At 33.2% G+C, this 144,179-nt stretch overlaps 1 pseudogene; it reads left to right on the forward strand.

Annotated features, from left to right (window-relative positions):
- Window positions 1-29,110: 29,110 nt before the first annotated feature.
- On the forward strand, window positions 29,111-120,344 carry LOC141511904 (peroxiredoxin-6 pseudogene; annotated as a pseudogene).
- The last annotated feature ends 23,835 nt before the right edge of the window (window positions 120,345-144,179 follow it).

Below are 144,179 nucleotides of genomic sequence, written 5' to 3' on the forward strand. Positions count from 1 at the left end.
TTTTTATACTTTTAAGGCAATTGTTCTCCTTCACTGAATTTTCCCATCTTAATAGTTTTTATTTTATTTTTCCAATTGTACTTAGAAAATTGTATTCAACAGTCATTTTTATAAAATTTTCTCTCTCCCTCTGTTTCCCCTGACAAAGACAGCAAACAATCTGACACAGATGATACATGCTCAATCACATCTGAGATAGTGCCATATTAGTCATGTTTTGACAGAAGAATGGAAAAACAAGAAAGAAAAAAAAACAAACAAAATGAGAAAAGTGAAAATAATATGCTTTGATCAGCATTCAGACTTGATAGATCTTACTCTGCATGTGGATCTCTTTTTTCCTACAGGATTTTTAGAAATGTCTTTAATTCCAGCATTTCTGAGAAGAGCAAAGTCTATCATAACTGATTATCACACAATACATTTCATACTAAATAAAATACTTTCCTGGTTCTGCTCATGTCACTCAACAGAAGTTCCCAATAGGTTTTTTCAGATTCTTCTGAAATCCAGCAGCTCATCATTTCTTATAGAAAAATAGTATTGCATTATATTCAAACATCACAATTGTATAACAATTCTATAATTGAAGGGCATTCTCTCAATTTCCAATTTCCAATTCTCTAAATAGCTATTAAGATATATATGTATATATATATATATAATATATATATATATATATATATATATATATATATATATATATATCCAAATCTTTGCTACCACAAAAAGAACTGCTATAAATTTTTAGTTTAAGTGAGTTTATTTTCCCTAATAGTATTTCTATGCACAGATGTAAAGCCCTTTGAGCAAATTTCCAAATTGTCCTACAGAATGATTAGATCACCTCATAACTTCATCAAATTGAATTAGAGTCACTGTTTTTACACAACCCCTTCAATGTTTTTCATTTCCCTTTTCTGTCAAATTAGCCAATCAGATAATTGTGAGGAAGTTATTGCAGTTATTTGAAATTGTATTTCTTAAATCAATAGAGATTTATAGTATTTTATGTGACATAGCTTTAATTTCTTCTGAACCATTTGCAAAATTAGTTGCATTCTTATAAATTCCACCTAGTTCCCTACATAACTATTAAATGTCTTTATCAGTATTACTGTCTGTAGAAATTTTCTCCCAGATTTCTAATTTTTAAAATCTTGCTGCATTGGTATTGTTTGTATAAAGCCTTTTTAATTCAATGTGCAAAAATATCCATTTTTTCATTTCATATTGCTCTCCATATCTTATTTGCTCATACACTCTGCTCTCCCTAGATCTGACAAGTAAACTATCCTTTACTGTCTAAATTTGCTTATATCTAAATCAAGTACCAATGTGAGCCTTATCTTGGTTTGGGCATCACCTCCCTGATGTCATAGTCTTCAATGAGAATGAAGGACAAACATAATTATTGATAACCTTTCTAGTTTATTCCCATTGCATACAATGCTTATTGAAAGTTTTAGATATTTCCTATTAAAATTTTAAGTAAAACTCCATTTAATACTTTGCTCTTTAGTGCTTTTTATAGAAAGCAATGATGAATTTTGTCAAAAAATTATCCATCATTTATTGAGATGATCATATATTTTTGCAAGATTTGTTATATATATATATATATATATGTATGTATGCATATAACTATGTATGTATATATCTCATGCATTTTACTGATAATTTCCCTAATACTGAGCTATTATTGCATACCTGGCTTAAATTCTGTCTGCTGTCCTATTCTGGTGCTAAATTGCTACAATCTCTTTGCTAATAATTTGTTTAAAATGTTTTCATAACACATTCTCCAAATTGTCTCTTTTTGGTTTAGATGTCAGCACCATATTTGTATCATAAAAAGAATTGGGTAGGATTTCTTCACCTATTTTTCCAAATAATTTAGACAGAATTGGAATAAATTTTTGAATGCTTGATAGAATTCACTTGTAAAGCCATTAAGCACTAGATATTTTTGCTTGGTATATTCATTAATAACTTCATTTTTTTTCTAAAATGAGATTCCTTATAAATTTTATTTCTTATTCTTGTAATCTGGACAATATATCTATTTTTTAAATATTCATCCATTTTACTTGGATTTTTAGATTTATTGACTTGCAGTTGAGCATAATAGCGCTGCATTATTGCTTTAATTTTCTTCTCATTGGTGGTAAGTTCATCCTTTATAATTTTAATATTAGAAATTTGGTTTTCATCTTTCTTCTTTTTAATCAGATTACCCAAATATTTATATATTTTTTGCTTTTTCATCAAATAATATCTAATCTTTATTCATTATTTCAATAGTTTTTCCTTTTAATTTTATTAATATCTCCTTTGATTTTCAGACTACCTAATTTGTTCTTTTCCTATCTTTTTTTAGTTCCATACAAATAAATTGATCTTTTTTCCTTATATATTTTATGTCAGCATTTAGATATATACATTTTCTACTGGGGGCCAGTTAGGTGGCAGAATGGAAACAGCCCATACCTTGGAGTCAGGAGAAACTGAGTTCAAACGTGGCCTCAAACACTTGATACTTATTATCCATATGACCTGTAGTTATACTTAACTCCATTATATAAACTATGCCCCCTTAAATATTAATAATAATATAATAAAATTTCCCCTTTTGCCTGCATCTCACAAGTTTTGGCATGGTATCTCATTATTGTCATTCTCCTGAATGAAATTATAAATTGTTACAATAATTTGTTGTTACTCACACATTCTGTAGGATTGTAATTTTATTTCCAATTAATTTATCTTTTCTTTTATGATACTTTATTGCATGTATTTTTATGGTATCATGTTCTGAAAAAAAATGCATTCAATATTTTTCCCTTTCTATACTTGATTTATGTGGTAATACATGGTCAATTTTTGTATAGTTTCCTTGTATCTCTGTGAAAAATGTATGTTTTTTATCCCCTTTCATTTGTATCCCAATGCCTATCACAGTTCTCTTTTCTAAAATTCAAGTCACTTCAATAAATACATTCTTATTTATATTGACTTTAGATATGCATAATTTGGGGCAGGAAGGTGGCACAGTAGAGAGAGCATCATCCATGGAGTCAGGAGTAATTGAGTTCAAATTTGACTTCAGATAATAAATGATTAACTACCTATGTGACCTTGGACAAGTCACTTAAAACTATTGCCTTGCAAAAAAGCAAAAAGAATTATAATTCTGAGATAGAATGGATGAGGTAACCTACTAGTTTAATTTTGCTATTTCTTCCTATAATTCACTCAGGTTTTCTTCTAAGAATTTAGATGCTCTGCTATATATTTAAATATTGATATTAATTCATTGTCTATGATATTTTTTAGCTATATGTAGTTTTTTTCTCATCACGTTCAATTAGATCTATTTTTACTTTGGCTTTGCTGAGATCAGAATTGTTACCTTTCCTATTTTTTAACTTCAACTGATACATGATATATTTTGCTGCAGCCTTTTAATTTTATTCTCTTTTCAGTGGTCTGCTTCAAATATTTTTTGTAAAAGTAAAACATTTTAGAATTATATTTTAATACACTCTGATCTATATTTCTGTCTTAGGAAATAGTTTATTCTATTCATATTAACAGTTATGATTACTTTGTATTTCCCTCTATCCTATACACCCCTCCATATTTTATTTTTCTTACTCTTTTCATCCTTTGTGTTTACAGCATTGTTTTGCTTCTGACCACCACCTCTTTCAATCTGCCCCCTTTTCTATAGCCCTCACTTTGCTTTTTCCTTTCTCTTCCTACATTCCTGTATGGTAAGATAAATGTCTTAACATAATTAACTATATATGTTTTTCACTCTTTGAGCCAAATTGAATGAAAGTAAGATTCAACAACGCCCAAACCCTCTCTTCTTCCCCTCTACTGTAATAGGTCCTCTGTGGCTATTCTTGCTAAAAATTTAATTAATTCTTCCTCCCCTTCACTCTTCTAGTACAGTATTTTTTTTAACTTTAATTTTTTTTTTACATCATCACATCAAAATCAAATTACAAACTCAGTTTAAGTTCACATATTCTATCTTGATAGAGATTCAGGTCTCAGAAGTTTCAAGTATCTTTCTGTGAAATGGTGTAAATAGTTCCATGTTATTCAATAATATTTTTCTTTGTTTTTAAAATTTTTATGCAATTATTGAATCTTAAATTTGAAAATAGACAATTCCATTCAGCTCTGTCTTTTTATCAGTAAATTTTGAGAGTTCCTTATTTCATTTAATATCCACTTTACCCCTGAAAGTTTATGCTCAGTTTTGCTGTATATTAGATACTAAGCCTTCTCATCCTTTAATGATGAAGTTGCCTCAAGGCTGAGGATACTTGATATTTGTATAGTTTCTTTTTGACTCCCTATATTCTTTTCTACTTGACATGATCATGACTTGGAACTTCGATATCATATTATTTGCAGTTTAAATTAAGGAATCTTTTTCAGGAGATGACCCATGGATTTTTTAAATGATTATTTTATCCTCAAGTGATAGGATATTAGGGCTGTTTTGATCGATGATTCCTTGAAAGATGGCTTGAAAGCCCTTTTTTTTATCAAGACTTTCAGGTGGTCTATTAATTCTTAAATTATCTCTCCTGGAACTATTTTCCAGATCAGTTGTTTTTCCAGTGGGGTATTTTACATCTTTTTTTCCCATTCTCCAGATTTTGTTTCACTGATTCTTGATATTAAATCAAATTTTTATCTCCTATTTCCCCAAATCTATTTTTTTAGGTTTTTGCAAGGCAAACGGGGTTAAGTGGCTTGCCCAATGTCACACAGCTAGGTAGTTATTAAGTGTCTGAGACCAGATTTGAACCCAGGTACTCCTATCTCCAGGGTCATTGCTTTATCCACTATGCCACCTAGCCAACCCTCCCCAAATCTATTTTTTATTAATAGTTTTCTTCGATTAGATCTTGTATAATTTTTCCATTAAACTAATTCTACTTTTAAAGGAGATTTCTTTTGGTTTTATTACTTTCATCTACTTTTTAAGGAATAGTTCCTTTAATTAATTTTTGTGCTTCGTTTTTTCAAACTAATGACTTTATAGTTTCTAATTCTCCTGTATAACTCTAATTTCTTTCCTCAATTTTTCTTCTCCCTCTCTTAATTTTGTCAATTCTATTTGAGCTCTTCCAAGAGGACTTTTTGAATCTGAAACCAATTCATTCTGAGTTTACATTTTGATCCTCCATAATGACATATTAGTTTTCTATGGACAGAGTTTCTTTTGCTTTTCTGCTCCATTTTTTTCTAATGTTAAACTCTTCTCTTATGTCACAGGGTGAACTGTCCAAGTTCTTCTGCTGGGTTCCAGAGGTTTGGTCTCTTGCTTTCTCTTTCCGGGCTCCAAGCACCTGTGACTCACTCTGTTAGTGTCACCCAGCCCAGTTGTGCCTATTTTGCTGGGGTCCTCACAAAATGCCTTCTCTGCTAGAGCTTTCACAACATGACTTGCTCAGATGCTGACCTCAGACCAAGGAGCCTTGCTTCCTAATCTGAGCCGTGGCTATTAGTCTTCCAGTTTCTTGTCCATATCTTAACTGTACTGAGGTGCACTTTTCTATCTAAGTGAGGCATACCTTTCCTGATATGCTTCTAAGATAGCTTGAGATGGAAAATATTTTCACTCTCTTTTTTTCCTTTTTCATCACTCCAGAATCTAGTTAGATTTTTTTTATTTCATGCTATTTAATACTCCTCCCAGGAAATTGTGAAGAGTCCAATCAGCTTTCTGATTTCTCTCCACCATATTAGCTCCCTACTTCTTTGTATTTTGTTCATGCCCACCATATATCTCTCCCTTGTCCTCAGTAATGTTTGATATCAGTTCTTCAGCAATTGCACTATTAATGTTGAAAAAAGGTAGTAATAAACTATCTAAATTGTTTTTTAAATTTACCAAACTAGAGATCTTTATGAAAAAATACAGTAAATTTTTGATGAAATATATATTATCTATTTGCTTTGAACAAGATACTTTTCTACAAAAAATGTATGGAGAAATTTATGGAGAAATACATGTATTTATATTACTATGATATAATAAAAATTGGAAATGTGTACACAGTATGATATAATTCAACAAGTTAAGATAAATAAAAAATAGTCATTTTTATGATGCAATAATCAAAGAAAGTGTGAAAAGATATAATAATTGTAGTATTTTTTCAGTCTGATTTTTAGTAGACAGTCTTAATTGCATGAAAAATAACAGAAAATTCTTTGAGCTTTTAATTTTAACTGTCATGTATGTTAACCCTCTGATTAAATAAAAAATTACATTTGATCTCACACAAAATTCTTGGCATATTTGCTTTAGGAATTTCAAATGAGAAATAATTTGTCATTTTCTGTATGTTTGTTATTTCTATAAATACCAAACATACTCTTATGTAACATAGGTATAAAAAGGAATTCATATCTATTGTTATCTCTTGGATGAAATGTCAATGGCCTGGATTTTTTTCAGGACTATCTATGTAATGAATCTTGAACAATTGTGTATGGTATTTTTGATGACATTTTACTTTTGACTCTTCTATTTTAAATCTCCTTTGAAACCATTTTATTTAGTTAATGCAGTTAATGTAATTACTTTCTTATCTAGACAAACTCAATAACCATTGCATGAGTTCATTAAATCCATTAAGGAATATCTATTTATACAAAAATATTCAAAACATTTAATCTAGGCAATTAAATTAATGTCTCCAAATAAAATATAGATTACATTTAATCCTAAACACATGGCATGTCTTTGTGCTTTTTGTCTGTGTATGTGTGCATGCTTGTCACTGTTATACAATAGAGTTATATTGTACTCATTTAATTAGATCTAGAAGCTACTTTAGTCTGCATCTTTCATCTATTTAAACATATATGCACACAATGAATCTCAATGTTCAAACTTTCTAAGCAATTCAATAGTAATGATAGCTCGTAAATATTTCTAATCCTACATTTGTCATTTGTACGACAACAAGATGCCTTGTACTCCCCATTCCTTAGACTCTGGTAAAGAAAAGATGTACCTTACAAGTCATTAACATAAGATTGCTCATAGGTAATCAAAGAGACATTTACCTTAATAAATTAAACAGACATATCCTCTCTTTACACTTTTCTTTGTTAACCATAAACCCAAAACTAAATCAATCAACATTACAAGAAAACAAGGTCTTTCCCTGGAAATGATCCAAATGTTTTCAAAGATTTCAGAATAGGGTGATTTCATGATATTATTTGTTAATATCTATAACATCTCTGAGGCCTCAGTGTTGTATATTGCTACAATAAATACTCTGTATTTTTAAAGGAACTTTATATATCTAACAAATAGTTTGATTTTGTTTTCCTATCTCTTTCATTCTTTTGTTTTATTAATAACCTTAATTTATGCTTATTTACGCTAGTAATTGTTAGACCCATGTTTTTTTCCAGTTCATTCTTTTGTATTGATATTTCTCCCCTTCTTAGATCATACCTTGCAATTTGGACCTTGCAATTTGATTTCCAACATCTTCTATAGATTCCCTTCTTTAATTTGCCCTTATTAATGTTTTATGATTTTCCTTTGTTATTCTTTTTAAATTATTTTGTCTTTTGATTCTTTTTGACTGAGTCTCACCACCAGCTGTCTTAATTATTTCCACTATAGAGAAAACTGAAGGAGTAATTATGATATCCTCATTAGATCAGTTCTGTCTGACTTCCAAACTTATAATGATAATGCTAACATATCTTCAAAATCCTCAAATTTATATTTTAGGAAAAGAATTAAAATAAAATTTTGTTTCCTTTCCTTACAGTTTAAATTTAAAATCTATCTTATTTTATATGCAAAATTCTGAGAAACTTGCTAAGACATGAACTGATGGAAAGTAAAAACCACAATGACAAGAAAATACAAAAAAGAATGATTATAATAATGAAAAGAAAAACAGCATCTGAGGTATTCTTTTTATGTGGGTTTGCCAAAAAAGATAATCAAAATTCCTGGGTTTACTTTTCCTGAAAATCCTACCAGTCAGTCATGAAGCATTAATTAAGAATTTGTTTTCTCTAATCTAAGCAGTGTTTTATTACTGATATATACAAAGAAAAGTGAAAAGAATCACAGCTGTTAAGAAGTATCTATTTTAAATGGACAGACAACTTATAAATAGCTAGGAATATATAAAATATACAGAATATATGGGATTTAATCTGAAAGGGAAAAACACTAATATGTGTGAAAACCAGGAGAACCTTCCTCCAAATTAAGATATGATTTGGGCCTTGGAAGAAGCAAGATGGGCAAAGAAATAGACATAAAGAGACAGAGTATTCCAAGTAAGACATAGTGAATTGCATGAATATAGTGCTAAACTGAATTACTAATAATGGGTATGTTCATGAGTATTTTCCTAAGGTTATCAATATATGTGTTATATTTGTTCATTTTTAAATACTATGATATATAACTGCAGATAGAGGCCAAATCTATTTTCCTTTCTTCCTGTGTCTGTGCCTAACACAGTGCTGCCTTACTTTAAAAAGTCCCAAAGAAAGAGGTCAAAATCCTTTAAAGAAAAACCACAATCTGTTCTCAGAGTTGGCAACACATAGATAGCCAGAGCTAGATGCCTCAGAATTTAATAATTCAGTTGTTAAGTAACTGGGAGTTGGTATCCTCCAAGATGTATTTAGAAATCCCAGAGTCTCCCTAGAAGTAAGGGAATTCTCATGCATGAAGATTGTTTCTTTCTAAGCCATTAAAACAATGACCGCTCTCTAAAGGCTGACCTTTTATAGCTCAATACAAGCTCTTGGTACATAGAACCTTAATAAAGGCTTGTTGTTTTTCTGATTTGTTGACTATTACTCTAATTGTAGTACTGTCCAGGGAAAAGATAATACTTGCAGAGCCAGCAGTCTATAAAATCATTTTGAAAATATGTACTATTTCTCATATGTTGCAAGCAATTATAATACTCAATCCTGTGCCATCCCTAATCTCAAGGAATAATGCTAACAATTTCCATCTTAATCAGCTAGAAAGATCAGCTAAAAGGAGAAATTGTTAGTTATGTAATTACAAAAGACTCCTTGATGGGGGACATGTAATATGCTCTTAATAATATCACAATATAGGTTTGGGGAATATGTATGTGACACATATTTCAATATAGTGATATTTCATATTTCACTATTGATGTTTTATTGTAATTTGAATATATATATATAAGTATATATATACATATATATATATATATATATATATTTAACCAGGCACATAAATATTTTCAGTGTCTGTGAATAAAATATGTTCATGCTTTATACTATCTGATTATTATCAATAAATTCTGTTACTTATGCCTCCCTATTATTAGACTTCAAGGAAAAAATATTAAACTTGATCCACATATATAAATATATAAAAACCTGAAAAATTGCATCAGCAATCTTCAGATGTTATAAATCCCAGGAAAAAAAAGAAAGATCTTTCACATATGCAGATGGGGGAAATTAATTCTCACATGAACACATAGACATTAAAGCCAAAAAAAAATCTGTGGCCTTATTTTGAAAAAATGGAGATTTCTGTACAAAAGAACACAATTGACCTACAAGAGAAACTTAGAAAGGAAAAAGCTATGCTTGATTTTTATATTAAAAACATGATATTCAAAACCTACAAAATATTGACAATTTAATAAGTGTAAGTATATTTTTTCCAGTAAATGTAATAAAATGTGTAGCAAATATTTATATCAAAATTATGTTTTAAGTCATACTATGAACAAAGAATTTTCAAACTCAAAAAATTTCTATTAAAATTACCAAGTCAGGAAAAATTCTGGCTATTTAGATCAGTGTAGAATTAGTCAAATGAGGGGAGCTGTGAATTTGCATTCTATTTATATAGACTGGCAAAAGGAAATAGAACAAAAAAAGCATGAGCTTAAGAATTGAGTAATGACTTCAGATATAAATAAAAATGATGGAATTTTAACTGCACAAATATTTACAAATAAGAAAGTACTGATGTAGCATTTATATAAAGTTAAGAAATAAGATATCAGAACAATATACATACTGACTACAATGTCACAATGTCACATAGATATGCAAAAATAATAGAGATAGAAAGAAGTCAATTAAATATATATTTTACTCTTATTTTAAGGACATTTTTATTAAATATTAGATTTTGAATGCATAGGAACTTAACTTTTTTCAACTCTGACCACTAATGCATATCATAAATTCTGTAACATCATTTTGAAACACTAAATAGAATACTGAGAGAAATGACTTATTCATGGTTATATATCGAAAATATATTAGAAGAACTGAACTTAGTTCATCCTGACTACAAGCTCAACCACTGTTCATTATGGTATGCTTCATCTCACATATTTTTAAACACAGCATAAGTAATAGCCTATCTTTAAGCTATCTTAATGTATGTACATATGTATATGTCTATGTATTTATGTAGATATTATATTGTGTATGTATACATTTATACACATATATAAATTTAAATTAATCATTTATTTCAATTTTGTGCATAGAGTCTAAACATAGAATTTAGGAAAATGGTGTTAAAAATAACAAATTCATGTCAGATAGTCTTGAAAATATCCATTATGCAAAAAGTAAAAAATAAAGAGTTAAAAAGAGTAAATATTTAGCATATTGTCTGACATAAAGTAGATGCTATATAAATGCTTATTTCCCTTTTAATTATTAAGCACTTAGTATGTACCAGATTGATTAAACTAAGTATTAGGAATATAAAGAAAAACCAATAACAATTCCTAGCTTAAATTCTAAGGAAATGTAGATAACATAACATATGTACATAAAAAGTACATACATATAAAAGTGAATATAAAGAGAACTTAGAGGATTAATAAATGGAAGCTTAACTAGGAAATAACTTGTACAGAAAATAGCTCTTAAATTCTACCTTAAGGATAGTCAAGAATTGAAAAAACAAGAAGAGGACCTATTGTAATAGACAGGAAGAAGGGAGGAGCTAAGAACCACCTGAATCTTACTCTCAATTTGGCTTAAAGTTAACACAAATACACACAGTTCATTTAAGAAACTTATCTTACTTTTCAAGTATTAAATGGGAAAAAGGGAGGTGTAAGAAAAGCTAAACTAACAGAAGAAAGGGAAGACAGAAGGGACAAAGGGAAAGGTGAAAAAGGGAAAGGGGGTTGGATATAGGAAGCAAATACACTGAAGGTGGTGGTATTCAGTAACAAAAAAACTGGAGAATATGGATAAAGTGAAAAAGGGGAAAAATACAGACAGAGGGAAGCTAGCATGGAGGACAATGAAGAGTTAGTAATTGCAACTTTAAATGAGAATGGGATGAACTGTCCTTTAAAATGTAAGGGAATAGCAGAATGGATTAAAAACCAGAATCCTACAATATGCTGCTTACAACAAACTCATTTGAAGAAAAGAGATACATAGAGAGTAAAGGCAAAGGAGTTGGAGTAAAATATATTTTACATAAGCTGAAGTGAAAAAAAGCAGGGTGGTTATCCTTTTCTCAGACAAAGCAGCTATACAAATAAATATTATTGAAAGATATAAGGAAGAAAACTATATCCTCCTAAAAGGCACCATAGACAATAAAGAAATTTCAATACTAAATAGGTATGAAACAAATAATATAGGATCAAATTCTTAAGAGTAGAAGACGAAGGAGTTAAAGAAAGACATAGGTAGAAAACTACTGCTTGGGGACATCAAATTCCTGCTCTCAAATGTTTAGGTAAATCTAAGCATTAAATAAACAAGAAGGAAGTTAAGGAGCTAAATAGATTGTTTCAAAACCTAGACATGATAGATCTATGGAGGAAACTGAATGTGGATAGAAAGGAATATATATTTTTTCTTCAGTACATGACACACAAAAATTGACCATGTACAAGGCCATAGAAATCAATTGCAGAAAGGCAGAAATAGTGAACATATCTTTCTCAGATCTTAAATGCACTAAAAATCACATGAAACAATAGGCCAAGAAGAAATAGAACTGAAATTAATTGGATACTACATAAATTCATTTTAAACATGAGTGGATCAAACAGCAAATTATAGAAAGGAATAATTATTTCAGACAAGATAAAAAGAATAATGGAACAACATACCAAAACTCATGGGATATAGCCAAGGTAACTGTCAGGGAATATAATATTTCTTTAAATGTTTATATGAATAAATTAAAGAAAGAGGAAATCAATGAACTAAACATGCAACTAAAAAATTTAGAGAAAAGACAAATTTAAAAAGCCCAATTTAATATCAAATTAGAAGTTCTAAAAATTAATTGAGAAATTAATAAAATCAAAAACAAGAAAACTATTGAACTAATAAATAAAAACAAGAATTGGTTTATTAAAAAAATAAAATTGATAAATCTCTAATTAATTTTACTTTAAAAAAGAAAGAAGAAAACCAAATTGCTAGTATCATAAAAGAAAAACGTGAACTCACCATCAATTAGGAGGAGATTAAAGTAATATCTTTGAATTATTTTGCCCAACGCTATGCCAATAAATTTGGTAATTTAAGCAAAATGGATGAATATTTACAAAAATAAGAGTTGCTTGGGTTAAATGAAGAGGAAACTAAATACCTAAATAATCCTACCTCAGAAAAAGAAATTCAACAACTCATTGTTGAACTCCCTAAGAAAAATCTCCAGGGCCAAATGGATTCACAAGTGAATTCTATCAAAGATTTAAGGAACAAGTGTTTCCAATTCTATATAAACACTTTGGAAAAGATAGGTGAAGACAGAACTCTGTGTATCTTTCTATGACACCAATATGGTGCTGATACCTAAATCAAGAATAGTTAAAAAAATAGAAAGAGTAATATTGACCTATTTCCCTGATGAATATAGATGCAAAAAAAATTTAAATAAAATCTTAGCAAAAAAGTTATAACTTGGATAATACATTATGACCAATTAGGATTTATCCCAGGAACGCAGAATTCATTCAGTATTAGGAAAACTGTTAGTATAATTAATTATATCAATAAAACCTATCTGAAATCAAATGGTTATATCAATAGATGCTGAAAAAGCTTCTGAAAATATACAACACCCATTTCTACTAAAATCACTAAAGAGCATAGGTATAAATGGATCGTTCCTTAGACTAATATGCAGTATCTATCTAAAACCATCAACAAGCATTATGTGGAGTGGGGGGCTAGGCCAGAGGCATTCCCAAAAAAGATCAGGGGTGAAACAAGGATGCCCATTAAAAGGAAGCAATTACTATTCAATACTGCTTTAGAAATATTAGCTTCAGCAATAAGAGAAGAAAAAGAAATTGAAAGAATAGACAAAACTCTCTCTTTGTAGATGACATGATGGCATACCTAGAGAATCACAAAATAATCCTCTATAAACTACTAGAAATAATTATCAACTTTAGGAAACTCACAAGATAAAATAATCCCTCATAAATCCTCAACAGTTCTATGTGTGATTAGAAAGATACAGCAGAAAGAGCAAGAAAGAGAAATCCCATTCAAAATAAATTCAGAAAATACAAAATACTTGTGATTCTACCTGACAAGACATACTCAGAAACTGTTTGAAAACTATTACAAAACACTTCTTACACAAATAAAACCAGATTTAAATAACTGGGCAAATATCAACTGCTCATGGCTAGGCCAAGCTAATATAATAAAAAGACAATTCCTTCCAAATTGAACTAATTATTTAGTGCCCTATGAATCAAAATGCCAAAAACATTGTTTTAATGAAATGAAAAAAATATATAAATAAATTTATATGGAGAACTAAAAAGTCAAGAATTTCCAGGGAATTAATGAAAAAGAAGTATAAAAGAACATGGCATAGCCCTACCAGATCTAAAATTATATTATAAAAGCATCAGTCATCAAAACTTCCTGGTATTAGCTAAGAAAAAGAGTGGAATAGAGTAGGTACAATAGCAGGTAATACTTATAGTTTATCTGCTGTTTGATAAACCCAAAGAGTCCAGGTATTGTGATAAAAAAAAGACTTTCTTTGATAAAAACTGTTGGGAAAATTGGAAGTTAGTATGGAAGAAACTTGCATTAGACTAACACCTCACACCCTATATACCAAGAAAAGATCAAAGGAAGAGATGGAGAACATAATTAGAAACAAAGTAGATAATTCTGATTACATTAAATTAAAAAACTTTTTCAAAGACAAAACCACTATGACCAAGATCAAAATAAATGTAGAAAATTGGGAAACAATTTTTAGAACTAGTATTTCTTGAAAAGGACTAGTTCCTAAAATATGCAGAGAACTGAGTCAAATTTTCATAAAAAACCAAGCCATTGCCGAATTGACAAATGGTCAAAGGTTATGTAAAGGCAATTTACAGATGAGGAAATCAAAGCAATCCATAGTCATATGAAAAATTGTTCTAAATCATTACTTATTAGGGAAATGCACATTAAAGCATCTCTGAAGTACCAACTCACACCTCTCAGACTGGCCAATATGATCAGAAGGGGCAATGATCAAAACTGGAAGGGATGTGGGAAATTTGGGACACTAATACATTGTTGTTGGAGCTGTGAACTCATCCAACCTTTCTGCCAAGCAGTCAGGAATACACACAAGGGGAAATAAAAATGTGCATACTTTTTGATCCAGCAAAATCACTACTTGGTCTATATCCTGAATAGATCATGAAAAAGTGTAAAAAATATCACATGTACATTATTGCTTATGGCAGCCCTATTTGTGGTGGCAAAGAATTGGAAACTGAGTGAATGTCCATAAATTGGGCAATGGCTGAACAAATTGTGGTATATGTATGTTTTGGAATATGATTGTTTTATTAGAAACCAGTAGGAATGGGAATTCAGGCAAGCCTGGAAGAATTTGCATGAACTGATACTGAGTGGGGTTAGCAGAACCAGAATAACATTGTGCCTCCTTACCACTATGAGGATGATGTTAAACCTTAATGGACTTGCTCCTTCCATCAGTGCAACAATCAGGCACAATTTGGGGTATCTGTGATGGAGAATGGCATCTGGATCCAGAGAAACAATTGTGGAATTTGAACAAAGACCAAAGATATTACCTTTAATTTCAAAAACCATTATTTTATTAAGTAATTTTGTTATCTCTTATACTTTATTTTTTTTTCTTAAGGATCTGATTTCTTTCTCTTCACATTCAACTTAGATCAATGGAAACAATGTAAATACTAATATGCTACCTTCTCTGGAGTATGGGGGAAGGGAAGCAAGATAAGGGGGAAATTGTAAAATTCAAAATAAATAAAATTTATTTAAATAATTTCCATAGTGTAGTTTTGTTATCTCTTATATTTTATTTTTTTTTCCTTAAGGATATAATTCCTCTCTGATGACATTCAGCTTAGATCAATGTATACCATGGAAACAATGTAAAGACTAACAGACTGCTTTCTGTGTGGAGTGGGGGTGAGGGAACTGAGATTAGAGAAAAAAAATTTAAAATTCAAAATAAATGAATGTATGAATTAAATTTTAAAAAAGAGCGAGAGAAAAACAAAGTAAGACAGATACTTTTTCAAGTAGTTTTAATGAGAAGGATGGAACTATAAGGAATAATATTTAGAAGCTGGATGATAAAATCTAGGGAGAATCTTTTAAAGAGGTGATGACTTGAGTTTGAAGGTACCTTCAAAGAAACCAAAAGAGAGGAAGAGTTTGAAGTTTAAAAAGTTTGGAAATTATTTTTCCAGGAGTTATCTGCTGGAGAAATTTTGAAAAAAGATGGGATGAAAGATGTTTGTAGAAGGATTCCAGGAAGAGAGGGAGAGTTCACAATCAGGAAATTACCAGTGACTAAGAAGAAAATTTAATGAGTTAGTGACAAAAGAGGAAATAGTAAGTAGATGGTGACATTAAGGGATTATGTACAATGAAGGGGAGAGAAAAGGGTACTTTATTGTTGAGGGTCATTCCCTAAGAGTGATTCACATGTCTTTTGTGACCTTGTCACCAGAGATATGCATGTATTCTTCATCATTAGATGGACTTGTTGGCACACCAGGAAACCCCGACCAAAAGAACTATGGCACTAGAGGTGTGGGAAGCTTTCTGATAAGGAAGTCTACAGTCTTCGAAGGAAAAATATCCTAATTTTAATCAGAGAATCAATGCAGCTGGGTTTCATCTGACTTATCATGTCTGAGATGAGTTTTGTTATAAAAGTCTGAGTATTCATGAATAAAATTGAGAGATTGTTTCACAACCTTAAACATTGGTGCTTTCTTGACATCTAAGTATTCATGGGACATCTCGTTCAACCTGGCTTTTTAGTAAATGCCCAGACACACACCAGATTTATTGCAGATGATACTCTATATAAATGGTCATATATATTTCAGCAAAATTTGAGTTGAGTAGTTTAACTGAGGGCTTGAGATATGGAAGTTTGAAAACAGAAGAAAATGGTAACTGATAAGAATCAGTTGGGTTAACATGTACAAGACTGACTGAAAATAAAAATAAGGAATATTAAGAATATCAAGTTTTCCTTGATTCAGTGACTATTTAGTTAACGTTAGCAAAATGTGTATTCTGACTCTCTCTTAGAGTCAGGAAGGCTTCATTATCCCATGGGTTTTAGCATATGTTAGCTGAAGTTTCTAACTTTTTAATGCTCCTGGAAAGCATAGCCTAAAAAAATCCATCAAGGATCAAATACAGAATCCAATCCCTATTTATGAATATAATGCAACTCACACTATAGTAAATGTGACATAGGTTACATGAATGAGCTCTGAGGGAATGGCTGTGGACTTATGACAGAAGGTTAGACACACCTATAAATATTTGTGGAATCTCTTTTTTTTTGATACCATCAACTAAGGCATGCACAACCTTTATCTTAGTTCCATTTCATTCATCCTAGTTCCAAATTTCATTCAAAGATGTAAAAAGGATAAAAATAGAAACAGTTTCTCTTCCAGTTCTTTTGAATACCTTCCTTCATTCTGCCAAAGTCTATGGGAGAATTTGTCTCAAAACTTAAAATGTTTCATATAAAAAATTGATCCAACCAAATTCCCTTCAATATATGTTTTTTTCATATGTGTCCCTCAGGGCTGAAACCACTCCTTTTGATTGTTCCTTTTTTGGCACATTGATAACTGCTCTGGTTATAAAACTATTCCAGATTCTGACTCTTGGATTTATGTGATTTCTTCTCCAATATTGGAGGACTCTACTCTACACCATATAGAAAAGATCAAATGAACATACCAGTGGACCTGTTTTATTAGAGTACCATAGCATTTGATGGAAGAAGACTCTACCATAACACTCTTACCACAATCTGTCTATTATACTATCATACTAACAGAGATCTGTCAAAGTCAATGATGCAAAGAAGAGCAAAGAAATTACAGAAACAAGCAAATAAACAAAAAAGAAAAAAAGCACATGAGAGAGCCACCCCTTTACCAGGTAGTTAACCAGTCATTCTAAAGCATTTCCCTGTACAACAACTTTATTTTTTTCTGGCAGCAGTTTTCAAGTGACCTCTACAACTTTTAATTTCATCTGTAGTGAAAAATGTCATATGAGTTTCATTCCTCCATCTAGCAAATCAGGTCATTGTCTAAGATTGCCATATTTGTAGTTATAATTATAAAGATGTCTGATTTTATGTGGTATCTTAAAATTCCCAAAGCAGTCAGAATGATGAAAAAACTAGAGAATAGTTGGAAGACACATATATTTGCATCTTGTCAAAATTAATTTTTATATGTTCATTGTAACCATGATGCTTGTGGCATATGAGATCCATGAAATTTTTTAATAAATTAATGAAAATTTTGAACAAAATAGGTTCAAGGAATGAACAAGGATACTCTACTAAATACCTACCTTGTATTTGTCACATATCTTGATAAATGTTATAAGACATAAAGAACTGAAAGAAATTTATATAATATGGTTTTATGTTGTTATAGAGAGGTATAGATACAGTTGAATACAAATAAAAAGATTATAAATGTGATAATGACTATATGATATAATATATATAGAATGTGTAATAAATAAATTAGATGATAGATATTCATTTGTCATATATATGTTTAATGGTAGGTTTCTTTAGGAAGGGGAGAAGGAAAAGGAGAAAAAAGAAATTTATATGATAACTTTATTATATATTTTAAAAGATTAGAAAGTTGTACTTATTAGATTTGCAGTTTCATGCATAATCATTTTTTTTAAAAAATTCTATCAATCCATTCCTTCAAAATGCTTGGTTTTTTTCTTAACTTAAGAATAAAATAAATGTAATCATATATACATTTTTAAAAGTCACATTGAAAGGGAGTGATATGTAAATATTTTTAATATGAAAAAAAAAGCACTTTGATAAATCTTTTTTTTTAGGTTTTTTGCAAGGCAAACGGGGTTAAGTGGCTTGCCCAAGGCCACACAGCTAGGTAATTATTAAGTGTCTGAAACCAGATTTGAACCCAGGTACTCTTGACTCCAGAGCTGGTGCTTATTCCACTACGCCACCTAGCCTCCCCGATAAATCTTTTAAAACCTAGACTGGGGGGGGGGGCAGCTAGGTGGTGCAGTAGACAGAGCACTGGCCCTGGAGTCAAGAGTTACCTGAGTTCAAATCCGACCTCAGACACTTAATAATTACCTAGCTGTGTGGCCTTGGGCAAACCCAATTAACCCCATTGCCTTGCAAAAAAACCCCTAAAATGAATAGCCTAGGGGAGTGGATAGAACCCTGCAGTCAGGAGGGCCTGAGTTAAAATCTGACCTCAGACACATAATACTCTCCTAGCAGTCTGACCTTAGACAAACCCCTTAATACCATTGAATTGTTAAAAATAAAATGAATGATGAAAAAACTAGAGAATAGTTGGAAGACACATATATTTGCATCTTGTCAAAATTAATTTTTATATGTTCATTGTAACCATGATGCTTGTGGCATATGAGGTCCATGAATTTTTTTTAATAAATTAATGAAAATTTTGAACAAAATAAGTTCAAGGAATGAACAAGGATACTCTACTAAATACCTACCTTGTATTTGTCACATATGCTTTAGTCATGACAATCCCTTGCTTGTACTTGTACAGTATCATAAGATAATTTATCCGATAACTCATCAATGCCATTCCACTGATACCTCAAGTAAGTAAGATTTCCAAAGAAGTTGCATGAGCTTAATCTGCACTTGAAGACCTATTACTGAACTCATGGCAGCATTTCATAAACATTTTTGACCTTCCAATTGTTTACCAATTATCCCTCATAAAATGCATTCTAATATTTTTCTAGGAATCAGTATCAGGATTGTGTTATGGAGACTTCACTTGTTTTTTGAAAATTGTAATCAATTTATCGATATTAATTCACTGCTCTGCCTCCCTTCTGAACATGATTTTATAAATGTTCATCAATAGCAGCTCAACAATCAAATCTACAAAAACTTTAAGTACCCTATTACATAGTTGTGCAGTCCTAGGAAACTTTGCCTGTATTACAGTGAACAAAGCACATGTAAGAAGGACGGGTATTTTCTTTTCTTACTAATACCTTCAGTCATGCGGTTCTAATTCTCGATTAATAATTTTTCACATACTCTTCCTAGTCTGAAATCTAATTGTAGGATAAAAGAAAATACATGCAAAATGATAATAGCTGAATAACTATTAATTTGGTAGAAACAATATCTGAGAAAAGTAAATAGATTGAGGGGGTAGGATAAGGTCTACACATCTGTACTAGGTTAGGAATCATGGAGGAAAGGAAGGCCTTCATTTTTGTCATTCAGAATAAGCAATGATTATTTTTTTTCAATTTAGCAGCTGGAGACTAGGATCAGAATCTAACACTGAGTGGGGTCAGCAAGGCAGCTGAGTATCTCAGGTACCAAATTGTGTTTGAAACCTGTAAAATGAACATCCAGAGAACATCAATTAGAATTTGCACTAGACATGACCAATTAGGAAACTGAAATCTAGCTCTCAGATATAAATTGAACTTAAGTTCATGAAGAATGTAAATTTCAATACCAGGAGAAAGCTCCAAAGATTAATATTATTACCAAATTAATCCCCATTACTATTTCTGAAAATACATAGGCTGTCAGTAACAAAATTCCAATGGTCCTAAATGATACTAAAAACACAAATCCAGACAAGTATAGTTCCATAATATTGTAAAGTAAATTCTAACATAACAACAATTGCAAGCAGCAACCACTAATACTTTAACAACATCAATAGTTTAATTACAAAATCAACTAGAATTCCTGAAAGTATTAAGCAAATGATTTTAAATAAATATATAAATGAAATGAACAAGTTTAGTTTTCAGATGAGGAAATAAAAGGCACAAAAAGAAGTGCTCCAAATCAATTTTGATTAGAAATATAATAAAAGTTAAAATAACTCTAAGATGTCTCATCATAACTGTCAGATTGAATAATAAAAATGAAAATGATTATGTTTAAAAGGATATGAGAAAATTGGGATATTAATGCATTGTTAGTAGAGTTGTATCTTAACCCAATCATTGTGGAGTGCAATTTGAAACTATACACATATTGCTATAAATCAGTGAATACTTTTTTTGATCCATAATACCATTACTAGATTTGTATCCTAAAGAGATAATATAAAATGAACTAGGACTTACATGTGCAAAAGTATTTAAAGCAACTCAACAGTGGAAAGATGCTGAAAATTGAAGGCATACTCATTGAGGAATGACCAGACAAACTGAGGTATATGAAAATAATGGGCTACTACTGTGTGATAAGAAATGATTAAGGGGTGGCTAGGCAGTTAGTGAATAGAGAACCGGCCCTGGACTCAGGAGTACCTGAGTTCAAATCTGGCTTCAGACACTTAATAATTACCTAGCTGTGTGGCCTTGGGCAAAATATTTAACCCCATTGCCTTGCAAAAAAAAACCCTAAAAAAATTGATTAATAGGCAGATTTCAGAAAAGCATGAAATTATTAACTGATAAAAAAGAAGTGAGCAAAACTACAAGAACAATAAGTTAAGTAGTAGACATTGTGTGATGAAAAAGGTGTGAATAACCCAACTCTTTTCAGCAACACAATGACCCAAGACAAGTACACAAGCAAACTCCATAGCCAGATAAAATAACTTGGATTCTAAATGAATAACAAAGCATAATTTCATCAATACTTTATTCTATCTTGTGATTATTTTTTTATTTTGATCTGTTTATTTTTCCAAAGCTAAAACTAATGTAGAAATTTGTCATACATGATGGCATGTGTATAAACTATATCAAAATGTCTACCATTTTGAGAAAAAGGGAGGGTAGAAAGGGAAGGAAAAATTATAAAAAATGGGGAAAGTCTTCCATGTTCCAGAATATTCATAACAGTTCTTTTTGAAGTGGCAAAGAATTGGAAGCTGAGGGGATGCCCATCAATTGGGTACTGGCTAAACAACTTATGGTACATGAATATTAAGGAATATTATAGTTTTATAAGAAACCGTGGTTGGTTGGCCTCGAGAGAATCATGGAATTACTTGCGGGATCTGATGCAAGTGCTCAGAAGATTATCAGAGACTCTTGTGCTAAGACTAGATAATAGTTGCAGACACTGGGAAACCCTTAGCCACAGTAAAGTTTAGTAATCAAAACACCTGGGCCCTGGCTCGGAAGGCCAGCTGTACAACAGATCAACAGTGAGGTCCCCAGTCTCAGAACAGAAGGCATATTTGAAGGTCCATGTCATTGTTGCAACAAATGCTCATACAAGACAATGAAAATAATGAAACATCATACCAAAACATGTGAGAAGTAACCAAAGATGTTATTAAGGGAAATTTTATATTTCAAATGTTTACAAGGATAAAATGTAGAAAGAGGACATCAATGAACTGACCCTGCGTCTAAAAAGTTAGAAAAAGAACAAATTAAAAACCTCTAATTATATAGCAAATTAGAAATTTTGAAAATCAAAGAAGGTATTAATAAAACTGAAAGTAAGAAAACTATTGAGCAAAACAGATGAATCTTTCATTAATTTGATCAAAGCAAAGAAAGAAGAAAAAACAAATTACAATCAAAAATTGAAAAGGGTGAATTTACTAACAATGAGAAAGAAATTACAGAAGTCAGAGCTATTTACCCAACTTTATGGCAATAAATTTGACAATATAGATGAAATGGATGAATCTTTTTAAAAATAATAAATTACACATATTAGCAGTAGAGAAAATAAAATTCTTGAATTTCCTCAATTCAGAAAAAGAAGCTGAATAAACTATCAATGTATTCCCTAAGAAAAAATCTTCAAGGTCAGAGTGATTTATAAATGAATTCTATCACATATTTAAAAAAAAATTCATTCTGATTCTATAAAACCTATTTGAAAAAATAGGAAGAGTTTTGTCAAATTCCTTTTATGGCACCATTATGGTGCTGACACCTAAACCAGGAAGAGTCAAAACAGATAAAATTATAGAATAATCTCCTTAAAGAATATAGATGCAATGATTTAAATAAAATGTTACCAAAGGTTTTTCTATGAAGTCATCACAAGGATAAAATGCTCTTATCAAATAGAAGCTATACCAGAAATGTAGGATGTTTTGATATTAGGAAAACAATCAGTCTAATTTAATATATCAATAACAAATCTAACAGAAATCATATGATTATGTCAATAGAGTTGAAAAAGTTTTTGACAAAATACATCATCTGTTCCTATTAAAAAGAGTAGATAGATATAAATGGCATTTTCCTTAAGTGAAAAGCAAATTGAAACTGACAAAAACAAATTGAATCATTATATATGATGGGAATAACCTAGAAGTATTTATAAAAAGATAGGGATGGGATGTCCATTATCATCACTATTATTCAACATTGTATCTGATATGTTATATTTAGCAAAAAGGGAAGCAAAAGAAATTGGAAGAATTGGAATAAGCAATGAGGAAACAAAACTCTCACTCGTTGTAGGTAATATGATGGTTTACTATGAGAAACATAGTAAGTCAACTTAAAAAATACTTAAACAATTAACAAATTTAGCATAATAGCAGGATATTAATTAAACTCATATAAATCATCATCATTTCCATATATTAATATTAATAGCAAACCAAACAGTGAGAGATAAGAAGAGAAATTCCATTTAAAGCAACTCTCATAATATAAAACACTTGTGAGTGTATTTGTCATGACAAAATCAGAAATCATATGAACAAAATTACAAAACATTTTTCACACAAATAAAGTCAGATCTAAACAACTGGAGAATTCTCAATTGCTCATGGGTAAATTTAGCTAATATAGTAAAACTGATAATTTTACCTAAATTAAATTACTTAAATAATAAAATTTGATTTAATTGCTTACTAGTCAGTCTACTAAAAATATTTTATAGAGCTAGAAAAATCATATCAAAATTCATCTGGAGAAACATATGATCAAGAATATTAAGGGAATTAATGAAAAAAGTACAAAGAAAGGAGGCCTAGGCATACCAGATCTAAAATTTTATTATAAAGTAATCATCAGTACTGTCTGTTATTAGCGAAAAAAGAGAATGGTGGATCACTGGAATAAATTCAATACAAAAGAAGTAGTAATAAATGAGTATAATTATTTTACTGTTTAATAAAGTCAAAGACTACAGAGCCTGGACTAAGAAATCACTATTTGGCAAAAACTGCTGGGAAAACTGGAAAATAGTTTTGTTAAATCTAGGCCTAGAGCAACATCTCACACCCTATATCAAAATAAATCTGTTATGGGCATACAATTTAGATATAAAGTATGAGGCCATAACTCAATTAAGAGAACAAGGAAGAGTTTTACTATCATAACTGGAATTTATGACCAACCAACTGATAAGAATATTATAAAGTGAAAATGGATAAATTTGATTATATTAAATGTTTTTAAAATGCACTAATAAAATCAATGCAATCAAGAATATAAGGAACACAGGAAGTGGAAAATAACTGACAGTGTTTCTGATAAAGTGTTCACTTCTAAAATTTATAAAGCTGAATCAACTTCATAAGAATGCACTCATTTTTCAATTGATAAATGGTTGAAAAATTTGAACAGTCAATTTTAATTTGAAGAAACTAAAGTTAGTTATAAACATATGTGAAAATTCTCTAAATTATTATTGATTAGAAAATTGTAAATCATAACAACTCTGAGGTATACTTCACATGTGTCAGATTCACTAAAATGACTCCAAAATAAGAAAATGCTGAGTTTCAGAAAGGCTGTGGGAAAATTAGGACACTAATGCACTGTTGGTAGTGTAGTGACCTGATTTTACATATGCATGTACATATAAAATTGTGTTTAATGCAAAATATAGTAATAAATTAGTGTAGTAATCGACTGTTTAATGAACCAAAAGACTATATCTTCTGGGCTAAGAACTCACTATTTGACAAAAACTACTGGTAAACCTGGAAAATAATATGACAAATACTAGGCATAGACTACATCTCATTTCCTTTCCTGGAAAGCAATTTTGAACTATGACAAAACGGCAATAAAAATGGGCATTCCCTTTGATCCAGCTATATCACTATATATCTTCTTCTGGTAGATGACCTAATCATCAATAGGTCTTAAACAATATGACCTTAAATCAATAAGCATTTATTCATCATTGCTATGTTCCTAATAACTTGCTATATGTCAAGTAAATAATATAAAATATCCTTTCTTACTTTGGAAAGAATAATACTATTTAAAGTTAACATTTTCATGAGCATTCATTTGACTTAAATTATCATTTAATTTATATAGTAGTAAAAGTAAATGAATTTATTTATATTGGGAGTTTTCAGACTAGAAACTTCTTCCACCAATGTAACTAGGCAGCTATTCTTCAACTTACAGTCTAGGAGAGCTTTGAGAGTACTGATGGTATTAATTGTTTACCAATGGACAGACAGTTGATGTATATCAAGTTGAATTTGAACTCAGGTACTCCTAGACAAAACCAATTCTATATTCACAATGTCATAATGTATCATATAGCAATTTGTTGAGCATAGTATATGTATTTTGCTTGTCCAAGAAAAATATCAAAAGCAATAATATGAGGAATATTTATCCTTGAAAAGTTGAAAAATAACATTTCTTTCAAGAAATTGCACCATGAGAGCAGCTAGGTGCCGTAGTGGATAAAGCACCGGCCTTGGAGTCAAGAGTACCTGGGTTCAAATCCGGTCTCAGACACTTAGTAATTACCTAGCTGTGTGGCCTTGAGCAAGCCACTTAACCCCATTTGCCTTGCAAAAAAACCTAAAAAAAAACCCTAAAAAAAAAGTAATTGCACCATGAAAGTAAATTGTTCTACAATCTACTTAGTAATCATGAATAATTTTCACAAATCTCTTTAAAGCTTGGAAATTTAATTTTTTCAACATTATTGAATAATTTAAAATTCATTTCACATTTCTAAATTATAATCATTTTTCATTAATTATAGCCCCAAAAGCATTACATACTTTAGAAATCTTTTAAAAATGTCACTTTACTGTATTCTGTATCAACTGTCAAATTGTATAATCCAAATAAATTATTTAAATTTAATAATTATGGGTGCTTTTTTCTAGTTTAGGATTTTATCCAATCATTCATTCTTACAGCTGTTCACATATTTTTCTAAAACATCAAAAGTTCTAGATGATTTGCATTGAAAATTATAAGTCTAAGGAATTTGGAAAAGAAATTTGAGGCAAAGTGACAAGTGAACAGATGTGTACAAGTTAAGGAGAATATTTTATTTAAGATAATATTTGCCAGAAGCAATATATTTATTAACTGTAATTATAATAAATATATAGAGAAATTAAAACAATCCACAAGTTTTGTTAAGTAAAATTCTTGAGAATTTGCCTTCTTCCCTTAGAGAAATATGTAGGAAGTTTTGTAGACTTCTTTATTTCTCTGTGCTTTTCTCAGCTGCCTGGGGGAAAATAAGCAAAACAAGATTTTTAGATGGTAATAAAGATGCCATATTCATTGAAGATACTAAATGCTCTTCCCACTGTAGAAAGGTTGTGTTTTTCTTAACCATAGTAGGATTTACATATAACTGAATTAAATGTATGTGTATATATATATATATATATATATATATATATATATATGTATATATATATATATATATTTCAATTATCTAACATTTCTATACACTTTTATAAATTTTAACTTTAGGGATCTGAATGTGGAATTGATAGAGGTTTAGAATTGAACTTGTTATTTCATTTGATATAGGAACTTTGGAGTCAGGAAAAGCAGTATATATATATATATATATATGTATATATATATATACATATATATATATATATATATATATATATAAAACAATCAAGTATGTAGTTTCTAGGAGAATTGACTAGAATATCATAATAACATGTGTAAAGTACTTAAAACTATTAGTATTGTCTAAATGCAAAGGAGAAGAAAGAGGAGGCCTAAGAAGAGTTGGAAGAGAAGGAGTAGGACAAAGACTAGGAGTAGTGTGCAATTTGTCTGGAGTTAATAATCAATGTATGTCAGAGGCAATCTGAAATTTATCTCTGTCCTGCTTTTAGAAAAAACCCTCTATCCACTACCATATATCTACAAATAAAAGACTTTGCTAAATAACAATGAAGTCTTATTCAATAGCATGAGCAAATTTTAACCCTGAGAGACTGCAGAATAAAATCTTTCCAAAGATAAGGCCTGAAGGGCATTAAAGTAATTTGCTCAACAAAAAACTACATTTTCCTAATATTTAGTATGTTTCAGTAGCAAAGGCAGCATTTTATATTTTCTTGCCAATGAAATATATAGTAAGATCTATAAAGTTAGTTCTATACTATCATTCTTATTCAATGGCCATTGTTAAAGCAAATCAATAATTTTTGTACATTTTTATTGATTTTGCATTAAAAAGCTATCTTGACATGAAAATGAATGAAGGAACTTGGAAAGACATTATTGATCTCAGTGTCAGCTAAAGAACAAAATTTAGATGGTGCTTCCTTGGAATAACATAAATGCTATAGTAGAAACCATTTTGAATGTATATTTGCATGTATATGGAAATGAAAAATGTTTACAAAATAGTAATGAAATCATGTGGAAAGTTCAGCCTATTTATCCGTGCAAAACATCACTATAATTATTATTCATATCTCCTAGGAATTAGATAAAAATTCGTAATAAAGGTCTAGAATCCTAAAAGTTAGTTACTGAGCATGTAAAATTTCTTAGATTTAGTTACTTAATATCTATTTGTCTCGAGCGTTTGTACTCTTCTAGCTCTAATATTATAAAACAATTATTCCCAAGATTATCAGTAATCTCCTTCTAAAAATTCAAGGTCTTTGGCCAATTTGCATTGTATTCAATCTTCAGCAACATGCACATAGATGATAGGAAGAAGTAGAGTGAGATAGAGAAAAAGACATATATTTTGAGAGAGAGAGAGAGAGAGAGAGAGAGAGAGAGAGAGAGAGAGAGAGATACAAGCATACTTAGAGGGATGGATGGATGGATGGATGGAGAGAAGGATAGGGCCATTACATACTTTCAAGAATCTTACTTTCTGTCATAAAAAGTTTCAATGTATTTACTGACATCATTTAACCTCAATTTTAGAAAAGCGTTTTCCCCCTGATGAAAAATAAATTTCAGAGAAATTCTGATTTTTTGAGATTACAAAGTTAAAAAGTCTCTGATTTCAGACTCAAATACTGCTTTTCCTGACCCCAAATATAGTATTGAGTGAAAAGTATTATATTGTATTTAAATATTGACACTCAGTGAACAAGAAAGTAGACATATCAATTTTATATAAAATAAAAGAGTAGTTAAACTGTCTGAAATATTCATGGTAAATTTCCATATAACAGAAGAAAAAGATTTTAGGTTGAGAGGAAATCCCTTGCTCTATTTCTTTGTCTCTATTTTTCTAATTTCTATACACATTATATCCTACAACATATTATTTAATCCAGAGACACTGGCCTCTTACTTATTCTTTGAGCTTGACCTTCAATCTTTTAACTTTTGTCATTTTCATTTTCTGAGATACATGTCTAAAATGCTCTCCTTAATCATCTCCTTGGAAACTCTCTTAGATAACTTTAAATTTCATGTAAAATCTCATCTTTTAGAGGAAATTTCTATTTCTAATTCTCAAAATAATTTAATTTCTTCATGACTTCCTATGTATTCTGAATATAATTTGTGCCCCATCAAGTTGTCTGCGCATTCACTTTCCCATTAGATGATAAACTCCTCAGTGTTTTCCTAATCCCTGGCATATGGTCTGATCCTTAGTATTTGCTTCATAAATATTAACTGATCAATTGATATTATGTGATTCTCATGAATTAACCATCAAATCTCAGTTGACTTTTCACTCTAAAATTCCCTCAACTCTTATCATTCCATCACTTAGGTCTCCTCAAATTAGTGAGGATTTTCCCAGTAGCGATATACTGGCAAGAGCTTGAAAAGAGTAATTTTTAAGTATTCGATGTGAACAACTGCATCTTAGAAATTGGCAATTACTATAAATCATGGCTTGATTTACTGTTTTATTGAATATCTAGCCATAGTAAATGATTGAAAAGTATTGATGATATGGGTTATCTTAAATGTTTATCAAACATATGTATATAATAATAATTATCATTATCATTAAGGTTATTTAACACTTATCAGAATAGTTTTTTCTCAAAACTAACATGTTAATAAGTTTTCAGGGTAGTCATCTTTCATATGTCTTTTGACTATATTTCTATCTGTTATGATACTTTGTGATTCTCCCTCCCTCCATTTTATGTGCTGACATCCACCTTTTGAATGTAAATAATTACTTGAAAATTAGAATTGGACAAGTGGAAGTGAATGATTGTATGAAACCATAAGAATTAATCAAGCAAAACTTTTAAAAAAGAGGAAAATAAAAAATATTGCATTGGAAAAGCAACTGACCTTGGAAATAGATCCAGGAGAGGTAATTTGGGAATTAATGGACTGTCGGAAAGCCATGAACAAAAAAAAGAGCACTGACCACATCTTTCAAGACATCCTCAAAAAATACTGCACAGATGTGGCAGAATCAGAAGGTAAGATATTTATTGAAAGCATTCAAAAATCACCTCCTGCAAGGGATTCCAAAATGAAAACGCCAAGGGATTTGCAGCCAAATTCTAGAATAATCTGGTCAAGGAAAAAAATACCACAGGTAATCAGAAAGAAACAATTCAAATTTCAAGGAACCAGAATCAGGGTTATGCATAAATCTGAAGAATCAATTTTATATAATTGAAGAGTCTGTAATTTGATATTCTCGAGGGCAAAGGATCTTGGATTCCCATCAAGAATCAGCTACCCAGGAAAATTGACTTTTTAGGGAGAAAGATGGACATCTGACAAATTAGATGATTTTCAAATTTTCAAAATAAAAAGACCTAACCTAAAAAAGAAAATTCGATCTTACAAGGTGGAACTCAAGAAGATACATAAAAAAGTAAACAATTAAAAAGAAAAAAATGACTTTCAATAAGTTAAAGCAGGTTATGTCATTACATGACAGCATGAAATTTATTACTGTTGAGAAGTGTTATTTCCACTAAAAGGAGAATACTTAGAAAGTATGGCCATAAGTTAAGTTTGAAGCAATGATATAAAAATATTAAGACATTGAAAAAAAGGAATTGTTTTAGGAAAGGAGGAAGGGGAAGGAGAGTAGAGAAAATTATACCACATTAAGAGAAACAAAACCACCTATTACAGTAGAGGGAAAGAAGGTAAAGGATTAGAGTTGCTTGAAACTCACTGTCATTTGATAGGATTCAAAGAGGGAATAACTTATTCACTCACATGAGTATAGAATTGTTTTTTAGTGAGCAATTTTTTGTTTATTTACTTTATTTTATTACAATAATCTTATTTTGAGCAAACCTAAAATCCCCCCCCCCCAGAAAAAGATGAGAAACCTCAAGAAAATTGAGAGGGGGGGCGGGAAAGTGTACTTCAGTCTGTATTCAGATTCCAATAGCTCTGTTTCTGGGATGAGTTGACATCCCCATCATAGTCACCAGAGAATTTGCTTCAATATTTTTCTGACAATTGCTATCACTAGATGTATTTCTCTCCACTCTATTCCTCCCCACTCTCATATATTCCATTCTCATTCTCATTTCATCCTGTTACTGTTCAGAAGTGTGTTCCATCTGAGTACCTTCTCCCATGATCTTCCCTCTCTTCTATCACCTACTCTCCCCTTCCCTCCCCCCCATTCCTCCTTATCTCATGCATTTCCTCTACTTTTTCTCTAGGATACTGTAACAATGAATTTGTTACAAACCCTTCTTGTTCCTACTTTCAAAATACCTCTCTCATTTTGCAATTTTCATTAATCAGAGAGAAAATACCTTGGTGAAAAAAGTCATCACTCTATATCCATCCTATTAAAATTTTCTTCTGTTGACCTGCTCAAGTCGCATTTTAGTCCAGTTCATCCTTCACTTTTTTGTCCCTGTTAATTTCTTTTTTTAATTTTCAGATTATTAATATTTTAAATTACATGTAGAGACATTAATTTTGTATAAAATTATCTCACTTCACCCATTTTAGTAAACAATAAATTAAAAAGCAATCAATGAGTTCCTTAAGAAAAATCTCCAGAATTAGATTTATTCACAAATGAATTCATAAAACTTTTGTTGAAAAATAAATTTAAATTGTATATAAATTACAATTTTTTAAGGCACCAATATGGAGCTGAAACCTAAATTAGGCTGAGCCATAACAGAAAGAAATTATAGGTCAATTCCCCTAATGAACAAATGCAAAAAAAAACTATTTATAAATAGATTATAGCATCAGCAGGCATATGTAGGGAAACATTCTCAATAAAGGTAAAGGTGAATGAAGCATTTCCAGTATCATCACTCTTAATCAAAATTGTTCTAGAAATATTAGTTTTGGCAATAGGAGAAGAAAAAAGAAAAAAAGGAATTAGAAAAGGCAAAGAGAAGGAAATAACTCATTCTTTGTAGATGATAGGATGATATGATTAGAAAATTCTAGAAAATCATCCAAAATCTACTAGAAACAATTATCAAAGTAGAAAGATAAAAAATAAATGCACATAAATTATCAGCATATATGAATATATATGTATACACACACACACACACACACACACACACACACACACACACATATATATATATATATATATATATATATATATATATATATATATATGTATGTATGTATATATTTCTAGCAAAGCCCAAAAAGCAAGAAATAGAAGGGGAAGAATCTGTAGGTGTCTGGGAAAGTCAAGATGTAGACAAAAAGCCAGCAAGCTCCTGGAGGTTTTTGCAATGCAAGTTTAAATGAAGCATCTACACAGACCTTAACACTACAGATGCCAAGACATCTTGCCAAGATGGCAGTGAGAAGGCAGGCACTGTGCTAAGGTCTCATGACTTTCCCTCAGAACTAATATGAATCAAGCCTCTTAACAGAATTTAGATCTACAATACCCAGAAAAAGAACCTAGGAAAATATCTATCAACAATATCTGTCTCAAGGAAGTGTGTGTTTGCTGGGGGCAGAGAGCAGAGAGTCAGCACAGGGATGGAGGGGCAAGGCCTGTGGACTAACCTGAGAGCAGCTCCATTGGTTGTGTGAGCAGCTGGCAAGAGAGCTCTGGCATGATGGCTAGATATCTATCAGGTCACCTCAGCTGGTCATGGAAGAACAGGGTTGCAAGTCCCATATTTTCAGCAGAGTCCCTAGGTTTTCAGTGAAGTCCCCCTTCCCCCATCCCCATAGGAGAAAGTGACTTCTCCTGGAACAAACAGTAAGAATGGGCCCTCTCCCACCCTTGCTCAGGTGTGGGCAACAGATCTCTCTCAGTACTTAGTAAATAATAAGATTAACTATATTGCCTGAGGAAACAGTACATATAATTCAAGGATAATTCAGTCCCTGTTTTTCTTCCCTCCCCCCAGTCTAGGGAGTGGGCTGCAAATCTAGATCACACACTCCAGAGAAAGCCTCTACCACCCCCTTCGGGTCAGTCCAGTTGGAGTTACTAGAGCTAGTGAGCAAATACTCTAAGGATTTCATTTCCAATGGTCTGTGAACCAGCCCCCCGCCCCAGCACAAGGACTGAAAGTGAAGAAATCCAGTAGAAGGGGTGTGGGGGTGCATTACAAGCTACCTCAAAGAAAAAGATCCAACCCAGAGAGAACTAGGACTTCAGAGGAGAATATAAATTGGTCTCTAGCCCAGAAAGACTTCTTAGAAGAGATCAGGAGGGAGTTTAAGAATCAATTGAAAAAATAAATACAAGAGAAAATGAACATGCTGCAAAAAAAAAAAAATCTTAGAAAATACAACTGGGCAAATGGAAAACTCCTTCAAAAATAAAGTTGACCAATTGGGAAAAGGAGTTGGAAAAGGTAAAGTAAAAAAAAAAATGGCCATCTGTGGGAATTAATGACTTCGTGATAAAACAAGAATCTGTTAAACAAAACCAAAAAAATCAAAAACTAGAATGAAAAGAAAATGTAAAATACATCATCAGCAAAACCACTGCTCTTGAAAAAAGAACCAGGAGAGAAAACTTAAGAATCATTGGACTTCCTGAAAACACTGAGGAAAAAAAATCCTGGACTTAATATTATAGTATTTAATGATGGAAAACTGTCCTGATATCATGGAACAAGAGGGCACGATAGCTATTGAAAGAATGCATCTATCCCCTGCAAAAAGTGATTCTAAAATGAAAACATCAAGGAATACTGTCGTCAAATTCCAGAATAATCTGATAAAAGAAAAAATCCTGCAAGCAACCTGAAATAAACAATTTAGATACCAAGAAGCCATAGTATATATGTTATATCTGACTACCCTCTATCCTGATGCACCCTGTCCTCTATCACCAATATCCTCCCTACTCTCTCCCTGTTCCCCTATTCTCCATTTTCTTCTAGATGTCTATATCCTATTGAGTATGTATGCTGTTTCCTCTCTGAGCCATTACAATGAGAATGAAGGTTCCCTCATTCCCCCTTGCCTTCCCCCTTCTACACCATTGCAAAAGCTGTATGAAATATCTTTTCATGAGATATCTTAGCCTATTCTATATCTCCTTTATCTTACTCCCAGTACATTTCCCTTTCACCCATTGATTCCATTTTTACAATATATTATACTTTCAAATTTGGATCTCTCCTGTGCCTTATCTATAAAAGCTCCTCCTACCTGCTCTATTAAATGAAAAGGTTTAAATGAGTATTATCTTTCCATGCAGGAATATATGTAGTTCATCATCATTAAGTCCCACATAATTTTACGTTCTCATCCACTCTCTCTATCCTTCACCTGACTCCTGTACTTGAAGATCAAACTTTCTGTTCAGCTCTGCACATTTCAACAGGAACATTTGAAATTCCCCTGTTTCATTGAAAGTCCATATTTTCCCCTGGAAGAAGATGTTCAGTTTTTTCTGGGAAGTTGATTCTCAGTTGCATTCCAAGCTCCTTTGCCTTCTGGAATATTATATTCCAAGCTCTATGAGCCCTTAATATTGATGCTGCTAAATCCTGGGTAATCCTGATTTTAGCTCCATGATATTTGAATTGCTTCCTTCTGGTCATTTATAATATTTTCTTTTTTGACTAGTGAGTCTTGGAACATGGCTATAATAATCCTGGGGGCTGTTTTTTTTTTTTTTTTTTATCTTTCAGTAGGAGATTAGAGGATTGTCTCAATTTCTACTTTGCCCTCTGCTTCTAGGATATCAAGAAAATTTCCCTGTACAAATTTTTAAATAATGAGGACAAGTCTCTTTTTTCTGATCATGACTTTCATGAAGCCCAAGAATTTTTAAATTATCTGTTCTGGATCTGTTTTTCCAGATCAGTTGTTTGTTGAATGAGATATTTGACATTTTCTTCTAGTTTTTCATTCTTTTGGTATTGAATTACTGTGTTTTCATTTCTCACAATGTCACCAGCTTCCTTTAGCTCCATTCTAGATCTGAAGGATTTGTTTTCCTCACAGAGCTTTCTTATCTCCTTTTCTATCTGGACCATTCTGCTTGTTAAAGCATTCTTCTCCTCAATAATTTTTTGAACTATTTTATCCATTTGACCTAAGCTGGGTTTTAACATGCTATTTTCTTCAGCATTTTTTGGATCTTCTTGACTAAGCTGTTTTCATGTTTTTCCTGCATCTCTCCAATTTCTTTTCCCTATCTTTCTTCTACCTACTGTACTTGATTTTCATAATCTTTTTTGAGCATTGTCATAGCCTAAGCCCAACTTTTATATTTCTTGGAGTCGTTGGATTAAGAAGAGTGTACTTTTTCATCTTCAGAATGTGTATTCTGGACCTCTATGGGACCAAAGTAATTGTCTGTGACTGGGTTCCATTTTTTTCCTGTTTACTCATTTCCCCCACCCTATGGCTGATTTGTGGGTCCTTTTGAGCTTTTGAGTATTATTGGGACACCTCACGCACACACACACACAAAAGGACCTCTATGTGTGAGGCTGTGACTGCTTTCCTGGTCTGTTGAATGGCCAGAAATTCACCCCTCTTGGGCTCCAGACTGTGACCATGATCTGAATGTGGTCACAGTCCAAGAGTCCTCTTGCAGGGCCAGAGGACAGTCCTCGACAGTCTCCCTCCACTTTTTTACCTTCTGTGGGCTGAGCATTCAGTTCACAGCTGCCTGGGGGTTCCTGCTGGGTGGCTCTACAGGTCTGCTTTTGTTTCTTGGAATCTGGGCTGTGCTGAGGGCAACAGTCTCTCTGAGGAGGGCCATGCTGGCTTAGACTTTATGCTTGCTCTGGCAGAGATCTCCCTGCTTATCTTCCAAGTTGTGCTTGGTGTTCCTTAGGGTGGGAGGTCAAGAAACTGCTTTTGCTGCCCAATTCTGGGGCTCCCAAACACTGTGGAGCTTTTTCCAGAAGATTGAATCTCCTTTGCTCTGCTGCACAGCTGCCCCTCTAACCCCATGGAACAGAGCTTGTCACTATTTTTCAGATTACCTTGGGCTGGAGAATTGCCTTACTGGATCTTTGTGTGGGATTGAAATTTAATTAGAGTCATACTTCTAGATTTTGGAAATATTTTGGAAAGAGCACTTAGGAGAGGCTATTCTCCTACTGCCATCTTGGATCCAACCCTACATGAATATGAATTTCATGTTAAAAAAAGCATATTCCAATTATCTGAGATGGATAGGAAAAGTACTGTTCATATTTTACAAATAAGGAAAGTCAGGTTCAGAAAGGTTTGCCATAATTGTATACCAGTAGACCAGCTAGTTGGTAGAGTAGCCTGGATCTCCTTATTTAAAACACAATGACAATTCCATTTTTCTACAATGTTTTTAAACAAGCAATTAGTTTCAGTAAAAGTATTCGTTTTTGTATATTAGATAACTGAAATTCAAAGATAAAACTTTAAATAAACTTTGATTTGTAACCATGAAATATAAAGTCTAGGTGATTTCTTCCTAAAATAACGATCTGAACGGAGGCAGAAAAATCAGTTTTCCCATACTTATTCCAATAAAAACAAAACAAGAAATGACATTCACACCAATCCAAATAAATGATAAAGAAACTGCAATAATTGTTTAGTTTTTTCACATTCAAAAATATAGAAAATTCAAAAGATCTCTTTATAGTATGTACATGGGCAAGCTTGAAAGTCATCATGAGCAAAGATGGCAGCCCTTTATGCTAACAAGAGATTGTCCCAAGAAATTCATAGGATGCAAGACTATTTCTAAATTTAGAAACATAAATAAACCAATCTAGGAGGGAAAGCACAGTAACAATTGGTAAAATAAAAAAAAAGTATCAAAAAAAATCTCTTTATGAATGCCAAGAAAAAATGAAAGAAAAAGATTTTTTTTTTAAAAAAGGAAGAAATTCTATCAAGAAAAGACCTAAAAGGAAAACACTTAAGAAAAGAAAATGATAAATCTTGCTAGAGGACAGATTCCCTGACAATTAGAACAAACCAGAAAGAAGTCAATGACTACATAAGATGACAAGAGGTAATAAAATGACTGTTAAACAACTGGTTAATTCATCAAGATTTTAATGCAAATAGTTAGGGACCAGAGTGGAAAGAGTTCTGAACATAGAGTCAAGAAGTCCTGACTTTTAAATTCTGCTTCATACATGTATTAGCCTTAGAAATCTGAGCAAATTATCCAGTAATCCTCTCTCTCATTTTTCTTATTTTCAAAAATAGAACTATAATAACACCTACTTCACAGAATTGAAATGAGAATTAAATGAGAAAACATAAAAAAATCACATTACAAACTTTAAATATGAAGATATACATTTAAATTTCTTTATAATAATAATAATTATTATTACTAAAATAAGGAGCAGCTAGAGTAGATAAAGCACTGTGCCTGAATTCAAGATTTATCTTTGTAAGTTCCAAGCTGGCCTCAGAAATTACTAGTTGTGTGATATGGACAAGTTACTTAACCCTATTTGCTTTTGTTCCTCATCTATAAAATGAGGTGGAGAAGAAAATCACAAACCATTCTAGTATATCTTTGCCAAGAGAGTTCTAAATGGAATCCCAAAGAGTCAGAAATGATTTGATATAACTGAGCAACAGCATTAATTAAAAAGAATTAATTTAAAATGGCATTTTAGCATTCTCATCAGACATTATAGAAAAATTATCTTCAGAGTCATAATTACTGACCAATACAGATTATTAAATATACTTTTTGAAATTGAACAACAGCTTCAAATTGAAAAAGTTTAGTTCTTACTATATTTAAAAGAACCAAATTGGATGTAAGTTTATTTCATGCACGAAGAATACAAAACCTAATAAGTGCTTATGAAGCTCTCTGAAGAAAAAGAATACGTCCTAAAATGATTTTTGATAATTTAATAAATAAATTTTATAGTTGGACATGGATTATCATCAGACAAGGAATGTTTAACGATATTCTTAAAAATTTAGCATTGATATGTAAAAAGAATACTTACTCTTACTATAAATATTATCATGCTATATATTCGAGATTTGTTAGGCATAAGGTGCAATTTTTAAAGTATGAAAACATTCCATAAGAAAGGAAATGAAGTTAAAAGGATTAGATATGTGTCATCCCTATTGGTACATCACCAATTAAAGAAATATAACAATAATGATTTGAGTATACAAAAGGCTATCTAATCATTCCAATGTTGTTTTATTCACTTTGTTAATTGTCCACAGAACATTTTGTTGTGTGTTCATCTATTGATCAATTTATTATCGGTGCTTATCTGTATTTTTGTAATCTATTCATAAACATATATAAAGAATAGTTAGACATCTATCTATTTATAAATTTATCGATATGTTTGTATCTATATATAAAAGCTATAGATAACGGTACACGTAGATCTTTATTTTTCTATATCTGAATAGAAAGTGACAAAGCAATTTGGAAAATCGTAATGATTTGAAATCAGCAAAAAGTGCAAAAACTAATAAAAATAAGTGTGTTTTACAAATATTTTATTAACTATAATAATTTGGAGGAGAATATAATCCAAAATCTTATTACCCCTCTTTTTAAATGATGAAATTCAGGCCAGAGACATTAAATGACTTACCCAGATAGCCAACAAGTATGAGTTTCCTAATGGGAATCAAATATGTATTTTTGACTCAAAATTGTGTATTCTTTCCCATATATAACACTTCTTTGTAGTTACTAGTCCATGTTCTGTACTTCTAAGAATAAAATAAATATTATTAAATAAAAACTTTTCATTTCTTTGACATTCTTAAGAACTGATTTCCAGAGTAAAGTGAAAAATGCAACTGTAAAGGCAAGGACTTTTCTGAGCTCTCCCCAAAAACCTTTAAAGCACTTTGAAATAATGAATCAAAACAAATTCAAGAGCAGCAGAAAACATAAAACAGGATATGAAACAATTTTACATCCCAAAACAAAGTAGAAGGTCAGCAGGAAAAAAATATTTCATCTGAGTGACAGAGGAGAATAACTTACCACAGACCAAGGAAGACTAGACCCCAGAGGACAGGGAGCAGGACCTGAGTAAACTGAATCTGTAGAAGCAGGTGCAGTTTCCAGACCTCTCCCGCACACACAGAAAGAACCATGATGAGAAGCAGGAAATGTCTGTTGCACCTGGGAGAGAGAGGAGAACAGTATAGCATGGGTTATACCAGCACAGACCCAGCCCCAGTAAACCAGGAACAGACCTTTGAAGTCACTGAATCATCAGAATCAGCTGCTGTGTCTGGAGATCTCAGCCTACAGATGGTAAAGGAGTCAGGCTATTACAGGGGTTCCCTTTGCTTGGACTGATTCAGGACTCTATTTCTTTACCCATACTAGGATCAAGGATTCAGTACTTGACTAAGAAGGAAAACTAGCAAACTGGAGCTTAAAGGGACAATGAAGAAAGGACCTTCATAACAGTACTAAGACAAAAAAAGCCCGCATACAGACCAGAGCACAATCAGGTAAAATAGTCAATATCTCTCCATACATCCTTGGGACAAGTGAAAACTCACATGTACATAGAATTATATATGTAAATAATTACACAGAACTCTTGAAATTTGTGATAGTTAACCTTACAAAAAAAATAAAAATCAAGTAATAGGCTGGGAAAATGAGCAAACAATAGAAGGAAAAATCTGACCATAGAAGGTTTCTATGGTAACAAAGGTGATAAAATCACACAAGCTAAAGAAGGTAACAAAGTCAAAGCTCCTCCATCTCAATCCTCCATGAAGCAATATGAATTGCTTTCAGGCCACTAAAGAACTCAAAAGGGATTTTGAAAATTAAGTATGAGAGGTGGAGGAAAACATGGGGGGGGGAGAGAATACTGCAAGAAAATCATGAAAAAAGTGTCAGCAGCTTGGTAAAGGACACACACACACACACACACACACACACACACACAAACTAAAACTGAAGAAAATAATACCTTAAAAAGCAGTCTATATCAAATGGTAAAAGAGATAAACAAAGCAAATGAGAAGAATGGCTTAAAAAAGTAGAACTGGAAGTTCTAGCCAAGATGGTGGAGAGAAGCCAGGCACCGTTGTAAATTCTCCTGGCTTTTCTTCAGAAACAGCATTAATCAAGCTGCTTAACAGATTTTGGAGCTACACAGAAGCCACAAAAGAATAGAGCAGAACATCTTCCAGCAAAATCTGTCATGGAGAAATGTGAATGTGTTGAGGGCAGAGAATAAAGACCCACCATATCAGCAGACTGTGAGGTGGGGTACTTATCTGAAAACCTTGCCTGGGGGAGCAGAAACTTTGCAGTATGCATGGCATGGTGGATGGACTGGGAGAGTTCCAGCACAGCTTCCAATACCACTCAGCTAGCATGGCTAAGCTGGACCTTTTGCTCTATGAGCCTCAGACATTTCCAACACAACTACTGGCTAAACCAGCTAAACCAGCACAGAAACAGCTCCAGTTGTTTATACGTTTCTCTAGGGTGTGGGCAACTGACTCTTCAGAAAGCAATTTCGGTTTCCAGTTCTGACAACCTAGTCTAGTGAATAGATTGCCCATACAGACAGTCCAGATACAGCCCAGTTGTACGGATTAGATTGACATCTCCAATACAGACAATACAGAGAGACCTCTAGCATTCCTTATGGTTTGATTTATTAAACAAACCCTTGCAGTTCTCAACACCTAAAGCCCCAGATCAGTAAACAGGATTCTAGGGTTCTCAAAAGCAAAGGTCTGCCAGCAAATCCTTTCTGCACCACAAGATTGTTAAGATAGATAACAATATTCAAAATTAATAAGAAAGGTCAGAGAAAAGCAGGGTCTGATGAAAGTTTCCTTGGAGATAAGGTTTCTAAATCATAGAAAGAGTGCAGAAGAGATAATATATGTGAAATTTCAGATGGGTCTTCAAACTAAAAAAGATTTCTTAGAAAAGGATCTTAAGGATCTTAAAAATCAAATGGAAAAATTGGGAAAATACATGTTGTTGATGATCACTCAAGGGAGTTTAGGTTAGAAAGTCAGTTTTGACTAAAAAATTTAAGCTTTGATGACCCTCCAGATGAAGATTTTCCACAGAACTCTGATTAGATAAGACAAATGCATCATGAGCATTTGTCTTATCTAATCAGAGTTCTGTGGAAAATCTGGATTTCAAACAGGAGACTCAGGAAACACATGAAAAGGCAAAAAAAGAAAAACAAAAAACTATCCAATCTGTTAAGCGGCTTTTCAATAGCCCTGTTCCTGAACTTCTTGACCTGAGTTACATCCTGCCTGGTTACATCTTGCCTAAGTTACAGTTACATCATTATTTTTAACCTGTATGCTAATTTTGGGGGGTTTTTTGCTATAAAGAACTGTTTGATACTTTCAATAAATGATTCTGCTAGTTGTCCTCCTAGCATCCTGACCAGAGTGTACACATGTTTCTTTTTCCTCTCCTGAGCTGAATGTATCCCCTGGGTGAGAGGGGAACTCACCAAAATGTTAGAGAAAATTCATATCATGCAACAACAAAAATAAAAATGATAGAAGGAAACAAATCCATTAGAAATGTAATTGGAGACTTCTGGGCAAGATGGAGGAGAGAAGACAGAAACAGTGCTAGTCTCCTGATCTTCTCTGATATATAATATGAAACAAACCTCTTAACAGAAAGCTGATCTACAAAACCCAGAAAGAGAAACTTGGAGAAGAAGATCTATCTCAAGTCCTCTGGGATCATGGGTGAGCCAGTGCAGAGGGCAGACTCTGCTGGGAGCACAGGACAGGGTCAGAGACTGAAAGCTGCACTAGCCTGATTGGTGGGGTGGTCAAGAATCAGGGAGGTAGTGCAGCTAGGTGGCACAGTGGATAAAGCACCGGCCCTGGAGTCAGGAGTACCTGGGTTCAAATTCAGTCTCACACACTTAATAATTACCTAGCTGTGTGGCCTTGGGCAAGCCATTTAACCCCATTTGCCTTGCAAAAAAAAGAAGAAGAAGAATCAAAGAGCTTGAATAGTCTGATTGGTGAGGCAGACTAGAGCCTGGAAGCCTAAAAGCAGGGTAAGCCTGATGAACCACAGGGGCAACTAGCATGCAGAGGCATTGGTTATGGCAGTGACAATATGAAGCATGCCTGAAGAGCTGGAAGGTGAATTTCAGTGCAGGAGAGCCTCTTCCCAGAACAAACACCATTACAGCCCACCTCTACCCCAGGCTAAGAGCATTAGACCTCCTTCAGCTGGGAATAGGGAAAGCAATTACCTTGCCCTAGGGCAAAACCCACCATTGGACAAAGATAAAAATACTCAGCAGCTTTATTCACTCCCAACAGGCCAAGGGAGAGGGCCTCAAATTAAGGTCACAGACTTTCCAGAGACAGCACAATCTGCTGGCCAGTTTACTTGGAGTTACTAAACCCAGTGAGTAACCAGGCTGTCATCATCATAAGGTATTAGGAAAATGAAGAAAGGTCAGAGAAAGGAGGATCTATAGAGAAATTCTTAGAAGGCAAATACCCTAACTCAGAGAGATCTAGAACCTCTGAGGGAAATATGATCTGGTCTCTAGCACAGATAGATTCCTTAGAGAAATCAGGAAGGAGTTTAAAAATCAATTGGAAAACTTTGGAGAGACAATTAACACCCTGAAACAAGAAAACAAACCCCTAGAAAATACAATTGGACAAATGCAAAAAGAAAAACATTCTCTCAAAACCTCAGTTGAGCAAATGTAAAATTCTTTCAAAAATAGAATTGACCAATTGGAAAAGGAGCTGAAAAAGGTAAATGAAGAATATTTTTCTCTTATAAAAAGAATGCGAGTGGCTAGGTGGTGTAGCGGATAAAGCACAGGCCTTGGAGCCAGGAGTACTTGGGTTCAAATCTGGTCTCAGACACTTAATAATTACATAGCTGTGTGGCCTTTGTCAAGCCACTTAACCCCATTTGCCTTGAAAAAACCTAAAAAAAGGATGAAGTGTGTGGAAGCTAATGACTTCATGAGACAGCAGGAATCTGATAAACAAAACCAAAAAAAATATTGAAAAAAATAGAAGAAAATCTAAAATACCTCATCAGGAAACCACTGACCTTGAGAATAGAATGAGGAGAGACAACCTGAACATTATAGGTCTTCCTGAAAACATTGAAGAGAGAAAAAAAAGCTTGGACTTAAGAATACAGGATTTAGTGATGGAAAACTGCCCTGATATCATGAATGCAGAGATAAAATAGTTATGGAAAGATTACATTGATCCCATCCAGAAAGAGACCCTAAAATGAAAACACCAAGGAATATCGTAGCCAAATTCCAGAATTATCAGTTAACAGAGAAAATTCTGCAAGCAGCCAGAAAGAAACAATTTAGATACCAAGGAGCAACAGTAAGGATTACACAGGAATTGGCTGCATCAACATTAAGGGATCAAAGGGCCTGGAATGAGATATTCCAAAGAGCAAGTGAGTTTGGGATACAGCCAATCCACTACCCAGCAAAACTGAGCCTTCTTTTCCAGGGCAAAAAACAGACATTTAACAAAATAGAGGACTTCCCAATTTTCCTGATGAAAAGACAAGAGCTAAATAGAAAATCTGGATCTCAAACAGGAGACTCAGGAAACACATGAAAAGGCAAAAAAAAGAAAAAGAAAAAAACTGCTATCCAATAAGATAAAACTGGCAACAGTCCCATCTGGGAGAAAAATTCTCCTAATTCTTGAGAATTGTAACTCTATTAGAGATAATCTCCTTAGCAAGAAGTAATGGATATTCATGACTTGTTTGTTGACTCTGATAAAAAGATTTACAAAACAATTTCTCCTTAAAAGGTGGGATAGTAAAGAGACAGAAGGATGGAGGAGATAGAATGGGGTAAATAACATTACATGAAGAGGTACAAAGGACAAATTGCAATAGTGGGGAACAAAGGAGGATGTGAGAAATGCCTGAATTTTACTCCCATCAAATATGCTCAAAGAAGAATTAACATTCACACTCAGTTAAGAAACCTATCTTACCTCTCAGGTATTAAAATGGGAAAAGGGTAGGGAGCAGGAAAAGAGGACCTAACAGAAGGAAGGGAAGAAAGAGGGAACAAAGGGAAAGGGGAAAGAAAGGGGAGGTGGACTGGATATAAGGGGGCAAACACACTTAAGGGGGTGGTATTCAGAAGCAAAATACTAGGGGAATATGGATAAATTGAAAAAAGGGGAAAAGTGCAAACAGGAAAATATCATGGAGGGCAAAATGGAGTTAGTAATTAAACTTTGAGTGCAGGTGGAATGAACTCTCCCATAAAATGTAAGTAAATATCTAGGACAGTATCAATAAGAAATAGTAAAAAATGGGTAAAGTCCTACATGTACTAAAATATTAATAGCGGCTCTTTTTGTAGGGTCAAAGAATTGGAAATTGAGGGGATGTCCATCCATTGGGGAATGTCTACACAAGTTAAGTTAGGGGAATACTATGGAATATTATTGTTCTATAAGCAATCATAAATGGTTGGACTAGAGAGAAGCATGGAATGACTTACGTGATCTAATGCTGAGCAAAGGGAATAGATTCAAGAGTACAAAGCACACATCAACAACTTTACAAGATGAACAACCTTGATGGATACTATTTCTCTTGACATTCCAGAGACCTTGGACAATTGCATTAGACAGTTTATGCACTATATTATTACCAACCATAGGAAAAGAAACAAAACAGAAAAAACACGACTCACGAATCTGATGAATGCTTTACATAAAACCATCTCTTCTGTATCTCTTTCCCTTCATCCTAATTCTTCATGCCCCAAATTACTAATTTGAAAAGATGTTTAAGAAAATATGTATGTCAACTGCTAATCTGACTGTTCCCTTCTGGGGGTGGGAGGAAGGGTGGTGGAAATTTCATAACTTGGAAATATGTATGTACAGATGGATGAAAATAAAAGAAAAAGAATAAAAAGTGTAATTGAATAGCAGAGTTGATTAAAAACAAGAATCCTATAATATGCTGCTAAGAAAAAACTCATTTGAAGCAGAGAGATGCATATAGAGTAAAGGTAAAAGGTTGGAGCAGAATATATTGTGCTTCAACAAGTAAAAAAAGTCATATTTAGCAGTCCTTCACTCAGACAAAGTAGTTGCAAAAAAAATAGATCTAATTAAAAGGGATAAGGAAGAAAATGATCTCCTCTTAGAATGTACTGTAGACAATGAAGCAATTTCAATACTTTGTATGCACCAAGCGATATAGATCCAAATTCTTAGAAGAGAAGCTAAATGAGTTACATGAAGACATAGACAGTAAAAATCTAATGGAGGGAGATGTCAACCTCCCTCCATCATATTTAGATGAATCTAATCATAAAGTAAACAAGAAGGAAGTTAAGGAGGTAAATAGAATATTTGATAGAACTTTGAAAAACTTGAATGGGCATAGAAAGGAATATATTTTTTCTGCATTACATGGCACATACACCTCAATTGACCATGTACTAGGGAAAAAAAAAACATATAGTCAAATGCAGAACATGCAGAGCTAGTAAATGTTCCTTCTCAGATCATAATGCAATAAAATCAGTGCAATAATGGCCATGGAGAGACATACATAAAACTAATTGGAAACTAAATAACCTCATTTTGAAGAATGAGTGGATCAAACAACAAATTATATAAAGAATTAATGATTTCATTTTAGATAATGACAATGAGACAGCATAACAAAACTTATGGGATACAGGGGATGTATTATATCTTTTAATATTTACATGAATAACATAGAGAAAGAGGAAATTGATGAACTAAGCATGCAATTAAAAGAAATTGAGCAAGTAAAAATTAAAAATCCCCAATTTAAAACTAAATTAGAAATTCTAAAAATTAAAGGAGAAATTAATCAAATTGAAAGCAAGAAAATCATTGAATTAATAAATAAAACCTAAATTTGGTTTGATGAAAAAACCAATAAAATTCATAGTCCTTTGGTTAATTTGATTTAACAAAAGAAAGAACCCAAATAGCTACTATCGTAAATGAAAAAAGGTGAAATCACCATCAATGGGAAAGAAATTAAAGTAACAATTCAGAATTTTTTTGCACAATAAATTTGATAATCTAAGAGAAATGGATGATTATTTACAAAAAACATAAGTTGCCCAGGTTAAATGAAGAGTAAATTAAATATCTAAATAACCTTATCTCAGAAAAAGAAATCAACAAGATATTGAACTCCCTAAGAAAATACCTCCAGGGCCATATGGATTCAAAAGTGAATTCTATCAAACATTCAAGGAAAAATTGGTTAGATTTTCTTATAAACTCTTTGGAAAAATAGGTGGAGAAGGAATTCTGCCTAACTCCTTTTATGACACTAATATTGTATTGATCCTCAAACTAGGAAGAGTCAAAACACAGAAAGAAAATAATAGATCAATTTCTCTATTGAATATGGATGAAAAAAATCTTAAATAAAATCTTAGCAAAGCATTTACAACAAGTTATCCCTAGGATAATACACTATGACCAATAAAGATTTATCCCAGGAATGCAGGGCTAGTTCAATATTGGGAAAAGTCTTAGGATGATTGACTATGTCAATAACAAACCTAACAGAAATCATATGCTTATCTCAATAGATATTGAAAAAGCATTCAACAAATTACAGCACCTATTCCTACTAAAAATACAAGAGAGCATAAGAATAAATAGATGTTCCTCAGAATGAAAAGCAGTATCTATCTGAAACCATCAACAAGTATTATATGCAATGGGGATAAGCTAGAAACATTCCCAATAAGATCAAGGGTGAAACAAAAATGACCACTATCACCACTACTTTTCAATATAGTATTAGAAATGTTAGCTTCAGCAATGAGTAGAAAAAGAAATTGAAGGAATTAGAATTGAGAATGGAGAAACAAAACTTTCACTCTTTGAAGTTGACATGATGGTATACCTATAGAATCCTGAAAAGTCATCTAAATAACTACTAGAAACAATTAGCAACCTTATCAAATACACAGGATATAAAATAAACTCACATAAATCCTCAGCATCTCTTTATATTGTGAGCAAGATACATCAGGAATAGCTAGAAAGAGAAATCTCATTTAAAGTAACTTCTGACAATATAAAATTCTTGGGAGTCTACCTGCCAAGGCAAACTTAGAAACCCAATGAAAACAACTATAAAACACTTTTCACCCAAATAAAATCATATTTAAATAACTGGACAAATATCAACTGCTCATAGACAGGCTGAGCTAATATAATTAAAATGGCAATTTTATTGAAACTAAACTACTTATTTAGATCCTTACCAATCAAACTTCAAAAAAAATTATTTTAATGAGCTAGAATAAAATTAGAACTAAATTCAAGTGGAGAAAAAAGTAATGAATAAACAAGGGATTTAATAAAAAAGAAGTACAATGAATGTAGCTCAATCTTACCAGATCTAAAATTTTATTATAAAGTATCAGTCATCAAAACTGTATGGTACTGGCTAAGAAATAGAGTGGTTAATTAGTGGAATAGAGTTGTTGCAAAAGAAACAGCAGGAAAGGATTATAGTAATCTGCTGTTTGATAAACTCAAACAGTACAGCTTCTGGGATAAAAACTCTCTGTTTAATAAAACCTTTGAGGAAAATTGTATGTTAGTATGGTAGAAACTTGAATTAGGCTACTACTTCACACCCTATAACAAGATAAGATCAAAATGGGTGCAGGATTATGACACAAAAGTCAATATTTTAAACAAACCAGGAAATCAAGGATTAGTTTTCCTGTCAGATCTGTGGAAATGCAAGTCATTTATGACCAAGGAAGAGATGGAGACCATCATTAAAAACAAACTAGATAATTTTGATAACTTTAAATTTAAAAAGCTTTTGTACAAACAAAACCATTGCAACCAAGATCAAAAGAAATGAAATACATTTGGAAACAATTTTTACAATTAGCATTTCTGACAAATAACTCATTTCTAAAATATATAGAGAACTGAGTCAAATTTATTAAAAATAAAAAGCCATTCCCCAATTGACAAATGGTCAAATGATATCCAAAGTTGATTTACAGATGAGAAAATCAAAGTTATCCATAGTCATATAAAACAATGCTCTAAATCATTACTGATTAGAGAAATGTAAATTAAAGCATTTTGGAGATACCATCTCACACCTATAAGATTGAATAATATGACCAAAAAGAGCAATGTTCAATGTTGCAATGGATGTGGGAAATCTGGTACAGTAAGACATTATTGGTGGAGTTATGACCTCATCCAATCTTTCTGGAGAGCAATTTGGAATTATAAACATAGGGCAATAAAATTTGCATACCCTTCGATCCAGCAATATCACTATTCTCTCGATACCCTGATGAAATCCTGCAAAAGGGTAAAAACATCACTTGTACAAAAATATTCATAGCAGCCTTGTTTGTGATAGCAAAGAATTGGAAATCCAGTGAATTGAGGATTGGCTGAACAAAGTATTGTATGTGTATGTTATAGAACACTGTTTTTCTATTATAAACCAGGAGGAATGAGAATTCAGGGAAGCCTGGAAGTATTTGCATGAACTGATGCTGAGTGAAATGGGCAGAAGCAGAAGAACATTGTGGACCCTAAAGGCAACATGATCAAACTTAATGGACTTGCTCATTCCATCAGTGCAATAATGAGAGACAATTTTAGAGTATTTGTGATGGAGAATACCATCTCTATCCAGAGAAAGAACTGTGGAGTTAAAACAAACTACTTTCAATTTTAAAAACAAAATTGTCTTATATACTACATGATTTTTCTGTCTCCAACATTTTATTTTTTCTTCGAGGATTTTTCTCTCAACACATTCAATTTTGATCAATGAATAGCAGGGAAACAAGTAAACGTTATCATATTGCTTTCTAAGGGGAGGGGAGAGGAGGGAGGGTGGGTTAAATTGTAAAATTTAAAAGCTTACAAAAATTGATAGGTAGAAACTGCTATTGTATGTATTTGGAAAACAAATAAAATATTTTATAAAATACTATAGATCCCACCAAAATAAAGTGAAGCAAGTTCCCAACTCGAAATATCATGGAGGATCTTTGGTAAAATTCTGTTTCTTTGGGAACAAAGGCTAAATATAGCATCACATTGATGAGAGAGTGGAAAAGCCAGTAGAAGATTCAGCAACAGCGAAGAGCAGGTCTGGCTCAGCAATCCAGCTTGAGAGCAGGTTTGCAGGCAGAGTTTCAACCCCAGACAAAGTCTGAACCTTGGGAGCACTGGGGCATCAGGCAGGATGGGGTCAGGGAGAAACCACTACATTGGCAAATCTTGGACACAAAGGAAAATAAAAAAATTGCATTGGAAACAATTGGATTGCATGGGCAAATCCTTGGTAAGCAATACACCAAGGACCAAACCCCAGCACCAGTACAAAAAATGTTTGGGACCCTTCTCCTTCCACCCTAGAAGCAGAGTTCTACTATAAAATAAAGCCAAAAACAAAGTTTGTTAATCATAGAGAGTGACTATTCATATTGGAGTGGTAAAAAAAAAAATGCCATCGTAGAAAGATAAAGCAGTGTCAAATTGCATATAATTGAAATCTCAAAGGAGTTTATGAATTTAGCTCAAATCCAAAACCTCATGAAAGTTGTCAAAAATGTATAAAAATCAAAGAAGAGAAGAAAAATAGAAAAAAAAAAGAAAAGAAAGACATGCAGGAGAATAACGAAAATCTGACTGAAGAAATCAACTCCTTTAAAAGTAAAAATGACTAAACTTGAAAAGAAATACAACTCATCAAAAAAAAGTAAAACTAATCACTGGAAGAAGAAAACAACACATTTAAAAAAAATTAAACAATTGGAAAAGGAAAAACAAAAGCTAACTGAGGAGAATAAAACCCCCAAAATTAGATGTGGACAAATAATGATTGATGATTCTATGAGCGAGATTCCCTAAAACAAAATCAAACATCTATAAAAAGAACAAAATGTAAAGTACATTTTAGGAAAAGCAAACGACCTGCCACATAGATCAAGGAGAGATAATTTAGAAATTATTGATCTATCCTCAATTCTCATTCTAAACAAGAACATGGAAAAGATCTTTCAGGAAATCATCATGGAAGAATCTCCTAATATCCTAGAGCAAGAAGAAAATACAACCCTTAAAAGAATACAAAGAAGCGCTCCAAAAAGGGATCCCATAATAAAAGTTTCAAAGAATATTGTAGTCATATTGCAGAGTGCTCAACTAAGGGAGAAAATACTGCAAGTAGCCAAAAAGAAGCAATTTAAATCCCAAGGAAGAACAGTTAGAATTATACAGGACTTACCAGCTTTAACATTAAAGGATTTGAGGACTGATAATATAATACTCTAGAAGAAAAGGTACTTGGATTACAAACAAGAATTAATTATCCTTCAAAATTCAGAATATTTTTTGAGAGTGGAAAAATTAATTTCAATGAAATAGAGGATTTCCAAAATTTTCCAGTAAAAAATCCAAAACATAAAGAGAAAATGTTATCTTCAAATACAGACACAAATGATGCATAAAAAGACTGTATAAAGGGGGAAAATACTGGTAAAGAACAATAAACTGTATAAATCCCTCCAGTGGAAGGTAATACTGGCAACTCTTGAGAATTGTATTTCTCTTACAATATTCAAAAGAAATATATTAGCAAAAATGTATGACTATAGGATGTCCATAAAAGTATTGAGACATTAGTTAATATCTTAGCTAATAAGAGTTGAATATAGGGGTGGCTAGGTGGTGCACTGGATAGAGCATGGCCCTGGAGTCAGGAGTACCTGGATTCAAATCTGGCCTCAGACACTTAATAATTACCTAGCTATGTGGCCTTGGGTAAGCCACTTAACCCCTTTTGCCTTGCAAAAATCTAAAAAAAAAAGAGTTGAGTATAGTTGCAGTATTGTTTTAAATGATATGGGTATAAATGGTTCATGAGATGATGTTGACTATAGGAGTGGGATTGTAATTTAGGAAATAAGTGCATAAATGAATTTTGAAGTGTTATTAATTATGAGTGGTGTATGTTCCATGGTGACAGAAGTAGGAAGAGTACTTAGATGCTCTGTACATATTTAAATTGTGAAGTGATCTTACTTTACTAGAAATTTTAGTTAAGGAGGTTGTAGTACAATAGCGTCAGTGGAAAAGAGTGTACTTAGAAGTGTTGGACATAAAGAGATCTTGCAATGACCTTGTCTTACTCCACCCTTAATTAACAAGACTTCTAGTACTCTAGTTAGAGTAATATAGGAAAAGAGGAAGTGCTATGTTTAGAGTACTCTGGGAACTGAGGAAGAAAGTGAACCTAGAGGGACTGGAGTTAAATAGATAATGAAGCGATATTTCTCTGATTGATGCTTTAACTACATTTGGAGAGTGTTTGGGGGAAAGGGGAAAATATTTCATTAAAAAACTTTTCTTTTATTCATTCTTTGGCTCATAAGGATTATGTGTCCATGGAGGGGACTTGAAAAGATGGTGTGATATAAATTGACTATAATTGGATGTTATTTATTACTCTTGAGAAGCAGATTTCTATATTTCTATATGCCCCAAATAATATAGAGCCTAAATCCTTAGAGGAGAAGCTAAACTTATTACAGAGAGACATAGAAAGCAAAACTGTAACAATGGGAGACCTCAAACTCCCTTTCTGAAAATTGCATATATATTTGTTAATATACATATACATAATGTATTATGTATATAATATATTATATTCATGTATATATGTTAATAATAAATAAAATAAAGAGAAGATCAAGAAATTGGACATGCAACAATTTTACTTATATATATATATATATATATATATATATATATATAGTCTAATATAATCACTATATAAGCAAGAAGGAAGTTAAGAAGGTGACTGGAATATTAGGAAACAGAAAGGATAATCCTTTTGAGAAAACTATGGGGCTGGAAATTGGTCATGTACTAGAACATAATGCAGAAAGTCAGAAATATTAAATGTATGCTTTTCAATCCATGATGCAATAAAAATTCCATGCAATAAATGATCATAAAAGATCAGCTAAAATCAATTGGAAGCTAGATAATGTCATTTTAAAGAATAAGTGGATCAAACAACAAATTCTAGAAATCAACAATTTCATCTGAGGCATTGAAAACAGTGTGACATCCTACCAATCTTCATGGGATGCAGTCAAGAAAATTTTGGCAAAAATTTTATATCTCTAAATGCATATGCAAACAAAATATAGAAAGAGGAGATCAAGGAATATGACATACTAATAAAATTAACTAGAAAAAGTTCAAATTAAATATTCCCAATTAAAATGAAAATTACAAATTCTGAAAATCAAAATAGAAACTGATAAAATTAAAAGCAAGAAACTCATAGACCTAATAAATAAAACAGTTGTTTTATGAAATAAATCAATAGAATAAATGTCATTAATTATTATGATTTTTTAAAAGAAAGAAGAAAATTAAATCATCTGTATCAAAAGTGAAAATGGTGAACACAGCACCAATGAGGATGAAATTAAAGTGATAATTTGGAAATATTTTGCCCAACTTTATGCCAAGAAATTTGACAATTTGAGTTTAATGGATGAAGATTTACTAAAATAAAAGCTAACCAGATAATAGAAGAGGAAATAAAATATTTAAGTAACTAATGCGGCAAAAGAAATTAAAGAAACCCTAAGAAAAATATCCAGAAATAGATGAATTTAGAAGTGAATTCTACCAAACATTTAAGCAACAACTAATTTCAATTCCATATAAACTTTTTAAAAATAAAAAGAGTGCTGTCAAATCCATTTTATGACAACAATATGATGCTGATGCCTAAAGCAGGATGAACCAAAACAGCAAAAAGCAAATTATAAAATTATCTCACTAATGATTAGCAAGGGAAATATTTTACATAAAATTTTGCCAAAGAATTATGCACAGCAGGTTATTACTAGGATAATTTACCATACTCAGAGAAGATTAATGCCAGGTGGGCAAAGATGATTCAATATTAGAAAAACAATAAACATAAGGTGCTTATCAATTACAAAACAGAAATCATATGATTATTTCATTAAATGCTGAAAAAGCCTTTGCGAACAATATAACACCCATTCCTACAAAAAAAATCAGAGATTTTAGGGATATATGAAATTTTCCTTAAAAATAATAATCAATCTCCATTTAAAACCCTGAATAAAGATAATATAATGTAAGGGCATAAACTAGAAGCATTTCCAATAAGATTAGTGGCGGGGGGAGCTACATGGCACAGTGGATAGAGCACTGGCCCTGGAGTCAGGAGAACCCGAGTTCAAATGTGGTCTCAGAAATTTAAAAGCCACCTAGCTGTGTGGCCTTGGGCAAGTCACTTAACTCCCATTGCCTTATAAAAACCTAGAAAAAAGATTAGAGGTGGAACAAGGATGCCTACTCAATTTAATATTAAAAACGTTATTTTTAGGGGCCACTAGGTGATGCAGTGAATAGAGCACTAGCCCTGGAGACAGGAGGACCTGAGTTCACATTTGACCTCAGATTCTTGGACAAGTCATTTAACTTCATTGCCTTAAAAAAAAGAAAGGAAAAAAAAAAGAAATAGTACCTTTCATTTTTGCAAACAATATGATAGCATATTTAGAGAACACTTGAAAATCAAATAAAATGATTGAAATAATAACTTCAGCAAAGTATCAGGAAATGAAATAAATCGACATAAATCATAAATATTTCTATATATATAAACTTTTAAATCCTAAGGGCAAAAAATAGAGAGAGAAGAAATTTAATGTATTGTAGAAAACATATAACACTTGGAAATCTACATCTCAAGACAAACCCAGAATCTTTATTAACACAACTACAAAATATTTCACAAACAAATGAAGTCAGATCTTAACAATTAGAAAAATGCCATTTACTCATGCTTAGGCAAAGATATTATAATGAAATGACACTTCCATCCAAATTTAACTATTTATTTAGTCATACTAATTAAAATACCAGAAAACTATTTTACAGATGTAGGAAAGTAAGAAAACTCATCCAGAGCAAGAAAAGTCCAAGAATAAAAAGGGAATTGATGAAAAAATAATGCAAAGAAGCTAGCTAACTGTGCCAGATCTAAAACTATATTGAAAGTAGCAGCCTTTAAAACTGCTTGGAACTGGTCAAAAGATGTAGAAAAGGACCAGTGGATTAGAGTAAGTACAAAAGAAACAGTACTAGTATTTGACAAACCCAAAGACATTAGCTTCTAGAATAAGAACTCACTATTCAACACAAACTACTGGGAAAACTGGAAAAAATATGGCAAAAAGTAGGCATAAATTCACATCTCATCCTATTCCAAAATAATGTCATAATGCATACAAGATTTAAATATAAAGGATGATACCATAGATCACTAAAACATCAACAAACACTCTGTTAGACCTATGGAAAAAGGAGAAATTGGTAGGCCACAAAAAATAAAGAACATTAAGGATTGCAAAATCAATGATTTTGTATTTAGTACATTGTAATGTTTTTGCAATAGTAAAATCATTGCAACCAAGATTAGAAGAAATACAAAGCTGGTGATCACAGCTAGTCTTTATGATAGAGGACTCATTTCTAAAATACATAGTGAACTAAATCAAATTTATAAGATTATAATTCATTCCCCAATTGATGAATGGTCAAAGGATATGAACAGGTAGTTTACAATTTAGAAATTAAATATATATATATATATATATATATGTATATATATATATATATATATACACATATATATATGTATGTATATATATAATCATAAGAAAAATATTGAAAATTATTAATGATTGGAGGAATGAAATGAAAACTATGAACCATCACCCTAACATTTTTCAGATTAGCTAATATATCAATAAAATAGTGAAATGAGAAAATTGGGACAATGATGCATTGCTGGTGGAGTAGTGAACTGATCCAGCTATTCTGGATAACAATCTATAACTATGATCAAAGAGCAATAAAATTGATCATATTGCTTGACTCTTCAATACCAATAATAGTATTATATCCAATAGAAATCATAGACTTCCAGCCAAGATGGCAGAGAGAATACAGGAACAGTTCTAAAGTCTCCTGATCTTTTCCCATAAATCATATGAAACAAACCTCTTAACAGAAATTCGACCCCAAAAACATATAAAGAAAAGCCAGGAGAAAGAACATCTAGTTCAGGATTTGTTTCCTGCAGCAGCCCTGGGCGAATCCAGGCAGGTGAATCTGGGCACAGAGGGTGGGTCAGCCCCAGATCAGCCAGATTAACAGCTGAATTGGAGCCCAGGAGTCTGAGAGCCCAAGGGACGGTCCTGCTGGATCAGCAGTGGGACAAGACAGCGGGGGCTTGAATCAACTAGGGAGCAGAGGCACTGGTGTTGGCACTCACCCACTGGAGCTGGCCCACAGGGATGGGGCGAGAATTCCAATGCAGGAGAGCACTTCAGACACTATCCCTGGGCTCCTCCAGTCTGAGGAAATTTGAGTCCATGCCTGCATAGCTGCTGAGGCCTGTTACTGGACAGACAATAGTATACTACTTCTGCCTCATGCACCGCTGTGTGAGCAGAACCAGCCCAGCTGACAATAGGGAGAGAAATGACCTCACCCCAGGGTAAAGCCCACCATTGATTGAAGGCAAAAGGATTCAATAGCTTCAAGCACTCCCTTCAAGCTAAGGAAGAAGGCCTCAATCAAGGTCACAGACATTACAGACAAAGCCACCAGTCCCTCCTACTGTCCAACCAGAGAAACTGCACCCAGTGAGTAAAGCCTCTATTGATCCCAAGCCCCTGTAAACCAGCCCTTCTCGAACTCAAGGTTTTAGCAAAATGAAAAGTGTCAGGGGAAAGGTGGATCCATAGAAAAATTCTTGGAAGGAAAAAACCCTAACTCAAAGAGACCTAGAACCTGTTAGGAGAATGTGATCTGCTCTTGAGCACAGAAAGACATTGTTGAAGAAATAAGGAAGAAGTTTAAAAATCAACTGGACAAATTGGGAGAGACAATTAATATCTTTCAACAAGAAAACAAATCCTTAAAAAATACAATTGGAAAAATATAAAATGAGAATAATTCTCTCAGATCCTCAATTGGGCAAATGTAAAAAGAAAATAATTCCCTCAAAACCTCAATTGGTCAAATGGAAAGCTCTCTGAAAAGTAGAATTGACCAAATAGAAAAGGAGTTGCAGAAGGTTAATGAAGAAAACTCCTCTCTAAAAAAAAAGAATGGAGTCTTTAAAAACTATTGACTTCATAAGACAGAAAGAACCATTTAAATAAAATTAAAAAATAGAAAAAATAGAAGAAAATGTAAAATACCTCATCAGCAAAATCACTGACTTCCAGAATAGTTTGAGGAGGGGCCAGCTGAGAATTATTGGACATCCTGAAAACACTGAAGAGGAAAAAAAAAGCCTGGACTTAATATTACAGGATCTAGTGATGGAAAATTCCCCTGATATCATGGAACCAGAGGGCAAAGTAGTCACTGAAGGAATGCATTGATCCCCTTGAGAAAAATATGCTAAAATGAAAACACCAAGAAATGTTGTGGCCAAATTCCAGAACTATCAGATAAAATAGAAAATCCTGCAAGCAGCCAGAAAGAAACAATTTAAATATCAAGGAGATACAGTAAGGATCATGCAGGACCTGGCTGCATCAGCATTAAGGGATTAAAGGGCCTGGAACAAGATATTTTGAAGAGCAAGGGAGCTTGGAATGCAGCAAGAATCCACTGTCCTGCAAAAGCTGAGCCTTCTCTTCTAGGGAAAAAGATGGACATTTAACGAAATGGAAGAATTCCAAAAATTCCTGATGAAAAGACCAGAGCTAAATAGATAATTAGGACATCAAACAGGAAGTTCAAGGGACACAGGAAAAGGTAAAAAAATAAAAAAGGGGTTGGCAAAAGGAAAAAAGGCTGCTATCCATTAATTTGAAACTGGCTAAATCCAAGTATGATGAAAAAGATTCTCATAAATCTTGAGAATTGTAACTCTAACAGAGAGACTATACCTAGCCAGAAATGATTGACATTCATGATCTATCCATGAGACTGCTATCTAATGGGATGTAACTGGCTTTAACCCCACTTGGGAGAAAGACTCTAATAAGTCTCAAGTATTTTAGCTCTATTAGATAGAATATACTTAACTAGAAGTGACAGATACTCAGAACTTTCTATGACTCAGATAGAATGATCTAAAAAAACAGTATCTCCTTAAAAAGGGGCACAGGAAAGAGACAGGAGGAGGGAGGTGATTAAATAGGGTAAATCTCATTATACTAAGAGGTAAAAAATACCTATGGTAATGAAGGGGAAGAAGGGAGCAGAAGAGAAACACCTGAATCTTCTTCTCATCAGACTTGGCTTAAAGTCAACATACACAAACTCAGTTAACTTATAAAACATCTAACCTTTCAAGTAATAAAAAGGGAAAAGGGGAGGGGGGATGGAGAAAGGGAAGGGGAGTGGGGAAAAAAGAGGGAACCAGCAAAACGAAGGGAAGGGAAAAGGGAATGAGGGAAAGGGGAAAGAAAGGGGAGAGGGTGATATTGGAGGGCAACCACACTAAAGGGGGTGATATTCAGAAACAAAATACTGGGGAATATGGATAAGGGGTAAAAGGGGAAAGAATACAAACAGAGGGAAGATGACATAGAGGGCAATAAAGAATTAGTAATCATAACTTTGAATGTGAATGGGATGAACTCTCCCTTAAAATGTAAGTGAAGAGCAGAGTGGATTAAAAAACAGAATCATACAGTGTGTTGCTTACAAGAAATTCATTTGAAGCATAGTAAAGGTAAAAGGTTGGAGGAGAATATATATTTGCTTCAGCTGAAGTGAAAAAAGCAGGGGTATCAATCCTTATCTCAGACAAAGCAGCAGGAAAAATAGACAGCATTAAAAGAGATAAGGAAGGAAACTTTATCCTCCTAAAAGTTACCATAGACAATAATGCTATTTCAATACTGAATATATACACCCAATGATATAGCATCCGAATTCTTAGAGGGGAAGCTGAAAGAACTACAGGAAGACATATACAGCAAACGGGAGACCTCAACCTCCCACTCTCAGATCTAGATAAATCGAATCATAAAATAAACAAGAAAGACGTTAAGGAGGTAAATAGTTTATTAGAAAAACTAGACATGGTAGACTTTTCAAGGAAATTGAATGGGGATAGAAAGAAATATGCCTTTTTCTCTGCAGTATATGGAATGTATACAAAAATTGACCATGTAGTAGAACATAAAAACCTCATGATCAACTGCAGAAAGGCAGAAATACTGAATGCATCTTTCTCAGATCACAATGCAATAAAAGTCATATGCAATATTGGGCCAAGGAGATATAAACCCAGAACAAATTGGAAACTGAATAACCTCATTTTTAAAGAATGAGTAGACCAAAGAACAAATTACAGAAAGAATTAACCATTTTATCCTAGATAATGATAATAATGAAAAAACATACCAAAACCTATGGGATTCACTCAAAGTGTCTCTCAGGGGATATATTACATCTTTAAATGCTTACATGAATAAATTGGAGAAAGAGGAAATCAATGAACTAAACATGCAACTAAAAAAATAGAGAAACTACAAATTAAAAATCACCAATTACATACCAAATTAGAAATTCTAAAAATTAATGGAAAAATTCATGAAATCAAAAACAAAACCACTGTTGAATTAATAAATAAAACCAAAACTTGGTATTACAAAAAAAGTCCAACAAAATTGATAAACGTCTGGTCAATTTTATTTAAAAAAAAAGAAAGAAGAAAACCAAATTGTTAGTATCATAAAAGAAAAAGGTTAACTCACCACCAATGAGGAAGAAATTAAAGTAATAATTTGAAATTATTTTGCCCAACTGTAAGCCAATAAATTTGATAATCTAAGAGAAATGGATGAAAATTTACAAAAATATAAGTTGCCCAGGTTAAATGAAGAGGAGATTAAATACCTAAACAACCCTATCTCAGAAAAAGGAATTCAACAAGCCATCATTGACCTCCTTAAGAAAAAAATCTCCAAGGCCATATGGATTCACAAGTTAATTCTACCAAACATTTAAGGAACAATTGTTTCCTGTTCTATATAAATAAGGATAGATGGAAGTGTGCCTAAATCTTTCTATGAAACCAATATGGTGCTGACATCTAAACCAGGAAGAATTAAAAAAGAGAAAGAAAATTATAGACCTATCTCCCTAACAAATATAGATGCAACAATCTTAAATAAAATCTTAGCAAAATGATTACAACAAGTACTCACTGGGATAATACATTATGATCAAGTAGGATTTATCCCAGGAATGCAAGATTGTTTCAATATTAGTAAAACTGTTAGTATGCTCAATTATATCAACAACAAACCTATCAGTAATCATATGATCATATTAATAGCTGCTGAAAAACCTTTTGATGAAATATAGCATCCATTCCTACTAAAAACACTAGAGAGTGTAGGAATAAATGAACTGTTTCTTAGAATAATTAGGAGTACCTATCTGAAACCATCAACAAGCATTATATTCAATGGGGAGAGGCTAGAGGCATTCTCAATAAGATCAGGGGTGAAACAAGAGTGCCCATTATCACCACTACTATTCAATATTGTATTAGAAATGTTAGCTTCAGCAATTAGAGAAGAAAAAGAAACTGAAGGAATTAGTATTGGGAAGGAAGAGACAAAACTCTCACTCTTTGCAGATGACATGATGGTATACCTAGAATATCCCAAGAAATCATCCAAAAAACTACTGAAAACTATTACAATTTTAACAAAGTTGCATGTTATGATATATCAGAAAGAGCTAGAAAGAGAAATCGCATTCAAATTAACCTCAGACAATACAAAATACCTGGGAGTCTGTTTTCCAAGACAGACTAAGAAACTTTTTGAAAACACTTATAAAACACTTCTCACACAAATTAAATCAGATTTAAATAATATCAACTGCTCATGGATAGGTAGAGCTAACATGATAAAAATGACAATTCTACCAAAACTAAACTACCTGTTTAGCACCCTACCAATCAAAATTCCAAAATAATTACTTTAATGACTGAGAAATAATTGTAAGTAAATTCATATGGAGAAATGAAAACTCAAGAATTTCCAGGAATGTAATAAAAAGAGTGCAAAAGAAGGTGGCTTAGCCTTACCTGATCTAAAATTATATTATAAAGCATCAGTAATCAAAACTATTTGGTATTGGCTAAGATATAGAGTGGTGGACCAATGGAATAGACTAGGTGCAAAAGCAGAAGACAATTATAGTAATCTGTTTGAAAAACCCAAAGATTCCAGTAATTTCAATAAAAACTCTCTCTTTGATAAAAACTGCTGGGAAAATTGGAAGTTAGTATGGAAGAAACTTAGATTAGACCAGCACCTAATACCCTTTTCCAAGATAAGATCCAAATTGTTACAGGATTTATATATAAAAAAGCTATACTATAGGCAAATTAGAAGATCAAGGACTAGATTACCTGTCAAATCTATGGAAAGGGAAGCAGTTTATGAATAAGGAAGAGATGGAGAACATCACCAAAAACAAACTAGATGATGTTGATTACATTAAATTAAAAAGCTTTTGCACAGATTAAACACTGTAACCAAAATCAAAAGAAATTTAACAAATCGGGAAACAATCTTTACAACTAATGATTCTGACAAAGGACTCATTTCTAAAATATAAAGAGAACTGAGTCATATTTTTAAAAGATAAAAGCCATTCCCCAATTGACAACTGGTCAAAGGATATGCAAAGGTAATTTACAGATGAGGAGATCAAAGCAATCCATAGCCATATGAAAAATTGCTCTAAATCATTAATTGAGAAATGCAAATTAAAACTTCTCTGAGGAACCACCTCATACTTCTCAGACTGGCCAATATGACCAAATAGGCTAACGATCATTGGTGGATGGGTTGTGGGAAATCTTGAACACTATTACACTGTTGGTGGAGCTGTGAACTCATCCAACCTTTCTGGAGAGAAATTTGGAACTACACCCAAAGGGCAACAAAAATGAGCATACCCTTTGATCCAGCAATACCACTACTGGGTATATACCATGAAGAGATGATGAAAAAGGGTAAAAGCTTCACTTGTACAAAAATATTCATAGCAGCCCTGTTTGTGGTGGCAAAGAATTGGAAATCAAGTAAATGTCCTTCAATTGTGGCATGGCTTAGTAAACTGTGGTATATGTGTATCATGGAACACTCTTGTTCTATTAGAAACCCAGACGGACGGGAATCCATGTAAGCCTGCAGGGATTTGCATGAACTGATGCTGAGTGACATGAGCAGAACCAGAAAAACACTGTACACCCTATCAGTAACATGGGGGTGATGTTCAACATTGCTGGGCTTGCTTGTTCCATCAGTGCAACAACCAGGGACAATTTTGGACTGTTTGCAATGGACAATGACATCTGTATCCAGATAAATATCCATGGAGTTTGTACAGATTTGAAGGACTACTCCCTTTAATTTAGGGAAAAAAAACCAAATATCTTATTGTCTGGTCTTGCTGTCTCTTATACTTTTTGTTTCTTCCTTAAGCATGTGATTTCTCTCTCATCACACTCAATTTGGACAATATACAACATAGAAACAAAATAAATACTGACAGATTGCTTTCATGGGGGTGGAGAGAAGTAAGATTGGGGGGGAAATTGTAAAACTCAAAACTCTAATAACATCTTTAAAAATTAAAAAAAGAAATCTTAAAAAATTGGAAAAAGTTTCACAAGTTCAAAAATATTTATAGTACCCCTTATTGTAGTTGTAACGAATTAAAAATTGAAGGGATCTCTATCAGTTGGGGAAACCCAGAACACAATATCACAATATGAATGTATATGAATGTCCTAGAGTACTATTGTTCTATAAGTAATGTGTTTTCAGACTTTAGTTGGGTATGGAAATAGTTATATGAACTAATGCTTATGAAGGGAGAAGAAGCAAGAGAACATTGTTCAAATTAACAACAGTGTGAGATGATCAACTATGGAAATAGCCTTAGCATGGTGGTAATGAATACATTGTAGGGGAAATTAAATGAAAAAGTTACTGGAGATCTAGAGCATGAAAAATGATGGAGAGAGGGTTAAATAAAAACATTTGATGGACCTCAAATAAGAAAGATCAGTAAGAGATAATGGTTAAAAAGATGTTCTGTGATTCAATGAAGATTAAACATTTTGCTCAAACTGCTTTCTGGTACCATGACCTGGTAAATGTGAGAGGGAAAAAAAAAACAATGACCTTCAGTTTTAAATGTTCTAAAAATGTTATATCAAAAGAAGAATGTTAGGTTTCAAATATATAAGGAAAAGGAAAAGATCTTGGTTGAGAATGTTAAAGATATAAAATAATATATTGAGACAAGAGCTCAGGATTCTCAAGGAGAGAATGAAATGGGCTGGAGAAAGGTAAACTATGTTGCATTAGGACTGATCTTCTTCCCATCTATTTCTTATTATAGCTTTCCTGATTGTTGATTTTTCCCTCTGAACCTATCCAATTCATGCCTTAGCTTTACTTCTTAGTCTCACATCTTGTCTGTTGGCTTTTCAGACTTCTTCTATGTTAAGTTATTGCTATTATTATAACCACATACAATTCCCTCCTTAAATCAGGTGAAATTTTCCACACATTAACTCATGAAAAGATCTTGAGTGAAATGTCTCATACCTTCAACTGACACTATTTAAAATATATATGTCTATGGAACTTCTATGCAGCTACTCTTAACCTTATCAGTCACCAAACTCTGGTTCCTAGTTAAAACATTTCCCATATTATTATGAATTATTTTATCACACCATGTCCAAGAGTAATATAATAAAAAATAACATTAATTATGGCAAAGTGGAGAATAATAATAATAATATATTTGGTGAATTGGTTATGAATGTAATGTTTCAAGAAGGGTATAGAGTAGAATATTTTCAAAAATGAAGAAGGAATAAAAATGAAATTTAAAATACTTAACTTTTTAACAAATTTACTTGAGGGGATCCCTTCCAAGATAATTTAAATTTTATGTATTCCCTTACTTTGAAAGATAATATTTCAATTTTTTATAGACATATTTAAAGTAATCTAAAATATGCCATATTTTAAACAAATGGTTTTCTTAAAAAAAATTGTACTGGGATGTGAAGAATCAATTTGAAATAATAAAAATGATGAAAGTAATTATGAAATCAATAAGTCATTTAATGCCTGAGGTTCAACAGCTTCCGTGATAGTAAATCTAAATTATATAGCAGAAGATGTTGGAAATATTTAGGATGGCAAAATATCCAAACACTAATATATATGTATATATATATATATATATATATATATATATATATATATGCACACACACATTGATATTCTAGCTATAGTTTCTCTCCCCTAATAGTGTTACATTCAAATGACAAAAATAGAATAAAAAGATGAAGTGATAATAAATAGTAATATTTTCTACAAGCCTTAATTATGCAATTTTCCCAATATATTCTAAGTGATTTGTAGATAACAAGCACAATTAAAAAGGCATGTATGAAAGTACAAATATTTTTATAATCTATGTAGCTCTACCAAAGAATTGGGGAAATGTCAAATGATATGGGTATTATCTTTGTCTTGATTTTAATAAACTGTTATTTTCATCATCATGAACTACCTGAATTATGATTTTACTAACAAGAGTGCTAAATTTTGGAGTCAGATTTGCCTTACATTAAGTACTTCTCTAAAAACTTGTAAGATAACAAACAAGTCATTTTACAAACTGTCAGGGTCCTCATCTTTAAAATAAGAATAAACACAGTTGTATTTTCTTCATAAAGCCATTTGGGAATCAAAAGATCATGAATCTAGTTATTCACTTATTTTTTGTTTAAGTGGGTTTTTGTATTTGTTTATTTTTGGTTATTATTGTTATTTTATATATCTCTATGTCACTCACTCACTTGTTTAGCCATAAAGAAGTTTAAAGCTCCCAAGCTCAAGTGATCCACCAATCTCAAAATTGCAGGAGCAGAAATGACAATTGTGCACTCTAGCATATTTACTGCAAAGTTTTGACTTAGGAAACGCAAAATAATGATTTAAATTAAAGTCTGTCAAATGTAGAAAGTGAAACTATTTTTCCCCCCTTTGCCTTGGGTATTAAATACAGGGCAAGTAGACTTTGAAAACACAATATTAATTTGCTAACACATTACTTTCATTATATAGTTTTGGAAAATTTCAGATGTGGAAGAGTCCTCAAGTTCAACTATGAATCCTTTTTTAATAGCATAATCAATAAATAATCATTCTACCTTTACTTAAAGACACTAGTAAAAGGAGGGACTTAATTGACTTTTTCATAAGTCAAATATTTATCAAACATGTCAAGAGATGATCAAGTCTACAATTTAACAGTATTAATATCATCTAGGTACCTAGAAAACTGTATCAGAAAATGTAAAAAAAGTCTAGAACTGTTAATTTATTAATACATAATAACCTATAATTCTCAGAAAAGGTGAAGGCTTCTAGTAGGACCTGACAGTTGGAAATAATTTTATTGGTATCTCAACAGTGTAGGGTACTTCTTAAAGTTCTTAATATAAAGTAAAAGCCAATATGGGTTAGAGGAGTTGGCAAATAATAAGATTTGTATGAATCAAATTGGCTTAGGTAAACTAGAGTACTAAAAATGGAAAAAGACAATTTTACTCATAAAACAAATTTTTTAAATCAAATATTTAACAAAATAGTCAGATATTAATCTGAATTTATAATACATGATAATATTTTTCAGACTGGGATTCCCCTATACAAAGTTTGGGGGAATTTTTTTTTTTTATTTCTCATTTTTTGTAGTAACAAATTGATAAAATATTACATATTTAGAGACATGGATAAACATAATGTTTTAAAATTATGGTCATTCCCAAATGGATCTAGAATACAATAAAACTATCTTGTGGTATTTTTCAAATCAAAATTGTTATGAAATTTATCCAAGGGAGGGTATGAAATCTACTTTAATGACTTAAAAAACTCCTAAATTTTTAAAAATTTAAATATTTTCTTTATTTATTTATCCAGTAATCTTGTTGTGAAAGAAGGATCAAATAGAAATGGAAAGTGCAGTAGGTGGTGTTCAATAATCATTTTTTATATCCCCCTGACAGAATCTAATATAGGCTATACATCTTCACATGTATAACTATGATAAACATAGATCCTTAATAGTTTTGTTGTGAAAGAAGGATCAAATGGGAAAAAAGTCAGAGGGAAAAAATGACAATAATGTATAAGACAATTTTTGTAATTTCAGGATAGTTGTGGTCTGCATTTAAACTTCACAGTTGCTTGTCTCAATATTCATGGTATTTTCCATTACAAGTCCTTTAGAACTGTCTTTGATTATAGCATTTCTGAAATGATCAAATCTATCATAGTTGATCATCATACAATGCTGATAATCATGTATGTATTCAAGAAGAGTTATTCTGGTTTGAAGGTAGCTAAGTCCTTTTCTTGACTTTCCACCTTCGGTGTCCACTTTTCACTCAACTCTCATTCCATGATTCAAAGAATCCATAGCATATACATTGGTTAAAATGGCAAAAACTATCTTGGGAGACAGTGTAAAACAGGGAGAGGATAGGGGTGGCTAGGTGGCATACTGGATAAAGCACCGGCCCTGGAGTCAGGACTACCTGGGTTCAAATCCAGTCTCAGACACTTAATAATTACCCAAATCTGTGGCCTTAGGCAAGCCACTTTACCCCCTTTGCCTTACCAAAAAAAATAGGTAGAGGATAACCAAGGATCATTAAATACATTGGTAAGTCAATTGTCTACCACAAATACATGAAAAGTTCTCCAACAGAATAGGATGGCATGAACAATAACATCCAATGGGTAATGGAAGTAAGAGTTTTCACCTTTATTCTTAGAGCTTAGTGAATTAGCAAAGGCACTAAGGTCATAAATTATATCCAGAAGCATCAACATTTACTGCTACTTCTGTCTTGCCACTGCAATTCAATGACTCTGAAAGTGAGAGTGAAACCAATGACTTTATACAACTCTATCCTACTTTAATAAATTATTTTTTGCATATCAAGACACCATTCATTCATACCATGTTATCATTTTTTCCTGACTTGAAATCTTGTGACTTGACAAGTGATGAAATATCACATGTGGATACACTTAGAGTTATTATCACAACTCTGAATACAGGAAGAAGTAGGAGTGGGATTTGATTGTCTCTTGTGTGTCTAAATGGTCTTCTAAGGACTACATTGCTCATTATGTAATCTAAAGAAATGACTAGAAAAAGGTCCCTAAATATTGTCTGTTTTACCTAATCTAACCCTGGCCTGATTACCATACTAGATGTATACTTTTTTGAATAAGATTCTACTCACCATTGTTACATAAATGTATGCATGTTTAGGGACAGCATGAAAACTAGTAGACCTGAAAGACAATCAACTCTTGTGAGAGACCTCAGCAGGTATTGCATCTAAATAGGACCCCTGAAAGAAACAAGGCTTCCAAGTAAAGGCAAGTTTACTGAAGTTGAGTTGAATATATATTTTTCTAGAGTGGATACCATAATGAGGAATATAAGTTTCATTATGTAATCTATTTTCATATATAACCTTTCATATATAGCTTCCAAAAGGAGTGAACAAAAAGCTCATGATAATGCAATTTCCACTTGAAGGAAAGTGAAAAGTATCCATCATCAGTTCAAATGCTACAATTATGACAAATTCTGATGAGATAAAAATAAAAATTTATTAAGAACTGAAGACCCTCAATAACAATGTGTTGAATGAATACAAATATATAATTCTGGGTCATTTATTGGTAGACACAGACTACCAGATATTGCAGGGATGCCATGGAAAGACAGGAGTTATTAACAGCAAGGAATAATTACTCCTAAAGATCTGTGTTTTATGGCCTCATCTCAAAAACTGTATTCTAAATTCAACGAAAAATTGGTGAATGTGCCTTACAGAAAACTATGATACATGATTGGTAGACTATATCATAATATGGAGAGAAGAAAAATGTGTGAATATTGAAGGTGATATGTGGTACAGAATGCTTGATAGATTATAAACTTATTTTCTCCATTTAAATATTTGTGTTTAACAAATTCATTAGTTACAAGGAAAGATGACTAAAAGAAAACAATGTAAATAGACTAAGGGTAAACAGTTTGTTGTTAACTTTTCAGCAGTGCTAAAGAATAAAAGGAGTCGGCAATTTTCAGAAATTTTATATACAACATCACATTTACTTATCTGGTCTAGAATACTACAAACCTCAATATCAGTTTGATGAAATGAATAAGGAAATTCAAAGGCTGTTAAATGAAAATATGAGAATCTCTACAGGAGTTAGCAGTAGGATAGTTAAATTGTCTCTAATAAGACAGTATTTAATTCTTTTACCTTTGAAATTGCCTCATAGAGATAATGACATACACACTCAATTGAGTATAGAAGTCTATCTTATCCTTCTGAAAATAGGAGAGCTTGGAGACAGCAAAAGGGGTAACAGAACAGAGGGAAGATTTTGGGGAGAGGGTAATCATAAGCAAAACCCTTTTGAAGAGGGACAAGGAGGAAGGAAAAAGAGAATCGAATAATTAAAAAAATAAAATAAGTAAAATAAAAGGGAATTTTGTTTTCTGAATTTTGTTTTCTGAATTTCAATTTTGTTTTCTGAAATGGGGTTAAGTAATTTCCTTCCTCTTCTGTTCATCTGGGCAGTTTGCATTTTTTGTAAATATTTTTCCATTTCACTCAAATATCAAATTTATTGGCATGCAGTTTGACAAAGAAGCTCCCAATTATCTCTTTTATTTCCTCCTCAATAGTGATTAGTTAACCCTTTCATTTTTGATACTGTTGACTTGATTATCTTTTTTATTTAAATAGATTAGTCAAAGGTTTGTGTATTTTATTGGTTTTTTCATAAAAGCAAACTCTTAGTTTTATTTATGAGATCAATGTCTTGTTTTCAATTGTATTAATCTCTCCCTTGATTTTCAGAATTTCTAATTTAGTATTTGATTGGGGATCTTTAATTTATCCTTTTTTCCACTTTTTTTAGTTGCTTAGTCAATTTGTTGATCTCTTTTCCTCTTTTATTCAAATAGACATATAGATATATAAAGTTTCCCCTCAACACTGCCTTGGCTGCATCCCAGAAATTTTAGCATGATGTCTCATTAGTATTATGTTCTTGGATATAATTATTGATAATTTATATTATATACTGTTTGATCCAACCATTTTTTTTTTTTTTTTTACAAGACAAAGGGGTTAAGAGGCTTGCCAAAGGCCACAGCTAGGTAATTATTACATGTCTGAGACCAGATTTGAACTCAGGTACTCCTGACTCCAGGGCCAGTGCTCTATCCACTGTACCTCCTAGCTGCCCCAGATCCAGCCATCCTTAAAATTAATTAATTAATTGATCAATTGATTTGTTTGCTTGTTTGTTTATTCATTCAATTATTTTTTTATTTTTTTATTTATTGTTTTGAATTTTTCAATTTTTCCACTAATCTGACTTCCTTTGTCCCACCCCCCATGGAAGGCAGTATGTTATTCTTTACATTGTTCCCATGATATACATTGATCTAAACTGAATGTGATGAGAAAGAAATCATATCTTTAAGGAAGAAAAATAAAGAATATGAGTTAGCAAAATTCCATAATAACATCTTATTTTTAAATTAAAAGTAAGTCTTTAGTCTTTGTTCAAACTCTGCAATTCTTTCTCTAGATATAGAGATATAAATTGCAGATATCCCAAAATTGTGCCTAATTGTTACACTGATGGAATGAGCAAGTCTATTAAGGTTGATCATCACCCCCATGTTGTTAGGGTGTACAATGTTCTGTTCATCTTGTTCAGCATCAGTTCTTGCAAATCCCTCCAGGTTTCCCCGAATTCCCATCCCTCCTGGTTTCTAGTAGAACAATAGAGTTCCATCACATACATATACCACAGTTTATTAAGCCATTGCCCATTTGATGGACATTCACTCAATTTCTAATTCTTCACTACCATAAGCAGGGTTGCTATGAATATTTTTGTACAACTGATATTTTTACCCTTTTTCATCATCTCTTCAGGGTATAGACCCATTAGTGGTATTACTGGATCAAAGGATATGCACATTTTGTTGCCCTTTGGTTGTAAATCCAAATTGCTCTCCAGAAAGTTTGGATCGGTTCACAGCTCCACCAACAATGTATTATTGTCCCAGATTTCCTACATCCCTTCCAACATTGATCATTTTCTTTTCATATTGGCCAATCTGAGAATTGTGAGGTGGCACCTCAGAGATGCTTTAATTTAGATTTCTCTAATAAGTAGTGATTTAGAGCAATTTTTCATATGGCTATGGATCACTTTGATTTCCTCTTCTGTCAATTGCCTTTGCATATCCTTTGACCATTTGTCAATTGGGTAATGGCTTGTTGTTTTTTTTTTTTACATCGACTCAGTTCTCTGTATATTTTAGAAATGATTCCTTTGTCAGAAATACTAGTTGTAAAAATTGTTTCCCAATTTATTACTTTCTTTTCATTTGGTTACAGTGATTTTGCCTGTTTACAACTTTTTTAATTTAATAGAATTGAAATTATATAGTTTGTTCTTAATAATGTTCTCCTTTTCTTCCTTGATCTTAAACTGCTTCTATTTCAATAGATCTTACAGATAAACTATTCTTTGATCACCTAATTTTGTATTATGAGCAGGAGACTGAAAACGTGGGAGAAGATAGTCCCTTGGGGGTGGAACCAAGATGGGGGCAGGAGAACAGCCTCTCTTAGATGCTCTCTCCAAAATATTTCAAAACCTTAAAATTATGATTCTAAATTTTCTAGAGATAGAACCAACAGAAAGATCCAGTCCAAGGTAACCTGGAAAATACTGGGAGGGCTCTGTTCCACAGTGTTGGAGAGGGACAGCTGCCCTTTAGAGTGAAGGAGTTTCAGCCTTCATGGAACAAACAGCTTCAGGGTGCCTAGGTCCCTGGGAACCCTCACCCCTGGCAATAGAAACTGTATTTCAATGTATTTATTTTTTTATTTTCCCAAGTAATTCACATACCACTAATGTTCTTTTAATAAATTGTACTAAATTTAATTTGGTTGCATATTTTTAAATTAATATATTTATAGGTATTTGAACTTGTTTTATATCCAGCTTTATTGTTAACAAGTATTTCTTAGATATACTTTAGCTTCTGCAACTTGACAAGGCATTTCTCATTTTTCCTCTCAGTTACATAGAAGAGAAAATCCTCATTCTACTCATTTTAATTATACAACACTGTTAAGGACAAATCCCTTGCAGTATAGATTTTCCTTGTTCTGCTCTGCTCAATTTCCAAATGAGACACAAGCTAAAAAAAAAATCTTTCATAAGCAGTGTTAACTCCATCCACTCTAAGGTGTTAGTTAAGACTTTGTCTTTCCATGAAATGATGATTTCAGATCTATTCAATGCAAATAAATACTTATTGTCAACAACTGTTACGTGTTAGCCTCCTCCTTGCCTGTGCTCTATTAGATATTTTATTCCCCATCCAGATGGGAGTTCCTTCTTACTACATTGCACTTATTTACCTTCCTTAAAAAAAATAAATAACATTTTCCTATTGTACAATCATCTCTCTATCCAGAATCTTCATTGTATATTTACTTTTTTCTCTTATCCCTAATCACACACACACAGACACACTCTGAAATTCAGTCAAACTTTTATTTATTTTTTTCACATACAAGACACCATCTTTTGACCCTATATGTCTCTAAAGCTCTGAGTGAATTCTTAGCACTATTTCAAAGAAGACATCAATTTTATTCAAGAGGCACCTCAACCATACAGCTTTTCCTGATACACTAAATTTCTAATCCCCTACCTTTCAAAATTGCTGGCATTTATAATCTTTAATTTTAGTGTTTTATTTTTCCATTCTATGAAAAAAATACAATTTTCACATTCATTTTTAACTTTTTGAGTTACAAATTATCTCTCTTTCTGCTTCCTTTCATTCCCTTCATTAAGGAGACAGGAAGGGCTTCCAGGGCAAAGCCAAGACATTAAAGCTAAAGATTTCATAAAAAAAGACAAGATTGAAACAAGTTTTCAGTCATAGACATTAGGGAGGATCTTCAGTAGAAAAGAGAAACTAAATTGCAGCTAGAAGGGGGAGCAGGAAAGTCAGCAGAAGTCCCTTGGTAACAGTGCATTCTAAGTCATAGCAGCTAGACAACACAGGTCCTGGCAGCTAGACAGTAAATCAACAGGGACAGTCTCAACTCCAAACAAAGTCTGAACCCTGGGAATACTGGGAAAAAGATACTTGGGAATAAACTACTACATAGGTAGAAACTAGGCAAAAAAAGGAGGAAACAAGCTTCTGCATAGGCAACACTTGGCCTGCACAGGCAAATTCTTGGCCACTGATAAACCAGGGAGCAGACCCCACTCCCTATATGCTAAAAGTAAAGCTCAAGGAATCAAAATGAGCAATATATATGTATCTATATCTATATCTATATCTATATCTATATCTATATCTATATCTATATCTATATCTATATCTATATCTATATCTACATCTACATCTACATCTACATCTACATCTACATCATCTAATCTATATCTAATCTATATCTACATCTATATCTACATCTATATCTATATCTATATCTATATCTATATCTATCTACATCTACATCTACATCTACATCTACATCTACATCTATATCTATATCTGTATCTGTAGCTGTATTTGTATCTACATCTACATCTATATCTATATCTGTATCTGTAGCTGTATTTGTATCTATCTATCTATCTATCTATCTATCTAGAGAGAGAGAGAGAGAGAGAGAGAGAGAGAACCTTAACCATAGAAAACTGTGATACAGTTAGAAATGATTCCAACTAAGATGAAGAAAGCAGTGAAAATTTCCTACATGGGAATTTTCAGAGTCTAAGTATTATACATCAACAACATTATGAGATGAATAACCTTGATGGAAGCAACTCCTCTCAACAGTCCAGAGAACTAGGTCAACTGTATTTGACTGATTATATTATCCCCAACCAGAGGAAGAAAAACAAAACAAAACAAAACACATAGGAAAAAAAAAAACAATCCTTCTTAATTTGATGAACACTTTAAAAAATTATCTGTTATGTATCTCTACCTGTATCTCTTTCCCTTAATCCTAATTCCTCATGCCAAAATCACTAATCTGTAAATATATTTAAGAAAATATGTATGTAAAATGTTAACCTTACTATACCCTGCTGAGGGGATGGGGGTTGGAAGGGAAGTTGTGGTTGGTTCTTGTCTTTCTATTGAAGAAGACCCAAATGGTATCACCATGCTTGAGACCAATTGCATGGTGTCTGACTGTTACTGATCAGGTTAATGAGAACTCAGAATGCTTTAGCAAGGTCATACTCAAATAGTCTAGGTGAAATTTTCTCTAAATTTATGCATCTCAAGTTTCCTTTGACCTTCTTTAATTCTACCTTGCTCATAAAGCTCAACACTTCCTCTGATGAGGGTATCCTATGCTGAATTGCCACATACCACTCTTCCATACCTTACAATCAAATGTAAAATTCATAAAAGAGACCTTCAAAATGTCCCAGTACTTAGAGAACTTGGAAGATCTATATTTATTTTTATCACAAGTGACTTTACTTTACCAGATACTTAGAGGTTTGTAGCATCATTGGGGCAGAGGACAGGAACCTACTTTGAAGGGTTAAACATAAAGAGATTAGGAATTCATTTTTATCTTAATCCATACTTTAGTTAATGAGTGTTTAAGTACCATGGTTGGGGTGGTAGTATAGGAGAGAGTATGGTTGGGAGGAGTAAAAATGATTTGGCTTTGCAGGATATGTTGGCTCATAAGACTTGTGTGTCCATGGAAAGAACTTGAAAAGAGGACAAGGTATAAAGTGTTTTTAATTTCATGTTAATGATTCCTAAGCAGTGATTTTTTAATGAGACTGAAGAGGGAAGGATATTTAGTGACTATGAGGCAATGCTGCTTATCAATCAATCAATCAATCAATCAACCTTTGAATGATTAATATTTTAGGAAAACATAAAAAGAAGAAGAAAAGAGGCAAAAAGACCTACTGTAGTAGAGGGAAAGGAGAGAGGATGTAAACACTGAATTAATCCTTTTCTATAGATTTGACCCAGAGAGAAAATAAGATACATTCCCAATTGGGATTAAAAATGGGGGGGGGGTGATTGGGGGGGAAGGTTAAGAAAAGGGTAGAAGGAACAGATAAATGAAAAAAATGAAGATATAAGTGAAAGTAAATTGAAAATTAAAATTAAAAATAAAAGTTAAAGGAAAGGGAGGACACATTGCTGAGGAGGAATACGAAGAAACAAAAGAGAAAAAATACACACAGTGAAAGATCACATAGGGAAATTAAAAATTAGTAATTTTACAGATAAATGTAGTAGGATGAATTCTTTGATAAAACAGAAGTGCATAACAGAATAGATTAAAAACCAGAATCCTACAATAGGTTGTTTACAAGAAACACAATTGAAGCATAGGGCTGCATACAATGTAAAGGTAAAAGCCTGGGGCAATACATCTATTATGCTTCAACTGAAGTAAAAAAAAAATCAGGGGTAGAAATCCTGGTTTTATACAAGGCAAAAGCAAAAGGAGTTCTCATTCAATGGGATAAAGAAGGATACTAAATCTTTTTAGAAGGCACCATATGCAATGAAGTTATATCATTATTAAACATATTTGCTAGTAGTGGTCTAGTATCCATATTCTAAGAGGAGAAGCTGAATGAATTACATATAAGTGAGACTATACTATTGAGGAACCTCAACCTCCCTCTCTAAGAACTTGATAAATCTACCTACAACTAAACAAGAAGGAAATTAAGAAAGTAAATAAAATCCTACACAAAATCAGATTTGATAGACCTCTGGAGGAAAGTGACTAGGAATAGAAAAGTATGTACCTTTTTTTTCCTGCAATTCTTGACATATAAAAAAAAAAACTGAACATGTACTAGGGTCTAGAAACCTTACAATCAAATACAGAAAGTCAGAAATACAAATGCATAATTTTCAGATCATGATACAATAAAAATTACATGATAAAAAGTACCATGAAAAAATAAGCCCCCAAATTAATTTAAAACTAAATAATTTTACAGAATGAGTGCATCAAACAATGAATCGTAGAAATAATCATTTCTCCAAGAAAAGGATAACAATGATACATCTCTAACTGCTTATATGAATAAAATAGAGAAAGAGGAGATCAATGAATTGGATATGCGACTAGAAAAAAAAAGAAAGAGAACTAAGAACCCCATATTAAATATAAAATGAGAAATTATGAAAATCAAGGGAGAGCATAATAAAAAGAAAGTAAAAACCCATTAACCTAATAAATAAAACTAAAAGTTAGCTTTATGAAAACAAAACAATAACATATATAATCTTTTGGTTGATCTGATTTTAAAAAATCAAGAAGAAAATCAAATTACCGTTATCTAAAATGAAAAGGGTGAACTCACAACCTATGAGGAAGAAATTAAAGAAATGATTCAGAATGACTTTATCCAATTATATACTAATAAATTCTATCTTGAATTAAATGGATGAAAATTTCCAAAAAAGAAAAACAACCCAGATTAACAAAAGAGCAATGAAATTGCTTAAATAATCCCATTTCAGAAAAAGAAAGGAGGGTGGAAGGAAATTATGTAACTAATAAATATGTATGTGCATGTGGATAAATGCTGAAAACCTTTTATAACATGTAATGTTATAAAATGAAATATAAAATAAATTATCTACTGTGAAAAAAAGAAGACAAGCAATTCTATTTAGGTTAAATATCTGTAGACATGCAAAAGGAAAAGAAATATAGATTAAAAGACCCTCAAGAAAAATAAAGTTAAAAACTGTGCTTCAGTCTGTATTCAATATATACAAACATTTAAACATATTTTAAGTATTTCTATACATAGTAACAATTATAATTCTAAATATTGATTGAAAATCTCTCATAGAGATCTTTCATTTACTCTACATAAATGTGTATGTCTGTATACATATGCATAAATAATATATACATATTTACAAACATGTACATTTATGCATGTATATGTTTTACAAACCCATTTAAATGTTAGTTATTTTGAGATTGATTCCTCTTCCATTTGAACTTTCTTGTTAAAACCAGAAAATAATTTAGTAATTTTATTAGTGTAAGAAAATTCATGCGAAAAAAGTCCCTTCACTAATGCAATTAAATAACTGCTCTGCAACTTACGTTTTTATGGAATTTCTTCATATATTTATCTATGTATAGATATCTTTTATAAGCTTTATATATATTTGTTATATGTTATAAATCATACATGCATGAATATATTATTCGTATATATTACATATATGTGTATATATATCTCCCTCATCATTTACAGATTTTTCCTCTCCATTATAATGTAAATTGCTTGTGAACAGTATTGTAACTGCTCACATTTTACCAATAGAGGTGAACTCTGTCACTTTCACATAAGAAAAACTTACTAACTTTTATAAACTCCTTGAAGATAGGCATTACTTTATATATAACTATCCCTACTACCTAGAATAGTGATTGAAATGAAATAAACATTGAATATTTATTGATTAATCTATTGATACTTCTTTCAATAAGGCCTAATGCAATATGCTTCTGGAATGTCTCAAAGATTAACATTTCAATTTGTTCTTAAGATAAGCTTGACAAAAGTGGAAAGATTGATGACAGCCAGCTCTTTTAGCTTTTGGGTTTATCCTAGACACATTTAGCGCTTATTCTGAACACATTCAAAAATTTTCCCCTTTGAATATTGCAACAGTAAATATAATCACATGTATCTAGTAAATTGTACACATATATGTTGTAGTTTTTCTTTAAGTTTCAATGCATGTGAAAATTATGCATGGCAATAAGAAAAAGAGAAATGGAAAAATTATCTGCAGATGCAATTAGATGGAGAAAACAAGAAATGAAGTTACAGAAATATTAGAAGAAAAAAACTAGTATACATATATGCATGAAATTAACTAATATATATATATATGCATGAAATTGACAAAGCAAAAAAAAGTCTTATTTAAGATAACAAAGCAAATTTGTTTTTAGAGATCCAATTCAAAGCCAAGATAAAAAGTTTATTAAAATAAGGAAATACATATAATATCTTTATTAGGATGAAGTCACAATGGAATGAGAGTGGACCTTAAAGATAGTAAGACATGAGTTCAAGGTTCACTTGTGACATATACAGAATGATGATGGTCAAATCACTTAACAACTCTATTAAAAAATATAAGCTGCCGAACAGTTGTTTAAGTGAAAGGGTGAAAGGAATTTTTCTGCAGGGCTTTTCTCACACTAATGAAATTGCAGATCTGTCTTCCCATTTTAATAACAAAATTCAAATGGAAGTGGAAATGAAATCAGGTTTGAAAACCATGTATCAAATATCTGATTGTATCATCAGAGTCTTTGGGGTCAATGCTATTTTTATTTCCACTTTCTGATGGAGATTTTTATCTCCATTTCTGTTGGAGGTCAGTTTTAGACATATTTTATTTTACTGCCAAGTCCCAATCACCATCCCCTGAAAATATAGTACATATACTCTTATCTCATTGTATTATTGTTCATAAATAGAATATACACATAACCATTTTCATCTTGACTCTTTTTTATAAACTACCAGATAATGATTTAGATCAGCTAAAGATTAAGCACCAACCAAGTAGTGTGAGAAGAAGAGGAGAGGGCAATTTATTCTGAATTTAATTTTTATAAAATAACACTGTGGGAACAAAATTTCAATTTGCAACAACTTACTATTTTCAAAAGTACCCTGAAGAATGATTTTTTGAACTTCACAGAGGCAAACTGTATCAAAGACAGAACCAGAATTCAACTCTTTCTGATTCTAATTTCAATACTCTAAACTGGCAGGCTTCCCTCCATACAATAAAGGTTAAAATTCAAAAACAAAGTAATTTCCATTCTCAAGGAACTTACAATCATATGAACCATATTTTATTTTATTTTATTTTTTAAAGTGGTATTAAATTATTTCCTCTTGGTCACACAGATAGTAAGTATCTAGTATCACACTGAAACTCAGATTTTCCTAAATCCAGGGCCAATGTATGCTATTTCTACTCTCACTTCCCCTTGGACTTTAAAGAAAAATAAAGGAAAAGAAAAGAAAACACATAAAACTTTTTATAAATCATGACTTTTATTCCCTTCATAAAAACCCTTAGATGACATAGAATTAGTCTGTTTTGCTTATTTGTGCTTATCTGATACATTATATTCTTTTGGTAATACAGGGAAAACAGTAATTCAAAGAAATAGACATAAACATAGATATATAGATTCACACATAATGTCATACAAATAATAATAAAGTTGTAAATATGTCATATATAATTGTTATTCTTTTATTTAACAATGAGTCAATATTTGTCTACATTGTTTACCTGTTCAACTGAAAAAGTAATTGCTATTATAAAAAGTAATTGTTTGATTTCCCATTATTTATTTATGGACTTTAACACAAATCACCCATTTGCCAAGATTAATGCTGATCTTTTTTATTAAGGATAAGGATGTGTCATTGCTGCTGACTCCTCCCTCTCCATCCTCCCAAATTAAAAATATAAAACGTATTTTAATGTTAGCTTTTCTTTCCATTATATTCAATCAAATTTTATAGATTAGTTTATTTCACCACCCTTCAATCATTCTGCTTAAAGAGTGCTCTAACACTGCTTTTCAATGAGTGACAATGTAAGCAGAAATATATATATATATATATATATATATATATATATATATATAAATACAGAGAGACAGAGAGAGAGAGAGATAAAATATCATCTACATTGGATAAAATCAAATTCAATAAAAGTTTAAATCATCTAGATCAGAGGCAATCATACATTGTACCTAATGTGTCAGATGATGTAGAAAGCTTTTTTTTTAACTGTACTAAGCAATTTTGAAAAATCGCACTTCAGTACTTCAGTAGGAAAAATATCTCAGTTCTGGAGATTTTAGAAGTCATAGATATTAAAAAGAATTAAATTCATTACAATGTGCTCACATTTAAATATTCAGCCTATAGGGGATTTTCAATGGGTTTCATATTTCTTAATAACATATTTTTCACCAGCAGTAAAATTTTACCTGAATTGATAGCCAGGATTAAATAATGCCTTACATATGAAAAGTAAAATCCCTGAGATGCAATATAATTGAATATGAACTGTTCATAGAAGGGAAAAAATCAATCCTATCTTTCAGGGAAGAACATAAGAAATCTCTGCAAGCATTGCATTAATTTGACATATTCTCTTAATTAATGAAATATAAAAGGAATTTCATAGCTCTTACTTGAGGCAATAGGATTTTATTGTCTATGGATGCAATGTGCCACATTCTTTGCTTATTATTTCAGACCTTGTATTTTGTTTCAACTGCAGGATTATATGAAAAAAAATAATGGTATACAATAGTATGGATTAACACTGAATTTTTGTTTTTTATCTTCAGCTTTTTTCAGCTCCTTAATCATATTGAATCCCCATAGTCAATTACTCATTCAGTTACTTTTTTCTCAACATTTTTCTTACAACACTTTCTTCACAATTATGAGTAGCAACTTTATATTAATTATTATCATATTTAGTATGTTTGTGGGCATTGAAGGGTTAAATGACTTACATAAAGCCATGTAGACAATATGTCAAAGGCAGGACTTTAATCTTAGTCTACTTGGAAGCCAGATCCTATCCTCCAAGCCAAGATTCTTTCCCAAATATCATAAAAATACTATCAATTTGATAAACATCAATTTGATAAACATAAAATTCCATTATGGTCACATGTCACTGATTCAAAAGATTTCAAAATAAGACACTTTACACTGTAGATGGGGAAGATAGCATTTATATGTAGTCAATCATCAAATTTCAGAGTCTAGTCTTTAATTTTGTAGAAAATGTCTCAAAAGTAAAATAATACAGGGGCGGCTAGGTGGCATAGTGAATAAAGCACCGGCCTTGAAGTCAGGAGTACCTGGGTTCAAATCTGGTCTCAGACACTTAATAATTACCTAACTGTGTGGTCTTGGGCAAGCCACTTAACCCCATTTGCCTTTCAAAAAAAATAAAAAGTAAAATAATACAAACTGAGACATTGAAATAGAGAAATGGGGTTAAGTTCCTTCAATCACTAAAACTATAATCTTTCACAAAAACTGAAAATATGTATTTTTATACTCACTTCTTTACAAAGCATAATTCCAATAATATCTTTCTAACAACTATGTAATAATCTCAAATCTATAATATAAACTTTGAAACATTCAAAACATTTTTTCTCAATAATTTCCTAGAATTCCATGACTTTCTGGGTTAATAACTCAATAAAACAACACAAAATAAAACACTGATTTCAAAAATATTCAATTTTTTAAAAAACATGAAATCTACAGTACCATAAATATGTAAAAAATTAAACATCTTTTTCTCACATTTTACCTCTTATTGTGTCATATATCAATCTGAGAGTCTTATACTGTAAGCTACAAAACCTCTCTACATTGACCATGCTCTCAAAACAAAGGGAAAGGTTATAGGGACTTTAGTAACTTCTATCAAAAAAATGCTTAAAGACAGGTAAAGTTCAACATCAACTCTGATGTTGGTCTTCATTGATGGTGGAGGGTAATTGAATATTGTAATGCATTTATACACTTAAAATAATCCAGTAAGGATATCTGCAAATTTTGCCCATTGAAATGTTTAAGTAAATACTGGTTGAACAATATTTCATATAATCTAGAAAGAAGTTTCTCTAACGTTTATTTTCTCACTAAACCACATCTGGCTCTTTGCATGCTTTTGCTTAGAACACAAAGGATCAGCACAGTGTTTTGGGTGCATCTTTGGAACACAAAACTTTCACTTTTAAGACAAACCATTAAAATATGCAGTGAATTAATAGGGATCTCTTTATTCTGCTATAGATAGTGAACAGAATAAATAAAACTTCTAATATAATAATAGACACTACAAAAATTCTGTGAATTCTGTCTCTGATTTTTTTCTTCTATTATGTTCTCTATTTGCAGTTGAAAATATGCAAGTAAAATTGATTTACTAATAAAATCATATAAATGCTTGAAGTCACTAGAGTTAAATAAGGGATGTCAAGGAACAAGCATTTAAATATACATCAAATAGAGAATAGAAGCTAATTGGAAGAAAGGCAGTTTATTTTGGAGAGATGACCCTTGAAGGAAACTTAAGATTCTAATGGATGAAGATGATGACAGAGTAGTTTTTTTTTTTTACTTAGAAAAGATTGATAGAAATACAAAGAGATGTGAATAGCATTTTGTGTAAGGAATAATATATGTCATAGTCATTTTGCAGACTATATGGAAGGGATTGAAGTGTAATTATTCATGATGGTAAGTTAGAGAACATGTCATGAAGTATCTAAAATTCCAGGCAAAGAAATTCATATTTGATCCATAATGTAATCTGCAGTCAGAATATTATTTTGGGGAAGCGAAATGATGCAATTAGTTTGGTGCTTTTGGAAAATTGTATTGAAATCTATGTGGAGGATAGATTGGAGAGACTTGAGGCAAAGTCCACATAAGGAAAAATTGTAATATCTGAAGTGAGAGGATAAAAAGGTTCAAGACTAAGACAATGGCCATGTGCATGGAAAAGAAAAATGTGTTAGCAGAAATGTCAAGTTTTAACAACTCATTATTTTAAATAACTTGCTATTGCATAATTTCCTAGCAATAGTCTCTAAACTGATATTGACTATCTGATAAGAGTTCACTGATGGATTTTAAGGTATTTATTTTGGATATTTGTTTAGAAAATATTTGATAAGTCAAATAAGTGGTGGATTATAATTACAAGTGAATTAATGTTTTTTTCTAATCAAAATCCACTTATTTAAATGAGTCAATATTAACTCCCTGTTCATACTTTTTCATCAAATAGAAAATATCATTTTGATACCAATTGACTAATATCTTCTGCTAATACAATCAGTTATATCATTACTCTGCTTCTGAATTGATTTTCCAGAGCAATAATAATTCACTCTGAAGCTCCTCTAATGACAAGCTGTTGAAAGCATATCATATTGGTTATATAGATTCCTGTATTAATTTTGAATGTTTTTCAATTACCTATATTATTTATTATATAGTACTGTGCATTAAAAGGGACATTTTTCTTTTCTCTTCATTTTAGAGTATTTAATCCCTCGATGATTTCTAAAAATTATATTTATATATGTGCATATATATATATATATGTGTGTGTGTGTGTGTGTGTGTGTGTGTGTTCATATGTGTTCTTTTTTCATAAGAGATTATTCATCTTTTGGCTCCTGGAATCTTAACCAGCTATCTGACATGACTGAATTAATTGACTACTCATCTCTGTCTCCTTAAAGTTCCAGCTAAAATTTCACTTACTACAAGTAGTTTCTTCTCATTTCCTTTTGATTTTAAGAAATATCTTCTTTTGATTATAGTATGTCCTGCTTGAATCAAATTTACACATTGTTGTTTATATGACATCTCTCATTTGAGCTCCTGAAGAGCAGAGCACAGAATATTTAAGCTTTTGTTCTAGTCCCAGAATTTACAACAATATTTCTTTTTCTTAATTTTTATTTTTTATTTAAGGCAATGAAGTGTCTGAAGTGTCTGAAGTCCAATTTGAACTGAGGTCCTTCTGACTACAATGTTCTATCCACCGCTCTACCTAGGTGCCTGAACAATGTTTCTTAATAAATATTTATTGACTGATTAACCAAAATTGTTTCATATTTAAATTTTCCAAAGTTATATTCAACTTTATAACTTTTTTCAGGTTATATTTTTAGATACGTCTAATTTAGATATGTCTGATTCTGAAAGAACTCCAAACTATTAAGAATTTTATGTCTAATGGATAAAGGATTTAGACATAAAAAAAACAATATAAGCAAACTGGGAGATCAAGGAATAGTTTACTTGTCAGATCTATGGAAAAGGAAGCAGTTTATGACCAAGGAAGAGATGGAGAACATCATTTAAAACAGACTAGATAATTTGATTTCATTAAATTAAAGAGATGTGGCACAAACCACTGTAACCAAGATCAAAAGAAATGTATTAAGTTGGGAAACAATTTTTACAACTAGTATTTCTTGCAAAGGACTCATTTTTAAAATATACAGATAACTGAGTCAATTAAAAAAAACCAAGCCATTCCTCTATTGACCAATGATCAAAGGATATACAAAGGCAACTTACAGGTGAGGAAATCAATATGATCCATAGCCATATGAAAATTGCTCAAAATCACTACTTATTAGAGAAATGCAAATTAAAATATCTCTGAGGTACCACTTCTCACCTCTCAGACTTGCCAATGTGACCAGAAAGGAAAATGATCAATGCTTTAACGTATGTGGGAAATTTGGAACACTAATGCCTTGTTGGTGGAGCTGTGAACTCATCCAAACTTTCTGGACAGCAATTTGGAATCACACCCAAAGGGCAGCAAAAGTATGCATAACTTTTGATCCAGCAATACCACTACTGGGTCTATATCGTGAAGAGATTATGAAAAAAGGGTAAAAACATCACTTTTACAAAAATATTCATAGCAGCCCTGTTTGTGGTGGCAAAGAATTTGAAATAAATGAATGTCCATCAATTGGGGAATGGCTTAATAAACTGTGGTATATGTATGTGATGGAACACTATATTTTATTAGAAATCAGGAGGGATGGAAACTCAGGGAAGCCTGGAAGGATTTTCATGAACTGACATTGAGTGAGATGAGCAGAACCAGAAAAACATTGTACACCCTAAAAGCAACATGGAGGTGATGATCAACCTTAATGGACTTGCTCATCCCATCAGTGTAACAATCAAACACAATTTTGGGATATCGCAATTTAGAATACCATCTGTATCCAGAGAAAGAATTGTGGAGTTTGAACAAAGACTAAAGATTATTACCTTTAATTTTATAAAAAAATATTATCTTATTATGTAATTTTGTTATTTCTCATACTTTATTTTTTTTCATTAATGATATGATTTCTCTTTCATTACATTCAAACTAGATCAGTGTATACCATGGAAGTAATGTAAAGGCTAACAAAATGTCTTCTGGGGAGGATGGGGGGAGGGAAGAAAGATTAGGGGAAAAATTGTAAAATTCAACACAAATTTTTTAAAAAAATTTATGTCTATTTCTCATTGTATTTAACCAAGCTTTGATGCCATGTAACTTTGTGTTTATAAGATGTTGGAGTTATTACACAATCTATTGTGCTATTAATAACGAAGTAAAGATTAACAAACTGCCTTCTGAAGGGGAGTTGGGGGGAGGGAAGTAAGATTGGGGTAAAATCGTAAAACCCAAATTAAATAAAACCTTCCTTAAAAATAATAATAACAACAATATGTAACCCCTAGTAATTTCTCCTCAATATGTGTATTGTAACTAATTTAATAATCACCAATTATACTCTAATAATTTTATCTGCTATATAATTAATACTGTTCTAACCTCTCATTTTATTTCATTAAAATCTCTTTCAAATATGTTTCTTATAAATAGTATAGCATTGGCTTCTGCTTTCTAATCCAAATATATTTTATGAGTTCATAAATATAATTGTCAAATTTCTTATGTTTCCCACCATTTCCAGCAGTTTTACTCTTTTCTTTTCAATTGAATATTTGCAAAAATTAACATACTATAAAAGGAAAATTTGCAATTAAGAGTCACATAATATAATTAGAATATTTTTATCTCATTTTTTTCCTCTTTCACTTTATGGTCATGTTACTAAATTTGTTTGGCGTGCTAGAGATTTTTGCCCTTATACAAATTTTTTTGATTAAATCCCCTTCCCTACCCCAAACTCTACTTATTTTCCTAATGAAATTAATCTATTGATAAACTCTATTCTGTTATCAACCTTCTAGATCCCATTTAAGACAAAAATGAGATTTAGCAAAAGTGAACTTTCATAATCTCCTTAATTTTACAACTGAGCCATTGAAATCCATTTCAATTGAGCATGACCATTCCTCAATTTCCATTTGAGCATTATAATTTTCAAAAATAGAATGTTCCTTCTTTTCTAGCATAAAATTTCTCATTTATTTTCATACCTCTCTAAAAAAATAAGAGAAAATAAAGACATCCACAGATCATGTATTTTGCTTACTGTTTTCATTACCCTAAATGATGGTAGTATATGAAAAGAAGTATGTTGATTAGGAAAATGTATTCTTATTTCTCTAAAATTTTCAAAGAAATATGCACACTTTTTTGTACAGCACTGAAGTGAAAGTTATTAAATTTTGATTTTTTGTGAGATTAGAAGCATGGAAGTTCATACAAGGAAAATAATTCACCTGAAGGATTTCTTCTGTCAAAATGGCTGATAACTTTTTTTTTCAACATGTCCAGAAAGAAATGTGGCAAGAATAGCAAAGAAACCAGAGGTAGGTCTAGAAATAATTTGGAATTTAAGAAGATGAGTTCTAATAATACCTTTGACACTGTATATCTGTAAAATTTGGTCATGACATTTAAATTCTATAGATCTCAATTTTTCTCATCTACAAAATGGAGACATGGATTCTGATAAAGGCCAATTCAGAAAATTGTAATGAAAATGAAATGAGATATTGCATATGAATGGCCAATCTACAAACTCTATAAAAAGTATTTATCATTTAAACATCCCTATTCCTACTTGAGCATTTTTTGGGGAAATTAATTAAGAAAAATATGAAGTCAATTGCTCTTATAATTACTCAGCAATCTCAGAAAGCAATAGTTTTTTCTCAATATTAAAGAAGAATATTAAAGATGATTTTGAATTTTTCAATTACAAATTGTATTCTAAAGCCTTATTTACCTTTTTAAAAATCACAAGGAGAAAAGAATGTATACATTTTGAAATATTACAAATAAAAAAGATAACTAATATATATATATATATATATATAATATATTACATAGAAGTAGTTACTTTTTAAAGCCTTCATGATAAATATGCCAAAATTTGATAGACTTATTCAAGGAAATGCTTTATTAACCATCATGCTGATGCCAGTTAAAGAGGGATTTGGAAATTATTCTAAAATATGTGTATCTTGTCCTCTTGTTACAGATATTCAATGTGAGATAGGGGATTTCCTCATTAAACTGATGGGTTTCCCCCCCCTTTCTCTGAATACAGTTGTGTATATTTGTATTACATTATATTATGCTGACATAAACTTGCTTAGAAGAAAATCTCAAGATTTCAACCTTTCACTATAAAAAAGCAGCTTATCGTAGGGGTAATTTTTTTTAGAATTAGTGTTTTATTTATTCTAATTAGATATAAAGATAATTTTCATACAATTATGAAAATATATTTTCACATATATCATGTTTTGAAAGAACTAACAACAATAGAGGAAAACCACAATAAAGGGGAAAAACAAAAAAAATCAAAAAAAATTTTTTGATCTGCATTCAGACTCAATAATTCTTTCTCTGAATATAGATGCATTTCTATAATGAGTCTTTTGCAATTGCCTCAGATCACTGTATTACTAAGGAGATAAGTCTATCCTAGTTGTTCATCACACAGTGTTACTCTTAATGGAGACTAAGTTCTCCTTATTTTGCTCACCTCATTTGACAAAAGTTAATTTATGTCTTTTCAGGTTTTTCTTACATCTGACTGCTCATCAATTTTTTATGGCAGAGAAGTACATTACATTCATATTTTGCAACTTGTTCAACCATTCCCCAACTGATGTTTTTGTTTTCTTCTTCATGGGTGGTGAATTCCTTGCTTTCATTTCGGAAACTGAAAAATTTGTTTTCCTTTTTAAAAATCAATTAATCAAAATTTTATCTCTTTTATTATACTGTTATAAAACTAGGTCTCAGTTTTATTTATTAGATCAGTAGTTTAATTACTCTCAATTTTTATCTCTTCTTTGATTTTCAGATTTATAATTTCATACTTAATTGAAGATTTTTAAATTTATTTCCTTATCTTATTAAAAGCTGCATGGCTAATTAATTTGTAAGTTTTTCTCTATTTTACATAATCAATTGTGACTTGTAAGATTTACTCTAAGGACTGTTTTGACAGAATTGCATGCAATTGTAATTCTCTTTGCTGAAAGTATTATTATTTTCCGCCTTTATTTGTTTTTTTCATCTAATTGTTCTTTAAAATTAGATTATTTAGTTCATAATTAATTTTAATGCATCTTTTCATTTCCTTTTATTGTAAATAAATCTTTTCCCATCATCATATAAAAAATACATTTAATATTTCTGCCTTTCTATTTCTGAGATTTTTCAAGTCTTAATAGATGGTTAGTATTTTTTTCTTGCTGACATGATCCACCAAGAGAAATCAAAGATATATCTCTTTTTATGTCCATTCAATTTCCTACAGATATGGATTATTACATCCAAATTTTCTTCTTAACTTCTTTCCTATTTATTTTGTGGTTGTATTAATCTGATTCTGAGAAGTGAAGGTTGAAGTTCCCCACTAGCATAGTTTTAATCTATATTTCTTTCTGTAGTATACATAAGTTCTCTAACAATTTGAATTCTATATCATTTGGTGAATATGTGTTTAGTATTGGTATTATTTCATTATCTATGGTACCTTTTAGCAAGATGTGCTTTCCTGCCTTATCTCTTTTAATTAGACTTATTTTTTTCCTTTGCCTGAGATCAAGGTAGTTATCATTTCTTTTAACTTCAGATGAAACATAATAAATTTGGCTCTAACCTTTTACCTCTTCCCAGAATGTCATTCTGCTTCACCTGGATTTCTTATAAGCAACATATTTTAGGATTATGCTTTTAATCCATTGTGCTTTTTGGCATTTAATTCATATTTATAGTTAAAATTACTGATTGTGTATTTCTCTCTATCCTATTTTCACCTTTTTAAATTTCCTCTCTCCTTTGACCCTCTCCTTTCTCACCAGTGTTTTGCTTCTGACTACTGCTTCCTCCACTCATGCTCTCTTCTATCAACCTACTCTCCCATTTCGTTTCCTTTTCTCTTGCTTTGCCCTACCTTCTCTCCTCTCATCTATCATTATTCCTTCCTATTTTGCCTTTTCCCCACTACGTCCCTCTAGATTAAGGTAAATTTCTCCACTGAACTGAGTGTGAATATTATTTCCTCTTTAAGCCAAATAGAACAAATTAACATTGAAACAATGCTCATTTTCCCCTTTCTTTCAATCAACTATAATAGATCTTTCATGCCTCTTTTTGTGAAAGGATTTACCCCATTCTTCCTCCCTCTTTTCTCATCTCCCAGAAGAATTCTATTTTTCATCCCTTTATTTTTATTAATACATCAAGGTCAACTTATATTCACTGTGCTAATAGGCATACAACTCTTAAGAGTTACATGTAAGGTTGCAAAGAGTTTAATTTTATTGAATAATCTGTTTTCCCCCATTTATCACTTTTATCTCTTCTTAAGTCTTGTATTTGAAGACTTAAATTTTCTGTTCACTTCTGATCTTTTTATCAGTAAAGTTTAAAAGGTCCCCTTTTCAGAGAATGTTCACCTTTTCCCAAAACAATTATTCTGTTTGTCAGGGCACTTGATTCTTTGTCGTAATCCAAGTTCATTTGTTTTTCAGATATTTCATATTCTAAGCCTTCTGATCTTTTTTCTTTTCTTTTAATTTATATTTATTTTATTTTTGTACAAATGATATTTTTATACATTATTAAAATATTCTTGTTTAAGAGTAAACTTAATACCCCTACCCCCCAAAACATAGACCCTCATGAACAATAAAGGAAAGAGGAAAAAATTAAAATTAAAATAAATAATAATAATAATAATAATAATAATAATAGAGGCATTTAGTGGCACATTGGACAGAGCACCGGCCCTGGAGTCAAGAGCACCCAAGCACAAATCTGTCTCCAGACACCCAACAATCACCCAGCTGTGTTACCCTGGGCAAGCCACCCCAACCCCACTGCCCTGCAAAGACCAAAATAATAAAATAAAATAAAATGATAATAATAATAATAAATAGTAGTAGTAGTAGTAGTAGTAGTAGTAGTAGTAGTAGTAGTAGTTGTATTGGCTAGGTGGCACAGTGTACAGAGCACAAGCCCCAGAGTCAAGATCACCCAGGTCCAAATCTGGCCTCAGACACCCAAAATTCACCCAGCTGTGCAACCCCTGGCAATTCACCCAACCTCATCCACCCAGTAAAACTCCCCCCCAAAAATAACATTAATAATAGTAAAAAATACGCCTCAGTCTGTGTTCCAACAAAACTAGCTCTGTTATGGGTGTATCACATCCTTTAGGATAAGTCCATCACAGAACTACTTCCATAATTTTCCACTGTTGCCTTTGCTGATTGCCACTCCCTCCATTCTTACTTCCCCACTATCATACACTATATTTTCTCTCTTTTTTCACTCTCTCCCTCTTCTTAAATGTGCTGTAGGATAGTTAAGTGTTACAGTAGACTAATCACCAGCCAAGAGGCCCCGAGCCCACCTACCACCCCTAAGATGCAGCAACCACCCGGCCCTGTGGTCCCAGACAGGCCATCCAATCGCAGCCCCTTGCAAGAAGTAAAAAAGAAAATGTATTATATCTGACCACTCTCCCCCACAGTCCACCCTCTCCTCCATCACTCACATCCCCATCCCCCTGTCCTTCTTCTCTCCTTCTTATTCTAAATGTCTATACTCCAATGAGTATATATATGCTGTTTACTCTCTGAGCCACCTCTGATGAGAGCAAAGGTTCCCTCAATCCCCCGCTGCCTTCCCCCTTCCATATCATTGCAATAGCTCATTATAATAAAAAAAACTTATTACCTCTCCTTTCCTCGTACTCCCATTAAATTTCCATTTTAGCCATTGACTCTATTTTACAATATATTATATTTTCAAACTCAGCTCTCTCTGGTGCTTCATCCATAAAAGCTCCTTCTACCTGCTCTATTGCGAAGTTTCCTATGAGTATTATCAGTATGATTTTTCTTTGCTAGAGTACATGTAGTTCATCATCATTAAGTCCCACATATTTTACCCTTCTCCTCCACTCTGTAAGCTTCACCTGAATCTTGTACCTAAAGATCAAACTTTCTGTTCAGCTCTGGCCATTCCAGCAGGAACATTTGAAAATCCTCTGGTTCATTGAAAGTCCATCTTTTTCCCCTGGAAGAAGACATTCAGTTTTTCTGGGTAGTTGTATTCTGAGTTCTTTTGTCTTCTAGAATATTATATTCCCAGTCCTATGAGCCTTTAATGAAGTTGCTGCTAAGTCCTGTGTGATCCTGACTGCAGCTCCACAATATTTGAATTGTGTCCTTCTGGCTGCTTGTAATATTTTCTCTTTGACTTGGCAGTTCTGGCACTTGGCTATAATATTCCTTGGGCTTGGTTTTTTGGGATCTCTTTCCAGGGGAGATTGGTGGATTCTCTCAATTTCTATTTTGCCCTCTGCTTCTAGGATATCAGGGAAATTTTCCTATAGGAATTCTTTAAAAATGATGTCAAGGCTCTTTTCCTGATCATGACTTTCAGGTATTCCAATAATTTTTAAATTATCTTTCCTGAATCTGCTTTCCAGATCAGTTCTTTTTTCCAATGAGATGTTTCACATTTTCTTCTAATTTTTCATTCTTTTGCTTTTGAAGTTTTGTGTCCTGACTTCTTGTAACATCAGCAGCTTTCTTCAACTCCATTCTACATCTGAAGGATTTGTTTTCCTCAGAGAACATTTTTATCTCTTTTTCCATCTGACCAATTATTCTTTTTAAAGCATTCTTCCCCTCAATAAATTTTTTAACTGTTTTATCCATTTGGCCTAAGCTGTTGTTTTTTAAGGTTTTGTTTTTGTTTTTGTTTTTGCAAGGCAAATGGGGTTAAGTGGCTTGCCCAAGGCCACACAGCTAGGTAATTATTAAGTGTCTGAGACGGGATTTGAAGCCAGGTACTCCTAACCCCAGGGCTGGTGCTTTATACACTATGCCACCTAGCCTCCCCAAACACCACCTAGCTGCCCCCCAAGCTGGTTTTTAACATGCTATTTTCTTCAGCATTTTTTTGGATCTCCTTGACTAAGCTGCTGACTTCTTTTTCATGTTTTTCCTGCATCTCTTTCATTTCTTTTTCCAATTTTTCTTCTATCTCCCTCACTTGATTTTCAAAATCTTTTTTGAGCTCTGTCATAGCCTGAGCCCAATTTCTGTTTTTCTTGAAGTCTTTAGATGCAGTAGCTCAAAGTATTTCTCAATGGTGTTCCTCTTTTTCCTCTGTTCACTCATTTCCTCAGCCTGTGCCTGGTCTTGGGGTGTTTCCTGAACTTTTGAGTATTATTGGAACATCTCCCCTACAAGGATCTCAGTGTGTGAAGCGCTGTCCTCCCTCCTGGTCTGTGAATGACCACAAGTGCACCCCTCTCCACAGGCTGAGGTGCGGAGGGCCCTGCTTTTCTTGAAGGGCCTAGACTGTGATCAGTATCTGAATGTGGTCAGAGTCCCAGAGTCCTGTTCCAGGGACAGAGGATGGACCTCAGAAGTCTGTCTATCCTCCCTTACCTAGACTGAGTACTCAAGGCTGAGTTGCCTGGCTCCTGGATCTGGGCTGCCGTGGTCATGCTGCTCACTGAGTGTCCTGAGGGCTGGGCTTCACATGTTAGCTCTGGCAGAGGCCACACCTCCCTGATCTTCCAAGTTGTGCCAGTGCTATCCAAGTGTAGGTCAGGAAACTACCCCTGCTGCTGCATGAGCTTCAGCTCCCAGCACCCTGGGGCTGCCTCTGAGAGGCTGAAATTCCTACACTCTGGTAGGTCACCCCTCTAACCCCATGGGGCTGAGCCTTTCCACTATTTTCCAGGTTACCTTGGGCTGGAGAACTGCCTCACTGGATCCCTCTGTGGGAATCTGTCCCTCAAAAATTTAGTTAGAGTCCTTATTTCATAAACTTTGAGTGAGAGAACCTAAATGAGACTCTTCTTCTGTCACCATCTTGACTCCATCCCCCCATCCTTCAATATTCTAGGGTGCATATAAGAAAAACTAGTCATCTGGTATGAGGGCTGTTGAAATTTTTTTCAGGACTGCTTTCCAACTTTCATATCCATCTGGCTAACCTGATTCTCACCTAATTCTCATTTGTGGTTCTAAGAATATGTAGCATGTATATCTGTCACATATCTGGTTTCCATTTTGGCAAACTGGATAAACCAGTTTCATGGTAATAAAAGGAATCTCAAACCCATCTATGAATTAGAAGGGTATCTATCTCAAGTATGTGAAATCTTTCACTGGTGGAATGAGCAGATAAGAACATTCACTCCAATGACCATGAAGGCAATTGAATCAGGTGCTGTGGAGCATTTGAAGCTTGGTTAGACATCAAAGATTCCTAGGTCTTAACTATACCTAGAGTCATCATCCATTTTCCCGACTCTGTCTTGTCACTAGAGTGTGATGAATTTGCAAGACAGAATGGAACTAATAAGACAATGCATCTCTACCTCACTTAAATCTGATTTACACGTAAATCAAGAAACATTGCCCATGCCACTCCATCCTTCCTATTTCAAAGTTCTGTGGGGGGGCAGGCAAGTGATGAGGTAGAAGGTGCTGATACACTGGAAGGTGTAATTACAACCACCATGCTCACAGGTGACCCAGAGTCCTAGACAATCGGGTGTTCCCACTAGAAGCAACAGTAGGATTCTTCATCCCCATGGGTATTTGTGCAGTCTTTTCTTGCTGCACACTTCCTGGTGTGAGGAAAGGACTCAAAAAGCTACCCTGAATATTATCTTCTTACCAAGTCCAGGCCTGATTACCCCAAGAGGTGGATCAAAGAGAAAGAAAGAGAACAAAAACTTTTTCAAAGATGATTCTTCTCATCATAAGTGAGAGGAATATGTGTGCATTCATAGACAACACAAGATCTGTTAAACCTGAAAGATGACCAACTCTAATTGCAACAGAACTCAGCATGTATTATATGCAAATAGCAACCTCGATTGAAACAAGACTGGTATATGAAGGTAAACTTTCTGAAGTCAGAGATGGACATACCTTATTTTTTTTTTTACTGGTGTGGCAACAGTAAAGGGGAACCATGAAGCTGGGGTAGGTGTTGCAATCAAAATTCCTCTTGTGAACAAGCTTTTTGCCTATCAAAAGGAATAAATGATTCATGACAGTGTGATTAGCATTTCTAGGAAATGCCATGCCACCATTATCAGTACTTATGTTCCCACCATTGATAAACTTTGATGAGGTAAAAAAAAATTATGAAGACCAGGAAATCCTTTTCATCAATGTACTGAAAGAGGACAAGCTTAAAATTCTGGGTGGCTGTAATACTCAAAGAGATTCAGTCTTCCAGGCATGATAGTGAGTCTTTAGCAGTAACAGAATTAGAAACAGAAACAGCAATGGTCATTTACTACTGAAGACTTTGGCATTTCATTACCTCCTCATCATGAACACCATCTTCCTTTAACCTAAACACAATAAAATTTCAAGTCAAGACCAAATTGGAAATATTGTCTGATTTTCTGATTGTAGATAATTCTACATTCATTGAAACATCTGAAGCTGAGATGTGGCAAATTATGGATTGATTCTCTCCTGCTGGTGCTAATTTTGGCCTAACAATTAAAACTAAGAAAGCACAGGTCTATGAAGACCAGCACTACACTATCCATATGTAGTCATTAATTATAACATATGGGATTAGTTTTGGATACTGGGATAAGTTCATTCACCTTGGCAGTGTACAGAGTTGGCTCAGTATTTGGGAGTCTGAAAGAAAGGGGAGGTGAAAGTAATCTTATACTGACTAACAAAAGATCTATAGAGTTGCTTTGTTGTATGGTGTTATACTCATTATTACATGTCTATGAAAGTCATATAGTCTACCAAGGTCATGCCAGGAAACTATCACTTCCATATAAACTGCCTTGGGAAGATTCTGAATATCACCTGATGGTTAAAATATGAATCCTTTCTCAAACTAAACTATCAAGTATTCAAATATTACTACAGAGAGTACAACTTCAATTAGTTGACTACATTGTTGACTACATTGAATACCAAACATATGCTCACTGAAAAAGTTATTTTATGGAGAACACACAGAGCAGTTGTCATGAACAACAGTCAGACAGTCAGAAAAAAGTGATACAAGGGAATTTTCAAAGTCTATCTTAAGAATTTTGGAATTGATTGTGCAGCATGGATGACACTGGCACAACACCCTGACTCATGGTGTATCCTCAGCAAAGACAAACTGTGCTCTATGAGGAAAGCAAAATTGAAGGAATTCAAAGGAAGAGTGATATGTACAAGTGTATCCATATGGATTATTTTTGCTTATGATAGAGGATTCTCATCCAGCATTGGTCTGATCATTCATAGTTGATGCATTGTACCTTGTTTCTAACATAATGATGTGCACACATAGAAAGCACAAGGTCCAAAAGACCTGAAACACAATTAGTTCTTTTAACAAGAGCAGGTATCATATCCAAATTGCAAAACTAAGTGAAATAGTTGGTAAATGAAGGATAAATTACTAAAGTCAGAACTGGATACATATTTTTTTCCTGAAGTGACCAGTGAAAGGGAACTCTGAAGCTGTTATAAATATCCTCATGCATATAGGTCCTTTTCCTTTTTAATAGTGAAATTATAGGTCTAAAGGAGTGCAAAACTTTATAGTACATTGGGTTAATTACAAATTGTGTACAGAATAATTGAACCATTTCACAATTCCTCCAATGATGAATTTATGACTCCTTTTCCCTACATCTCCACTAAAATTTGTCATTTCTTTACCCAATTGTCCATGTCATTCCCTCTCTCAGCAAATTCTGTTGACAGTAAGACACTTAATTTCCTTCAACTCCTCTTCTTCCATTCCCCTATTTTCCACTATATTTATCTCTTACAACTTGGCTCCATCTTTTTGATACATTATACTTTCATATTCCTACCTGTGCCCTGTCTACACATACACATACATACACATACATATGCATATATATTATATATATTCATTTTAACTACTTAATAAATGAAAAAGTTCATATGAGTTATCAGTATCATCTTCCCATACAAGAATATGGACAGTTCACCAGGATTAAGTCCCTTATGATTTCCCTTTCTGTTTACTTTGTTCTTTTTTTTCAGTTTAATTTTTTATTAAAGATATTATTTGAGTTTTACTGTTTTCCCCCAATCTTGCTTCCCTCCCCCCACCCCCACCCCACAGATAGCACTCCGTCAGTCTTTACTTTGTTTCCATGTTGTACCTGGATCCAAATTGGGTGTGATGAGAGAGAAAGCATATCCTTAAAGAGAACAGAATTCCCAGAGGTAACGAGATCAAACCATAAGACATCTGTTTTTTTTGTTTCCGAATTAAAGGGAATAGTCCTTGCACTTTGTTCAAACTCCACAGCTCCTTATCTGGATACAGATGGTACTGCACTTTGCAGACAGCCAAAAATTGTTCCCAATTGTTGCGCTGATGGAATGAGCAAGTCCTTCAAGGTTGGTCATCAAGCCCATGTTGCTGTTAGGGTGTACAGTGTTTTTCTGGTTCTGCTCATCTCACTCAACATCAGTTCATGCAAATGCCTCCAGGTTTCCCTGAAATCCCGTCCCTCCTGGTTTCTAATAGAACAATAGTGTTCCATGACATACATATATCACAGTTTGCTTAACCATTCCCCAATTGAAGGACATTTACTGGATTTCCAATTCTTTGCCACCACAAACAAAGCTGCTATAAATATTTTTGTACAAGTAATGTTTTTACCCTTTTTCCTCATCTCTTCAGGGTATAGACCCAGTAGTCGTATTGCTGGGTCAAAGGGTATGCACATTTTTGTTGCCCTTTGGGCATAGTTCCAAACAGCTCTCCAGAAGGGTTGGATGAGTTCACAGCTGCACCAACAGTGTAATAGTGTCCCAGGTTTCCCACATCCCTTCCAACAATGATCATTATCCTTCCTGGTCATACTGGCCAATCTGAGAGGTATGAGGTGGTACCTCAGCGAAGTTTTAATTTGCATTTATCTAATAATTAATGATTTAGAGCATTTTTACATATGGCTATGGATTGCTTTCATCTCCTCATCTATAAATTGCCTTTGCATAGCCTTTGACCATTTGCCAATTGGGGAATGGCTTTTTGTTTTAAAAATATGACTCAGTTCTCTGTATATTTTAGAAATGAGTCCTTTGTCAGAATCATTAGTTGTAAAGATTGTTTCCCAATTTACTACTTTTCTTTTGATCTTGATTACATTGGTTTTTATCTGTGCAAAAACTTTTTAATTTAATGTAATCGAAATCATCTAATTGTTTTTTAGTGATGTTCTCCAACTCTTATAAACTGTTCCCCTTTCCATAGATCTGACAGGTAGACTAGTCCTTGATCTTCTAAATTGCTTATAGTATTGTTTTTTATGTCTATGTCCTGTAACCATTTGGATCTTATCTTGGTAAAGGGTGTGAGGTGTTGGTCTAATCTAAGTTTCTTCCATACTTACTTCCAATTATCCCAGCACTTTTTATCAGAGAGGGAGTTTTTATCCAGGTGGCCTGACTCTTTGGGTTTATCAATCAGCAGATTACTATAATCCTCTCCTGCTTTTACACCTAGTCCATTGCACTGGTCCACCACTCTATTTCTTAGCCAATACCAAACAGTTTTGATGACTGATGATTTATAATATAATTTTAGATTGGGTAGTGCTAAGCCACCTTCGTTTGCATTTTTTTCATTAATCTCCTGGCAGTTCTTGATTTTTTATTTGTCCATATTAATTTACTTACAATTTTTTCTAGCTCATTAAATTAATTTTTTGGAATTTTGATTGGTAGGGCACTAAACAGATAGTTTAGTTTTGGTAAAATTGTCATTTGTATTATATTAGCTCTACCTCTCCATGAGGAGTTGATATTTGCTCAGTTATTTAAATCTGATTTAATTTGTGTGAGAAGTGTTATATAATCATTTTTAAAAAGGATTCTGAGTCTGTCTTGGCAAATAGACTCCCAAGTATTTTACACTGTCTGAGGTAACTTTGAATAGAATTTCTCTTTCTAGCTCTTCCTGCTGTTCCTTGCTAGTCATATATAGGAAAGTTGAGGATTTATGGGGGTTTATTTTATAACCTGCACCTTTGCTAAAATTGCTAATTGTTTCCAGTAGTTTTTTAGATGATTTCTTGGGATTCTCTTGGTAGACCATCATGTCATCTGCGAATAGTGAGAGTTTTGTCTCTTCCTTTCCAATTCTACTTCCTTTAATTTCTTTTTCTTCTCTAATTGCTGATGCTAACATTTCTAATACAATATTGAATAGTAGTAGTGATAATGGGCACCCTTGTTTCACCCCTGATCTTATTGGGAATGCCTCTAGCCTCTCCCCATTGAGTATAATGCTTGTTGATGGTTTCAGATAGATACTGCTAATTATTTTAAGGAACAGTCCATTTATTCCTACACTCTCTAGTGCTTTTAATATGAAGGGATGCTGTATTTTGTCAAAAGATTTTTCAGCATCTATTGATATGATCATATGGTTTTTGATAGTTTTGTTATTGATATAATTGAGTATACTAACAGTTTTCCTAATATTGAACCAACCCTGAATTCCTGGAATAAATCCTACTTGATCATAATGTATTATCCTAGTGATGACTTGTTGTAGTCGTTTTGCTAAGATTTTATTTAGGATTTTTGCATCTATATTCATCAGGGAAATAGGTCTATAATTTTCTTTCTCTGTTTTAACTCTTCCTGGTTTAGATAGCAGTACCATATTGATTTCGTAGAAAGAGTTAGGCAGAGTTCCATCTTTCCCTATTTTTCCAAAGAGTTTATACAGGATTGGAACCAATTGTTCCTTAAATGTTTGGTAAAATTCACTTGTGTATCCATCAGGCCCTGGAGATTTTTTTTAGGGAGTTCACTAATGGCTTGTTGAATTCCTGTTTCTGATAGGGTTGTTCAGGTATTTAATCTCTTCTTCATTTAACGTGGGCAACTTATATTTTTGTAAATATTCATCCATTTCACGTAGATTATCAAATTTATTGGCATAAAGTTGGGCAAAATAATTTCAAATTATTACTTTAATTTCCTCCTCATTAGTGGTGAGTTTACCTTTTTCATTTATAATACTAGCAATTTGGTTTTCTTTTTTCCTTTTTTTAATCAAATTGACCAGAGGTTTATCAATTTTATTTGTTTTTTCATAATACCAACTTTTGGTTTTATTTAGTAATTCAATATTTTTTTTCTTTCAATTTTATTATTTTCTCCTTTGATTTTTAAAATTTCTAATTTGGTATTTGATTGGGGATTTTTGATTTGTTCTTTCTCTAATTTTTTTAGTTGCATGTTTAGTTAATTAATTTCCTCTTTCTCCAATTTATTCATATAAGCTTTTAGAGCTATAATATATCTCCTAAGAGTTGCTTTGAATGAATCCCATGGGTTTTGGTATGTTGTTTCATTATTATCATTATCTAGGATAATATGGTTAATTCTTTCTATAATTTGTTTTTTGGTCCACTCATTTTTTAAGATGAGGTTATTCAGTTTCCAATTTGCTCTGGGTCTATATCTCCTTGGCCCAGTATTGCATATGACTTTTATTGCATTGTGATCTGAGAAAGATGTATTCACTTTTTCTGCTTTTCTGCAGTTGATCATTAGGTTTTTATGTCCTAGTACATGGTCAATTTTTGTATAAGTTCCATGTACTGCAGAGAAAAAGGTATATTCCTTCCTATCCCCATTCAGTTTCCTCCATAAGTCTACCATATCTAATTTTTCTAACAATCTATTTACCTCCCTAATTTCTTTCTTGTTTGTTTTATGCTTTGATTTATCTAGATCTGATAGCGGGAGGTTGAGGTCTCCTACAAGTAGAGTTTTGCTGTCTATGTCTTACTGTAATTCTTTCAGCTTCTCCTCTAAGAATTTTGGTGCTGTCCCACTGGGTGCATATATATTCAATATTGAAATGACTTTATTGTCTATGGTACCTTTTAGGAGGATAAAGTTTCCTTCCTTATCTCTTTTAAGGCTATCTATTTTTGCTGCTGCTTTGTCTGAGATAAGGATTGCTACCCCTGCTTTTTTTTTTTACTTCAGCTGAAGCAAAATATATTTTGCTCCAACCTTTTACCTTTACTCTATATGTATCTCTCTGCTTCAAATGAGTTTCTTGTAAGCAGCATATTGTAGGATTCTGGTTTTTAATCCACTCTCCTATTTGCTTACATTTTAAGGGAGAGTTCATCCCATTCACATTTAAGGTTATGATTACTAATTCTGTATTGCCCTCTGTGCTATCTTCCCTCTGTTTGTATTTTTCCCCCTCTACCCCCCTTTTATCCATATTCCCCAGTATTTTGTTTTTGAATACCACCCCCTTCAGTGTGTTTGCCCTCCTATATTGCTCCCTCCCCTTTCTTTCCCCTTTCCCTGGTGCCTTCCCTTCCTTTTGTCATTTTCCTTTATTTCCTCCACCCCCTTCCTTTTCTCTGCCCCCCCTCCCCTTTTACCCTTTTACTTCTTGAAAGGTTAGATGTTTTATAAGTTAACTGAGCAAGTGTAGGTTGACTTTAAGCCAAGTCTGATGAGGAGAAGATTCAGGTGTTTCTCCTCTACTCCCCTCTTCCCCTCCATTAGCATAGGTTTTTTGTACCTTTTAGTGTAATGAGATTTGTCCCATTCAGTCCCCTCCCTCTTCCCGTCTCTTTCCTGTCCCCCTTTTTAGGGAGGTAGTGTATTTTTTTATATAATTCTATCTAAGTCATAGAAAATTCTGAGTGTCTGTCCCTTCTAGTTCAGTATATTCTGTTGAATAGAGTCCAAATTCCTGAGAGTTATTAGAGTCTTTCTCCCCAGTGGAGTTAAAGCCAGTTACATGCCATTAGATATCAGTCTCATGGATAGGTCATGGATGTCCATCATTTCTGGCTAGGTATATTCTCTCTGTTAGAGTTACATTTCTCAGGATTTATGAGAGACTCTACCCCCTCCCCCATGCTGGGATATAGCCAGTTTCAACTTGCTGGCTTTCATTTTTTTCCTTTTACCGCACCCCTCTTTTTTTTTTTTACCTTTTCATGTGTCTCTTGAACCTCCTGTTTGATATCCAAATTTTCTGTTTAGCTCTGGTCTTTTCATCAGAAATTTTTGGAATTCTTCCATTTCGTTAAATGTCCATCTTTTTCCCTGGAAGATAAGGCTCAACTTTGCAGGAAAGTAGTTTCTTGGCTGCATTCCAAGCTCCCATGCTCTTCGAAATATCTCGTTCCAGGCCCTTCGATCCCTTAAAGTTGATGCAGCCAGGTCCTGCGTGATCCTTACTGTGGCTCCTTGATATTTAAACTGTTTCTTTCTGGCTGCTTGCAGGATTTTCTCTTTTATCTGATAGTTCTGGAGTTTGGCCACAACATTCCTTGGTGTTTTCCTTTTAGAACCTTTTTCTGGTGGGGATCGATGTACTCTTTCCATGATGTCAGGGCAATTTTCCATCACTAGATCCTGTAATATTAAGTCCAGGCTTTTTTTCTCTTCAATGTTTTCAGGTAGTCCTATAATTTTCAGGTTTCCCCTCCTCGATCTATTCTCGAGGTCAGTGGTTTTGTTGATGAGGTATTTCACATTTGCTTCTATTTTTTCTTTTTTTTGATTTTGTTTAACTGACTCTTGCTGTCTCGTGGAGTCATTACTTTTTGTAGACTCCATTATTTTTTGGGGGGGAGGAGTTTTCTTCATTTACCTTTTCCAATTGGTCAATTCTACTTTTGAAAGAGCTTTCCATTTGACCAATTGAGGTTTTGAGAGAATTAATTTCTTTTTCTATTTGCTCATTTGAGGATCTGAGAGAATTATTCTCATTTTGTAATTGTCCAATTGATGATCTGAGAGATTTATTCTCCTTTTGTGTTTGTCCAATTGTACTTTCTAAGGTTTTGTTTTCTTGTTGCAAGGTATTAATTGTCTCCCCCAAATTTTCCAGTTGATTTTTAAACTCCTTCCTTATTTCTTTAAGGAAATCTTTCTGTGCTGGAGACCAGATTGTATTCTCCTCAGATGTTCCAGGTCTCTCTGGGTTGGGGTCTGTCCCTTCCAGGAATTTTTCTATGGACTCACCTTTCTGCTGACCCTTCTTCATTATGCTAAGACCTTGAGTTGGGTGGGGCTGGTTCACCTGGGCTTGGGATCTCTAAAGGCTTTACTGAGTGCAGTTTCTCTGGCTGGCCAGTAGGAGGTGCTGGTTGCCCTCTCTGGAGTGTCTGTGACCTTGGTTGCCAGGCCTTCTCCCTTTGCTTGAGGGAGGGAATTGGAGCTATTGAATTCTTTTGCCTTCAATCAATGGTGGGCTTTCCCCTGGCCTGAGGTGATTCCTCAGCTGGGCTGGTTCTTTTGCTCACACACCTGGGCCTGAGGCATAAATACTTTGCATTTGTTTGGGAGGAGGCCTCAGTGCAATGGAGTCATGGACTCAGAGTTTCTCAGACCCGAGGACCCCAGGGATCGTGTCCCCAGCTGTCCTGCACCAGACCTCTCCCCACAGCCCCTTCCCCAAGCTCCAGGGGGACAACACCAACACCAGTGCCTCTGCTTCCCCGTGGACCCAAGCCCCCTTCATCCAGCCCCACCGTTGATCCAGCAGGTCCCGCTCTTGGGCCCTCAGACTTCCGGTTCCGATTCAGGTGTTGGTCTGGCTGATCTTCCCTGGGAGCTCAGACTTACCTGCCGGTCCTCAGCCAAGGCTGCTGCAGGAGACAAATCCTGAGGTAGATTTTCCTCTCCTGGCTTTTCTTTCTGGTTTTCCTGGTTCGGATTTCTTTTAAGGGGTTTGTTTCATGTGATAGAAGGGGGAGAAATCAGTAGACTTTAGAACTGTGCCTGTCTTCTCTCCGCCATCTTGGCCGGAAGTCTCTCTTTACTTTCTCATGCTTCACTTGAATCTTCCATTTAAGGATCAGATTTTCTGTTCAGCTTTGATGTATTCTTCAGGAAAGTTTGAAAGCCCCATATTTCATTGAATGGCTATCTTTTCCCCCAAAAGTGTATGCTTTTCTTAGTGTCTATTTGTCTCTTGGTTGTAATTAAAGTTTCTTTGCCTTCTGTAATATCTAACCCTGCAATCCATTAACATAAAAGCTGTTAAATCTTCTATATTCTGACTGTGACTAGATGGTTATTGATCTGTTTCTTCTTGGCTGCTTGCAGTATTTTTTGTTGACCTGCAAGTTCTAAGTTCTGAAATATGGCTATACTATTCCTAGAAATTTTCATTTTGGGAATCTCTTTTATGAGTTGATTGGTGGAGTATTATTTTAATTTTGATTTTTAGCTTCTTAGAATATGAGGGCAACTTTCCTTGATAATTTCTTGAAAGATGATTTCTAGGTTCCTGTTTTGATTATAACTTAGATAATGCAATAATTTTTAAATTCTCTCTCCTGGATCAATTTTCTAGGTCAGTTATTTTTATTTTCACCCAATGAGTTCTTTCATAGTCTTCAAATTCTTCTTTTTTGGGGTTTATTTTATCATTTCTTGATTTTTCACAAAATCATCAACTTCTTTTTCTTGAATTCTATATTTTAATGAATTTTTTCACTAAGCATTTTCATCTATCTATTTGGTCAATTCTTCTTTATAAGTCATTCTTCTATTTATTGCCTCCTTTTCCATTTGATCCATTCTAGTTTTAAAAATGTGCTCTTCAAAGTTTTCTGTGACTCCACCAAGTTGCTGGCTTGTTTTCATAATTTTCCCATATCACTGTTATTTCTGATCCCAATTTTTCCTCTATATCACTTGATTTTCAGTCTTTTGGAGTTCTCCCATAGCCTAAAATGAATCAATATTTTTCTTGCAGGCTTCAGAAGTACAGCTTTTGATATTGTGATCTTCTTCTAAGCAAGTGTTTTGTTATTTCTTGTCACCTTCCTATGACTGTGGTCAGATTTATTTCTCTTATGTTGTTTTCTCATTTACTCAGATAATGACTTGATTTTTACCTTTTTGTTATGGTGGGTCTCTACTTCTAGGCTGAAAGGCACACTGTCTCAAGTTTTGAGGGGTTTTCTGCAATTGTTTTTAGAGATGCTTCTAGGAATCTTGCAAATGTTCTGTTCTCAAAGGAAAAGTTCTCATTACATGCCTGTCTTGTGCTATGGTCTCTGGGTGATCACAAACATTCCTTTCTGCCTTGGAACTGTGAGGAGAGTCCATGTTCTGCTCTGGTAGCAAACTCTATTTTGCTACTGTTTCTCTATTCAAAGATCAGAGTGCAGACAAAACAAGAAGCATCCTACCTCAGTGATAGAAATGAGATGTCTGTTGTCTTTTAAATCTTCTTACTGCTGTGGGTTGAGAGCTCAAAAGGTAACTCCTAACAATTCAGGAGTTAACAGCTCCTGGTACTCTGGAGCCCATTCCACATGACTGAAGCCTGTGCTGATCTGTGTTCAACTCTCACACTGGTGTAACAGACTTGCTTTGCTGACCAAGGTTGCCCTTGCTAGTTTCTGGGCAGATGGATCAAAATATCACCACCATTGTTAATAATTCCGTCCCCCTTCTACTTGTTTCTGGATTGCTTGAGACAGACTGTGCTGGCATGGTGCTCCTCTCTTTACCTGGTCACAGTAGATGTTTCCTCTCAATCTTTCAAGTTGTCTTGGACTGGAAAATTGATTCAATCTGTCTTCTGTCACTCTTGATTGTGTTTAGAGTCATTATTTAAAGGTACTTGGAGAGATTTGGGGAAGAGCTCAGGAAAGTTCCTGCCTTTACTCTGATATATTGGCTACATCCCCATCCTTCATCTAGTTTGTATGTCATTGTGTTTTTTTGTTTGTTTTTAATGAGGTAATTGGAATTTTCTTCTATTTTTTATTTTGTTTGACTAATTTATGATGTCTCATAATTTGCTTCAAATTACTTAATTCTACTTATTAAGGAATTTTTTTTACCTTCTTTTCCATTTGACTGACTTTAAAGAAGTTTTCTTCAGTTAATATTTGTGCTCCTTTTATAATTTATTAACTATTTTTAAAAATTTTAAATCTGTCCCATAACTTTTATTTCTTATCCCATTCGACTCTCTTACTTGATTTTTAACATTCAGTTTTAAAAACTTTTCTAAAAGAATTTTTTGGGTTTGAAACTAACTCATATTCCTTTCTGAGCTTCACATGTAGGAATTTTACAGTGCTGTCCTCTTCTGAATTTGTGTTTTGATCATTTCTGTCATTATTTTAGCTTTTTGTTGTTAGGGCTCTTTTTTATGGCCATTTTTTAAAAGTTGAGCTCTGTCGCTGAAGCACAGAGTATACTGTCCCAAGCTTCTTGTGATAGGGTCCATGTTCACTGACTCTTTGCATCATTATTTTAGGGATTGTCTACTTGCACACTGCTCTTGGCTTGCTCAGCCTTATTGTGATTACTGTGTCCTGACTTCTAGGGGCTGGCAGTTTGCCTGTAGCCCTAGGGTTGGAAGTCTTCCAGCTTTCCTCTTGTATCACTGGCCTGCTGAATCAGAACTATGGGTTGTATATTGCTGACCTCTACTGTGTCTAAGAGTTTTTCCCTCGCTTACTCCAACACTGTGTTTGCTAGATTCTGTTCCTCTTTCACTTAAGTGAGTTTGGTCTTTCCTGAAGACCTTCTAAGCTATCATGAGTGTGAAAAACTGTTTCACTCCATCTTCTTGTGAATTCTTTCACCCACAGAATTTTTAGAATTTTGATTTATTTTTGAGGGAAACTAGGGAGATTCAGGCAACTTACTTGCTTTTCTTTGCTATCATGACTGCCTTTAATTTGCTAGTCTTATAGTCAAGGAAATCAATTTTAATATGTTCCCTTTTATAGAAGTTCTGGTACCAAGTGTCAGTCATTTGAACTTCCTTTATTTCTAAACATGTAAATTGAGAATGCTTGTAATTGTAGCATTACATATATGTGTTTGTATTAGGGAACTGCTAAGGTCTTCTATGAATATAAACTGAAAAAAATTAAAGGTTTCAAATATCAGAAACCCTTAGTTTTGATATTCATATGATTTACCATATTATTATGCTATCAAGTAAATTTTCTTCTCTTTATGTATTATATCAATTAGGGAGGACATTTTCAATTCAATTGGATATGTGACCCTGAATATATGTGAGCTTTTGCTTGTCTCAGAGTCGTAAAGAAAGATAGGGATAATAATAACACCTCCTTCCCAATTTTATTGTGAGATTCAAATGAGATAAGAAGTGTTCAGCATTTTGTAAAATTTGAAATGTTTCTTCTGCTGGTTATTACTATTTTATTATTATTCCAGTGATAGATAATCATCAAATAGTAGAAGAATCCATAAGCCAAGGAAAATTAAATAGGATGTTATTTGAATTATTGATGAAAATAGCCACATGGTTTTAATGCATATTCATGGGAATATTGGATTTCACAAAATTCCAACTGTGAAAATTCCATTCACTCTTGTAGAAAAATAAGTAAAGTTGAGAGAAATTTTATACTATTATTGATGTTTGTTTTTAATGGAAATTATTCTAAGTAAATGGTAATGTTTCTCTTGATAATGTAAGTGGCAATTATTTATGAGACTCTTTGTGTTGTTCCAAACAGTTTAAATATACCATTAATTTTGGGTTTTTTTTCCCTTCTCAATCCAAAGATCACTCTATCTGATGTTCACTGGTCTGTTCAAAGCTTATGTAAATTAAAGTAATTTTTCTGGAGCAGAACTAAGAGAGCAATGTATACATTAACAAAAGCATTGTGAGATGTTCAATCTTGATGGAAGTAGCTCGTTTCAGGAGTTCAGAGAGCTAGGAAAAATGTAGTAGACCAACTATGGCCAAAGCTATACCCACCCAGGGAAGCAAAAAAAAATACCCACACAATCTTATGTACACTTTATAAAAATATCTCACGTATCTCTTTCCCTTAATCCTAATTCCTCAAACAAATAATGACTAATTTTTAAAAAATATTTATCAAAAATATGTACATACAATGCTAACCTGACTATTTGTTTCTGAGGGGATAGGGGTAAGAATTGAGGGTGGGAGGAAATTTTGTAACTTAAAATACATATGTGCATTTAGATGAAAAAGAAATAAAGAATTAAACAAACAAATGAATAAATAAATAAAAATTAAATAATTTTTCTTTTATCTATAGCAAAATGTCAAGTATAAAAGACTTGAATTTGAAATTTTCAGGTCCCCTTTTCCTTATCTTCTTTTAAAGTCCAGAATTTTGTGTTTTGTTAAAATTAAATTAAACCATTAAGAAAGTTACTAGATCATATCTAGTTACAATATATATGATTGAAGTGAACTTAACAGTCTTATTAAGTCATATTATCTTTTATTCATAATTTCCTCTTTTAATTCCATGTTAGCAACTTCAGTAAAATATGCCTCACACTTTTATGTCAATCAATAATCAGAATTATATAAAGACATTAATATTAAACAAAAGAAATTTTGTGCACGCAGAATTCATAACATGGAAATACAATATAATGCAAATGATGTAAAGGTATACAACCTTTGTTAGGCTAATATGGCTAAGAAAAGAGTCAAAAACTCAGCTTCTATTTTGTTCTATGTGAACAAAAGAATTACAATATTGTATAATAAATATAATTTTAGATTTAAAAATATTTTGTAATATTGAAAAAAGCATCAATGATTCCATTTTGCTTTTATACACATCTTGTGAAATTAAGACTTAAAATCAACTCAGTTTGAATGTCACAAGATTATTCTCCCCTTCCAAAATTGTTCTCACCCAATTTAATGTTTTAAAACAATCCATTTTTCTTTCTCTTCTCAGTTACTCATATCTCAGTACTGTCCAGTCAACCCTTACTGTCACCTCCTTGTATCACATCCATTTCTTACATAATAAAATTCATTGTTGCCATTGTTCAATCCTTTTTCAGTCATATTTGAATCTTAATGACCCTATTTGGGGTTTCTTGGCAAATATACAGGAATGTTTTGCTATTTCCTTCTCCATTGCAATTTATACACACAATGAAATTGAACTAAATAGAGTTCAATGACTTACCTAAAATCACATAACTAGTATGAGTCTGAGAATGGACTTGAACCTAGGAAAATGAACTCTTTCTGTCACCAAGTCTAAGGCTTTATAATCTAACTGACTATCTAAGAAATTAAGGGTCTTAATCCCTTTTTTTGTTATAGTTGAGGTTAAGAGATATTCCCAAGGTCACACAGTTATTAAGTATCTGAAGCAAGATTTGAATTCAATTCCTTCTAACTCCAGCTCAATTACCTATTCATTTTGCCATCTCGCCATCTCGGTGCTCCTGTGGAATTATCTATCTTGTTTTCCATACCTTCCAAATTGTGTATCAGTGGAGCAAAGAACAATGTTCTGTGTCTTTGACTGCTGAGAACCTGGTTTGTTATTCAATTGGCATTCATTGTTTAATAAATGATTGTGTGGATGATAATTTATTTCTTTATTTCAGTGTAAGCAGAAATAAAAGAAATGATCAAAGGATAAGATGTTTTATTGAAAAGAGATGATCTAGCTAGCAATATGAAATAGCTAACTATTTCAAACTTAATTTTCAAACTTATAGAATATAATAATTTTAATTTAACTTCACCAAGTACATCTGTAATACAATAATATGTTAGAAAGAAACTCATTTAAGAAAGAAAAGGACTTCTCCATGAATGTTGACTAATGCAGCAGTGACCTTCCCCCAAAATGGAAAAAAAGAAAAAAAGTACTCCTTAGGCCAGAGGTTAGACATATCGCACATTCTTTCACAAATACTGCTTAAATAATTCCACTACTTCTTTGTGCACCCTTCTTAAGGTCCTAGTGAGAACAGAAGAAAAGATGTGTGACTCTGTTCTGAAGTCACAACTTTGTCTTTTTTTGTCATTTTAAATTTCTTCTATCTTCAACTAACTTCAAAAGAGAAAAAAATAACAAAAAAGAATTTAAATCTCATACACAGCTGATCAAAAAGACTATTTATGAAACTATGAATTTGTATTTCAAAGTATTCTTTGAGGCATGTAATAAATTCCACATAGTTCTTTCAAAAATATCCTTCTTGTCTGGAATTTTTTTCTGAATTAAAAAACTCTAATCAAATCAATCAACATTATGCATTACAAAAGGCTCATTTGGGGAGGTATCAGCAATGCTAATTATCTTCTTCCTTTCCACACATGCAATTTAAAAACTGAAAGGAAAATTATCTTATAATAAGTAAATATTGCAACAACTACTACAACTACTACTACTACTACTACTATTAATTATAATAATGTTTGTCATTCATTTATTTTTTTTAGGTTTTTGCAAGGCAAACAGGGTTAAGTGGCTTGCCCAAGGCCACACAGGTAGGTAATTATTAAGTGTCTGGGACCGGATTTGAACCCAGGTATTTCTGACTACAGGGCCAGATCTTTATCCACTGGACCACCTAGCCCCCCCCCAAAAAAAAAATTTGATTTATGTAAGGCAATAGGATTAAGTGATTTAGCCAAGGTAACACAGCTAGGCGATTATTAAGTGTCTGAGACTGTATTTTAACTCAGGTACTCCTAAATCCAGGACCAGTGTTGTATCCACTGCACCACCTAGCTGCCCCTTGCACTGAACTTTTCATCAGAAATGTTCATCATCAAATTTTCATTTTCCCCTCCTTGTAATGATACTCTCCATTGTATTGTTAAATTTTTTGCCTTTTTGTAACTTGCAAACCAGGATCTCTAATTTTTCATAAAATCTTCTATGCTTTGTATGTTCTTAGCTGTTGTTCAATTTTACCTTAGCTCTTTCTGTATACTTGCAGGATTTTTAATTTGATTGAGAGAGGGAGAGAATAGATGTTGGCTACGGTGTTCATTCCCAGGAATTCTGGGGTTCCTTTTAGGATTTCACCAGTTCATTCTTTTTTTTTCCCAAGGCAATGGGTTTAAGTGATTTGCCCAAGGTTACACAGCTAGGTAATTACTAAGTGTCTGAGGTCACATTTGAACTCAGGTCCTCCTGACCCCAAGGACTGGTGCCCTATCCACTGTGCATCCTAGCTGACTCCAGTTCATTCTTTATATATATATTCCCTTTGCTCTGTGGTTCTTACAGATCTGGGCAATTTTCATTGGTTCAAGCTTACCTTTTTAAAACATGGTTTTCAGGCATTCCAATAATTTGTTTTTTAATTATCTCTCTTTGACTTGTTTCCAAGTCTGACTGCTATTTAATATCAAATCTCATATATTTTCTTGTATTAAAATAAACTTTTGACTTCATTCTTATATTTTTCCTGTCTCATTGAGTAAATGACTTGTGTTTCTATATTCTGATTTACAGAAAATCTATTATTTAGGTAAATTTATCATTTTCTAATACATTTAATCTCCTATTTCTTTTTTCTAGAGCTTTCACTTCATTTGAATGACTTGCTTCATTTTTTCTAGCTATTTAGGTAGCCTTTGTGGTATTTTTTTTTTATTTTGAAGTTGCTGTTGAGATGTTTGCTTCTTTTAGGATCTTAAGATTAATAAAATGTTGTAACAGATTAGTATCTTCTTTGATTTACCCATTTTTCATCTTTATTTCATGATTAGAACTCTGGGACAGACCACCCCTTGCTGTATTTTTTTAACATCAGCTCTTATTTGAAGATTAAAAACTTTATAAAAATAGCAAAAAGATCCAGAAAGGGGTGAGTTTGTTGGAGAAAATGAGGAAGGAAGGATATGTGGGGATGGAGAAAAGGAACATTTTACCTTACTTTAGAGTATACCTGAGAATTTGGGGCTAGAGGTAGAATTCTTAATCATTTTTATATTCAGCACCTTTGGCAGTCTGGTGAAATTCATGACTCCTTTTTTGTCATGTTTGTACCTACACTCGTCATGATAGAAAATGCTAAATTTTAGTCACGGGTGAGAGAAAACAAAACTTCACTGGCCCCAAGTTCTATGGAATCTAGCTTAAGGTTAAAGGAAAACATTTTATTAGAAACATTTTCCAATGGCTATTTCAGGGACTAAATCCAAGTGGGGGAGGGGGAGGAGAGGATGGCTCATTTTATAATAGATGTGAACCCATCAACAACTATTTGTGACCACCCAATTTCTTGATATACTTCTCTTTCACCTTACCAGCTACACATATATAAATGAATATGCACATACTTTCCAAATGGCAGAACCACCTTACGCTAAGAGTTTCAAGAAACCATCATGGCTCTAAGCAAGACCTCTTGTATAGAAACACAATACCCCTCACTTTGGATCTCTGGTTTCAAATTTTGTCTGTCAATGTCTGTGACATTGTTGGTCAATCCATCTCTTGGCCTATGTTTCTTCATCTGCAAAACCAGGGGTCCTTTGCCTTCCTTCTCTCAATTCTAAGCCTATGATTCTGACACAACTAACATTTTATTCCAGTATAACTAACATTTATATTCAGATAGCACTGTGCCCTCTTTTAGAGGAATGACAAATTGAGGGAAGATTTAAGAAAGGCATTACTCCCCTTTAATATATCTACTTTGAGCTGTTTAAGGAATACCTTAATATTGTCTGAGGATTAAACATTCCAGCAAAATAGGAAGGGTAAAAGACTGGGGAATTTTTCAGAGGAGAGGTTATAAATAAAAGTTAAAATAAAGAAATAAAAAACAGAAGGTCTCTGGGTAGAAGTGGTTAGATCAGTCAGAGTCAGGGACTTCACTTTTAACCAAAAGACTTTTGCTTTGGTGGGGACAATTACCCTCAGGTTCTTTTCCATTATGAGCTTCTTCCAGTTCCAAGCTTTCATTCAGCTCATATAGGTGGCAGCCTCCAATCTGGAGGATGAAATATTTTCCATTCCTTAGCTTCTTTTTAGTCTTGGGAGTGCTGCTAGGAATTGTGGGTCTTCTTTTTATTCTCAGAGAAAGACGGGGAGTAGGGACATCCCTTTTTGCAGAAATTTGCCTCCTCAATCTGCCATCTCTTCCAGGGTACACAAATACATATACTTCAAAGTTTCAATATCCAAGGTCTTCCAGAGTTATAACTGTGAGGATCAGGCACCAATTTGTGACTACTATGCAGGAGGTGTTGCACATATAGTTGCAATGAATTGTGACACAATCACAGATGACCTCTGGAGATTTCATAATGAATGGACACACACTGTCCCATGGTGTTACTCTGATTCAGGGCACAGGTCACAGGACAACACCTCTTCAGGTTTGGGTGAAAATCATGGTCCAGAAAGACCATATCTTTCAAAGAAATAATTGTCATTTTGGACCACACTATCAGTTAGATAGGAAGAATGAAAAACTAGGTTTCCTCCAGACATACTCATACCTTGATTTTCTTTTTGGGATAGTCACCTAATGTAAGCTGCAGTGTCAGTAAGGTTGGATACTTTACCAGAAAGCTCATTGCTATCTTCTCACTCCTCCCCTACAACCACAGCCCAAGTCAGCTTCAGGACCATTTTCTCCATTTTTCCTGGACTTTTCTTCTATCAGACTAGGCTGTACCCAAACTATTTAGTTTCAATCAGCAGACTCAGGTCAGAATGCTGTACAGGCTATCTGGGCTGCCCTTGGAAGGATCATGAGACCCTTGGACAGAGCTGATACATTGTGAATGTTTTCTGCAGGCCTGAAGTTGGTAATGACCTAGGATCCCTTCTAACCCCCAAATTCCTTAAGTTCCACTCACTATCCAATCTGATTAGTCTTGACTGCAGCCTGATGCAGGAGGAAGGAGAAGGAGAAAGGTATAGGAAAAGCTAATTCCAAGTAGGGGCAGAGTACCATAGAATTACAGCAAGAATATTGAGGGGAAAGTTATATATATTTCCACCCCTCTTGAAGCACCAAACTCAGTTTTTGGTATTGTTTTTTTTCCTGGGTAAGTTATTCTTGGCTGTAACCCTAGCTCATTTGTCTTTTAGAATATCTTATTCTAAACCCTCTGTTTTTAATGTGAAAGTTACTAAATCTTATGTGCTCCTAACATTTTATCTCTACTATATTTGTCAGGGGCCAGCTCCTAGGAGATATTTATGAATATTTTTGGTGACCTTGGTCATCAGAGATATGCATGTATTCTTGCTCATTAAATGAATTTGTTGGCTCACCAGTGAACCCTGACCTAAGACATCTGTGGTGCAAGAGGTCTTTCAGAAGCTCTCTGATAAGGAAGTTTACAAACGTTAAAGTATAAATATCATAAATTTGACTCAGGAACCTATGCAGTGGGGCTTCATCTGACCTGTCATGTCTGAGATAAGTTTTGTTATAAAAGTCTGAATATTCAAGAATAAAGTTAAGAAGGATGCTTTCACAACCTTAAGCATTGGTGTTTTATTGACATCTAAGTATTTATTGGGCATCTCTTTTCAACCTGGCTCTCAATTAAATGCCAGACCCACATCAGAGCTATGGAGCATGATACATATTTGTTATTTTTTTTCTGGTTACTTGAATAATTTCTCTTTAACATGGAAACTCTGACTGTTTTCATTTTGAAATGATTCTCAAGAAGTAATCAGTGAATTCTATTGATTTCTATTGTGCCCTAAAATATCTAGATAACTTTTCTTAAATAATTTCTTGAATTATTAAGTCTAGGTTCTTTTTACTTTTTTTTCTTTTTTGATTTTAATTAGTAAAACAATTCTTAAACATGCTGTTCTAATTCTAATTCCCAGGTTAGTTGATTCTTGAAATAACATATTTTTATTTTCTTCTATTTTTTTTCATTTTTCACTTGATTTTATTGTTTCTTTATGTTATAGGGATTAATGAGTACCCTTTGTTCAATTCTATTATTTGTTCAGGAATTGTTCTTTAAGGTTTTTGTGCCTCTTCTTTTTTTCCTAATTTTGACTAATTCTACTTTTCAAGAAGTTCATTCCCTCAGTATTTTTATTTTTGCATTATTTACCAAGTTGCTATTTTCCCCTAATTTTGCTGCACTGCATTCATTTCTTTACTTTTTTTCTCTACCATGCTTATTTAACATTATTTTTCTACTCCTATTTATGATTTTCCCTTAATTTTTCTAAAAATTCTTCTTAGACTTGGATCCAATTTCTGCAATATTCTTCTTGCTTTTTGTTCTTGTTTTTTTTTTTTTTCTTTGAGACTTTGGTTGTAATTTAGGTTATTGTTTTCTGATTTTGCATCTTGAACTTCTCTGTTACCATAATCACCATTTTGGGGTTTTGGGAGTTCATTTTTTCCTAGATAATTTCTTAGTTTTGAATTTTATGCTAGGGTAAGGTTCTGTGAAATTCTAAAGGATAGTGGAGGTGGGAGAACACTGTCTTAATCTTCAGGTTTTTCACAATATGGTTTTCATAACTAGGTATGGGGTCTATATATATATTCTCAGTGTTACCAAGATGTTGTATTTAAGGGATAAATGTGATCAGTGCTATTCTGGTCTAAATTCTTGTCCTTAGACAGGAAAGGCCTCTGTTCCCTTGTGATGATAACTCTCCTGTTGTCCAATAATTTTCCCATGCCAAGTCCTGATATAACTCCTAGTTCTTAACCAGGCAACATAATTGCTTCATGGTTACTTCAAGTACTCCTTTCTATACTGTAACAGTGACCTACAACTGAGGAATAAACAATGGGTTTGCCATTTCTGTAATCTCTTTTTGATCAGTTGTCCAAAGAATTTTGATTCATGTTATAGTTTAGCTCCTTAGGATTATATTTTTGAGGGGACTTGGGAAAAGGCACCAGCATAAATTAATTGTAATTTAGTGAAGTTTTTGGCTCTTGAGAATTTTCTAATGGGAGAGTTGAGGGGAGTGTATTTGGATAGAGGCTCAGTGGATGTAGTAACTATGAGGCAACAGTGTTTATAAAACAATCAATTAATCAATCAAAAGATCAATTAACCCTTGAGAATGGTAATTATATCAGGGCAGATAAAAGGAGATAAAAAGAGGTTGTGGATAACAAGATATATCTAAAACAATTATGATATGAAAAAGATTATACTAGGAAAAAGCAAGGCAAGGAAGCCATATGAAAAGTTACAAATACAAGGTGGATCTTTTTTCTTTCCTTTGTTATTGAAGAAAATCAGAATGACAACCCTACGACTGAGATTAATTACAGTGTTTCTGACTGTGAATGATCAGTTCAATATGAGCTTGGAATGCTTTACCACGTGTTGAGCAAAAATAGTCCATGTGAACCCCCAGGTGAGGATATTCCAAATTTACATATATCACATTTCCTTTGAGTTGCTTCAATTCTGCCCTTCTCATAGAGCACAACACCTTCACTGATGAAGGCACACCATGCTGATCCTATGCCAGTTGCTCCCTTTCTACACAATCAAACCCAAGGTTCTTATGAGAGAATTTCAGGCTTTCCCAGAATCACTTCTTCTGCTCCCCTTGTAAGTACTTGCCCTGGGTGAGTTCCCCATTGAATCATCTTTTAATAAAGCATACTTCTGGCAGTTTAATAACATGACCAGCACTATCTGTAGAAATGTTGAAATACTAGTAATGAGCAAAACTTCCTAAAACTATTTAAATGTAAGTGAATCAGTTTTCTGACATGGTGAGGTCAGCACAATGACTCTTCAGACTTTCAATTTGTTAATCTAATACCTTTCATCTCTGACACTTCCTTTCAGAGAGTCCCAAATACTGAGTTTTCCTTGAAAGTGTGTACGTCAGCCTCATTGTCAATGTGTATGTCTCTGGAAAGAACACTGCAAAGCTAAGTGAACTTGTCCAACTTCTCCATTTACTGTTATTGATGGTTCCACATATGGATAGTATGGTTCAGGGTGATGGAGTATCTCTATATTTTTTCTATTATTTGATAGACCAAAATGAGCAAAAGCAACAGAGAATCAATCTATTCTTTATTGCATCTCAACTTCAGAGGCTGCATTGTGCACACAATCATTTCCAAACAGAAGATCTTGCACCAGCATTCTCTCTACTTTGCTCTTGGCATATAGTCATTTCAAGTTGAAAAATTTGGCAACAATGGCTGACCTTGAGTCCATGTTCATCCTCAATGAATATGTGTGATAAAATGGTTGAACACATCATGCTTAAAAGCATATTTGATGCACACCATTGGAGACTTGGAAATCTTGATAGCATCTTTCACTATTCAGAACCTGGACAAGTATGCCATCATGAAATTGTCATACAATAATAATGAAATTTTCCAGACAAACAAATTTTGACATAATTTTCCATAAACCTTCATGACTGATGGTATTAAAAGCCTTGTTCAGATCTACAAATGTTGTATGCAGATTTCTGTTCTGTTCCTGAAATTTTTCCTGGAGTTGTCAGACAGCAAACACCATATTGACTATTCCTCGATCCTTTCTAAAGCCACACTGGCTCCCAGGGAGGTGACCATCTTCCAGGTGAAGGATAAATTTATTTAGAATGACTCTGATAAGAATCTTAGCAGCATTTACTGAAAGAGAAACAACCCTGTGATTGTCATGGCACAATATATTCTCTTTACCTTTATAGAGATGGACAATGGAGGGATCCTTGAATTCATGAGGAATAACTTCTTCATGTCATATAACCTGGAAAATTTCAACCAATTTTTGGATGAGCAATGAACTCCCACCTTGTGGATCTCAGCTGGAATAATATGAGCAATAGGTGTTTGCCATCTGAAAGGAGACTAATAACATTCTAAATCTCTTCTTCTTTTGGCACTTCAGCTAGGGACTGATTGACTTCAACTTGATGTAAGTGGTTAATGGCTTCTGCATTGATTAGTGATGGTTTGTTAGAACAGGACGGGAGTTCTCAGTCCATCTCTCTAGGAACATGCCGCTATCATTAATAAATGTGGATCCATTCACACTGAGTAGTTGAGATGTACCATAAATAGCCTTCAGACCATCTTAAAACTGAATTTCATCTGCCATCTTACTGAGATAAGAGTCCTGCATCTCTCTAACCTTCACTTGTGCTTTACTTTTGATAGAATTAAATGCTGTCTTCTTAGAAATGGATGAACTATCCTGCTAGTAAATCCTGTCAAGTTTTCACGTTTCATTTAAGAGTTTCTGTATTTTCCCATCATTTTTATCAAACTAAATCTAATTTTTCTGAGTGTTCTGGCCCATATGAATACATGCAGTACTATAACCTAGATCACTGAAAGCTAACAACTCATTTTTCTGCTCCACTCTTGTCAACTATGTGTTGATCCAGTTTTCCCTGCAAGTTAACAACAATCTATTTTCATAGGGGAAGCTAGATGGCAGAGTGGATAGAGCACTGGTCTTGAAGTCAGGAGGACATGAGTTCAAATTCAACATCAGACACAATAATTGTCTAGCTCTGTGACCTTGGGGAAGTCACTTAATCCAATTGTCTTAAATAAATATAAGTTAAAAATAAACAAATCTTTCCTGCTCAGAGAGACATTCTAATGTCTTCACATTTTTTCTTGTAGTCAGTTTACCTTGGCACTGCCACTTTGGTTATATGTGAATATTTAATTTAGAGAGGATGAGTCTGAGATCAGTCCAGCACTATGTACCACACATTGGCTTTGTCACCCCTGCAACCTGTGTCTTTTCCTTGTAATTACATGGTACAATAAATGCCAATATTTGCTACAAGAATGTATCCAGGAAGTTTTATTATGTTTAGGTAAATGGAAGATGTTGTTTGTGATGAGAAGATCATAAGATGCATGTGTCTTCCCTAGTAGATCACCAGTGCTGTTTCCAACTCCATTTGTCCCATGGTTTCCCTGTCATGTCTGGTAATCTGAGCCCAGGCTAGCATTAAAGTCAACCAGAATCAGACTTCTGGGACAGAGTCAAGATGGAAGTGTGAAGCTAACATGTTGCTGCAGCTTTTCACTATCCAAGATAAATGAATCCTCTGCACAGACATTAAAGTTACAGATTCCACCAAGAAAAATAGAAGATACAAAAAAAAAAAACTTTCAACAGTAGACATCATGCAGGATCATCCATGAAGGTCTTTCACTTTGGGGAAAAGGGGAAATAAAACCAAGCAAGAATGAAGAGTAGTAAAAGGTAGAAATCTTTATACCACAATATAGTCCAAGACTCCACAGCTAGATAGCGTAAGTCCCAGCAACTAGATAGCAAGTCAATGGGAGGATCCCTATAGCAAAATACTTTGAAGATAAAGATAAAACTACTTTCACATGTTGGAAGAAGAAATCAGTGAAAAATTACTCTCAGGGAAAGTCTCAAAAGATTTACTGAATTGGACTCAAATCCAAAAGTTCATTGAAGAGCTTACAAAATAATTTAAAAACCAAAGAACAGAGGAAGAAGAAAAATGGAAAAAAAAGAAATGAATCATGCAGAAAAATTATGAAAAATTGACCAAAGAAATCAACTTTGTTAAAAGTAAAAATCACCATTTATAAGAGGAAGCACTAAAGCTAACTGAAGATAATAAAACCCTAAAAATTAGAATTAAACAAATAGAAACCAATGAATCTATGAGACTACAAAATTCCATCAAACAAAATGAAAAGGCTGAAAACATTGAAGAAAGCATGAAATTACTTTTAGGAAAAACAAATGATACATGAGAGATTATATATGAATAATCAGATTACTATAAAGCCTAGATCAGAAAAGAGCCTGGAAAGCATCATGAAGGAAATTATTAGGGAAAACTGTGCAAATCTTCTAGAACAAGAAGGCAATATAGTTATTGAAAAATGCAAAGAATCCCTCCAGAAAGAGACCCCTGGATAAAAATCCTAAGGACTGTTATTGCCAAATTCAAGAAGTCTCAAATAACACAGAAAATTCTATAAGCATCAAGACAAAACAATTTAAATATAATGGAAACACAATCAGACATATACAAGACTTATCAGCTGCATCACTAAAGTATTTGAGGACTGGAATGCCATATATCTGGGGACAAAGGACTTGGGGAAATACATCCAAGAATGTATTACCTTGCAAAATTCAGCATATACTATCAGGGAAAAGATGGATGTTCAACAAAATAGAGGACTTCCAAAATTCCTTGACAAAAGACCAGAACTAAACAGAGAATTCACTAAACAAATACACATATGTAGTTTACAGAAAACAGTTCTGAAGCAGAGAAATGCACAGAGGGAAATTGTAAAGGAAGAAAAAGATAATATAATATGCTTCAATTGAAGTAAAAAAAAAGGTCATTGATCCTGAACTCAGATAAATCAAAACCAAATAATTCTCATTGAAAGGAATGAGGAAGGAAACAACATCATCATAAAAGGAATTATAGGAAATGATGTTAAATCATTATTAAACATGCATGTACCTAGTGGTATAACATCCAAATTCTTAAAGGGCAAGCTGAGTGAAATGCAAGGAAACAAAGACAGTAAAACTTTAATAACGGTACCCTCAACATCCCATTCTTAGAACTAGATAAATCTAACTACAAAATAAACAAGAAGGTGAATGAAATCTTAGAAACCTTAAATATGATGAACCACTGAAGAAAATGTAATGAGGATAGAATAGTATATACCTTTTTTTTCTCAGCAAGTTATGGCACCTATACCAAAACTGATCATGAACTAGGGCATAAAAACCTTATAATCAAATACGAAATTACTGAAATAATAAATGCATACTCCTCAGTCCATGATGTAATAAAAGTTACATGTAATAAAGGGTCATGGAAAGAGATGGAAAAACTAATTGGATCAAATAATAAATCTTAGAAATAATCAATAATTATATAAAAAATGAGACATTTGATATAATGAGACATCATACCAAAATTCATGGGATGAAGATAAGGCAGTTTTGAGGGGAAACTTTATATATCTAAATAATTATATGAAGGAAATAAAAAAGAGATCAATGAATTGAGCTTATAAATAAAAAAAAGCTAGAAAAAGAACAAATTAAAGATCCCCAATTAAATACCAAATTAGAAATTCTGAAATATAAGGAAGAGATAAATGAAATTGAAAGCAATAAAACTATTAATCTAATAAATAAAACTAAAAATTAATTTTATGATAAAGCTAATTAAATAGATAAATTTTTTAAACCGATTCAAAAAAGAAAGAAGATAACCAAATTGCCATAATCAAAAATAATGAGGGTGGACAAATGAGGAAGAAATTAAACAAATAATTCAGCGCTGTTTTGCTGAATTGTGCGCCAAGAATTTTGATAACTTGAGAAGGGAGTAGAACCAAGGGAACAATATACACATCAACAACAACATAATGAATTGAACAACCTTGATGGAAGCACCTCCTCTTGGAAGTCCAGAGAGCTAGGATAACTGTATTTGACTGGTTATTCCCAAATAAAGAAAGAAAAACAAAACAAAATGAAACACACTGAAAAATAACACGTCTGAATCTGATAAACTAATTTTTAAAATTATTTCTTATGTATCTCTTTCCCTTAATCCTAATTCTTCATGCCAAAAATTATTAATTTGTAAATATGTTTAACAAAATATGTATGCAAAATGCTAACCTGACTGTTCCCTGTTGAGAGGAGAGGGGTGGGAAAGGAAGGTGGAGGGAAATTTTGTAACTTGGAAATATGTACATACATATGGATAAAAATAAACAAGTAAATTTTTAAAAAATATAACCTGAGTGAAATGGATGAACATTTATAAAAATACAAACTGCCCCAGATTAACAGAAGAGGAAATAACATACTTAAATAACCCTATTCCCAAAAAAGAAATTGAAATAACTATCAATAAGTTCCCTAAGAAAAAGTGTCCAAGGCCAGAGGGTTTCATAAGTGAATTCTACCAAACATTTAAGGAATAATTAATTACTAATCTATATAAACCAGTTAAAAATGGAAGTTCTGTCAAATTATTTTTATGACAACAACATGATGCTGAGACCTAAACCAGGAAGAACCAAAACAGACAAAGAAAATTAAAGATCAATCTCCTTAATAAATTTTATTGCAAAAACTTTAAATAAAACTTTAGCAGTGAAATTATCTCAAGTTATTACAAGGATAATCAAACATGGTCAGGAAGAATTTATGTCCAAGAAGGCAGGTATGGTTCAATATTAGGAAAGCAATCAACAAAATTGAACATATCATTAACAAAACCAATAGAAATCATTTGATTATCTTAACATATAGTGAAAAATTCTTTAATAAAATACAGCCTACTTTCCTACTAAAAACCACTGTAAAGTTTAGGAATAAATGAAGTTTTCCTTAAAATAGTAAATAGTATCATCAACTATAATATGTAATGGGTATAAACTAGGATCATTTCCAATAAGATCAGGGGTGAAACAAGGATGCCCAATATCACCATTACTATTCAATATATTTTTAGAAATGCCAGCTATAGAAATAAGTGAAGAAAAATAAATTGAAGCAATAAGAACTGGCAATGAGGAAGCAAAACTATCACTCTTTGCAAATAATATAATGGCATACCTAGAGAACCTGAGAAAATCATCTAACAATCTGTTTGAAACAATTAACAAATTCAGCAAATTATGAGGATATTAAATAAACCCACATAACTCATCAGCATTTCTATATATGAACAACAAAAACCAAGAGCAAGAGATAGAAAGAAAAATTCCATTTAAAGGAACTGTAAAAATCAGTACTTGGAAATCTACCTCCCAAGACAAACCCAGAAACTGTATGAATGTAATTATAAAGCCCTTTCACCCAAATAAAGTCAGTTCTAAATAATTGGGAAAATGTCAGGTGCTCGTGCTTAGGCTGAGCTAATATAATAAAAATGGCAATTGTACCCAAATTGAATTTCTTATTTAGTGCCACACCAATCAAACTACCAAATAATTATTTTACAAAGCTTGAAAAAATAGAAACAAAATTCATCTGCAGCAACAAAAGGGAAAGAATAGCAAGGGAACCGATGAAAAAAAAAACTTAAAGGAAGGTGTCCTAGCTCCATTTTACTCCATATACTATAAAGTGACAGTCATCAAAATTGTGTAGTACTGGTTAAGAAATACAGTAATGGTTTTTCTGCCGTCGGCACCCGCGAGCGCGCACTTCGGGGAGGGGGAGGGCTGCTGCTAGGAGAGGAGGCCCCCCAAAGTCAAGGCCGACACCACCGCCGGCCGCATCCGCTTCCACGACTTCCTCGGGGACTCCTGGGGCATTCTCTTCTCCCACCCTCGGGACTTCACCCCGGTGTGCACAACAGAGCTGGGCCGAGCTGCCAAACTGGCCCCAGAATTTGCCAAGCTGAATGTTAAGATGATCGCTCTTTCTATTGACTCTGTCCAAGACCATCTTGCGGGGAGTAAGGATATCAATGCATACACTGGTGATGAGCCCTTGGAGAAGTTGCCTTTCCCCATCATTGATGATCACAAACCGGACCTTGCCATCAAGTTGGGCATGTTAGACCCAGAGGAGCGGGATGCTTGGGGCATGCCAGTGACAGCTCGAGTGGTATTTATTTTGGCCCAGATAAGAAGTTGAAGCTATCTATCCTCTACCCTGCAACTACTGGCAGGAACTTTGATGAGATCCTCAGAGTGGTTGATTCCCTTCAATTGACAGCATACAAGAAGGTTGCTACTCCTGTTGACTGGAAATGTGGAGATAGTGTAATGGTTATTCCAACTATCTCTGAAGAGGAGGCTAAACAACTATTTCCTGAAGGGGTCTTCACCAAGGAGCTCCCTTCAGGCAAGAAATACCTACGTACACCCCTCATCCGTAGCTTACTCCAGCAGGACCTGCTGGGGCTCCCTTGAAGATCTCTCCCAGAGGGGATGCCAGCCTGCCAATCAAGTCTTCTACAGTAATTGATTTAAACATCTTGGAGTGATGGAAAGTCAGGAGTCTTTGGGCTGCTCTACTAATATATGGCTTGTTAAATGAAAAGGGCACTAAAAATTACCTGTTATTCCTCTCCTTGTGCCTTTACCAGCACTTCCCTTGGGTCATTGAACTCCCTTGTCGTTCTGCTGACTTTCTCTGTTTGGGACTTAAAACTGTGAGCTCTGTTGCAAGCTCCATCATCAACCATAGTATCATTGGTATTTGAGGAAGGGGGTTACCTCGGAGCATTGCAGGAGTAGAATTTCTTTATCTGGACTAGTAGACAAATCATTTCTTTTTCTAATTATCTACTTGAGGGAGGAGGCAGTTTAACATGTCTGGTTGTCTGATTTTGAGTTTCACCTCCCTAAGTTTATGACCATCAATTTTTAATCATTTAACTATTTCAGATAGTGGTTTTTTTTTTCCCCTCAATTGTTGAGTGTTCTAAACATAGTTAGAAAAAACTTGGAGATTCTTATCTTTCTAACAGATAGGAGGAAAGCAGGATACAGTTCAAATATTTTTACTAGATTGAGCAAAAGAGCTTTCTAATTATGTTACAGCCTGTGGTTGAGACTATGGAGAAAGAAACTGCACTGGTGGACAGTCATAATTAATGGGTGCCTTTTTAAACAAGTCATGTATTGGACATGGAAAACTGCTCTTAATTGTCATAATAAGATGAAAGTATGTATACTATTGGGAAAGAAAGGGATAAAGATACTATTTCTTTATTACAAAATGATGTCTCTGCAGTGGATAATTTTCTGTTTTCTGATATTTTGCCTTTAAGGGAGCCACCAATAAAAGCTTTTTGAAACTAACAAAAAAAGAAATACAGTAATGGATGAGGATTAGGTTAAAGTGGAAGTGGATCAGGATAAATTAAAAAAACAGTAATAAATGACTTTAGCAATCTAATATTTGACAAAAACCATACATTAGCTTCTGAGAAAAAACTCACTATTTGACAAAAAGTTTTTGGAATATTGAAAAACAATGTGGGAAAACATAGACATAGATGCAACTTTTCATGCCCTATACAAAAATAAGGTCAAAATGGGTACAGGATTTATGTCTATAAAGGGTGACACCATACATAAATGAATACATCAAGAAATACTCAAATTTTAGATTTATAAAATGAGAACAAATTTATGACCGAACAAGAAATAGAATACATTATAAACTACAAAAAGATTTTTTTTATGTTTTTGCAAGGCAAATGGGGTTAAGTGGCTTCCCAAAGGCCACACAGCTATGTAATTATTAAGTATCTGAGACTGCATTTGAACCCAGGTACTCCTGACTCCAGGGCTAGTGCTTTATCCACTGCACCACCTAGCTGTCCCACAAAGAATTATTTTGACTACATTTAATTTAAAAGGTTTTTGCACTTATAAAATCAATGCTGCCAAAATTTGAATGAAAACAGAAAGCTGGGAAACAATCTTTACCACTAGGTATTCAGATAAAAGTCTCATTTCTAAAATTTGGAGAGACCTGCATCAAATTTATAAGATTTCAAGTCATTCCCCAATTGATATATGGTAAAAGGATATGAATAGACAACTTTTCAAATGAAGAAATTAAAGCTATATCTAATCATATGAAAGATGCTCCAAATCATTATTAATTAGAGACATGCAAATTAAAACAATTCTGAAGTATCACATCACACCTCTCAGATTGGCTAAGTCAACAAAAAGGGAAAATTATCAATGTTGGAGTTGTGGGAGTTTGGGGACATTAATGCATTGCTGTGGATTTGTTAGCTCATGCAATTTTTCTGATGGGCAATATAGAAATAGGGCCAATGAATAATAAAACTTTTTATACCCTTTGACCAACAATTTCAATTCTTGGCCTATATACAGAAGAAATAACAAAAATTAGGAAAAGTGCCAAATGTTCCAAAATATTCATAGCAGCTCATTTTGTAGTTACAAAAAATTTGGAAATTGATGGAATTCCCATCAATTGGGGAATGATAAAACAATCTGTGGTACACGAATATTGTGGAATGCTATTGTTTTATGAGAAAATAAAAATGGTCATACTCTAGAAAAGCACGGAATGAATTATAAGATCTGATTCTGAGTGAAGGGAGCAGAACAAACAAAACAATATACGCATCAATTGCAACATTGTTAGATGATGAATCGTTTTGGATGCAGCTGCTGTCAGCAGTTCAGAAGATTAGGATCTATTAGACCAATTATGGGCAATGCTATGCCCCATTCAGAGGAAGAAAAATAAAACAAAACTAAAAACATCCTTTGGAATCTGATGAACACTACATTCACTTAATTATTTAATTATTAATTAAGTTATTTATTTATTCATTCATTCATTTATTCATTTATTTATTCGCTTATTGTAAGGGGTTAATAGACAGAGTACGTGGCCATGAGGAGCTCATCCTGAGAGTCATGAGACCGGGGACAACAGGAATGTCCATACCAGAGTGCTCTGAACTCAAGAAGGAGCTCTGGCCCTTCTCTCTTTTTGTTCTCTACCTTTCATCCTTATCTTGTTTAAGATTCTCAGGAAAGAGCTTTGGTCCTTATCATCTTCATCCTGTTTAAGCCAGGATACACACCTTTTGTGGCATGACCATTACTCTTTCACAGTGCCTGGAGATGAGGAATGCTGATAACAGGGGGACTAGGCTTATATGTACCCTTACTCAAATATATGAGTTAGAGATGTAGAGATGTAGAGATGTAGAAATGTAGAGATGTAGATTCCTGTTAATAAAACCTATTACACATCTCTCCTGGTTGAACTCTCATTATTGAATATGCTGGCCATGTCTGTGTGGCACCATGAAGACCTTGGAACAAAGGTACGACCCGGCTGCCCAAAAGGAAAAGTCGAAGGACTTTTTCAAGTGGCGCCCTGAACAGAGGCAGGGGATAGGGCAGGATAGGAACCGGGACCCTGTCTAAATGGAAACACAGGAAGTAGTGAGAGTATCCTGAGAAAAAGGTCAGGAAGATGGTAAATGTGTTACCCATAATTAAACCAGAAGAACAGGAAGTTTGGGCTCAACAATTATATAAAACTGTAAAGAAGCAAGTAGTAACTATAAATCTTCCAGATTGATTTAAAGAGTTTCATAGAAAGAATTCAGACTGTTTCACCAGGGCTACGAGATATAGAAAATAGTAGGAAAACAGATGACTAGCTATGAACAAGAATGCTCTGATAATCTTAAAGAACTAGATTTCTTGATAATTATTATAGTGAAAAATGCTTTTGGGGGAATGGAGTGACCTAAAAGACATTTCTCTATAGCAAGCCAAACAGACAATAAAATTGTACAAGAAAAAAAGGAAATAGAAAAAAGAAATAAAGTTATACAGGTGGATGAAATTTGGGCACCTCTTCCCACACCAGCTCCTTCTTACTAGTTTAAGAGAGAATCTCCCCTCACAGTATTCCTGAGACATCTGGAATTTGCCATTGGTCTGTGTTTGTGGATATGTGTTGAGATTGTCAGTTTGGAAAATCCTGTTGCATTTGTGTGATCTGTGCTTGTGCCTCATCTGTCTTTATGTGTTTAGATTGTCTGTTTACTTGTGTGTTTGGGTTCCTCTATTGATTTGCTAGATGGGGAGAAAAGTTCCCCTAAAATTGTCCTTGGGTTGCCTCATTTAAATTGCTGCTCTATGTTATTTTGGCATCTAAAGCCCTCACTGGCTCTCCCCTTGAGCCTGCTTTCTGTGAGTAATCTGATTCCCCTCCCCTTGAGCACTTCCAAGAGGGATTTTTTTTGTTGTTTTTATTTTTTAAAAAAGGAATGGATTTCAGTGTTAAATTGACTGAGGCCAAACTACTCACCCTGTTATTTTACTATTATGAGAAGGGCCCCCTCTTTCCTTGTTTATGATCACTTCTCTTTCCCATTCTCCTTGATTCTGTGCTGCCAAAATGTTTCCCCCTCCTTCCCCCTTTCAGGAGGGAGAGCTACTTCAGGACAAATTAGTAAGTAAGTGTTCAAAAGGACCTTATTTTGAAGTTAAAGAAACAGAAAACATTACCAAATATGTTAAAGAAAGAAATCATAGAAAGAAGTGCTATTTTAATTTGAAAATAGGGAAAACCAATTTCAGAAACACAAGAGAGTCAGGTTAATCCTAAAGTGTATAATGTGGTTACCAAAATGCCTGTATAGAGGAAACTAAATAATTAATTTTTTTTTCCAGAATGATATGGCTTCATTAGATCTTCAGGAGTTTATCAATATAGATTCAGATATCGTTAGTTATTACAGAAAATTATGGGACATGTAAGGGTTGAAGAATAGAAGACCAACCCCTCCAAAAAGAATCTAGTATTGTCTCTCTCTATAAAAGTTATTCAGTTTACTCTATTTGAAGAAGGTGGGGCAGGGAATATTCTAATTAGGCTAAGGGATTTTTGAATGACTGCTTGCCTTCTCCTGGATTTTAGCAGTTGTAATCAAGAAATGTTCAATATTAAAACCTTGAAGTTAAAAATGTATTGTGAAAAGTGGAATCATATCTGTAGTTTATATAGCTGTATAAGCCATGTGATTCTAGTTTGGAATAGTATGAATTTAAGTCAAGAAGAGCTAATGAAAAGGAATGGTAGAAAATGTGAGTTGTATAGTTTGAGTAAGAGATTCTGAAAGTACTGGAAAGAAAATCCAGACTTAGAGACAATTGGGGTTTCTTTTGAACCATTTGTTAAGTATGGAAAGTAGTAAAAGTAAGTAGACAGAAGGTTTGAACAGGGCTGACTTTGTATACAAAAGATGGATTTTGGGAGCTTTGGAAAATGGTGTACAAATCATTATAAGAAAAGAAGAAAGTATAGAACTATAAGTCTATAGGGAGATATGTGTTTATATGAGGTTGGGGTGATTTAAAATTGCATTAAATTGGTACTTTTTGCAGTGTTTGGAAATGAATTGATTAGAAAAATAATAAACTCCATAAAGTAAAAAGTTTGATATGAAAGCAATTGCTAGGTAAATGTTAATTATATTATGTTATTATTGATCCTATAATGTGCTAATCTAAAGATACATGTAAATTGAATTAAGAGGTTTGTAAAGAATATGTTTGAATTTGGATTCTGATGTTTTATGGCCCCTCCAAAGTCATGGGAGTCAGGACAGACTTGTGAGTTAGCTTTAGAATAAGTAAACAAGAGGAAGTTAAAAATTTTACACTGATTGGGATGTAGTTCATGTCTTTGGGAAAAATATGGAGTGAGTGAGCAATGATAAACAGTAAAGGTAAAGAATTAGTACATATCACTTTGATATCTCAAATTGTGGAGAATCTCTAATTCCCAGAATATAGAATGTTCTAATATTAAGAAATGTTGGTCAGTAAGGATAGAAAGTTTTTATAAGTGAGAGCATTGAGAAGTTAGAATTGCAATGATGAAGATAAGAAGAATTTGCAAACTTTTAGGCTTTTGAAAAGAAAATGATTTAAAACTAATTTGAATAAGACTTTTGGAATTTAAGAGAAGTGTGAAGAAAATCTTGTAGTCATAAGAAGGGTTTTTTTTTTAGCAACAATTGGTCTTAAGAATTTTTTTGTATTTTAAAAGTTTTAGGGAATAAAGCATGTCACTGGAATTCCTTACAATCCTACAGGTCAGGCTATAATGGAACATGCTAAGAGAACTATTAAGGTGATCCTGGCTAAACAAGAAAGGGGAAGAGGAAGTCTATCACAAGGAATTCTAGACAAAGCAATATATACGTATAATTTTTTACAAATTTCTAAATTGGACAATTTGTCTCCAACCATGAGACATTTTATACAAATTAAGAAACAATTGGAAAGAAAATACTTTAAAAATAATTCTAAGGAGCGGCTAGGTGGTGTAGTGGATAAAGCACTGGCCCTGGATTCAGGAGTACCTGGGTTCAAATCCAATCTCAGACACTTAATAATTACCTAGCTGTGTGGCCTTGGGCAAGCCATGTAACCCTGTTTGCCTTGCAAAAACCTAAAAAAATATAATAATAATTCTAAAAATGAATCTATGGTATTGGAAAAGGAGCTCGATGGCTCATGGTCTGGACCTTACAGAGTATTAATATGGGGTCCAGGTTTTCTTTGTGTTTCCACAGATCATGGAGACAAATGCATTCCTGCAAAAAGAACAAGAAATGTGGAAACTGAGGAAGAATCAATGAAAGAGAAGGCAAGTCAAGAGACGAAGAAAGAATCATGCTCATAAAAGACAATTAAAGATACTCATAAGAACATTTATGATGATGCACTTGCTAACTGTAGGAAAGATTGATATGACTGATTATTGATGGGCTTTCATTCCATCTCCACCATGGTTGAAAGCACTATCCTGTACAGATACTATGCCAGAATTTATTTTACATGAAAATCTTTCTTTCATGTACAACAAAGGAAGTGTTGAAGAAATAACAAAGCAATGAATCCATACAGAACTTTAACAAAACAATGACTTTCACAGGATTGATTAAAAGATTTCCTGTGTGCTTCCAGAAACAAATGGGAGGAATCTGGTTGGGCACTGAATGGAATTACACTAAAAGTATTGTACCTGCTGATAGATGGTGTACTCAGATTGTGAATGGAAGGATGTATTTGGGGGGGATATTGCTGTAAAAACAAATAAGAATTCTATACAAATAGACACCAGGAAATATCACTTATATACATGAAGATTAAATGGTACTGAGATACCTTTGAATGAAACTAAACAATATCAAGGGAATAGGTCAAGGCCTTCTTGTAATTCCAGGCACTTATGTATCATTATCTTGGTTTCATGTCCTTTAGATATTGTCATACTCATCAGTGCATCAAAGTACCTTTAGACTTTATGAATTATACAGAATATTTAATATCTTGTCTTAATACCACAAGAGACATGCGAGATAGAGAAGCAGTAAATTATCCTTGACTACAGTATATACATACATATATATATATATATATATATATATATATATATATATATATATACACACACGGATCTGGAATAGAGGTTAAAGGGATAGAAAAACTTGTTGCATTGCTTGGGGGACATATTGTGCAAGGAATGCCTGAATTGGTTAATATTGATATAAGAAATAATATAATTAGTAATATCACTATTAGTTCTAGGGTATGCTTGGGTGAGGAATATGCATTTTTAGTAGAAGGAAAAATCTAATATTACATTAACTAAATATTCTGATGGGGTGTTCAATTTAACCTGTACAAATTGTTTAGAAAGTATGTGCATAGGCCCTCAATTTGCTGTAGGTAGAAAAGTTTTCATGGTAACACTACCATATTATACATTTACTATTGTAAAAAAAAAGTTGGTGTAGTGATCATATTTTGAGAAAATTAATGAGAAAATATTTTCCTTTCAACAGAGAAACAGAAGATGTATTTCTTGTGTTATTTTGGGCATTACATTACGGGTAGAAGCCATTGTGGCCTCTACAGCCCTTGCTCAATATCTAAGACTCAGAATCAAATAGTTGAAGCACAGAGATTACAAGAATTAGTGTGGAATGTTTCAGTGGGATTTAAACCAACTTCAGGTAGATGAGCAATTTTATAAAGCATTATATCAATTGCAGAAAGCCACTATGATTTTGGGAGGAGAAGTACAATATTTGGAATTACAACAAAGGTTACAATGTGATTATAGATATAATCAATATTGTTTGACCAAAGTGCGATATAATGATCTCAAGTAGAAGGGAATGTTATTAGAGCCCAGATACATGGATTGGTATGGAAAATGTTATATTAGAATTGTCAAAATTAGCCCAAATAGCTGATTACATTGACCAGGCAGCAGACTCTGATTTACAACCTAATCAGGTTTCAGATAAGCTGATTCAGTTCTTTCAGACTCAATATGGTGGTCTGTTGCATGTATTGTTACCTTATATATTGTTTGGTATTGGACTTTTATTATTTTGCTTGTGTGTGCCCCTTGTGATGCAAGTCCTCATCTCATGCATAAGAAGGGTTTCGACTGATGTTTTTGTCGATCCTCCAAGACAACCCTTTTCTGGGAATCTATAGGGTGCTTCATGGTTAAACAAGAAAGGGAAACTTTAAGGGGTTAATAGACAGAGTACGTGGCCATGAGGAGTTCAACCTGAGAGTCATGAGACTGGGGACAACTGGAATGTCCATACCAGAGTGCTCTGAACTCAGGAAGGAGCTCTGGCCCTTCTCTCTGTTTGTTCTCTGCCTTTCATCCTTATCTTGTTTAAGATTCTCAGGAAGGAGCTTTGGTCATTATCATCCTCATCCTGTTTAAGCCAGGATACACACCATTTTTGGCATGCCCATTACTCTTTCACAGTGCCTGGAGAGGAGGAATGCCGATAACAGGGGGACTAAGCTTATATATACCCTTACTCAACTATGTGAGTTAGAGATGGAGAGATGGAGAGATGGAGAGATGGAGAGATGGAGAAATGGAGTGTCCTGTTAATAAAACCTGTTATGCATCTCTCCTGGTTGAACTCTCATTATTGAATAGTCTGGCCTTGTCTGTGTGGCACCACGAAGACTTTGGAACAAAGGTATGACCTGGGTGCCCCAAAGGAAAAGTCAAAGGATTTTTCAGCTTATTTATGTATTTGTTTGTTTGTTTGTTTATTTAGGTTTTTACAATTTTTCCCCTAATCTCATTTCACTCCCCCCCCATTCTCCACAGAAGACATCTGTTACACTTTATATTGTTTCCATGCAATACATTGATCTAAACTGTATGTATTAAGAGAGAAATCATAACCTTGATGAAAAAAATAAAATATAAGAGATAAAAAATTATATAATAATATAACTTTTTTAAATTAAAGGTAATAATAGTCTTTGGTCTTTGTTCAAAATCCACAATTCATTCTCTGGATGCAGATAGTATTCTTCATCTCAGATACCCAAAATTTTTCTCTGATTATTGCACTGGGGGAATGAGCAAGATCATTAAGATTGGTCATCAACCCCATGTTGCTATTAAGATGTACAATATTCTTCTGTTATTGCTCATCTCACTCAGCATCAGTTCATGCAAATCCTTCCACACTTCTCTGAATTCTCATCCTTCCTGGTTTCTAACAGGAAAAATAGTGTTCCATAAAAGACATATATCACATATACCACAATTTGTACAGCCATTCCCAAATTGATGAACATTCACTGAATGTTCAGTTCTTCTTTGCCACCACAAACAGAGCTGCTATGAATATGTTTGTGCAAATAATGTTTATACCTTTTTCACAATCTCTGCATGGTATAGAACCAGTAGTGGTATTACTGGATCAAAGGGGTATGCATATTTGTTTTTGTCTTTGGAAATAATTCCACATTGCTCTCCAGATAGTTTGGATGAGTTCACAGCTCCACCAACAATAGTGCCAGATTTCCTATATCCCTTTGAACATTAATCATTGTCCTTTCTGGTCATATTGTGCAGTCTGAGAAGTGAAATAGAGATTAAATACCTAAACAACCCTATCTCAAAAAAAGAAATTCAACAAGCCATCACCAAAATCAGTAAGAAAAAATATCCAGGGCCTGATGGATTCACAAGTGAATTCCATGAGACATTTAAGTAAAAATTGCTTCCAATTCTATATAAACTCTTTGGAAAAACCGGGAAAGATGGAACTCTACCTAACTCTTTGTATGAAACCAATATGGTGCTGTTACCTAAACCAGGAAGAGTTAAAACAGAGAAAGAAAGTTATAGACCTATCTCCCTGATGAATATAGATGCAAAAAACTTAAATAAAATATTAGCAAAAAATTACAACAAATTATCACTAGGATAATACATTATGATCAAGTAGGATTTGTTGAATTTCTTTTTTTGAGATAGGGTTGTTTAGGTATTTAATCTCTATTTCATTTAACCTGGGCAACTTACATTTTTGTAAATATTCATCCCTTGCACTTAGATTATCAAATTTATTGACATAGAGTTGGGCTCAATAATTTCAAATTATTACTTTAACTTTCTTCACATTAGTGGTGAGTTCATCTTTTTCATTTATGATACTAGCAATTTGGTTTTCTTCTTTCTTTATTTTAACTAAATTTACCAAGGTTTATCAATTTTTTTGGCCTTTTCATAATACCAACTTTTGGTTTTATTTATTAATTCAATAGCATTTTGCATTCGCTTTTATTAATTTCTCCTTTAATTTTTAAGACTGTCTAATTTGGTATTTATTTGGGGATTTTTGATTTGGTTTTTCCCTAATTTTTTTAGTTGCATGCTTAGTTCATTCATTTCATCTTTCTCCATTTTATTCACATAAGCATTTAAAGCTATATCCCCTGGGAATCACTTTGAATTAATCTCTTAGGTTTTGGTATGTTGTTTTATTATTATCATTATCTAAGATAAAATTGTTAATACTTTCTATAATTTGTTTTTTGATCCACTTATTTTTTTTTAGGTTTTTGTGGTTAAGTGGCTTGCCCAAGGCCAGACAGCTAGGTAATCATTAAGTGTCTGAGACCGGATTTGAACCCAGGTACTCCTGGCTCCAAGGCCGGTGCTTTATCCACTATACCAACTAGCTGCCCCAATCCACTCATTTTTTTAAAATGAGGTTATTCAGTTTCCAATTGGTTCTGGGTCTATATCTCCTTGGCCCAATATTGAATATGACTTTTATTGCATTGTAATCTGAGAAAGATGTTTTCACTATTTCTGCCTTTCTGCAGTGGATCATTAGGTTTTTATGTCCTAGTACATGGTCAATTTTTGTATAAGTTCCATGTATGGCAGACGAAAAAGTTATATTCCTTCCTATCCCCATTCAGTTTCCTCCATAAGTCTACCATATTTAATTTTTCTAACAATCCTTTTTACCTCCTTAACTTCTTTCTTGTTTATTTTATGATTTGTTTTATCTAGAACTGAGAGCAGGAGGTTGAGGTCTCCCACTAGTACAGTTTTTCTATGTCTTGCTGTAGTTCTTTCAGCTTCTCCTGTAAGAGTTTGGATGCTATCCCCCGGGTACATATATATTCAGTATTGAAATAACTTTATTGTCTATGGTACCTTATAGGAGGATAAAGTTTACTTCCTTATCTCTTTTAACACTATCTATTTTTGCTGCTGCTTTGTCTGACATAAGGTTTCTATCCCACCTTTTTTTACTTAAGCTGAAGCAAAATATATTTTGCTCCAACCTTTTACCTTTATTCTATATGTATCTCTCTACTTCAAATGAGTTTCTTGTCAGCAGCATATTGTGGGATTCTGTTTTTTAATCCATTCTGCTATTTACTTGTTTTAAGGGAGAGTTAATCCCATTCACATTCAAAGTTATGATTACTAATTCTTTATTGCCCTCCATGCTATCTTCCCTCTGTTTGTATTTTCCCCTTTTCCTCCCCCCTTTGTGAATATTCCCCAGTATTTTATTTCTGAATACCACCCCCTGCAGTGTGTTTAACCTCCTATATCACCCCTCCCCTTTCTTTCCCCTTTGCCTTTTTCCCTTTTCCGTTCCCTTCCGTTTCTTAGTTCCCCTTTTGTTCCCCACTCCCCTTCACTTTCTCTGTCCCCCTTCCCTTTTCCCCATTTAATACTTGAAAGGTTAGATGTTTTATAAGTTAACTGAGTATGTGTTGGTTGACTTTAAGCCAAGTCTGATGAGAAGAACATTCAGTTGTTTCTCATCTCCTCCCTTTTTCCCCTCTATTACCATAGGTATTTTGTACCTCTTAGTGTAATGAAATTTACTCCATTCAATCTGCTCCCTCCTCCTGTCTCTTTCCTGTCCCCCTTTGTAAGGAGGTAGTGTTTTTAGATCATTCTATCTGAGTCATAGAAAATTCTGAGTATCTATCACTTCTGGCTAAGTACATTCTATCTAATAGAGTTAAAATTCTTGAGAGTTATTAAAGTCTTTCTCCCAAGTGGGGTTAAAGCCAGTTACATCCCATTAGATAGCAGTCTTATGGATAGATCATGAGTGTCCATCATTTCTGGCTAGATATATTCTCTCTGTTAGAGTTAAAATTCTCAAGAATTATGAGAATCTTTTTCCCCATGCTGGGATATAGCCAGTTTCAACTTATTAGATAGCAGGTTTTTTTTTCCTTTTACTGCCCCCCCCACTTTTTTAACCTTTTCATGTGTGTCTTGAACCAGCTGTTTGATGTTCACATTTTCTATTTAGCTCTAGTCTTTTCATCAGAAATTTTTTGGAATTCTTCCATTTTGTTAAATGTCCTTTTTCCCTGAAGGCTCAGCTTTGGGGGATAGTGGATTCGAGCTGCATTCCAACATCCTTTGCTCTTCCAAATATATAGTTCCAGGCCCTTTGATCCCTTAATGTTGATGCAGCCAGGTCCGGCATAATCCTATCTGTGGCTCCTTGATATTTAAGTTGTTTCTTTCTGCCTGCTTCCAGGATTTTCTCTTTTATCTGATAGTTCTGGAACTTGGCCACAACATTCCTTGGTGTTTTCATTTTAGGATCTTTTTCTGGAGGGGATCGATGTATTCTCTCAGTAACTACTTTGCCCTTTGGTTCCATGATATTGGAGCTGTTTTCCATCACTAGATCCTGTAATATTAAGTCCAGGCTTTTTTCTCTTCAATGTTTTCAGGTAATCCAATAATTCTCAGGTTTCCCCTACTTGTTCGATTCTCGAGGTCAGTGGTTCTGTTGAGGAAGTATTTTACATTTTCTTCTATGTTTTCTATTTTTTTTTATTTTGTTTAACTGGCTCTTGCTGTCTCATGGAATCATTAGTTTCTGCAGACTCCATTCTTTTTTTTAGGGAGGAGTTTTCTTCATTACCATTTGGCAACTCCTTTTCCAATTAGTCAATTCTGCTTTTGAAAGAGCTTTCCATTTGACCAATAGAGGTTTTGAGAGAATTATTTTCTTTTTGCATTTGCCCAGTTGAGGATCTGAGAGAATTATTCTCATTTTGTATTTATCCAATTGATGATGTGAGATTTATTATGAGATGAACAACCTTGGTGGAAGCAACTCCTCTCAAAAGTCCAGAGAGTTAGGACAACTGTATTTGACTGGTTATAGTCTATATTATCCCCAACAGAGGAAGAAGAACAAAACAGAACAAAAAAAAAACCAGAAAAAAATGACCCTTCTAAATCTCTTCTGTTTCTCTTTCCCTCAATCTTAATTCTTCATGCCATAATTACTAATTTGTTAGTATGTATGTACAATACTGTCTGTTCCCTGCTGAGGGGAGAGGGGGATGGGAAGGGAGGGTAGAGGAAAATTTTATAACTTGAAAATATGCATGTACAAATGGATGAACCGAAATAAATTAATTTTAAAATGTTAATGATTTTTCCATCAGATTCTGAAATAGTTTTATTTTGTTTTGTTTTGTTTGTTTTTCTTTCTCTGGATAGCATTAGCATTGTCCATAGGTAGCCCAAGAGGGTTGTCCTAGCTCTCCAAACTGCTGTGAATGGCTGCATCCATCAAGGTTGAACATCTCACATTGTTGCTGTTGATGTGTACTTTTTCTCTTGGTTCTGCTTCCTTTGCTCAACAACAGATCCTATAAGTCATCCCATGCTTCTCTGGAGTCTGACCATTTATGGTTTCTGTATAGAACAATAGCATTCCATAATGTTCATGTGCTATAATTTGTTTAACTTTTCTCCAAATTCTGAGCATCCCCTCAAATTCCACTTCTTTGTCACTACTAAAAGAGCTGCTATGAATATTTTGGAGCATGTAGGACTTTTCCCTTTTTCTATAATATCTTCTCTATATAGACTTAAAATTGGAATTGTTGGGTCAAAGCATATAAACCATCTTATTGCTCTTTGGGCACAGCTCCATATTGCTCTTTGGAATGTTTGGATCAGTTCACTTAAATTCATTTTAGTAGAAATGTCTCAATGGATGCCCCTACATGAAAGATAACTATGTTTTAAGTGAGGTTAAAAAGCTTCAAATAATGGATTGATTTTTCACTCAAAGAAATTGGTACATGTAAATCATTTTGATATGCTAGGCACAAATAGGAATACTAAAAGTATGGGGTAGGCAGAGAAAAGAAGCATCATGACACTGGACCTTGAAAAGAGACAGATAAAATGAATAGAAATTTAGAATATTTAAAGGGAAGGAATGCAAGATAGACTGGTATGAAAGACTGGAGTTTTGTTGATTATATAGTACCTTGAAAGTTAGAATAAAGAGTTTATATTGTAATTAACAAGCAATATATTTTTATTAAAGGTTTTTCAATAATGAAATGTATGACTCTAAAAATTCATTGCAAATATTCCATAGTTCTAAGTGTGAAGTACTAAATTTAAAAAATGTTATTGATAGGAGGAAATGTAGTTAGATTCCTATTACAATAGCCCCAGTTAGTTGGAGAGACAGAAAGGAGGCAGGGGAAATGTGAGATATTCCAGGTAATTTTAACATTATTTATCATCCAATCTATTAGTGCATTGTGGGATAAGATAAACATCTTCACCCTTCATTCCATATTTTCTTTCATCTTTGATTTCTTAAATATGGATAGTTCCAAAAGCAGTTCAAAGTAGAGGGTACCTTAATTGTACCTCATTTTGTGACTTTTCTATATTCTCCCACATGCGTTTTATAGTAAATTTACTCAATATTCTTAGTGATTTCTTTTTGGTCCCCCTACATTATGGGAGTTCCAAAAGAATAAGTGTCATCAAGTTGTCAGGTTTTGTAAAATCTAGTTCCTCAACATCTTATATTCTTCTCCTTCCTTCCTTTCACACAGCCATCACCCTAATTTATGCCTTCATCTGATCTTCCCTTGCAAATTTGACCAGTTTTTTTCTCAATCCTAAACCTTCTTGACTGTAATTCAGTTTTTAGCATTATCAGTCATGTTCTAATGCTCTCTCTCTCTCTCTCTCTCTCTCTCTCTATATATATATATATATATATATATATATATATATATATATACTTTTTCTCTAGATTTTCATGTTATTTCTCTCTCTCTCCCAGTCTTTCCTAATTATCTGAATTCTTTTATCTCCTTTGCTGTATCTTCATCTAACTCTTATTTACAAATAGCAAGTATTCCCCCAAAAGTCCCTCCTGACCCCTCTTCTTATTTAAAATATTTTCTTGATTATCTTGTCATTTCCATACATACATTCTTATTATAAGTATGTCAATGATTTTCAGTTTGATTTTCTTCTAATTTTACATCACCTAACATTTAGTCTCATATCTCTGCAATGTGACATCTTGATGTCATATATATATATATATATACATATATATATATATATATATGAAAACTTCTTTAGAATATCCCATATTAAACTCAGTCTTTCCCCTAAAAATGTATTCCATATTCTACTTTTCTTATTACTGTCAAAGGGTTTGTCACCCTTCTGGATATTTCTTTTCACAACTCTCGTTCTCTCTTACATTCCATATATGATCTATTCCCTAGTGTTATAAATTTGACCTTCATAGTATCTCTCATACCCTCCCTCCTATTTACTCTCACACTACAACTATCCTGATATAGGTTCTTATCACCTCACACCTATACTATTGCAATAACTTGCTAATTGGTTTCCCTATATTATCTCTACATTTCAGTCTGTTCTCCAATAGGTTGATAAATTTATCTTCCTAAATATAGGTCTGACCATGTCACCACTCTTTAAGAAACTCCTGTGAAACTCTATCACCACCACGAAATAAAATAACTTTTTAGTTTGAAGAGCCTTTCATAACATGGCCATTGATACTTCAGTCCTATTGTGCCTTATTCATTTCTCCTTCTTCTTCCACATGTATATTCTGTGAACCATTACTACTGCGTCAAAGAAGACACTTCAGATGAAACCAAGATGATAGAACAAATCCTGGGAATCATCTAAGCTTTCCCCTAAAATGACTCTAAATCCTTAAGTTTAAATATAAACAAATTGTACAATGGAAAATCCACCACAAACTAGAGTGAAAATATTTCCAGTCTAAGACAATTTGGAAGATCACTTGGAAAGATGTATTGCATCAGGGTAAGAGAGAAGGGCAGTACAAAGTGAGTTATGTCATACAGACAAGTCCTAAAAGGTGACTAGGTCACTGGTGCCAGTGGTAGTGTGCAGATCTCTCAGCTAGGAGACTTCTAGGAACAATTTGGAAAGACAGCAGGAAAAGTCTGTCAAATCAGAGTGAGACTGAAGCACAGTATAGCATAGGCTTCAATAATGCAGACCTTGACCCATAAGATCAGTAGCAATGTCTGAAAGCTACTGAAGCAGTGGTGGTACCAGCCACTTTGGGAGTTCAGTAAGGGAATTAGAAAGAGATTACAGGAGTCTATTTGTTATCACTGAGACAGGATTTTGTTGCTATGCCCACAGTAAGATTTGGATCACAGTCACAAGAAAAGGTGGAGCAATAGCACAACAGAGTTTTATGCCCTAGGGGAGCATGGACCCTCCTCATAACTCCAGGGTAGAAAGGAGTGTTTGTGGTTATGCACAGACAAGACCATAGGACAGTAGTGCAGCAAAACTTTCTCCTTAGATCATACCTTTAGAAGAACTGAAAATTGAAGGAGATTAAAAAAATATATCATAAAAACCAGACTGGGCCAAATGGAAAAAGAAGTATAAAAAAGTCAATGAGGAGAAGAATGCCATAAAAAGCAGACTTGACAAATGGAAAAGGATGTAAAAATATCTCAGTGAAGAAAATAAGACATAAAACTGAGTAAAGAGAAACTGATGACCTTGTGAAAAATCAAGAAGCAATCAAACAAAAGCAAAAGAGTGAAACAAATTGAAGACAATATAAAATATCTCATTTGAAAAGTAACTGACTTGGAAAATAAATACGCAAGAAATAATGTAAAAATTATTGGGTTACTTGAAATGATCAAGAAAAACGGCAATGATATTCAAGAATTGTAGGAGAAAAAATAGAAATTGGAAGAAATCATCAATCACCTCCTGAAGGAGATCCCCAAATAAATGTGCTAGGAATATTATAACTAAATTCCAGATCTCCCAAGTAAAGGAGAAAATATTGCAGACCAATCAGTAACAAACACTTCAAATATCATGGAGTCACAGTCAGTATAACACACGTTTAGGCAGCTTCTAAATTAAGGGATCATATGACTTGGAATATGATATTTCAGAAGGTCAAAGAGCTTGGTTTTCAATCAATAATTAATTACATAAAATACAGCCCAGTCTTTCAGGAGAAAAGATGGATTTTCAATGAAATGGAGGATTTTCAAACTTTTCTAATTAAAAGACCAGAGCTAAATAGAAAATTTGATCTTCCAATATGTGATTGAAGTAAAGCATTAAAGGATAAACTGAAAAATCAAATCTCAAGGGACTTAATGATATCTAACTATTTTAGTGATAGATAAATAGATACATAGATATAGAAATAGTTATATTTCTGCATAGGATGATGATATTGATACCTCCTATTAACTTTTGTCATTTATTAAGGCAGTTAGAAGGAAGATATATAGACAAGACTGTGGGAGCTGACTATGAAGGGATAATATATTAAAAAGTTGTACTTAAGGGGTGAGAGGGCATTGTACTGGTAGAAAGGGAAGAAAAGATGGAAAGGGTTAGGGGTTAAGTTATTTTACATAAAAGAGGCAGGGAAAAACTTTTACTGTGGAGTAAAAGAGGAGGGAGGTGAGGAGGACTGAGTGAACCATACTCTCATCAGATTAAGTTTAGAGAGTGAATAACATATTAACACAATAACATAGAGAAATCTATCAAGAAAGGAGGAGAAATGGGTGAAAGAACTGTTAATGGAAGGTAGGATAGACTGTCGAAGGGGATAGTCAGGAGCAAAACACTTTTGAAGAAAGATTTAGTGAAAGGAGAGAGAATAGAATAAACTGGGGTAGGGGAAATAGAATAGTGGGATATACAGATGGGATACACAGATCACAAGAGTAACTGGAAAAAATAGCGAAACAAGTTTATCAAACATAGAGAACTGACTCAAACTTATAAGAAAAAATAAATTGATAAATATTTAAAAGATATGTATAGTTTTCAGATGGGCTTACATTGCTATCTCTGGTCATATTAAGAAAAAATATTGCAAATATTAATTGGATGGATGCAAATTAGAATAATTCTGAGGTAATACTTTAATCCTATTGAATTGGGGATGGCTAGGTGGTGAGGTGGAAAAAGCACCTGCTCTGGAGTCAGGAATACCTGAGTTCAAATCTGGCCTCAGACACTTAATAATTACCTAGCAATGTGGCCTTGGGCAAGCCACTTAACCCCATTGCCTTGCAAAAAAACCTAAAAAAAAAAAAACTATTGGATTGGCTTAGGGCAGAAAGGAAAAAGACTATCTATCATCTATCTATTTATCTATCTATCTATCTATCTATCTATCTATCTATCTATCTTCATTCAGTCAGATTGTGTGATCATTTTATTTATTTGTCCATTTATCTATTTATTTGTAAGCTTATTTGTCAAAGCTCTTTCCTTAAGGCATAGAGTTGGATTGAAGGAACACCCATCAGTTGGGGAATGGTTAAGCAAAGATCTGATCTGTGATTATGAGGGTATATGCTATAAGAAAATTCTTCTATAAGAAATGATGAGAAGTATGTTCTCTCAGTGAAACATGGGGAAGTTTATAAAAGGTGATGTAATGTCAATATATTGTGTATAGAACTGCTATTATTTGTTCTCTGTTTTCAAGGAAGTTCAAGAAATCAGAGAGATAATGTTATGATCTGCAAATGAATTGCTTTTTTAGTGAGAGGGTGGCAGGAAAATGAGACAATTAGGAACATGTAGATGGGATATGGTAGTTCAGAAAGCTGAGATGAGATAATAAGGGATATGTAGATGAGTGGAATGCTTTCAGATTAGGAAAAGGATCAATTCCTTTGTTTATATGGCCTTATCTAATGCTGGGGGGCAGGGATTACTAGGAGACCTGGCCAGGAAGGGGAAAACTATTTTATTAAATCTCATTGACTTCATCTTGATAGTTTAGATAATAAGATGGTGTTGGAACTTATGGATGGGTCATGCCTTTGAGCAATAGGATGGAGGTCAGTGTTAAATGAAATAAACATGGTCAGCACATAGGGAACATAAGATAGAATATATATGTTTTTCTGTCTATATTTTTTTCTAATACATTCAACATTCATACAATTTCAGACTAAATTCATTTGGGATTTGGGATGACAGGCTTTTCTGAAACTACTGTCATACTTTCAGCAGTTTAGAGAGCTAGGACAACTGTACTAGATCAGCTATGGACTATGTTATCCCCATCCAGAGGAAGAAAAAGAAACAAAAACACACATGAACAGACACACACACACACAAACACAACACACACACACACACATACACACACACTCACACTAGCAACAACAACAACCCTCCAGAATCTGATATACACTTTATAAAAATTATCTCATATATCTCTTTCCCTTAATCCTAATTCCTCATACTGAAAATAATTAATACTAATCTGTAAGCAAGTTTATCAAAATATTTCTATATAATGTCAACTTGACTGTTCACTGCTGAGGGGAGGGGTGGAAGGAAATTTTGAAACTTGAAAATACTTGTGTGCAAATGGATGAAAACAAATTTAAAAAAAGGAAAAAGGGAAATGCATTTAAGTAAGGAAAAAAAAAGAAACAACTTCCAGTCGAAAAGGGGAAGTACAAAGTAGTAATATTGTGGGATGATGAATTGTGAATGACTTAGCTTTTCTCAGCAGTGCTGTGAAGCAAGAAAACTTTGAAAGATTTAAGACAAAGAATGCTATTCATCCTCAGAGAGAAAGAGAGACAGTTGATGTTATCTGGATGCTTTTTTACTTTATTTTTCTTGAGCTTTCTGGGGTAGGAGAAATCTGTTTTCTTTTATAAAATGGGTATCATGCAAATTTTTTGCATGAATACAGATTTTAATTTATATCAGTTTGCTTACTTTCTCAATGAGAAGTGTGTAGGGTGAAGATAGGAGAGAATTTCATACTCAAAGTTGTGAAAATGTATGTTAAAACTTTTTACATGTATCTGAGGAAAAAATAAAATAAAAATAAATTTTAAAAAAGAAAATGCTTCAACTTCAATGGCTGAATTTCCCCTGGCTATAATTCATGCCTAGAACTCTGTCTTTATCTCTTGCTCCTTTATTCACCTATTTTCTTCATGTCACAGATAAAGATTTTACTGCAATAAAATTTTCTCTTTTGCTCTATTCTTTTTAAACTCATTGGCTTCAATCTGATATTATATTTTATCATACTTATCTCTTTTTTTTTCATAAAAATGTGCATGTTGACTCCCCTATTTGTTGGTCAGTTCCTTGAAAACAAAATCTTTTCTACAACTTTTTGACTTTTTTCTACAACTAGAGTTTAACACGGTATATAATCTATAATAGGCAGATAATAAATGCATGTGACTTTATTTTACCTGCCTTGTCACAATAGCCTCTTAATGTTTTCACTCTTATGTATTTGTGTGTTTAATACACTATTGTTTATTGTGTATATAGTGTATTTCATACACTAAAGAGAGTAGAGGAGACTTCCAGGGCAGAACCAAGATTGTGGTGTGAAGCTAAAATGCTGCCAGAGCCTTTCCCTACCAAAGATAAATAAACACTCTACTTTGACATTCATACTACAGTTCCCAACAAGAAAAAGAGCAGATTCTAAGAAGTTTTCCAAGGTAGACATCATGGAGGATCTTCAGTGAAGGACTGTTGTTTTTGGTGGGGAAGCAGAAATAGAGCCCTAGAGGTAGAAGAGAAGGAAAAGCCAACAGGAGGTCATTAGCCTCAGTGCAATCCAAGTCCCAATAGTTTAATTTTAAAAAGAGGTCTGGCAGTTAGACAGCCAACCAGCAGGGAGGATTCTAACCCCAAACAAAGTCTGAAACATGAAAGTCATGTGGTAAAAGACAAGACTTGGTCAGGAACAATGCTTTCTTAAATCTAGAACTGGACACAAGGAGGGGGAAAAGTCCTATGCAAAGGCAAGTCCTTGACTGCATAGGCAATATCTTGGCCAACAACAAGCCAGGATCAGACCTCAGTCCCAGCAAAATAAAAGCTTGGATCCATATTCCATGTACCCCAGGAGCAGAACTACAACAGCAAAGATGAACAAAAAACCTAAAGGAGTACTCACTAAAGATAAAAATGCAGCAATGCCATGTCTGAAGAAGAAGCAGTGAAAAATCACTCAGGAGAAATATCAAAACAGTCTGGAAATTGGACCCAAACACAAAACCTCATTTAAGAGCTTAAAAATATTTAAAAACCAAAGAAGAGAGGAAGAAGAAAAATGGAAAAAAAAATCATACAGGAAATTTTTGAAATGTTGACCAAAGAAATAAACCCCATTAAAAGTAAAAATAATCAATTAAAAAATAAAGCACAGAAGATAATTGAAGAAAATAAAATCCTAAAAATGAGAATTGAACAGTTAGAAACCAATAAATTTAAAAGATTACAAGTTTCCATCAAACAAAATGAAACATCTGAAAAAACTGAATTAAATGTAAAGTACCTTTTAAGGAAAACAAATGACCTGAAAACACAGATCCAGGAGAGATGATCTACAAATCATTGGAGTACTAGAAAGCCTTTATCAAAAAACCCTGGAAAACATCATGCAGGAAATTGTAAGGGAAAACTGCCCCAATCTACTAGAACAAGATAACAATATAACAATTGAAAGAATCCACAGAACCCCTCCACCTTCTTAACTACCTTTTTATTAATTTTATGACTAGGTTTCTTTAATTCTGAGAGAGGGAGGTTGTGGTGTATCACACAAGTATATGTATTCCTGATAGTAAATCTTATTACCCTACATACTATGTCTCCTCCATTTGTATTTTTCCCTCTTATCATTCTATGCCTCTTAAACAGTGTTTTGTTTCTAAATCTCACTTCCCTCAGTCTGCCCCCTCTTCTATCAGCCATCCTCCCTTTTCCCCTCTTTCCCTTTTCTCTTTTCCCTTCTGTACAACAGTTCCTCTTTCCCTTTCCCCTCTTCCCCTCCTCATACCTGAATAGCAAGACAAATTTTGAAGCTTGCTTGAGTGTAGGTGTTATTCCCTCTTTGAACCAAATCTATTGAGTCTATTGAGAGTAAGATTCAAGCAATTCTCACCCCTTCCCTTCTTTCCCTCTACTCTAATAGCTCCTTTGTTCTCTTTGTGTGATGTAATTGCCCCATTCTATTCCCCCTTCCTCCTAGTTCATTACTATGCCCCCTTTTAAATGTCTCAATTTTTAAATCATACCATCAAAATCGATTTATGTCCAATTTCCAGTCTAAGTATATTACATCTAATAGAATGATAATTCTTAAGAGTTAAAAGAATATTCCATTGATTAGTAAGCTTTTTTATTTTCCCCTGTTTACATTTTTATGTATTTCTCTTGAGTCTGTTTGGAGAACAGATTTTTCTCTTTGGTTCTGGTCTTTTCATCAGGAAAGTTTGAACGTCATATGTCTTTGCCTTTAAATTATATGCTCATTTTTTTCTAGGGAGTTGATGTGTGTTTCTAATCCAAACTCCCTTGCCCTCTGGAATATCATATTCCAGGCTCTTCAAACCTTTAAGATTGATATAGCCATGTCCTGTGTGATTTTTACTGTGGGTCCTCAATTTGATTTACTTTTTTTCTGGTCACTTCTAGGATTTACTCCTTTATTAGGTAATTCTTGAAATTGGTTACAATATTTCTTGGCATTTTCACTTTGAGATCCCTTTCAGGAGGCAATTGGTGAAATCGTTGCAAGACTATTTGTTCCCTGGTTACAGGATATCAGGGCAGTTTTCCATGACTATTTCCTGAAGTATGATATTCAGGTTCTTTTTATGATCATACCTTTCAGATACTCAAATAATTCTTAAATTATCTCTTCTAGAACTATTTTATATTTTCTTTTATTTATTTTTTAAAAATATTGTTTAACTTATTCTTGATGTCTCATGGAGTCATTAGTTTCCACTCACACCAGCCAATACTTCAGGGTGTTATTTTCTTCAGTTAGCTTTTCTATCTCCTTTACCATTTGATCAATTCATTTTTTAAAGGAGCTGCTTTTTTTCTATTTGCACAATTGGATTTTTAATTGATATTTTATTTTTCCAAATGCATGTTATAAAGTTTTTTCAACATTCATCCACGTGCATATCCTTCCCACCTTCTTCCTCTTAGTGATGAACAGTTTGGTTTATATGTGTGTATATATACATATATATATATATATATATATATATATGTATATATATATATACATATATATATGTATATATGTATCTATCTATATATCTATATATATGTATATATATACATATTTGTGTTAAATATATTTACAGATTAGTCATTTTGGTATGATGAAATAGGATGAAGTGACAGAAATACATGATGGAAATACATGAGATATTCTTTTAAAAAATGAACATGGGAGTCATCCTCTGGAAGGGGATAAAATTCCCTATAGCACATCCAATAAGGTTGTTTGAACTCTCTGAACTACTTAGAGCAACTGCATTCATCAGGGTTGATCATCTCAAAATGTTGTTCTCCTGGTTCTGTTTTATTCACTCAGTATCAGATTGTGTAGTTTAATCCATGCTTCTTAGGAATCTGACCATTTATAGTTTTATATAGAATTGATAGAATTTCCTAATATTCATGGACCATACCTTGTTGAACCACTCCCCAAATGAGGGATT

This window comes from Macrotis lagotis, chromosome 2, assembly GCF_037893015.1.
Source record: "Macrotis lagotis isolate mMagLag1 chromosome 2, bilby.v1.9.chrom.fasta, whole genome shotgun sequence".
Lineage (NCBI taxonomy): Eukaryota > Metazoa > Chordata > Mammalia > Peramelemorphia > Peramelidae > Macrotis > Macrotis lagotis.